General features: G+C 38.7%; 6 protein-coding genes across 6 annotated transcripts; 3 read left to right on the forward strand and 3 right to left on the reverse strand.

Moving 5' to 3' along the window:
* Positions 1 to 1,913: 1,913 nt before the first annotated feature.
* On the forward strand, positions 1,914 to 14,026 carry LOC140230629 (DDB1- and CUL4-associated factor 12-A-like). Its single transcript, XM_072310769.1, has 7 exons — positions 1,914 to 2,378; positions 4,298 to 4,513; positions 5,184 to 5,244; positions 7,867 to 8,042; positions 9,160 to 9,385; positions 12,628 to 12,782; positions 13,539 to 14,026. Exons 1-7 carry the CDS (start codon positions 2,070 to 2,072, stop codon positions 13,692 to 13,694), a joined length of 1,299 nt encoding a protein of 432 aa, XP_072166870.1. The 5' UTR covers positions 1,914 to 2,069; the 3' UTR covers positions 13,695 to 14,026.
* Positions 14,027 to 22,377: 8,351 nt separating this feature from the next.
* Positions 22,378 to 42,610, reverse strand: LOC140230630 (uncharacterized). Its single transcript, XM_072310770.1, has 10 exons — positions 42,526 to 42,610; positions 40,187 to 41,223; positions 38,968 to 39,111; positions 37,749 to 37,838; positions 36,877 to 36,999; positions 34,079 to 34,217; positions 32,335 to 32,447; positions 30,993 to 31,113; positions 30,131 to 30,221; positions 22,378 to 23,648 (listed from the first exon to the last, which is right to left on the reverse strand). Exons 2-10 carry the CDS (start codon positions 41,207 to 41,209, stop codon positions 23,516 to 23,518), a joined length of 1,977 nt encoding a protein of 658 aa, XP_072166871.1. The 5' UTR covers positions 41,210 to 41,223; positions 42,526 to 42,610; the 3' UTR covers positions 22,378 to 23,515.
* A 319-nt stretch (positions 42,611 to 42,929) lies between these two features.
* Positions 42,930 to 50,177, forward strand: LOC140230634 (protein prenyltransferase alpha subunit repeat-containing protein 1-like). The gene is made up of 7 exons (XM_072310773.1): positions 42,930 to 43,184; positions 44,431 to 44,585; positions 45,519 to 45,594; positions 46,620 to 46,724; positions 47,318 to 47,633; positions 48,666 to 48,877; positions 49,503 to 50,177. The coding sequence occupies exons 1-7, from the start codon at positions 43,114 to 43,116 to the stop codon at positions 49,900 to 49,902; spliced, it is 1,335 nt and encodes a 444-aa protein (XP_072166874.1). The 5' UTR covers positions 42,930 to 43,113; the 3' UTR covers positions 49,903 to 50,177.
* A 5,993-nt stretch (positions 50,178 to 56,170) lies between these two features.
* LOC140230635 (tRNA modification GTPase GTPBP3, mitochondrial-like) lies at positions 56,171 to 63,839 on the reverse strand. The gene is made up of 8 exons (XM_072310775.1): positions 63,197 to 63,839; positions 62,257 to 62,392; positions 61,300 to 61,453; positions 60,597 to 60,669; positions 59,840 to 59,983; positions 59,182 to 59,347; positions 57,975 to 58,409; positions 56,171 to 57,316 (listed from the first exon to the last, which is right to left on the reverse strand). The coding sequence occupies exons 1-8, from the start codon at positions 63,750 to 63,752 to the stop codon at positions 57,091 to 57,093; spliced, it is 1,890 nt and encodes a 629-aa protein (XP_072166876.1). The 5' UTR covers positions 63,753 to 63,839; the 3' UTR covers positions 56,171 to 57,090.
* A 3,745-nt stretch (positions 63,840 to 67,584) lies between these two features.
* Positions 67,585 to 86,165, forward strand: LOC140230868 (uncharacterized). Its single transcript, XM_072311012.1, has 10 exons — positions 67,585 to 67,706; positions 72,846 to 72,897; positions 74,370 to 74,428; positions 76,527 to 76,606; positions 79,588 to 79,661; positions 81,609 to 81,679; positions 82,651 to 82,757; positions 84,144 to 84,208; positions 84,623 to 84,714; positions 85,348 to 86,165. The coding sequence occupies exons 1-10, from the start codon at positions 67,610 to 67,612 to the stop codon at positions 85,509 to 85,511; spliced, it is 861 nt and encodes a 286-aa protein (XP_072167113.1). The 5' UTR covers positions 67,585 to 67,609; the 3' UTR covers positions 85,512 to 86,165.
* Positions 86,166 to 99,107: 12,942 nt separating this feature from the next.
* LOC140230639 (BTB/POZ domain-containing protein 2-like) lies at positions 99,108 to 106,558 on the reverse strand. Its single transcript, XM_072310781.1, has 5 exons — positions 106,358 to 106,558; positions 101,831 to 102,899; positions 101,091 to 101,178; positions 100,190 to 100,336; positions 99,108 to 99,582 (listed from the first exon to the last, which is right to left on the reverse strand). Exons 2-5 carry the CDS (start codon positions 102,856 to 102,858, stop codon positions 99,424 to 99,426), a joined length of 1,422 nt encoding a protein of 473 aa, XP_072166882.1. The 5' UTR covers positions 102,859 to 102,899; positions 106,358 to 106,558; the 3' UTR covers positions 99,108 to 99,423.
* Between the last annotated feature and the right edge of the window lie 14,365 nt (positions 106,559 to 120,923).

The raw sequence follows: 120,923 nt of genomic DNA on the forward strand, positions 1-120,923 counted from the left end.
TGGCGTAAGCTAGGATGTTAAAAAATGGAATCCATTGTATCGCAGACTGCTGCCAACTTTCTCACACTTTGCGCCATGATCACAGCAATTTTCTGCAATGCAACATTGTATATATGTAGTAAATGCTCGATAATACTGCAGTGGAGAGCAAAGGCACGCGAAATTTGCAATCGCACAGTTCGATGTGTCGGCTCCGCAGAGCCAGAAGTGCAGCAGGGCAGGCTTTTAGTGACCTTATCACTTGTCAAATGGCATTCCATACAGCAAGAGAAGCTCGCCAGCTGCTCAGTGCGTAGTGGTTCATGGGAAATGACCTTGGCATACGGCGAATGAGGTACCGATAATATAGGGCCGTAAAGTGCACAATTGCCAATGGCCTTAATGTATAAAGTGTGTGCAGTTCTGGTCGAGGTGAGGATTTAGCTTTTAACGTTTTTTTTTTTAGATATTCAGAAACCACTCTATGTGATGTCAAAGAGTATGCAATTCTAAGGGGTATCAAAAGTTTATTGATGAAAATCGGTTTTGAAATGGCTGAGATATCCAAAAACAAGGTGAAACAAAGAGATCCTAATAAAAGGCGTGGCCTGTCGCCTTTTATTACTATCCATTTTTTTGATATCTCGGCCATTTGAAAACCAATTTTCATCAAATAAACGTCGAATCCTTCTTAAAATTACATGCTCTTTCATATTTCATAAGAGGTTTCTCATTATCTCACTTAGGAATGGTCAAAACATGAATCTCCTCCTCAACCAGTACTGTATACAGTCCCTATACAGTTGTATATGAATGATAATATTTCTAGTCTAGTTATTACAAAGTTCATACTGCTAAAGGCCAGTTGCACTCCTACAGTAGTCTAGTAACAATAAGGTTACAGTTGTATGTTTCTCAATCTGATTTTAGACCTTGGCCTAACGCTATTCTCACACTAGTCTGGATTTTTGGAGGAAGGTGATGTGGGCAGTCCTTACTAACATCGATTACCATTATTTAAGTCGCCACTACCTAAGGTTGCCAGACATTCACATCGCATGTAATGCGCGTCGCGATCGGATATCAGCTGGGGCGACAGATTTTCATCACTCTCAAAAGACATTCCTACATTGTAATTCACCTTTTTCCTCCATAGATACACAAAAACACAAATAATTGTAATCCAAATGTCGGTAACAGGTGACAAAACCATTTTTAATGTGAGAATGTTTTTGATTTCGAATGGATTTCAGGTGGCAGATTAACAAAGATTTTCAAACGCGATGATGCACAATGCATCCTACATTGAAGTGGCGTGCTATGGGTGGCGAACTAATTCAGTGCTTGTCCTTAGTTCGCCAACCCTGGAGTGCATAGGAAATACACACAAGTGGCGACTATACAATAATTGATGTTAGATTGCTATCTAGAATCTAGACTACTATAGCCAATGTTCTATTTCATATCAGTCTGGAAAATCCACTCATGAAAATGTTATCATTCATATCGTGCTATGAGCATCCAAGTGCTTTTCATAAGGAAGAAATGGTCCCATGACATGCTCTTTTCAAAGATCCACATTACTCTGTGACTACTGAACCAAATTGAATGAGGTTTTGTGCAAGATGTACAGTTGTAGGTAACGAGTTATGGTTTCATTTCCGTACCTAGTCTATAGGCTAGCATTTAAATTGTTTGATTAGTCCAAAAGTTATCAATGCGGGAAGTCTGATTGTAATTCTTTTTTTTTTTTTTTTGTTGGGGGGGGGGGGGAACATACTGCCAGTAGAAGTAGATTTCTTTTCGTGTCTGGAATCGTGTAATTCAGTTTGTGCCATTGCTAGCAATTATCTCTCAGTACAACATCATCTTTCCTCTGCAGCATCTTCTCAAATATTACATCGACTCACTTGTTGTTGAGAAACAGCACCTTCCAAGATAACACGCCTTTGCCTGTAAGGTGACAGCAGCATCAGTTGGGCTCTCACTGACCAGTGGTTGATCAATGCTTGCAGCTTGAGATTAGACACATTTTATGTAATCAATCGAGCACTTGGTGTTACCCGTGGTACCTAGCCCCGGAGGATAAGATGCAGTGTCCGGAGGAGAACCAGTTCAGCATGATGTTGGTCGCCAACAAGGCTCCCTCTGGGAAATCCCAAGAGAAAAACGGATTCAGCATGCACTCGACTGGAGCTGAGAACATCTCGGGGTTCCATCACACCAGACGAAGACAGTTTGGCCACACTTGCCCTCGGAAAAGGGTTAGCGGTATGGTGGCTCGGACTCTCCCGTTTGTCCTCAAAGAGAGGGAAATTTCAGTAGGGCGAGTGAACAAAATCTTTGCTTCTGCCTGGATTTCAGATCACCAGGTTGCGATTGGAACAAAGTGCAATAGGGTAAGTTCTGCCATCATATAAATCCCCTTGAATATGTTAGCTAGAAACATTCTCTTCTATGCCTCTGCCACAAAATGTGGTCAGAGGTATTATGTTTTCGAGTTGTCCATCTGTCCATCCTTCCATCCATCCATTCTTTCATCAGTCCTTCATCCTGTCTATCCTTCTGTCTGTCCATAATTGATTTTGTGGATGTCATACCTTCACAACTGTTTGAGGTATCCAAATGAAATGTGGCATTATACATATGTACAATTATGAGTTAGACAAAGCTGTGCCTGTCTACTTTGGGGTGCCCCTGCCAAAGGTCAAATTCTTAAAACTGCACTTTTTCTACCATACATGTATCTCTGCAATGCCTGAAAGTACATGAAATTTAGTGTATACATGTATTACTGGATATATATTATAAGATACTGTGTCATGAATTTACAAAATTTCAATATAATGAAAGAGAAATGCCGGTCCCGAGGACTTCGTTATAATCGGAGCCCACTGTACTAGTTAGGGACTATTGAAGAAAGTTTCGGGCTGTAGGGTCAGAAATGAAACCTGGTTCAAGGAACATGAACGCATATTTCAGGTTGTGCCATCCAACCTTTTGCCAATCATAAACTGGCGTCTCACATTGTCTAGATTGCAAAAGACCTATTTGGAGAAATTCTTGTATGGTGGAGGCATACCAATTGCCATAGTGACCTTTGATAGTTTTATTTCAGCTTCTTAATCAGTGTGAAGATATATCTATTCTGTCAGGATTCATTTTCTTTGTTTAAGTTGCCCAACAATGCACATTTCTTGAAGAGAATTTTGCGTAATGCTAACGATGATTCAAATGTTACAAATTTACTGTTTATGCTTCAAGGCATGACGCATGCATTGACAGTCATACAATACTACAGCCAGTGAGCATAGAGTCATGCTCAAACTTTCAGAAGCTGTTCTGAATTGTCATCTAAACATTTGTTCATTCCTGAAACCCTGCATTCTTGAGGGAGACATAATTTGTAACAAATGTACCTAATATGAAAAAAAAAAACAAAAACAACTGGTGGTATCAGTTACCATTGATGAATATGATATGTCAGAGATAGAAAAAGGCACAAGTTCACTTGTCAATGTGTGATACTGACAGAAAGTGATGATGTACCTGTCAAGAATTTTGTAGGCTGGAAAAGACATGGATACGCCTGACTAGTTTATATGGTTTGGTACGTAGGAGCCACATTGGATGTGTGTGATCAGTGCCTTTTGTATTCAAGCAACAAAGTGAGAGAAAACACACCTAACAAATAACATCATGAAATGAACACCTCTTATGTCAAGGTTGTTGTTGTTGTTGTTGTTGTTTTCAATCATGTTTGTTGGCATTGTAAGAAGTATTGATTGATACCTAATTCATCACTAATCATCATTCTGAACTGAACTGAACTGAACTGAACTGAACTGAACTGAATTCCATATTTTGTCATAGATCCTCTGCCACATTGAACAAAACAGGGTAGACATGAGAAAATGTGGGGGATGGGATGGGCAAACTTGACAGGCAGTGATTGCCATGTACCATGTATTACATATGAAGTGTACCAGGTTTTTTTTTTTGTTTTTTTTTTTTTGTTTTTTTTTTTTTTGCCTTCACACAAAGGAGTGCAATGCCATGAGACTGAATAAAGTAAAGCGGGGCTGCACCCTAACCATTTTTTACACTGGTCCGACCTGTCTGTCGGACCAGTAGGTACCCAGGTTTTCCATGTTTTACTGGTCCATTCCTGAAAAAGTCCGACAGTGATATTACTGGTCGGGGACCAATGGACCAGTGCCAGTGTGCAGCATTGATTAAAGCATACATGTAGCAACAGCATTACTGCTTTTTACTTTAATAGTCTTTTTCCATGTGTTCTGCTTTTCTTCCAACCCAGTTAATTGCAGTGGACCTGAACCACGGCCACCAAGTCTCCATTCCTGTACTGCAGAGTCTGCCCAGCAACAAGAAAGATCACATGCCGCCCAACAACAGTGGTATCCATAGTATTGCCATCAACCCTAGCCAGTCACTGTTGGCCACTGGTGCCGAGAACCCAAATAACATTGGTGTCTACAGGCTACCCACCTTCGATCCAGTCTGCGTGGGTCAGGTAATGCAGAGAAAGAGATAGACAAGAAGAGAGAGAGAGAGAGAGAAAAAAAAAACACCCCAAAAAACAAACAAAAACAAAACAAAACATGGAGTGTGTGTGTGTGTGACTATGTGGTTGGTTGTTCATCCATTCTACAATGTATGTAGATATTTATTTTTCAGTGGTGCTTTTACTTTGCTCAGTTTGAAATCAGCAGGTCTTGCAATCCATCTTAGAAGACAAGACTGAATGATGGTAAGGACAGCCATAGTCCCAAACATCTGTGATCTCGTGGCCATTAGCAAGTAGGCAGATTTTAAAGTTGTACACAATCTTGAGTCATGATGTGAATCAGTGAAGTTATGAGTGGAAGGTAACTGTATGAGCTGTTATTTTTGTGAAAGTTGCACACTGGTGTATTTGACACATTTTACACACCATGTGAGATTGCCCAATAATGACCAATTTTGCTAAATTTGTTCTCCTGTCTGGCTGTCTTCACAGGAATTCATTTTCTTTTGCTTGTGAGTAGGATAATGCTGCTGGATATCTCACACATGTAATGTGCTCACAATTTTTTTGCCTTTGGTACCAGTATGCTGAAAATCTGTGTCACAGTTTCACACTACTGTAGTGTCTGCTGTAGTGTAATGACAGATGCCATTTTACATGCTCTTTCTCTTTACAGAATTGTCACAAAGATTGGATGTTTTCAGTACAGTGGTTAGACGATCAGTTCCTTGTGGCAGGTAAGGAATGAGAAAGAAATTGTATGATTGTATTTGAGGGTTTCATGCAGAGAGAGGGTATCCAAGAAAAAAAAAATATACTGAAAAGCTTCCAATGATATTACCAAAATATTACTAAGTGTAGCAAAAAAACTGCTGAAAACTGCTTATCCAATAGTGGCAAGCCAATGGAGTCAAATGGAGTAAAAAAGGGCCTGAGCTTTCGATCCTAGCAGAATTTTCAGGCAAAATGACAAACATGCTGGGAAAGCAATCACATAATTTAGGACTACACACAACAAGAACAGCCTGGGAGGGCCAGGGACACGGAACAAAGAAAACAAAAGGGGAGGGTTGGAGGTTATTATTGCTATCTTGTATACACTTTGATATGTTTGATAACTTGCATTTGTTGGTTGACTCTTACTTTCATTTTCTTGGTACACCAGGTTAGGGCTCGTTGCTTGCTCAGCCCCCCCCCCCCCCAAACTCTTGCTGTTGCTATTTCACTCTTTTCCTTTCTTTATCCCTCTGTTGTTCCTCATCATGTTTGATGTTGCCTCCCTATTCTTCCTTATCCTTCAGAGGTTGCCCCCATGGTCATCTGGATCATCACTGACCCTCCTCTGCCTTTTGTGTGCCCACCCTCCTTTAATCCCCTCCATTTACCTGTTGGGCTCCTTGCCTTGACCTCCAACCCTCCCCTTTTGTTTTCTTTGTTCTGTGTCCCTAGCCCTCCCCAGACTGTTCTTGTTGTGTGTAGTCCTTTATGTGATTGCTGTCCCTGTCTGTTTGTTATTTTGCCTCTGATGAAGATTCTGCCACTATCGAAAGCTTACACCCTTTTTGACTCCAAAATATTACTATGATATACATCCTGAAATATTTTAGGTGTGGATAATCCACCCCCTCCGACAGTGTTATTTTCAATCATCTTTCCATACGCTTTCCCTCAAAAGCCCAATTTGCTTTCATCATAGCTCAAGATATGACCTTCATCCACATTAAATATGGCACAGAGTTCGCGAGAAGATCAATGTCACTATCTTCATTCAAATCATGGCAGGTGTTCTATTCAATTCAATTCAATTCAATTCAATTCAATTCAATTCAATTCAATTCAATTCAATTAAAACCAATTCAATTCAAACCAATTTAATTCAATTCAATTCAATTCAATTCAACTTATTTCCTCCAATCTGATAAAAAAGACAACTACATTGTACATCATAGCATAAAGAGGCATGAAAATGTACAAAATATTGGGTTTATATCTAAAGAAGTGGAGAAATTAACACCTAGCTAAAACAAGCATTTCAAGGTTAATCCCCTAGAAGTATATTCAGCTATTCATGGACACAACAACATACACATCACAAAGACTTAAACAGAAGACACTACAAGGTGCAAAATGTGCAAAAGGCAAAAAATGAGGCAAGTTAGCATAATATGATAACCCTAATACATAATAATGATAATTTGATTTTTTTTTTTAAATTTAAGCACAATAATTATTTAATTAGGAGATGTATTTCATATCTTTATGCCTCCGCCAACGAAGTGGCCGGAGGCATTATGTTTTCGGGTCGTCCGCCCGTACGTCCGTACGTCTGTACGTCCGTACGTCCGTACGTCCATCCGTCCCGTTTTGTTTTTGTCGATATCTCAAGAACCGTGTGGTGGTTTTGCATCAAACTTGGTATGAGGGTATATCCTTGGGGGATGATACTTTGTGTGGATTTTAGGGTCACAGGGTCAAAGGTCAAAGGTCACAGGTTATTTTGTGAAAAAAAAAATTGAAATTTCATGTTTTTCTCCATATCTCGCAAATGGTTCAAGGTATCTTCATGGAACTTAGTATATATGCTTGTACCGATGGGCAGTGATTATCTAGGGAAGTTGGGGGTCATGGGTCAAAGGTCAGGGGTCAAAGGTCAAGGTCAACTCCTCAAAATATAACTACTTTCCTTATATTTATGCAGTGCCTGAAGGATTTTTTAAAAACTTGATGTATGCATGTATAACCCAATATATATTCTGTGGGAAGTTTCTTGCCAAAAGGTCAAAGGTCAAAAGGTCAAAGGTCAAGTAAAAGTGCTAAATTGCACTTTTTCCTCCATATCTCAAAAATAACTCAAGGTATTGTCATGAAACGTACATATTTATGCATGTTCTACCTAACAGTGATTCTCTTTGGAACTGTGAGGTCAAAGGCCAGGTTTCGATAATACTATTTTACCATTTGATACTGAAATTATACTTTTTCTCAATACCTTGAAAATTACTCAATGCATAAACTTGTAAAAGGGTCAAAAGTCAAGTGAAAATCATCAGTTCCCCCAAATACCTGCACTCTGACGTTTTAATCATTCATCCAATTGAACCTAGTTCTAGGAAAGTGAACATTCAGCACATTTGTGGCAAACCTGTCATTTTAATATTTTGCCAATTGTGTGAAACTGTCATCACACATTGTCAAGACATTGTACTATAGACCTATTAGGAGAACCATGTATTATGGCGGAGGCATACACCAGTCGCCATAGCGACATTTCTAGTTTCCTAAATAAATTCATCCTGTTGTACACTTTAAGTCATTTGGTAAAGGGATGACCACCTACCGTCTTGTTTTCCCCTGTTCAGGCTCTAGAGATTCCCAGATCTCCCTCTGGTCAGTCAGCCCAGAGCTGGTGGAAAGAGTACAGGAGAGGAACTGCGCAACCTCGGTGCCCTCCTACGAGTCCCTCCAGCCGATTCTTTTACGCAACAGTGTCTATGGAGACAAGGTGCGGGCATTGGAGTATAGCCAGCGCAGGAAGGTAAGTTTGTGTGGTTTGTGGAAGGTTCTAGGGCAATTACCCCCTGAACAATTATCCCTGACCTTAACCCTAATCCTAATCCTGAACCTAACCTTAACCCTAACCCAAACTCTAACCCTAACCCTAATCTTTGCTCTAACCTTATCACTAACCAATATTTAGCCAGGGGGTAATTGTCCTCAATTGCCTTTATCTGTTGTGGAAGACTAGCCCCTGATAGTAAGTATATCAAGTTGATCTCAGTGTTGGGGAAACCTGTAGCTTTGCCCAAGTGTACAAGTGGTGCAAAGGTTTGAGTGGATCAGTTGGAATTATTTGAATAGGGTAACTTGGAATGCACTTCCATGTCAGCGTGGTGGGCTTTTACAGAGTAGGTACTGTATACGCCATATATTTCGCGAGTGTAAATTTTTCGCGAATTGGGAATTGCCGACGATTTCGCGAGTGGTTAAATTCGCGATCGTGGAGTCCTGTGCTGAACGAAGAAATGTATACACGTACGTCAAATTCACATCGAGAATAGAGTTGATATTTTCGCGTGTCTTTAATTTCGCGAATAAGCACCCGACTCGCGAAATTCGCGAAAATAAAAACCTCGCGAAATATTCGGCGTATACAGTATACAGTAGTTACCAGTATCATTGGTCCAGTTATATATGTCTGATAGTGATTCAAACAGCAGTTTTCTTCATCCGCAATTTTGCTGCTGAATGATATTTACATCTAGATGTTGACAGTGCATTTGCAGAAATAGTCTTATACTTTATAATGAATTAAACTTTGTCATTAAAAACTCTAGCTGCATGGATTTGGCTCTAAACAAATCGGACTGCATATACCAAGCTCTTGCAGTCACATTGTATCATAAGTAGAAGTAATGATTTGTAGGTTACATGGGACCAAAAAAAAAAATCTAAAACCAGTGGGTAATGCACACAATTTAGTGCAGGAAAGGTGGAGCTGAGAACAAGCTAGATTTGCAGCCTGAGTAGTGGGATGCATTTGGAATCAGTGTTTCTGCTAGCTTTCTCTTTCACTCTTTCAATTGATGCATCACCCTGACAAAGCAGCATGCTCAAACAGTGGAAGCTTCTTGTCTTCATCTCTCTCCTGACAGGAACTGGCATCGCTATCATCCAATGGCTTCATTCACCTGTGGAATCTGGAGAGGGGCTTTCGCAAGATTGTCACTCGTCGTCTGCCCTACTGCGAGGAGAATGTGTGTATCGCCCTCGACGACGACCTCTCTCTGTATGCTGTGGGGTCACAGTCCCACGTCTCATTCCTGGACGCCCGGTCGGGCAAGCACGTGGTCTCGGTGCACTCGCGAGAGAAAGGCAGTGGTGAGTATTGTAAACTGTTGAAATTTTCACGTATTAATTCTTTGCGAATTTCGGGAATAGGCCCACACTCCCGAAAATGTGTGAATGTATTGACCTAATTGAGGGTATCGCCAATACGTAGGTGCCGTGCGCAGAGCAGTGTTTTAGATGCATTATGGGATAGCTCGGGTGGCAAACTAGCCCCGGTTTTGGCTGCACATGCACTTACAACACGCTCTATCTTTATAAAGAGGTATTTTTTGTTGAAGATTTCTTCGCTTTCCATCATGTGACCAGCACATTGAAGCCTTGCAGTAGTGAACCATGACTCTAGTGACCACAAATCAGTAAAGCTTAGACACTTTCAACTCTTTTAAGCTGAATTATAGCCAAGAAAAAAAGGGCTAACATCGGAAAAGCAGACAAAAAACTCCATTGAATCGTATGGGAACTACGACTCGCTTTTGACAACCGGAAGCGAACAATGGACCGAGGAATCCCACAGTGCACCTGTGACAGAGCTCTTTAGCGTGCGCAGGAGTTTTTTACGTCATTGGCGATAGCGAGAATTGAAAGCAAAAATATGCCTAGCATTAAGTAACACGAGCTGTGACAAGTCTAGTCAGGCACTGGCATATATGCGCATGCTGAGGCTTAACACTTGCATCTGCCGGGGCCCCCAGCTCAAATATGTGGAATACCAAGTTTGTTGGGTTTTTTTCTGACAGATTTGAAATCGTATCGTGCAGTGTTTTAGCAAAGCAGTTTCTTTGAGAAGTTTCACTTTCTTCTGAACTTTTGTGCTATTTTTTTTTTCCAGTTGTCTTGATAATGAGAAGACCACAAAGAGCAAAATAAACAACTCGCAAATATGTCCCATCAACTTCCATTCGCAAAAATATCTGTATGTGGAAGATGTATGTACTGTAGATTCTTGCAGATTGGTGGCCAAATTGTGGTCCAATTGTGTGTTCTGCACCCCTACCTCCAAACGGGGCATCTTTGGATGCAGCTTAGTACGTCTTGCTTGTTGTTTGAATACCTACCATGCAGCAACCTCTTGACTCTGTACTTTTTGTCGAGCCCACCGGAGGTGTGGGGAGACTAAAGGATCGGCTGCAGCGCCTGTCATCCGTCCGTCTGTTGTCCGTCCGTGACGCTACAAAAACTTGAATAACTCTCTACTTAGGACTTTAATTTCAATCAAACTTGGAGGGAAGAGTGGTTATGCAAAGTTACACATTTTACCAAACATGAAGGGCACCTCAAGGTCAAAGGTCACAGGCTGAGGTCAATGAACTTAAAGGCCCGATGTTAAGTTTTTACGGCGCGTTTCGATTATGGCTCATAACTTGTGATCCTTTTGTCCGTTTGTGACCAAACTTGGATGGTAGATGTCCCTTGGGGAGTTGAAGTCACCACAAGGTCAAAGGTCACAGGCAGGGGCAACGAACTTTAAAGGGCCCAATGTTAAGTTTTTACGGCGCGTTTCGATTATGGCTCATAACTTGTGATCCCTTTGTCCGTTTGTGACCAAACTTGGATGGTAGATGTCCCTTGGGGAGTTGAAGGTCATCACAAGGTCAAAGGTCACAGACAGGGGTCAACAAACTTTTAGGGCCCAATGTTAAGTTTTTACGAGGCATTTTGATCATGGCTCATAACTTTTGATCCCTTTGTCTGTTTGTGACCAAACGTGGAGGGTAAATGTCCCTTGGGGAGTTGAAGGTCACCACAAGGTCAAAAGTCATAGGCAGGTCAATGAACTTCCGGGGGTTAGAAAAACAATTTCTTTTACGCGAATGGGCGAGACACAATTTGGCACTTGCCTCGTGTTTGTATGTTATCCCCATTGTCTTGTAATGGTTATCTAGTCTCAAGTTTTCCTTCCACTTTTGAATTAATGATGAAATTAGATTTTAATTGATTTTGTTTGTTTGTTAGACAATGGAACAAAACACAAAACAAAACAAAACATTGCACACTTCTTATCATGTGGCACTGTAAAGAAGAACAAACTTTAAGACTTGGAATCCATACAATATATATGACCGTGCATCACAAAACCAACAAAAAGTCACACGCACTGATTTTGTACTGAAAATATGTGAAATGGGTCAACCAAGCCAGTCTTGAGTTTTTAATATTTTCTGAAAGAACAAGTCTTCTTCTACATTATGCTGAAGTTCGGGATCATAAAACGAACAGTAAATTGTGTTTTTAGGAGGTTTTTCTCAAACATTTTTTTTTTGTAGAATAGTGTGATTAGGTGTGTCTTATAGATTCCCCTTTTCATTTCTTGAAAACCCTGTACACACTCTTCACTTTCAACTCTGATAACTTTAGAAAGGATGATGATACTGCTTTGAAAGCTGGCATTAATCATGGACAGAATGTGTTAGTAAGGCATGCTCAATTTCAGCTTAATCTGATAATCCCTTCATTGTTGTTACTCCAGTGGCTTACATCCTGTTTTTTTGTCCCCCTCATTGCACAGCTAGCATGACTTGGTATTAAAAGATTAAGCACTGGAATAGACCCTGTACTTTAGAGCCTCTTTTCTCATTTCACACTTTTCCAGAGAGTGCGCTTTATTTCCAATATTTAGATAGGTTAAGAGAGTCCATTTGAATTGAGTTACACATCATTTTAAAGTTTAAAGTCTGCTCTTTCAGAATCTGCTCGTAACTATAAAGCCATGTCCAGCGACTTTTTGTTGGTTTTGTGATGCAAGGTCACATATTCAGGTTGACCCTGAGATCATTATTCTGTGAACTCAAGAGGCAAAACTTAGTTCTCAGAAGGGTCCAAAATTCATCTCTTACCATTTGCAACTTACCTGCAATACATTGAAAGAGTTCTACCAAAAAACTTGTCTGGCTGACACGATTTGCTAGGATGATGAGATGTTTTGAGTATTTTAGATCAGAAGAGTAAAGTAGGAAAAGTTGGTCAGTGGATACTGCCGTGGCCCGATTTGTCAGTTATCAATACGATGTAATCTGTAATAAAAAAGATGTTGCAGCCAAAATCAGGTATGCCCTGAGACTGTAGTAGCTCTGTCAAACCTGTTGGCCAATATTTCACCTTTTCATTGTTACCCAACTAAAATTGTGTTATCATGGCGATATTTCGCACATTTAAAGGCATATTTGTCCATTCTAGAGGAAAAATAGATAGTTTCTGCTCAGCCAGCGCATGGAATTTATGTTTTGCCATTGAGTGACCAAAGGGTGCAACTTTTCCATCTCCTTGTTTTAAAGGCGTCCGGTCTGTCAGCTTCCGGGATGCCGTTCTGACGGTGGGCACCGGTCAGGGTGCCCTGATGTTCTTTGACCTGACAGCAGGTCGTTTCGTTGAGACGGAAGTCAAGGGGAAAACCCAACCCATGAGGCTCTGTGCAGGACCAGGATGGCTGGTAAGGCGAATCAGGACAGATCTTGCAGAAAATGTTTCAAAGTGTTTCAACCTTTATTTCAGTTGTAACTTTCTAAACAGACAAAGATTTTTTTTAGTGTACTTTTTGTTTTAACGTACGAATGGGGTATTCACCAACATCCAAAGGACAGTCCAACATTTTAACTGAATAAGATTTGTTGTTGCATACAATGCAGGGGTCACAGAAAGTTTTTTTTTTTTTGGGGGGGGGGTGGTGTCGAGGTCAATATTTTTCTTTGTTGTGGGGGGATTTTTTTTGTTTTTGTCAATGAACAAAAAATCTGAGGCTGCAACCCACACCCCCCTGGTTCCGTGGCCCCTGCAAAGACACTGGCAATATCAAGCAGTTGGAATTACTTGATTCAGTGTGTAACTAGCAATAGGAGCAAATTTCCAGATAACTGTCATTTGTGTTTACATGTTTGCACTGCCATAGAGAAATGGATTGCATGGTTACTAATCCTCCAACTTAAAAAAATAATTCATCATATGCCAGGTGCAAAGTCCCCAAATGCACAGCTTGACATATTTATTCGTATCAGTTAGCCTTACGATACAAATTGGTTCCAAGATTGTAGTTGTTTTTATTTCCACCACTTACACTTGAGCACATTTTGACAGCTTAAGTGCTCTGATGAAAACCTCACACTATTATTATGGGTGAATGCTGTGAAGGAATGATAGAGAATCTATGAGGGCTTTGCTAAATGATTGATTCCCTTTTGTCCCATTGCAGACCCGAGACTATCTATACCACCAGTTTTTCAGCGAGACCAACCATCTGAACGCCATCTACACTCACCAGTACGACAAGTCCGGCACGCGGCTGTTTGTTGCCGGTGGCCCTCTCCCATCGGGCTTGTCGGGCAACTATGCAGGGCTGTGGCAATGATTGTGCCGGCTGGCCCTTCCACCCGCTGAGGTCGGCGAAAATAGAGACAGGAAGCGCTTGACCGTCGCAAGGGTCAACTGTGCCGGAGAGGTTAGGTTTTGAAAGAGTGACAGGAATTGAGACAAATCAGATAGGGGAAGCTGTCACCTGCAGGCAGATGTCGTGTGTCAAAACTTGCACAGAAAAGACTGATCACAAGAACGCATCTCCCTGGCCATGTATGGAAGGACTGAAAAGGTACAGACTTCGCGAATTGTGGGTTACCCGCAAAATGTTGGCACTGATATGCTGTCACGATTGGTGTCAGCAGCGGCTAAAGATCTCAAACTGTCATGCAGGATCCTATGGAAAAAAAAAAACCCAACATTTTAGTAACTTATATGCAGCACATCAAGTGTTTTTGTGTTTGTTTTTTTTTTTAAGTGTGAAAAATATATTGAGTGCTTGCTAGTGCTCTAACCGATTCAATATTGTGATATTCTCTGTTTCAGAGATAAGCATGTACTGTGTTTAACTGAGTGCCACGCAGTCAAAAGCGTCATGTTAGTGACCTTTGTTTAAGCACACATTGTTCTGGAAGACTAGGGTTCCAACTTGTAGGCTGCACAGCAATCTCCTCTGTGAGGCAACCTCCATTTACACGCTTGAATGTCTGGAATCAAGCTCATCAGACTGACATGAACCACAATCAAGTATTTGTTGTGTGTGCATTGTTAACTAATTCCTAACTCCTTTCATTTCTAACATTTGCAAAACATGGGCATATGCAAGACAAAGCAGGGTGCTGGAAAGCCAGACAGCTAAAACTCACTGCTGAGCAAGTACCGTAAGATTGATGGACACTTGCCCAATTGCAGTTACGAGCCCTTGCCCTTATGCTCTTTTCAGACAAGTGAAACAACAAATTCTTCTGTTTTTTTGAGGGCCCATCTATGATTTATTATATACCTTACTTGATGAATCCTTAATTTTGAATGATCGATATTTGGGCATGAATTCAACAAATGGCCCTCAGCCCTAGAGTGCTAAGGTCTATAGTGGTACATATGTACATGTACTATAAATGCTTGGCTTCTACAGCACCAGAGATGACCCTTGTCAGATGTAGTGCAAATGTCTGGCAGCGCCAGCACAGCCGATGGGTAGTTCACAATTTGATAGTTTGTGACTTGGCTTTCGCAGTTGGATCAACCACGTAAAATTTTGTTTGATTTTTATGCGGATTATAAAACAGATATAGGCTGCTTTTATTTGGGGCATAGTTGATATAATTGCCCCTCGGGATCTTGACTCCATGCTATTACCCTTTGAGCAAGCTCTTGAGGTTATAGTATGGAGTTAAGATCATTGGGGACAAAGATATCAACAATGTCCCCAAAAGTAGTCCCTATCTATAGACTGTAGTCACTAACATTTACTCCCCTTTGTTGCACAGTGTATGCATGACAATTCTATGTTTCCCTTTTGCTTCCTCTTCTGATGCAAAAAGTGTAGGGGTAAATATTAATTGATGGCAGTCTTGTCATGATTTCATTTCTTGTTGTGAAATGAATTGTTTTTCTCTTTTTTTATTAGTTCAGTCTAATCATTCATTATATTTTTACTCTGGAAATGTTTGAGAATATATTCAACTCAACTTCATGGATGTCTCAGTCTCAATGGCAGTGACTGCAAGCAGATCCCTGTGAATTATTGTAAAAGTGGAAATTTTCGCGCATTTCACGTGGCCAGGAACCAGCACGAAAATAAAGGCGCGAATATTTTTGCACGCCGTATGTTCTACTAATAAATGTCTTTATTCAGCGGAATTAAAAGCAAGCGTAATTCATCTCAAGCAGTCGAGCGTGAAAAATTACTCGTGCGAAAATAACCACTTTTACAGTATTCATGAATGTCTGTAGGCAGCTTTGACAGTTCAGTCGACAGAACTGGGGTAGTCACTTGGCAGGTTTAGCCCAGAGCAAGCTTTCTGGTTGACTGGAGTGACCATTGCAAGACAAGAATCACACCCCCTTCCCCCCCCCCCCCCCCCCAAAAAAAAAAGTACACAAACAAAAAACTAAAACAAAACAAAGACCAAAGAGTGATCGAAATTTACTTTCCATGTGGGTAGCAACACACTCATTTACTTGCAGCATGTGGAAATCAACACTTCTGGTGTGCACCTATAGGATCTGCTTCACAAGGTACTGCTCTACCCTTTTGCAAAGTGTAGCTTGTAGGCAGCTGTGATCATTTTCATACAAGTACTCATCACAATCACTCGTGGTGAGTACTAACAGTAGCTGTAATTTTGTATATACTGTACATAGCAGAACTAATATATTTGAATTGTAAATATGTTTTGGAAGTATCCGTTTTCTGTTAATTGATATAAATTGTATTTTTTTTCTTCTTGAGTACAAATTTGTAGCTCTCCACCTACAGTTACACAAAAGATGTAGCCAAAATGAGTCCCGGGGCTCCATTTCACAAAGATGATTGCAATAAATTGTTTTAAATTGCTGCTATTGCAGTCACCACAGCAATATGGCTATAATGCTCACAGCTGGTTACGTACGGTACGTCCTTCCCCAGTGTAGTGGCAGCTACAATTATAGCTAATCAGAATGATACCAGACGTCTCTGTGAAGTGGTCCCATGGCTTGTTCATGAACTATGAACACAATGATATATCTTTTTCTTGCCGTCTCATGAACACATGCCACACTGCAAGCCTTCTCACTTTTGCGAATGCAAGCACATTAATCAAATTTATCAGCACCACCTCATATGCCGTTATCGCTATAGATTAAATGCTGTAATGCGTAAGATGATTTAAATTTGTGTATTCCATCACAAAATTTCCAGTAAATATCAGTATGCATAGACCGAGCAAGTATGTGTTCGAGTTGTCGCAGATGTGGATATGCCAGCAATTAATCTTTAGCCTAAGCAGCTTTAGCATCAGCATACTCCGGAAAAATTAATTATTTGAGTATCCTAGCATTGCCAACATGTGTTTCACCATGCAGAAAATGTCTATTTTTTGTCGATTTTGTATGTGTGTACAACTTGTAGTCACCATAAACTGAATTGTAACCCAGATTTCCATACTGCGAATTTAAAATTACTTTGAGGAATGCTACTTCATTTGCTATGACTCGGAAGTTCTTTATTTGCTTTCTTAAAAGATTTGTTTGAATTTTTCACCGTCTGTCAGTTTTGTATTGCTTTCATGGCTTCCTTCTGTGAATTGATTCTCTGTTACTCAGGGCCCTGTTGCATAAAACCCTTACCGCTGGACTTACCGCTCCTTTCTAGCGGTAAGTCTTGAAATTAGCGGTAAATTTTATAATCCTTGATGCTGATTGGCTGTGACGCCTAATTTTGACGGTAGTTACCATTGAAATTCAACGGTAAGTTTTATGCAATGGGCCCCTGGTGTACAGTGTGTCCCATCCCAGTAAGTGGATTTGTGTCTGGCATTTGCTCAGATCTTGATGCCAGATGGCCTGGCAGTTTAAGGTAACTGACACTGTCGTATCAAAATGCCCCTTCCTAGCTTTGGGAAATGATGAAAGTGCAGAGTTATTGCTGAAGTTGTAACTCCGTTGAATGTTTGAGCAGTGCACTGATGTATTTAAAAAAAGCAAGCCTCACATCATTTATATTACCGATTACCTTTTTCCAGAGACACAGACATCTGTTAGATTATGTGTAGTTAGCTACTCTTGACTTTGGTCATAGCTTGTTCAAAATGAGTGGGATATTTAGGGGCAAACATGTACTGTACTTCTCATACACCTGCAGAAACTGTTTCATTGTACTGTAGAATGGAGACATATGCATAGATAATGTGTGAAATAATGCTGTGATAACACTATTTCAGTTAGGGAACAACAAAAATGTGAAATGCTATTCAAAAAGCTACGTTGGAAGTAATGCAATCTGAGAACATACCTGATTGTGGTTGCAATGTGATGTTTTACATTTGATTACACTGATTACAATATGTGGGGCCATAGCTGTATCCATCAAACATGAGAATGTATGCAGCTTCTTAGCTGTGTGCGATTCAATACTTCTGCAGGGCTGGCCCAATTTGAGCCTTATGTACAAGTAGCGTTCTACGTACTCATATTGAACATGGAGGGCGCTTCAGGAATTAAAGTCAGGTACACTGTCTTTTATTATTTCACACTTTTGACCTCAAAATAATCCAAAACAGCCCATTATTCCAGCAAGTCGTGTCACCCAGACAAGTTTCTTGGTAGAGCCTTCTGCTATATTGCAAGCAAATCCAAATGGTGGAAGATGAATTTTGAGCCCTTCTGAGAACCATGCTTTAGCTTTTAAGAATGTGACAGGTTTTCATCCAGTGTACTGCAGCTTTTCAGTGTTGTGATAAAATCATTGCCAAGGTTGAATGTAGCAACGTTGAATGTGATGTGATAATCAAATTCTTGTGAGCAATGAATTGAACACTGAACTATATGCTGGGTGCATATAAAATCAAAAGATATTGTAAAGTGTGGTTTTTCTCTTCAGGCCATCTGAAAGTCTTCAGCAAAGTGTTTATTTATGCTAATGTGGTATAAGTCTAGCTTTGGTCTCTTCAGTGTAAGGATGGCTGTGAATAACACTTTACTACAAAGGAAACCTTATTGATGACACTGAAGAAATCTGAAGACAGTCGGAGAGTAGACCTTTAGGAGATTCAGACCAGATGTTTGGTGAAATTGTAATATCAACCATTCATCTTTTGAAGATCTCTTTGAAGTGACTATTTCATTATGTCTATTGAATGTCATTGTCGCTGACATTTGAATGGTCATTTATGTGTGAATATTTCTGCAAATTTCACTCCAATTTTTACTGATCTTCAGAGACTCCAACTCTCCCACTTTCCCCTAGATATCTCTTGCCTTGTGGCCATTTTCACAAAACTCTGGGCTCTCTCGCTTGAGTTTGAGTTTCTCCAGCTCTATCTTTGTGTCTCGAGGTTAAGCTGAATTTCCTTCTGCTTAAAATCTAGCTTTCACCTGCCAAACTTTTGCTGTGTCCCATGTGTTCAAAAATAAGGCTAAGATAGCACCAGGCAGCATCTATAATACTAGAGCTTCCTGGACCCCAGCTGGCTGTGAGGGACAATGTACACTGTACTTGTGATGTGTGCTATGTGCTCATAATGTGTGAGCGATCAGAGTCTCCAGTTTGCTGTGGGGTCCAGGTGGGAGAATCTCCTGTTTAAGAGATGCTTGGGGTTGGCGTCCCTGGATTTGTCACATTTTGTTAACATGGTAAGTATGTAAGACAGTTTCACGGCTGAAAACCACAGCAATGAAATGAGAAAGTCTTATGCCCTTTCCAGAAGTGAAGTGTGCAATTTCCCAACTTCATAGAGATGATGTACACTGCATTTTTTCAAGGTAAGGGAGGCAATATTTTGGCTTATTGTTGATAGCATGAATATTAGTTAACTCCCTGTATGTGCAGAAATAAAGCAATGGTGAAATATATGGCATGGGGAGTATGTGTATATCAGGTTGGATACAGAACCAGATTGGATGTAAAAGCTGTAGAAATGCAGCTATGATGATACAAGTGTACAAAAATCTTGAATCTCCAGTGTAGATGTCTCAATGTTTGGATGGCACAATAGACAATGTTTGATTGTTCTGCACCGAATGGTGATGGTAGTATATTTTTCATTTGGGATTGATAATTTAGATTTCAAAATTATATGAGTGTTGCATCAAATTTTAGTTAATGGTTTATCAGAGAACACTCACTCAAAAGGATAACTTTAGTGAGAAGTTAGATCAGCTATTTGATCGGCTATTTTAGAATGTTTACTCAGAATATATTAGACATATTACCAATAGACAACAACAGAGATAGGCAAGACCATGCAGGAATTCTGTAATTGGAGCTATTAGTGCTTGATGTCCGGAAATATGCCTTTGATAGCATCTGAAAAAAAAACAACAGCAACAAAGCAGAATTTTAGATTGACTTGTCAACTGAACTACACTTATCATATGTTTCAACACAGTCTAAGAGAAAGTGTCATCCAGACCCAGGAATAGATGTAGGATGTTGTAGTTCAGTATTGGCATTAGAATATGTTAGAAAGTGTATGTGTGTGGTGCAAAATAATGATATGCGTTATATCTTTCTGGCCTTCCATTGATGAGAATGTTGTCATCAAATCATGAGCAGATGCAGACTAGAATGCCATGCCTTAAGTGTGCTACAAAGGCCTCACTGTGCCCCAAATGCCTGTTTGACAACATTGCTCAAATGAAATTTCAATTTTTCTTCAACATACAATCATGCTCGAGCCCGACTAACTGTGTAAATCACCCCGACACATTATGGTAATATGACGACTTGTGTTGTGGAATAACACTGCAAGCACTTTGTTTTCATACTGATGCAGTGCGCTGCTGAACATTTATGTCCAATGTATGGCCTTCTCGGAATGTACTCAGCATTACCACGTTTTCTATCACTTGTTTTTTCTTTTCATTTGTTGAGGACAAGTTGAGTGGAATTTCTTTCTCTTCTTCTGTTCATTTTTCTGTCTGTCTTTTGTTTCTTTCTGTCCAGTCAATCTTGAGATGTATTATATCATTTCCAGATAGCCATGTACATGCTGCTCTATACCAGGTAATTATGGATGTGCGTGCATCTACGTTGATATATACCATACCCATAAAGACACACATACATGTATCAATTTGATATTTATCTTTCAACTCGCAGGAACTGTGAGGCAGGTGTGTATTGGAGCTTATGGACCCTTGTCAGGTTTTTGGCAGAATACACTTTCCAGCATACTTGCCTAGTGTATCATCTCCCTCTCATATTGTAGAGGAGCTGTATCTGCAGCGCCAATGCTATGGATGTTCATTGTATTACAAGCAGAAGGGAAATATGGAATATGTATTTGCACCTTTGTTTTTAATAAAATGTGGTAATTCTATTGTGTTCCTGCATTTTTCCTTCTGTTAAATGTTATATTTTTCTTGCAATTGTTTGACTAAATGAAGTAATCATTTTCAAGTTTAGATATTTGCAGGTTTGTTTACATTTTTTTTATTTATCAAGCATAGTTCCTTTTTACCAGTATGACACGCGTATGATGGTAAACAATATGTGGAGGATGACGTAGGGGAAAGCTTGTGTAGCAAATTGTCATAAATTTCAAAAAAAAAGAGAGAAAAAAATATCTATGAAGTAGTAATGTAACCGCTTTGATTGTCATCATTACACATTACATGTGAATATCAGTTATCGCGACAATGCACATGTACTTATTTAGCTCCCTGGTTAATGCACCTCTTGAGATGCTTGTCTGAATAGGTACAAACTTCAAAATTGCCTGATAAAAAGCATCTTAATTCTTTGCAACTGATTGACAAATTGCCCTACATCGACGTAAATAAGCACTGAATTGATCAGTGTTTTAGTAGTAGCCATGAACAGAAGGTCGTAGGTTCTAATCGTGCTTGAATATGTACGCTCATGATTTTTTATCATGGCTACTACTAAAACACTGATCAATACAGTGCTTATTTACGTCAATGTAGGGCAATTTGTCAAACAGTTGCGATGAAAACATCTCGACGGAAGACTTTCATAAATTTGAATCTTCATTCTTTATCCAGACGTGAGAAATGTCAGAGATGATATCGTAATACTCATAGTATATATAGTTTTTATGAATTTGTTTGTTTGGGGGCAACTGAATGAGGGTGGACAAGGAGTATACGTGTTCACATTATCAGAATGTGAGTGGATTCCAGCTAGAATTCTTTTATCCTGTACGGCACGTGTGAACCCTTAACCAGCCATATGGAAAGATTTATAGCAGCTCATTTGTACAGTGGACTCTTATTATAATAGAGTACATTAACCCTTCTTGCCCCAGAGTTCACACTGTCAGGTTTCTCTGTAGTTTATTCTTCTTTAGACCAACATGTAAGAAGCGTTTGATAAAACGGCGATTACATTGGTCCCAAGGAGTTTGTTAATGAGTTCGCTGAATTTTCAGACACCATGACACGATGTAATTATTATCATTATTGTATTTCTCCAGTATCTTCTCGAACCACTTCAAAGTTTTATTGATTACTGATTTGTTTATTATGTTATGGTGTTCCATTAATGTGTTATTTTACTACTTTGTAAATAAACATCCAAGTCATGTGAATGAAAAGAAAAAGGAAATGTGAATATGAGAAAATAAAAGCAGAAATACAGCTGAACCATTATACTGAATGCGTGTATCAGATTACTATGTTGCTCTTATAAGTAGTAAACATTGTATATTGAAAGAAATATTTTGTTTAGAGGGGTGAAGGTTCAGTAGCGAGTTTCTTCACTTTGTCTCCCTCTACAAATTAAATTTGTTAGGATCGCAACTGCTGATCTGTCAATTGTTAATTTACAGATGCGATCTTAACAAATTTAATTTGTAGAGGGAGACAAAGTGAAGAAACTCGCTACTGAACATTGTATATTATATGTATTGCAAATCATTCAAATTACATATAAAAAGGTTGCAAAAAAGTGTGTAAAGATGAGTTTTTCTTTTTTTTTTGTCACACGCACAAACACTCTTATGTTGTTTTTCAGTGCACACATCCACACACACAAGAACTCCATAAAATGAGTATAATTTACTCATGTAATTTACTTTTATTTAAGAGGTAATCAAGATGTTCCAGTACACAAAGCATACATGCACTCATCAATGTACATTTACATTCTTTTAGCATTTGTGTATAGAGAGGTTCTAGTTCTATTTCACATTGATGTCTTGTTTGAAAGAGTGTGGTAGAGAGGATCTACAGTTATACTCAACCCACTTGGATCCTTTTCAAACCATGCTCCTTAAAGTCAATACTGATATATCTGATTTTCTCGCACAAAACAGACTGCAAATCAACCAGAGCAAAATCATGCAGGGTATAAAGCTCTTTCTTTATGCAGGAAGAAATTTGATGCACAGGGGGGTTCAAAAGTACCGGTAATAGCTGAAAACCTTATCACAAGCAGTTACCACACACGTCGACAAGCACACAATCCAAGGTAAAGAGTTTTGAAACATACAAAAGTTTAATGCTCAAACATTTCTTTCTCTGTGAATTAATCTTGCACAGATAAAAAACAGTACATATTATCAGAAGTTCTTCAAGACTCCGATATATGACGTAATAAGGTGCCAACGCTGGAAATAACTCCGCTGTGTTGAACACCAGGGCAACTAAAACCCCACTGCACAAGTTGTGAGTGCCCCGCCCCCACAAAAAAAAGGGAAAAAAGTTGAAAATAAAAATTTACCCAGATTTAGAACTATGATTTTTATATGGCCCAGCCCAAAAGTTACTTTACTGGTCTGAAACAAAATTTTATATTTCACCATTGCTCACACAGTAACAGCTCCTAGGAGAAAAAAAAAACAAAAAAACAACCAAATAAAAAGAAAAAAATCCCAGTACAGAGTTCTCTGTAATTAATCTATGTATCTGGGAAGCTGTTAACCCATTTGAAGCATTCAGGAATTTTCATTGTGGAATTTATGTGAACTCTCCTCTGCTGCATGTGTGTCTCTATTACAACACAGTGACCTTTCTAGTTTATGCACTCCACTTTCAGCAAATCACCACAGGAGTCTTTGACCCTTGCTTCACATACTATCGTCCCACAAATAACCAAAAATTATTTGTAGGCTTAGGCCACATAACGTCATGTTCAGTGGAAATCCTGAGATTCTGTGACAATCGCAGTGTGGAAATTTCAGGCCAGATCAAAAATCCTCATTCCGAATGTCATGAACTGGGTGCTGGCTCGAGGGCAGTTGCCCAGATGTGATTGGAAGGGTCAGAGGGCGTGACCCATGACACGGGGATGCTCGTTCCCGCCGGATCAGTCTCGGGCACCAAAAACGCATCCCACTGACGCCTGCAGGAAAGAGACAACAAAGAGAGCACTACTATAAACATCGCATCTTGGAGTCTCTGTCAGAATTTGGATAGTATTGTCAAAAGCCCCTTACAATGAATAACTCTTCCATGTTTAAATTAACTGTTACAGAGTCATATTAAAAACTAGATATATCGCTACGGCGACTGATATGCCTCCGCCATAATGCATGGTTCTCCTAATAGGTCTATAGTACAATGTCTTGACAATGTGTGATGACAGTTTCACACAATTGGCAAAATATTAAAATGACAGGTTTGCCACAAATGTGCTGAATGTTCACTGAAAACATGAATTTTCAATTTTTTTCACAAAATAACCTGTGACCTTTGACCTTCGACCCCGTGACCCTAAAATCCAAATAAAGTATTATCCCCCCAGGATCTACCCTCATACCAAGTTTGATGTGAAACCACCACACGGTTCTTGAGATATCGACAAAAACAAAATGGGACGGACGTACGTACGGACGGAGAGACGACCCGAAAACATAATGCCTCCGGCCACTTCGTTGGCGGAGGCATAAAAAAATTGGTCACGAAGCAAGGCCAGCGTCGCACACACAAACAGACCCTGTTAAATTTACTTTTTCATGTATAAAGACGGAACAAGCGAGGGCTCCATCACCAAAAACAATAGGCGTCTTCGTTTTACCAGAACACACCTTCATGCCAAATTTGAAGATGATCTAAGAAGAACTGCAGCCAGTAGAGTGCTCACAAGAAAATCTCTGCGGTGGACGCGGCGCAACGAGGCCAAATCCATAGTATCCTCCGAACTCTGTTGGGGGGATACAGTGAGTGGATGACCTATATGTCAACACTCAGCATACTTTCACACCCCATGATAGCATACTATGCAAATGATATGCAAATGAGTCCATTATGCCCATTGCATATGGATATGAAAGATTGAAAATACTGAAAAATGTGAAATACATACACTTTGTATGACTACGTTCCTCTTTAACTGGAACATTTTCTCTGTGTGTACAGCTATAATTGTCATCTACAGAAACATTCAAATCCAAACTTCAAATCTTTACCTATTCCTCTCACACTGAGGACTATAATTGCAGTCTATAATGTTCAGAACAATTGTATTCTTTATCTGGTATGTGTTTGTTGTTGTTTGCCATTTTCTTCTCTGTTGTCATGTTTGAACATGTGTTATATCTATCTTTTCATTTATGAAGCGCCATGAGCACTAAAAAGCGGACCTGTGCGCTATACAAGTAGCCACTATTATCATTATTATTATCATTGCTACTTCTACTACTATTACTACTACTACTACTACTACTACTACTACTACTACTAATTGAACTCTGCAATACATCTTGTAAAACTATGTCTGCTGATTCTTTAACTCCTTTACATGTATCAGTGTTTTTTTGTGAGTGAATATATGCTACTGTCATACATTGTATAGTACATGTGTGAATAATGTGCACAGCTATTAATATTTACCAGGCACCATATTTTTTCCTTTCATTGATTTCACATTTTTCACAGAGGAAGACGTTAAAAACTACAGAAGCACTCTGAGAGCGCAGACCTCCGCCAAGCATGCAGCTCATTTCCACCACTGATCTTGTTCTTCCATAGAAGTGATTTCCACCCATACATACTTATAGCATTGTGTGCTGAAAGTCGCCCAATTTCCCAATATAGAAGCCTTTGTTACGTCATAAACCCTCAGCTGCACGGCGCGCCTCGCCCTAGCAGAAACTAGAGCACGCACTTTAGTGCGCGCATGCAAACCTCAAATACGTGCAGCCTGAACTCCCAAGTTCATTGACCCTGCTTGGCAAACTGCTTGGCACACTCTCTTATTGCCACAAACTAGCATTAGACTAACATGAAAACATATGAGTGGGACTGTAAGGACAGCAGCAATTCTGCTTAACCCACCACCTAGGCTTCAGTTTCTGTACCCGTTCACATGGGTGAACCAATATTTAAGAATTTTTAGCTGGCAGAAATGTATCAATACATTGCTTTGAAAGTGATTGCTATACAGAATCAGAGCGTACAATGTATGTGAGTTTTGTCCTGGCAGCTCATATTACAGGATATAACAGTAGTTGTTGAATTCATGTTCATGGAATACAGCAGTGAACACAGAAATGTACACATGCACGTTACATGATCAGGAGTTGATATTTTCACATGTTGTTAGATTTGCGAATAGTACCCAGATCGCAGAATTCCCACAAATAACCCCAGGAAAACAGGTACGGTATGAAGTCTCATTAATAAAGATTGTCTTTGATGCATTTGAGGTGACAAAAAATGATGTCAAGTATCAAAACTAAATGCAACCGTAAAATTTGCTTTGTGTTTGCACTGTGTTGTGGGCTGCTCAGGTACAGCCCTGTCGCGATTTATACAGCGACTGGGCTGTGTATAGTTAGTGTACAGTGTATTTACATAATATGTGTATGCACAGGCCTGTCACATCATTATCACAGCAAGTCATGACTGTGTATAGTTAGTGTACAGTGTATTTACATAATATGCACAGCCCTGTGCAGTGTATTTACATAATATGTGTATGCGCAGGCCTGTCACATCATTATCACAGCAAGTCATGACTGGTACTCTTAGTGGTCTCAGTCTGGTGGCCCCTGGCTGGGCCCCCTGCCTTGGGCCAGCACTTAGGCTCCTGGCCTCGGCCCGGCCTTGGGCCCCTGGGCCACTGGGCCTGGGCCCACTTGGGCTATGGGCCCCTGGGCCTGGGCCCACTTGGGCTCTGGGCCCCTGGTTCCGGGCTAAGGCCCGTGGCCTTGGGTCCGGCCTTAGGCCCCGCCTTCGGCCCGGCTGTATTTTGTACATGGTCTATGTGAAATTAGGCTTGTCTGTAACTGTATAATTACAAATAATTACAAATAATCACAAATGATCAACAGGTCCATACTACATATAGGAATATATGAATATATGAATATATACAATGTATGTGAATATATATATTATTATATATGAATATATAAATGTGATCAGCCATTCTGTTACAGTGTCAGATATGCAGTCATTCATATATAGCAAATTTTATGCATGTATAAATGGCATACATTCATGTGTACAGTATGCTACTTGATTGAACCCGCCAATGGAGAAAGATCACACCATTGAACAATACTTGAAAGACATGTACAGTTCAATGACTCAATGCTTGTTATTATGAACTCTGTAGAGGTATGCAGCCCTCTTCAGATGGAAAACATACAGTTGGCTATCAAACAGAGCTTGCAAAACCATTAACAATTTATTGAGTTGGATTTGTGTGTGTGTGTGTGTGTGTGTGTGTGTGTGTGTGTGTGTGTGTGTGTGTGCGTGTGTGTGATAGAGCTATTTGGCTTGTTTCCTTTGAATGCATCATCACAAATTCCCGAAATCTGAATAAAGTGAAACCAAGACCTTCATATAGATGTGCTGCATTGTAAGGTGCTGGATCAGAGCACTACCATAAGACTGACACCATGGCGGGAATTGTGCTAACAGTGTACTATCCTTCCTGTGCATTTATGTTAAAGTGTACCAATATCCTGAAAATCACATTTTAAAAAATAACCTGTGACCTTTGACCTTCGACCCCGTGACCCTAAAATCCAAACAAAGTATTATCCCCCCAGGATATACCCTCATACCAAGTTTGATGAAAAACCACCACACGGTCCTTGAGATATCGACAAAAACAAAACGGGACGGACGTACGTACGGACGGACGGACGGACGACCTGAAAACATAATGCCTCCGGCCACTTCGTTGGCGGAGGCATAAAAAAAGGAATGGAAGAAGTTTCATCATAACTACACATGAGATAAAAGATTATGAAATTTCAAACGTTTGTATGTGTGCACAGAGTAATGTTGGTCACTGGTATATGAAAACTACATGAGATTATCATTCAAATGTTCACTAAATTCCCATGTTTCAAAATGAATAAAAAAACAATAAAACATATACTATAGCATCAAATGATAACAGAATTTAAAGACCTAATAAAATGCTTGCAAAATGTTTTAATATGCAAAAGAAATGTAAAATATATGTCATGATTATCAATGCAAATATGTTTTCAGTGTCGTTTCGGTTTTTATCGCTTGTAGAAGCTCCCCCAAATATCACATTTTTGGAGGATCTCATTGCAGTTTTTGTGAAAAAATATGTCACGTGACCAACACCCCTGAACCGATTGATGACGTATAAGCATGGAGTTGTGCTCAATTAGCAGACGCCGCTCAGCACTAGCACTTAGATTTACTAGCTTGGTTCATGCGCGTACACGTTAGCTAGCCCGGCCAGGCCCGGCGCCCGGGCCTGGATGTGCGCTCCCGATCGACCCACTGACTGTTGACATGTACGCATTAGTACCACGTACATTATCACTAAGTTAGCTTGCACAAATACCTGGTACCTCGAGCATAATGTCTTCCCCTGTATGGGTAAACTTCGACATTGATGATGATGAAGATTGCAGCTCTGACGATAGCGGAGAAAAAGAGGAGTCACATGAAGTTGAAGGGGAAGATGGGGAGGGAGAGGCAGCCGATGAAATAGAACGTTATCGTGGGGCTGCACCTTATCGATATGAATTAACCAGCTGCATCTCCCGCTGCCATCAGTGCAAGAGCGAATGAACATGGCACTAAGTCCGAGAATATAAGACCTCACGGAAACGATCGCCTGGGAAATACAGAGTGGTATATGTGGTATGCCCCCATAGTTTAACATTAGAAAGGATATACTGTATTCTACATGATTGACACTGTAAGTTGTAACTGTTTGTCTAGTAAGTAGTAGAAGAACAGACCCAGCTCGCTCACAAAGTGAGCGGCTACTCCGGCCACCGCAAGCGGGAGCGTTCCGGCCGTGGCCTGGCCTGTCGGCCGGAGCTAGCAAGTTAAACTAGCACGTAGATCTAACGTTAGTAGTAGTCTACTAGATCTAGTACCAGGTAGTAGTAGTCTACTAATGTTAGTACTACTACTAGTAGTAGTAGTACTAGTACCACTAGGTCTAGTAGACTAGTAAGTAGTAATAGTAGCAGAATCTTTGGTAGTAGTACAGAGGCTACACTCTATACATTAGGGAGGTTAGAGTATGTTACAGGGTGGGTCGTGGCTCAAAAAAAAAAAAAAAAGAAAAAAAAAAAGGCTAGGCCTAACCAGTTTCCCAAGCTCAGTATCTGCAATAATTTTTATCAGTCATTTAGATGCACCATTTTCTAAGAAAAACCATACCAAGATTAAGAATGATCGTCAGTTTTGGTCGAGTAGTTTTTGTTTTATGATACAAATCATACTGTGGAAGGAAGCCCCACCGCCATGCTTACTACCGATGAACGCCAGGGTGGGGCTGAATTCACGAGTAGGCCTAACGTTAGGCCTATAAAGAGGTGAGTCGCCGTAGTATTAGTACAGACACGCAGTGGTGGGGCTATCGTGAAATAGGCCCCACCGCAGTGTGCATGCACCCGTGCATTTATAGCAAGCAAGGGTAGGTCCTAGGGTTAGGGTATAGGGTTTAAGGTAGGGTTGTATTTATGGTTAAATTGGCCGTTAAATTAGTCGAGGGACATATTAGGAAGTCTTTTTCGCCGCATTCACGAGTATTATACTGTGGAAGGAAGCCCCAGCGCCATGCTTATCTACCGATGAACGCCACACGGTGGGGCTGAATTCACGAGTATAAACAGGCGAGTCGCCGTAGTGTTACTACAGACACGTAGTGGTGGGGCCTATTTCACGAGTTTGCCTACAAATCTATGTAAGCTTAGCGTTGTCCGAGTGCGAAGTATCCTTTTCTCGCCACAGTCTTCATGGTCTTACAGTGAAAATAATGGATATTGAAACGTACCACAGTTGTAATCTGTATTATTGGCAGTATTAAATCCGATACAATTCATTGAATATTCTTTTGTCCAAAGGCTTTACGATAGCCAATGACAATAGTGCAGCGCAGCGCTAGCTATGCGCTCACTAGCTTGCTCCCCCGCCAGCGCTAGCCGCCGGCGCTAGCCGCCGGCGCGGCGCCGGTGCTGTCGCTGCGCTGCGCTAGCCTTGCTAGCTCGCTTGCTATGGCTAGGCTGGTCGGACAATCGATATCGACGACTCCGTTCTTTGACGTCATCACAATTTAGAAGTGATAGTTTTTTCCAAAACCTAGGAAATTGCATCCATTATGTTAACACATATAGAACAAAATTCAGAACAGTAAAAAACCCCGCATGGCCACAGAATTACTTAGAATTTAACATTAAATATTATTACATCATTAAGAAAAAAATGTCTAAACCATTTTATTAGGTCTTTAAATGACTTACTGTGTGGCTTCACTGCCTGCAAAAATCCTATCTTCGATCCCATGTTTATCTATTTAAACAGGGTTTATAGTTAGTCCTGACGTATGAAAGATGCATCATTCAAAGGACGGAAACACAATTTATATCTCACCTTATGTTGATGAGGGACAGGATATCATTTTCAGCTTGCTGTTGAAACTGGCGGAACATGAATAGGGGATGGCCCAGGTGTAATTCTTCACCTGAATTGGAACAAAGCAGTCACACAATCAAGAAATATTCATATATAAGCAACATTATGCTATCCAAGGGTGTACAAGGTCTTAATCGGGATGTTTCGGGAGTAGGTGGACCTTAGCAATGTTGCATCTACTACCCATGCCTGTATAACAATTCGCATCTCGTAAAGAGCAGGGTGAAAAGTTGGTAAAGTATTTTGTCCCCCCCCCCCCACACACACACACACAAACACACATACACACACACACACACTCCCTAGAAAACAGGTGAGAATTATGCAGACTCCTTTGTGGCTTGCTCTGACAGACAAACAATAATTAAGCAGCTATCACGCATTGACCAGGTCATACAGTGCAGATAAATAATAAGATGCAATATCAACAACTTACGATCCCCTAACACAACGATCCTACTTTCTTTTTGGCTGCTTGCATGGTGGCATGTGCAAACACATACACAAATGATGAGAATAAAGTGTAGTAAAGCAGGCTGGCTTGCATGACAGTGTTTAGAGAAATATTTCCAACTGAAGTAATTCTCATCCACAGCCTGTTCCCATCAAATGAATAATCACTCACAGCACTTATAAATTATTATGGTGTAGAAGAGTGTGTGTTTTCAAGTACAAGCAGGTACTCACCAGAGCATTTAGACAGTAGTCAAGGGTTCCTTTCTCCACACACACTATTTTGCTCTGGCTAAAATTAAACACATTGCTTTGCGGCACACGGTACTATTTTCGGACTCCACCAAAAACTGTGAAAAATACTCACACTCCCCAAAGAGTATCTCTAGCTGTTCTTTCCATGCCTTCTCTGCTCTCTCACGTTCTTTCCGTTGCTTCTTCTGTCGCTCTCTTTCCCTCGTCTCTTCATGCTCTTCTTCAAGCATCACCTTGATACACGGGGGAAGAGAAGAAATAAGTACTCTAGATGAAACATGCCAACATATGCAGTAGACATCAGTGTGTCCTGAAATAAAAAGCTGCATGTTATGTGTGACAAAGAACTGTAAACATCAGAGCCTAGTTTGAATTGGAAGTAGCAACACTTAATTTATATTGCTAAAAGTCTCAGCTGCCATCTGGCTAGCTTTTGTAATTTGTTGTTTATCTGTTGTTAAGATGTGTCCATGATGAATGTGTGACAAAACCAATTTCAATGCCATGTTTTATACATAATTTGGACAAATAATGAAATGAAATGAAGTGAAATGAAATAAAATGTAATGAAACATTATTTTCTTTATATCTGACAAAAGTCAAGATAATAACAATCACTGAACAGCAGTGCCCAAATGCACATCAATGACAGTTAGATAACATGGCAACTTACTACAAAAGTTTTTCACATTTCTGTTTGGTCTATGACAATTTTCCTCTCATCCAGTTCAAATCCCTCAATGTTGGTCATCTCCAATTTGTCTTCCAAAGATGCTTCCCCATCTCAAAGCATCATCTCACAGCTACAGGAGATGTCGATTTCTGCCCCTGTGTGTGTGTGGTTATTTTCAATCTGCTATAAAAGAGGAGATTTATAAGTTTATATTTCGTGGTTGGTCTTGGCAAACTTCCAGGAGAAAATCCTTTCTTCAAAATAAGAGAAACTTGGAGAATAACCAACACATTTGTATGTACCAGATATTGGGGAAGGCTAGAAAGCGTAAACATGTGCAAACTAAACGCCCTGTGTTTAAAGTGTGTATTCAAGGTACACTTACACATTTATTAAAGCAAACAAACAGATAACTTAAAAGTGTTTTGATTTTCCTACATCAAATACATGTGTATGTCATCAAGAAGGCTTGAAAATATTCACACCATGAAATTTTCACCATTTACGAGGGCAGAAAACTCTTCCATATGGCAGTTGTATTATCATTTAGTATCATTAACTCATATCTCCATATAAACAAATCGCATTACAAAGGAATGGGACAGGTTTGACTTACATGATAAAAGTTACACGCGATGTAAAGGAATATATTCAAAGAAGTGCCCAAACCTCATAACTTGATTTTTTAAATAACCCTTCATCCCTTTCATTATCAACCATGTGACCAGAATGGTATGTCTTTGGTATAACAAATACATGAGTTTGATTAATAATCACTCACTTGTAACGCCTTCTCTTCTTCCACATAGAGGAGCTTCTGTTTGTTCATCATTGCTTCAAGACTTGAGACTTTCTTATCAAAATGCACATCTAGCTCTTCTGGAATGGTGAAGCCTGATATCCAAAGTGACAGCAATAACAATGAAGAAGAAGAAGAAGAAGAAAAAAAAAAAAAAAAAACAACTGCAGTCATGGCAAGTGTGGGAAGAGAAAAATAAGCACAAGATAGAATTTGTCACAACCCCCTCCACCCCCCTGCCCCCAATGAATGGAAAAAAAAAAAGAAGACAAGAGTTACTCTTGTGACAGGCATCAAGCATTTCACATCCATAGCTTACAAGTATAACACATGGCTGAAACATCCAAGGTCTCTCATATATGATTAAAATCAAAATAATGGTTCTTCCCATTTGTAACAAAGGGAAATAATCTGATCAAAAATTGATATTAATCAAGTTATATTCAGTGACTGATTTGCGTATTTTGTTGTGCTGGCTTTGACCGTCTCCTACATCTGGGGAGCACTGCCATGCATTAGTAGACGTATCAATGGTGTCGGACAGGATAAAGTCAGTCTCACACTTTCATGAGCAAAAAAAACTTCCAGAAATTGTACAGGGGATTGATCATATTTTTATAAATTCTGGTCATATATATATCTTCTTGTTTTTAAATATGCACTGTATATAGCAAGTTGAGCGTGATCATTCAAAGTAAATGATGGTAAGGTCTGTTTCTTCACTTTCACAGACTGATCACTGCTTAAAATACTTTTGTTGAAATTGAAATTTTTGAAAGGAAAATAACAACATTTCTGTCACAACTCCCAAGAACAAAGAAAGACACTGAATTCTCCTACAAGAACATCCTTGGCATAATTCAGAAAATAACAACACAGTATTTCAGTCAAGCAGCACACATCTTTAAGATATTATTTGTACAATTAACCCTGCTCAGAAAAATGCACAGTAGCTTGATATCAAGTACAATCATTCTGATACAGACACTAGAGTAGTCATTTTTTTTTCCAATTCATTTCCTTCTTCCATTATTCCCAGAAAATGTCAACATGGATAAAGTATGTATATACAGTTGAACCTCTCTTATCCGGCCTCCCTTTATCCGGATCTCTCTATTATACGGACGCAATCTCGCCGTGATTTTTTAAAATAATTACGGGAGGAAAGGGGGATTCCCAACTCCTTGACAACTCCTACCAAAACACACATGAATTACATATTACTTCCAACATGATTAAGATACATTACATCAAATTTCCTTCCAGATTGCTTACCTCCAGACATTTCAACATCCCCAAACATCCCCAAATGTAACAATGAAAAGGTTGCAGTATACACATTACTACATGTGGTACTACAATGGGCTACATCAGTACATGTGTATGTATATGTACATGTATAAAGCATTGGGTCTCCCGTATCCGCCCAAATCCCTTATCCGGATGAGCCCCGGTCCCGACTTGTCCGGATACGAGAGGTTCAACTGTATGTTGTTTCTATTACAGTTTGGGTGTACACGAAAATTCAGACTGAGTCAAAGTAAAATCATGTGATATGTAGTAGGCTTTGGATACTGCAAGATTAATATCATACTGGGAGGGCACAATGGATATTAACCCCATCAATGGAGTGACGGGAAATACTGTGAACCACAAATTTTCAAGTCCATGAAAGTTTTGTGCAACAAATGTTTCTGGTTTAAGAGTACACGGAATGCACACATACCTTGCCTCTCTGCTGATTCTCTTTTCACCTTCCTCAGCTTGCGCAGCGCCCTCAAGAGTTCCATGCTCTTGTGGACTTCCTGCTTCTTCTTGCGCACCTCTGAGAGAGTGTTGTCAACCTCCTTTTGCAGTGCCTCTTCCTGAAGTTGTGTGAAACAGAATGGGAGGGTTGACAAGTTACAAAATGTTAGAGGAGCATGGTAATTATGGTTCACGTCCAGTCTGAAAGTGCATTTACATAAAGTTGACAGAAAAATGCAATCCCTTTCTGATGTGTTCAGAGTGGTAGAATAAATCAAAACTAGAAATGTCGCTATGGCGACTGGTATGCCTCTGCCATATGGCATGATTCTCCCAATAGGTCTACATTACCGTGGACAATGTGTTGAAAGTTCACCTTTGAGAGCATGTATTTGGGGATTTGAGGACTTTTACTTGACTTTGACCCTTTTACCGTTTATACAATGAGTAATTTTCAAGGTATGGAGAAATAGGGCAATTTCTCTATTGAATAGTAAATTGTTACCATATTCACTTAGCCTTTGACGCTTGTCCTTTGACCCTATGATCCTACAATTCATGAGAGAATCACTGTCGGGCAGAACATATGTACAAAGTTTCAAGATAACTTGAGCCACTTCCAAGATGTGGAGGAAGAAGTGAAGTTCAGCACTTTCACTTGGTCTTTGACCTTTGACCTTTTTGGCAAAAAAAACAAAACAAAACAAAAACTTCCCTGAGAATCTTTATTCGGTTATACATGTATACACCAAGTTAAAAAAAAAAAATCCTGCAGGCATTGCATAAATATGAGGGACATAATAAAATTGTGAAGAGTTAACCTTGACCTTTGACCCCATGAACCCAAAATTTCCTACATAATCACTGCCAGTCAGTACATGCACATATACTATGTTCCATCAAGATACCTTGAACCATTTCCACGATATGAAGAAAAAAGTAAAATGTTAACATTTTACTTGACCTTTTGACCTGTGACCTTTGTCCTCATGACCCAAAACTCTCACAAAAGAATCTTACTTGGGTAGTACATGTATACACCAAGTTAAAAAAAAAACCTGCAGGCATTGCATAAATATGAGGATATAGTAAAATTTCGAAGAGTTAACCTTGACCTTTGACCCTGACCTTTGACTCCATGAACCCAAAATTTCCTACATAATCAATGCCAGTCAGTACATGCACATATACTAGTACTATTTTCCATGAAGATACCTTGAACCATTTCCAAGATATGAAGAAAAAAGTAACATTTTAACATTTTACTTGACCTTTTGACCTGTGACCTTTGACCTCATGACCCAAAACTCTCACCAAAGAATCTTACTTGGGTAGTACATGTATACACTAAGTTTCAAAAAAATATCTTCAGGCATTGCATAGATATGGGGGAAATAGTGAAATTTCGAGTATTTGACCATGACCTTTTGACCTTTGACCTTCAGCTTGTGCACCCAAAAGTTGATAGGCACAACTTCACCCCCTCATACACATACATGCCAAGTTCCATCAGGATACCTCAAAAGGTTTTTTAGTTACGGCGTCCACAAAATTGATTACAGACGGAAGGACGGACGGACAACCCGAAAACATAATGCCTCCGGCACCACTTCGTGGCGGAGGCATAACAAACACAACAAGGAAAAGTAGAAATTACGCGGTGCGTAATATATGTCCCCGCCGGAAGTAGCATTTTGTAACAAAATGTGCAATACAGGTAAAAAATCAAGGTCAAAGGTCAAAGAAGTCAAAGGTCAAAATTCTGTGTAGAAGTTTTGAAGCCCTCACCTAGTGCCATCACATAAAGCAAATGGAATCGAAATTGGGTCAGAAATGGCGAAGGAGTAGCATTTTGTAGCCAATGTACAATATAGGTCAAAAATCAAGGTCAAAGGTCAAAGAAGACAAAGGTCAAAATTCTGTGTAGAAGTTTTGAAGCCCTCACCTAGTGCTATCACATAAAGCAAACGGAATCAAAATCGGGTTAGAAATGGCGAAGGAGTAGCATTTTGTAGCAAAATGCAAAATATAGGTCAAAAATCAAGGTCAAAGGTCAAAGAAGTCAAAGGTCAAAATTCTGTGTAGAAGTTTTGAAGCCCTCAACTAGTGCCATCATATAAAGCAAACGGAATCGAAATCAGGTTAGAAATGGCGAAGGAGTAGCATTTTGTAGCAAAATGTACAATATAGGTCAAAAATCAAGGTCAAAGGTCAAAGAAGTCAAAGGTCAAAATTCTGTGTAGAAGTTTTGAAGCCCTCACCTAGTGCCATCACATAAAGCAAACGGAATCGAAATCGGGTTAGAAATGGCGAAGGAGTAGCATTTTGTAGCAAAATGTACAATATAGGTCAAAGGTCAAGGTCAAAGGTCACAACTGAAATTCTGTGTAGAAGTTTTAAAGCTCCCATGTAGTGTTATCATATAAAGCAAACAGAATCAAAATTGGGTCATAAATGACAGAGAAGTAGCAAATTGAACATTTTGATCACACACGGACGCACACACGGACGGACGCACGGACGGACAGACGGACGGACGGACGCACGGACACACACACGTACGGAGCCCGTTTCATAGTCCCCTGCTCGAACTCGTTCGGCGGGGACAATAAAAAACACAACAAAAATTTTTGTAATCACTGTGCTCTGTCAGATAAGTGCAACATAGCAGAGATACGATGAGCCACAAAAGAGAAATTGTGGTCTGCTATTATATTTTTCAGGCATCTGAATAGAATTCTCAGCTGCTTCTGGCAGAGGTTGATGACCCTAACTAACCTGCTCTTTCTCCTGCTTTGCCTGGAGGTGCTTTGCCATCGCAGCATTGATCCTCTCATGCTCTCTCGCAATCTTCTCCGTCTTCGTTTCCCACTCCTCCTGGCGATGACGTCTGTGTCTCTCCTGAGTGGCAGTCCCAGATTTAGAGCACAGGTGTAAAAGATCAGAGGTTGTGTGGAGTATGAAGTAAAAACACACTTACACTTTGCTTTACATTTCATGTATGTCTGAAAGAGTTGTGTCTAAAGCAAAGGTTCTAATTTTCTATTGTACTTTTGACTGATCTACACACCAAAAACATGCAGGTTTTTATGTCTTCTGCAAAATAAATCAATCAGAAACACACTCCCCCTCTTTTTTGTTGCGTGCTTTCTTTTTTTTTTTCTTTTCTTTTTTTTTTCTTTTTTTTTTGGGGGGGGGGGGGGGGGAGGGTTACCAAAATTCCCCAAGGGCTGAAAACCAACATTTTAGTGTTCAAAAGGATATTTTATAAAATTTCAGTTGACCTGACATTTTCACGGCACAATTCCTCTAAATGCTAAATTCAACAGTTTTTACCAGTCAAAATAAAGACAAAATGTCCTTGCAAAGAGGGACTTTGTAATATGGCCAACAACACACACACACACACACAAGTTCCCTAGAAAAGAGCTGCACATAATCTGCATGCAAAATATAGTCATGGAATGAGTGCATTATTCACTTCTTGCATCCTGGTTCATAATACAACTGGAGACATTTTTTTTTTTTAATCATTTGTGCAGAACCCACAAACCCTGTCAGAGTAGCCAAATAATACATCAATCAAAACTAATAACAGATATCTTTCAGTCTCAGCAACTCTTGAGTGTTTTTATTTCTATAATACTTACCCTTTTCTTTCTCCTCTTTCTAATTGAGTCTTTCAGGCCTTCCTGGAAACTCTGATCTCTAATCTTGGATTGCAAGGATGCAAGCTCCTCCTTGGAGAAATACATGAGCAAGGCAGCAAGAAACATATTCATCAGTTGTAACAAGGCTACAGCCCTAGAAGAATTTAAGAATTCTACAGGCCCTATACAGTGATTCAAGGAATGAAAGGGCTTCATAGATTATGAGAATAAAAAGTAAAAAAAAAAAAAAAACACAAAAAAAAACTCTGAATATTGAGATTCAAGAATGGAAGTGTTGAAAAAAGATAAGTCCAAACAGATACAGACTTTACAGGCTCTTTGAATACATGAACCTAATAAAGATATGAGAATTTAAGAATTAACAAAAAAGGGCCTTAAGAATTGAAAGGTTAAGAAGATTTAGGGATGGAAGGGTTGAAAAAGAAGAAGGGTATCAAGCATTATGGATTGTATAGGCTACGAGATTCAAAGAGTTAGCCAAAAGGCTCTTATTAGCTAAAATGTTCAAAACTTACCATGAAAGACTTTTAAACTCACAAGTATTAACAGAATGGTTCCAAAGAATGAAATTCTTCAAAAGATTTTTCAATGGAAGGGATGAAAGGAAGAAGGTTCCAAGATAGTGGATTCTAAAGGCTTTACGGAAAAAACAAAACAAAACAAAAAACGGATTGATAAAAAGATTTCAGTTCACGAGTCATCAAAAACACTCTGAGGAATTGAAGATCAAAAATGAGAATAGAAAGGCCAGAAAAGAAGCCCCTCAAGTCCCACGGATCACGGACTCTGAAGGCATTGAGAATTAAGAGTAAACAATACAACTATATTTAATCAATAAGCCAAACATTTAAGCCCCCTTGGATAAAAGAGCTAAAAAAACATGAGTCACCACCCACTTACTTATCCTTTATTTTGCCACAGCCACGTAGAAGAGCAACAATGTGATCACATGACATCATCAGCTCGAGTATGTACATGAATAATCAAGGTCTGCTTATTAATGTAATTAACAAGTTGATATATCCAAAACTAAATGTCATCAACGAAGCAACATTTCTATGAATAACACTCATTCGCTTTCATCTGAGAGGAGGTGCGGTCTAAAGGCAGATGACTATGATGCCACTTGATATCTACCATTCAGGTGTCACTAAAAGTCAGCCAGCATTTCTTTTTAAAACCGGCATGGATTACTAACCATGATGTTTTTTATTTGGTCGTAGTTAAGTTCCCACTTTCCGTCGTCCTCTGTTTGCAAGCTTTCATCGGCTTGCTCCTTGTGGGCCTTCAGCTGCTCGAGTAGATTCAGGAACTTCCACAGCACCTGTTTGGCATCTGATATCTGCCGAGGGAAAGGAGCTTCTACAGTGAGAACAACTGCCACATACTAATACCTAAGATAGAGTTCTTAAGAATTTGGAGACTCGAGACCAGCTTGCTGAACGTCATGTTCTGATGCAGCGTAACAACATGTCAATTCCAGTCCTAAATTCTTCACATAGATCAATGACCTGCATACATGATTATCTTAAAGGAAACCAAAACCCAAAGAGAAATGTAGATTGAGTGAAAATAGCAACATTGTATATTAGTAGGACACAATTCAGTGAAAGTTTGAGGAAAATCACACAATTGATGCAAAAGTTATGAATTTTTAAAGTTTTGGTGTTGGAACCACTCAATGAGGAGACTACTACAGTTCATGACATCATACAAATGTGGACAGCAATAAAGAAAATATAAAGGGAATTCCACAGAAAATTAATTTTTCATGAAAATTACACATTCCATGAACTTGATACTGACATCAAGGGTAGTCATTATTCCCCCTGCTTTCTGAAAGCGGTTAGTTAAATGCTCTTTCATTATGCCAGAAAAGTGAAAGCATGTTGAATTTTCATTATATTTTCTTTACAATTATTGTCCACACATGATGCCATAAACTCAAGTAGTCTCCTCATCCAGCAGTTCATCCCAAAAACGAAAACTTTGAAAATTCATAGCTTTTGCATCGATTGTCCGATTTTCCTCAAACTTTTGCTGATGTGTTCTACTAATGTTGCTACTTTAACTCAATTCACATTTCTCTTTGGATTTTGGTTTCCTTTAACGACACTCTAAGCTCTGACCAAGCAGTACTTTGCATGGTCTGATGAGTGTAGATTGCATGTAGAAGTGCTGCTGTGATGCACTCCTCAATTGAATCTTTGGCAGATTGTTTGCTGTAGCAGCATTAAACCTGGGAAACAAAAAGTACACTTTAAAATTTACATTCTTTACAAAAGACAAACAAACTCTCACACATATATGCAACTCTTGAGCATAGTGTCTTGCATTCTACTGCATATACAACTTTAAAAAAAAAGTGTTGAATTACTCTGCCAATACACGACACACATTCAAATACAGCTCCTTACCCTCACAACAGATTTCTTCTCTTTTTGGTTGTGACGACAAATTTTGACCCCCTTCAGCCAGGTCTTCACCCACTTTTGGTCTTCTGTCTCTTCAACCTGTGGTTTTTCAACATGTGACCTCTCTTCCTGATCTCCAAACGGCAACACACTCATACCAAATGTCTCTGTTTTTCTGTCCATGCCAGACCTTCCTCCAGAGTAATCATGAGGAGATGTAGTTCTTTGGTCTTGAGCATTCTGTCTGTTCCTTCTGGACTGGTATGGTGACAACTTTGGCCTCTCAAAGCCTGACTTGAATTGGTGTCCACTACCAGTATCTGTAGAGTGACTTGTATTTGTAGAGCTTTGGTATCCCGGCTGGCGGTCTGCTCTGGGAGTATTTTGTCGATTCCCTGGCTGCCTGTTGTGTGGCTGATGCTGTCCTGGCACAGGGGACTGATCACTGCCTGACTGAGCAGGGTAGTTTGAGGGTGATTGAGGAGGAGGAGGCGGAAATGGTGGGAAGGTATGCTGGAAGTTTGGTGGAAACTGCATTCCATCTGGGGGTGGAGCTTGCGAATTACCGCGATATGGTTGAGGAGTGTTTGGTTGTGGTGGGAATGGTAGAGGTGGCGGGGGAGGATGAGGGAAACCCTGCCCCATCCCCAAGGCCATGGGAGGTAGTGCAGTCATTGGTCCTGAGGGTGGAGGAGGTTGGGGTGGCATGCCTTGTGCTTGGTACGGAAAGGTTGTCATATTTTGAGGAATATTCTGCCCCCCATTTGGAGGGGTGAAATGTGAATAGCCCTGGTTTCCCTGGTAGCCTTGGTTTGGCTGAAGTGTTGCTGGTGGTGGTGGTGGAGGCATTGTATGGGCTGACATACTGAACTGGGAGTAGCCATCCTGCATGGGCTTTTGCACATTGCTGAAGTGTCCGTTGTATGAAGAGTTTGTCATGGGAGAAGCTTGTGGAAAGGGAATTCCACTGTTCTTCTGTGGATGTTCATGACCTGGCTTCCACTTTGTTGAATCCATGCTGATCATACCATATCACAAAGCTGCAAAAACAAGAAAAATTGAGAAAAATACAAAATTAATTTGTTGGTGCATGATCATCTAACACTCTCTTTATAAGAAGACTGAAATAGCAATATTGAGTTGCTGGTAATTCCAGTTTCATCCATTCAATGTAAATATTGATTCTGCTTCATGGACACAACTTTCTTTGCTTTAAAAGTCTTTCATCTTGTATGAAAATCAGTGAAGTCAAACAGAACATAAAATATGGTACAACAAGCAAATACACTTGAGGACAGGCAGTGCTAGTGATACCTATAGATACGTCCATACGTACTACAATCTGAATCCTATTGTAAAATCTTAAGCAAATCACAAAAATGGTACAAGTTAAAGAATATCCCCACTGGGCCACTATGTTACCTGACACTGTGTAGCATTCTACCATTAACCAATTTAATTTGACAGACAATGTTCATTGATGATACAGTCATACATACACATACATCATACTAGCCATGATCATGAGATTGTCTTTGACTTTGTAGAAACGTCTTAGTAAAACTAAAAGAACTCAGACTAATCCTTCACAGAATTAACATTTCTATGTACATATAAAATTACTAACAGAGTAAAAGAGCATCTCCTCTCTAATGATGTCAACTGTAATAAATCATATGACAAGTACTAAACTTGTAGTCCAGACATGACAGTCTGCCTACTGACTACTGTGGCATGTGGGTGGTGTGGACATCACTAGCCACTATGGCACTGCACAGACTGTTGTGGAAACGAACAAGAAGGTGAGACAAGAAAACAAGCCAATAATGGCAATTAACGGAAAGCTAACATCGCATCAAATTCAAGAAAAAATACTAGATCTACATGTATTAGATCTAAATAGAGTCTAAACGTTACTATTAAATTTTACTATTAAACTGCCGATGATAGATATTCTCTCCCCTACAAGGGCCACCAGACATACACTACTTACACCAAGCTCAATTGTCTTGGAAAAGAAGGTTCAGTCACTTCAATTCAGCTCATGCAATTCGCAACACACGTACACACACACACAGAGCAGAGGGGGAGAGAGACACATGCACGTGCACACATGGACACTTTCCCCACACCAGCTTCTCCTTGAAAGTCCCAGCATTATCTCGTACAAACCTGCCGGGACATCACCGGGGTGGCAAAGGAACGCTGTCCCGTTCAACGCCGCAGATCATGAGATCGTGCTTTAGCGATATGTTTTGCATATCAGACTACAATAAGAATACGATTCTACATTATTTACAACTCAAACTTGCTTGTGTATATAAACAATGCAAACAAATTACCTTAACCAGGGCCACACAGAGAGTAAATTGACAACTTTCCTTCGAAAGTAAGTCCCGCGATTGTCTTCACCACTTGAGTCGAGTATAGTAGACCTTCACACTTAGCAGGATCGTTCATTGATCTAATTTTTACTGAGCCTGTAAATATTATCAATAATTGTATTTATTCTTTCATCTCAATTTAACTATATTAAAACTAGTGATAATTATTTACATGGTTGTAAATCATACCTTTATTTGCCGTACATAGTTTTGATGGATTATTATTTACTTCTATGAACCAATGGGTGGCTGTCACAATTTTGGTCACACACAAGTAAGTCATGAAGTGTTGTATGTAAATTCGCGATTTATGTACGGACAAAATACTACGGTACGGTACTGTGTGCTTAGCTGAATGAAAGTGCATTGTTGCGTTGTGTGTACGAAGTGCCTAAAAACAGTCTGCGAATACTGTTTATATGCGTTATTTGTAGCTGCACTGAAACACCACTCCCAGGAATCTGTCTGGCACTTTACACACTAGATAAATTGTCTTTGTTTCGACTGCACACATTTCCTTCAACTACTCAAGAGACGAGTAGGATCATGGTAGACGATAGCAGACAGAAGAGAATTCTCTCCGATCTAAGCAGTGCCCTTCGGAGAGACCCAAATATGTGAGTAACCGGGGGTTTTGGACCTCTCCAGTCTCCACTAACATTAACAACTTGTCTTTTAAGTTTTATTATTGATTCTAGACCTCTGTCTAGTTTTGATTTATCTCTACCTCCATATCTAACTCTTGACCCAAATTACATTTATCACATCCCGACAAGTAAATTTAATTCTGATTGTGAATATTTCTGAACACTCCACAGACCTGTCTCTTCTGTTCTCTATCTTCTAACTTGAATGTTACTGACTGCTGACTGTTAAACTGTTAGTGTTAGACATCAGCATTATAGTATTTTGATCAGTCGGGAAGAAACAGTGAGTGTGTGTCTGTAGACTGGTCATTTTAACTTAAAGACACATAGACCCGGCAGTTGTGGGGTGCTGTTGGATGATCGTGCCAATCACATTGGCATTGATACGAAGATTGCCGAAGTTGAGCTGTCATCAAGTAAAGCGTGTAGATGTTGCGAGGTAACGTTGCCTTCTGCGCGTCACGCAGTCTGTAGTGATGCCAGGGTGCTTCTTAGAAGTCACGGAAGAACTTTGCTAAAGCTGTCGTCATCAGCCAAATCATGAGCTGAACTGATCGGACCACTGACCACAGTGGATCGGACTTCTATGGACTCGTGGAAATGGGTCAAAGCGTTTAGCATTGAAGAGGAGTCGATAGCATAGGTGTCTGTAAGGAAACTTGTGCCAATATCTCAAAATTTAGTTTCAAATGAAGAGCATCCTTACCTTCCTTTTTTTTTTTTTTTTTTTTTGCATAGATGTGTTGAAGCCATGCCACCATCAACTTGCAGTTGCAACATAAAATACAAAGTACCATGGTACTCAATGCTGAATATTTCATGAGAATTATTTTTGCAAATTTCATGAGTCGGAAGCTATTCATGAGTTTAAAGACATGCAAAAATATTATTGATTCTGTATTGTCTCTCTGATCCTGACATGAATGTGACGTGCACGCATACATTTCTCAATTCAGTACTATTCTCCACAATTGCGAATTTAATGGTAACCGCTTGTAAAATTGTTGGGAAGTCCTGATTCATGAAAAATTAGACTCACTGAATATATAAATTATGGCATATACACTAGTTATATCTTTTATAATAGTATTACTCGGGGTCTATTAATACTGATCATAGCATGATTAGAAAAAAACAATATCAGAAGGCTGACCAACGAGCAGTATCAATCAGTCAAAATTCTCATTTACTGTTCCTTTCTTCACCCTATCTGTAGTGATGAGTTTGACTTCATCTACTGTCCAGAGCCAGTAGTCAACAAAAGCCCAGTGGTGCTGGAGAACCACAAACTTGGCCTGGCAACGTGGAGCATCAAGATTCTCTTCAACTATGTGTATACCAATCTGATGAAGCAAACAGGACTTGTCAAGGGTGAATATAAAACCCTATCTTTAAAAGTTCAAGTTAAGGATATTGAAAGAAGTCAATACTCAAAATGCAACACAAGTTCCAAGGGCATGGAATGTAAAAAGACTGTAGAGATCAAGTGTTATATTTTGTTTTGATCAAAAGAATCATCATGTCTGACTAAAATCTAATATTCCTTCCCTTTTCATTGATTTAATGAAATAATTAGCCATTTGCTCTGTAGGAAGGAGGGTGCCCCACTTCCGATTGGCTCTGAAATCCTTTATACCTCATTTTTTATGTCATTCATTATTGAAGCTGTCTCTACAGTGCCATTGTTTATTTGAATTTTATACTTGTGTGCATTTGAAGATTGGTTAATGTCCATCAAGGGACAACTTGTCATTTACATCCTGTGATTCATTTGAACATTATTTGATATTGTAAGAGTGTTAAATTGACTAGGAAATATATTTGTATGAATTAATTAAGTTTCCTTTTCACAGTATTAGCTTTCCACATACAATGTAGTTTACTTCCCATGAATGTTTGGTGAACAAGGCGTGGTCAGACTGGTAAAAGATTGAGAAGTTTAAGTCCTCGTGATCTCTTGTCGTTCGGTCACACTGGCAAAAGATCAAGAAGTGTCACCGGGGGGCATAGGGGGACATATCCCTACAGTAGTTGGAGTGAGAAGTTTTGCGAGAAGTTTGTGGTCACACTGGCAAAACTTAAAGATCTTAAAAATCATGATGTTAAGCTTCTCAATGATTTGCCAGTCTGACCGTGCCTATTGAGAGACATTGCCTTGCTTGTGGAGTGACACAGTGACTGAACTTGATTTTGGACACCAAGATGAGTGTTGCAATCAAATCATTTGTGCTGTAGTGATGAAAAAGAAAAGCAGAAACAGTGAAAGGCAAGGAGCAAATTCTGTTTCTCATTATATTTCTTCAGATCTAAAGTCGATCCATGAGTTCAGCCAGGCAGCTCTCCTTCTCAACCCTGAGTGCTATGCAATATGGAATATGAGGTAACGGTGGATTGTTGAATGGGAATGTGGTTGCCAGCTGTGCATATTAGGGAGCTTTAGATTTTCGTGACGGAGACGTTCAGAGGAAAAAAAAAACATGTTCTGAGCATGCGCAGAATCGAGCGTCAAGTCAATCTATTTTTAGCTTGCATCGCCTGAGTTTTTCACTACGCGTACTGGGCTATACGTCCGCACAGTTTGCAACGTAGAGAACTACTTCATGCACCGATCATATGGGGGCGCCATTTTATTTTTTATACATTTTGTCCCAGTGTAATCTAAAGCTACTTTTCAGCACGACGCAGGGGAGAGGAGAATGTCCAGTGCAAGCGTCGTCTCAAACGTCCACGCGTCAAAATCTAAAGCTCCCTAATATTATGTTGTTGCAGCCTGCAGTCACAAATTGAACATGCTGATGTAACAGGTCACCTTACATTTGAGTATTCTGCATACATTTAACATGCCTCTTTGCACATCATATAAAAGGTACACATTTTATTTTCCACAAATTGTATGGGATGTATTATTACCTTGCTGCAACAGAAGGTGATATTCTATCACTTCTCAAATCACTCTGTCTCTGGCAAAAATACTCTCACTCTTATCAGCAATCAATACTTAAGAGTTTCCATCAATTTTTCGACAATATTAATAGGAGTATTGAGTTTTTGCTGGAGCCTGCATATATGAAATTCATGATCAAAGGTGTACATGCTGTGGATGTAAATGTCCAGCTGCAATTACTGTAAAAGTGGATATTTTTGTGCAAGTAATTTTTGGCGCTTGGACCGGTAAGATGAGTGTAGCGGGTTTTTGATTCCACGGAATCAAGCTTCAGCTACTGGAACATATGGCAAGCCAATATATTTGCGTGCTTTTGTTGTCGCACCAATTTCTGGTTGCGTGAAATGTGTGAAAATGTCCACTTTTACAGTATGGCAAATTTTTATGACACTTGAAGCAGTTTCTATGTGTGCCTTATTTGGCAATGAGGTTAAAATTTTACTGTTGACTGTTCTGTTTAGGAAAGACCTAGTGCTGAAGAACTTCATCAAGGCAGAAAATGAACTTAGATTTGCTACCCTAATCCAAACCAAGCATCCAAAGAGTCCAGAAACATTCATACAGAGGTAAGTAGCCATTACACCTGGTAGCCAGGTGGGATACATTGGCATTCAATTTGCTTCTTCAACTCTGTTTAGCACTAATAATCTTGTACAATATCAAAGCTTGTAGACCAAGAAAGGTCATAGTCTGTCATTCAATGTTCTATATCGTATTTTGTGCAATTTCAATTAACAAGTCTTGCATTTTGTTTTTATAAGTTTTTTTTTTATTTCATTTCATTTGTGTATTTTTTTGTTTTGTTTTAAGAACCTGCAACATTCATATTTACCTTGGATTTTTACAAAAAGCAGACTTCATGACATTTCAAGACCTGGGTAATGTGTCAGGCATTTTGTCAGTAAATTTCTCCCCCCCCCCCCCCCCAATTTCTATGTCAAGGTAGAGTTATACTTTTTTTTTTGTTCAGGTGTAGAGTCATGACCATTTTTTTATTTAGTTGGTAAGCCTAGATTATTGTTGAAATCATGGTGTTATTTCTCCTATGAAATAATATCCAACTATAATTGTGCTGTGAACATATCTTCATATATGGTTTACGGTATTTGTTTTTGCTAAAGGCAAATTATTTGCCATTTTGATTTTTTTTTTTCATCAGGAGATGGCTTCTACAGCAACTGTTTCCGTCAGTACAGTCCTCACCTAGTCTAGCCGCACAAAATTGCCCAAACTCGTCACTTTCCCACAACAGTAACGCACAAAATGCAGTCCAACTTAACGGCAGCTCCTCCCTCAGAGCCCACCCAACTCTTCCCATGGCTGCAAAGGAGGTTGAACTGACAGATCGACACAGGCAAGCCATACAACACGAGATGGAGGCCTGTCGGGCAGCTGCCGACCACTATCCTAGCAACTACAACGCATGGAGCCACCGAATATGGGTGCTTCAGAGAATAGCAGGACTGGACATAGCAGTGAGGATAAATTAAACATTTCACACTCAAACATAATTTGATTTGTATGTCAGGTTACCTATGCCCTTTAATGCAAAACAAAGAGTATTAGAAGTACATTTGTAATGAATCAGTGGAAGTCTTGTAGGGACAGAAAAGCTCATTCTAAGTCAGCTTAGAGACTCAGTAGAGTTGGAATACCATGGAGTGTTGTTGTTGTTGTTATTTTGATTTAAATGCGTGTCGAGTGAAGGTTGGCCTAGCCTTTTGTCAAGGCCCTCTCGCTGTAACGGGCAAGCGAAGCAAGCCCAGCTGAGCGCAACAACCCCACTTGGCTAGGCTCTCTTCACCATACAGAGAGAGGGCCTTGACAATAGGCTAAGGCTGGCCAGCTCATAATTATTTGAGAATCTCTGCAATGAATGCTGTACAGCTTTATCACTGATCTCTATTGAAGTACACACACAGCCAAAGAATATGGACTGGAGTCAATTGTTACCGATGAGCATACGCTTGGGGATGCACTATTCACTGACACATGGCGGATGGGCACTGTTGTAATTTTTTAATGTACCCTGGTGGGCAGCGAATGAAGAACAATTCAATCGAATGACCTGTGTGTCCCCATGCTACCGGGTCTTTGACCTGTTGAGGACGAGTCCCCGAGTATACTCAGACAAGTGTCTATGGGAAATGCGTGTTGTAGCAAAATCAGCCTGTCCTCAATAGGTTAAACTGGAAGTGTGGCTTGGCTTGCAGCACATCACACATTTAATTTTGGTATGAAGAGTAACATACAAGTGAGAAAGTATGCTTTGATAATGAGACATTTCTGGTTTGAAGGAAATCTGATGAAATAAACAAAAAAGAAAATAAGCTTTCATGTTTTTCTTTTTTCAAAACAGGTGATTTTTATTCTTGAAGGTTGTTGCATGATGGAGTTGTGCCACTGGCACTAGTAGGGGGTGCAATTTTGTGAGATTTTTGGAGGCTTCCAAATGAGGATTGTAACCTTCGCTGAAACTTGAATTTGACTGCTCCTACGTACCACAGGTACTGGAACAAGAGCTGGAGAGCACAAAGGCGTGGGTGAGCCAGCACATATCGGACCACAGCGGCTTCAGCTACCGCCACTTCCTCCTGCGGGCTCTCTCCGAGGGCGCCGTTCAGCAAGACAGGGTGGTGGCTCTGGTGAAGGCAGAGCTACTCTTCACGTCCGCCCTCATCCAGAGCTTCCCAGGACACGAGGCCATCTGGTACCACAGGTGAGTACATTTCACTTTGTTGTCGCAACTGTAATAGTAGGAAGTTTAATCATTCTCATAAATCTTACCCTTTGTATAATGTGTGTACTGTAAAACGAGGAATGTTCGCGTGCATTTTAATTTCGCGAGCGCCAAGATTCACGAAATTAAAATGCACGCGAAAGTTCTTGTCTACACTATATACATTGAATGCCAGTGGCAGTTCGCGAAAATTTCATGCCGCAAAAAAGGCCGTCGGGTCCAATTCGCGAAAAATTCATGCCGCGAATATATCAGGTTTTACAGTATGTCTTTGTTGAAACGAGAGAACTCTTTGCTCTGGTAGTAATACAAGACATGCATTGTTGGGGCCATGCAAAGTCTGTACTTTCCAACTTAATTCTGTTCGGATGTTGCAAGCAAAATAGGCAGTTTTGTGAACACACATACATGAAAATTGTTCTGATTAAATTAGCAATTATTAAAAACCTTGGTAGCGAGGGAATAATCCTCCTGCATAAGGAGCTCAAACCTTAGAAATTAAATGTCACTTTATAATCTGCTCTTCTAGGCCTAAACTCTTTGGTATACTCTACTCCTCTCTACTCCTTGCCCCGCCCCCTTCTCCCATCCATTCCCATCCCAGGAGGTCGGTCCTCAATGTTGGGAGGACATGTCTGCAGATGAGGACTGAGAATGCCTCCTTCTACCAGGATGGAGGCCACATGGAGGTAAATGGCTGCAGAGAATTGAACGGACACGGCTCCAACCTGAGAGGCGCGGATAGCGAGGAATCTTCCGTCCCCGGGGAGGGAGAATGGTTCCCTCTGCTGGACTACTCCAACCTCAAGACCGCCGAGATGGAGATCCCCAATCTCCATGACGACGAGATGATGAGCAACGTTTCCCTGAGAGTCTTAGTATCCTCCGAGTCGGAGGTGCTCTTCATGGATGCAGTGTATAAGAAGGCATTTGACTCAGACAGGCCCTTGCTCCAGAGGTGTATAGATCACCACAAGCGATGGCTTCAGTCCATAAAGTATTGATGGTGTGTGACGAGTGTTAACAAGCGTGCAATGAATCTTGATTTGGTACAATTTTTGTTTTCTGTCCCATCACATAGTGCTGTGTGGCAGAACAGTATCAATTATTTATTCTACAAAGGCAGACTTCACAAGGAACTCATTTGCATTTGGTTTGCTTTTATTTGTTTTATATGGCAGTATATCTCCTATGTGATTGTTGTCTTTCGTATTTATTTATTTTTGGGGGGAGGGTTTCTCTTGAGGGGGTTGTGTCCTTGTTTATTTTTTCCCTTGGATTCCACTCTCTTTTTGAGGTCTTCCTCTGTGTACATTTTTGTGGGGGGGGGGGGGGTGGGGTTAGGATGGGGAATGAAGAGGGAAATAAAAGCGTGATACCAAACAATCACACTAGGCAAAGTTAGTATTAACTGATCAGTATTGTATTGTTGGATGTCGTTACATACAGGTATAGTACATGTAATAGAGCCACATCAACTGCAATTACATTGTCAAAGGAAACAGAAATTTGGTGCAGATATGTATTTCGATATGGAAGTATAATGCCATAATTATGTCTATGCCTTGTGCATTTCAATTTTTCAAATGCCACTGAAATAAAATGGCAGTGACTGGTTGGTATTTCATGGTGTTCAGTTTAATGAATACTTTGTGTTATGACAATCTCTACATACTCATGTTGATCTTTTCAAATTACAGGTTTTACTTTTAGTTGGACTGTTCATATACATATATTTATATTTTTAGAAATTTGCAGTTTGTTACTATTTATCAGTAGTGTCCCATCTGATATGAAATCATGTAAATGTTATCTTCATAGTATCTCAAAGTCTTTGATAAAATCTCATTTTTGTAGTCATCATAATCATCAGTCACAAGTGTCATAATTGTCATAATCATAATCATTATCATCATCATCATCATCATCATCATCATCATCATCATCGTGGTAACAGCCATCATCACTATCATTCATAACTTGTGGCTATTGCTTTTCAGAAAACTTTCAAAAATTCACAAGTATGTCTGACGTCATTATATACACCCGTCATAAAACAGATGTCACAAATATTCATCATCCCCTACGTATTTGTATCATAATATCCTCATCATAATCATTGTCAAATTGTGTCATCATCATCACCATATCAACTGTATTTACTGACAGCGAAATACGCACAAAGGTGTCACAATATAGATATATGCAATATGCTGTCCCTTTCTTTCCATCATGCTTATGGAAATTTCACATCCATTGATTTTAGCAAAGATTTGCCATTCAGTTGTCCACTGCATAATTTCAGTTCTTGGCTCAGGTTTTGTCCTATATATCCAAAGATTCGTAGAACTGCCTTATTTTACCACCATGTTATCCTCATTGTCACAATGGTGTGTAACGCTGCCTTATTATCTCCGTACATTTTTTTTTTTTTTTTGGTTTTTGTTTTTCCTTTGCCATGATAGGATTGCTGGAGAGAGTGAACGATGCTGCATAGCATGTTAAAAACAAGGTATTGACTACTTGTACTATTTGTTGTGTTTGAAAAAGAAGGTCATATCAGCTTGTGAATGTTAGAAGTGATGTATTCTCAAACATATATTCACAATGTCTTTCTTGACTCATGATGCCAAGCTCCCCATGCAGATGTGTGCTGTTCAGACAATATTGTATTTCTGTGGAAATGCTGCATAGTTTTGTTCGTTTCATAAACGTGTGAATGTTTCTGCCAGTGTTCTTAGGTGAATAGATGTACAAATACGTTGTAAAGTAATAGCACGCACACTTCCATTCAAAGACCTCGTAGTGTGGGTCATTCATGAGTGGCCTGATTAATTCGCTGCCCACCACCGGGGTACATATGAAACCACGAATAGCACCAGTCAGTAAATATATGCCTCCAAGCATATGCTCATCGGTAATAGTCGATTCCATTTCAGATTATTCAGTTGTGTGTGCGTATTTGCAGTCATCAGTTATACAGCTGAACACAATTTTTTACAGGGATTCTTGAATATATCCGAGCCAGCCCAGCCTTCCAACTCCATGGTATCCCCACGCTTCGGGGGGTTCTTTAACCCTTCAAGTCCCAGATATCACATATCTGTAGTTTGATTCTAGGTTTTTATATTATGTTCATTCTGTACTGTTATTGTATTGTAAGGTATTGTGTAAAAAAAAAAAAACAACAAACAAACAAATCTGCATTTAATCCTTCCTGTGCTAGGGACTTTGGACACTTTGTACAATGCTTTGGGATTTTCTGTGCCAATTTCCACTCAAGGCACACTAAGGGTTTACAAGCCACTTGTTCATATGTTGTTGTTTATGCTTCAACTGCAGAAGTTTCAAAGTCTCTTTAGTGCTTAGTTTAGTACTGGTGGTCGTTAAATTGGCAACTTATTTTAGAAGCTCAAAGTTAATGCTTCTATCTTGAATTGGAAAATTTTTGTATTTTTTTCTTTGATGTTGTGCAGATTCAAGGAATTTGATGAGTTTTATCAAACATTTGTCCATCAAAGGACACCACATTTAAATTCAGATTTGTCAAATTAATGGGGACGAAAAGGCAACAACAAAAATTCCCCGTGGTATTTGATTGGCATTATTCCCCTAAGACTTGGACAGTGTGTTAAATGATGCAGGAGGAAAGACCGCTACCTGCATAATGCCTGTGCATGTAGCGTCTGTCAAAGTGCATTAGGACAAGCAAACTTCCAGGAGTGTGCTGCAGGTTAACAAAGGGCTGCTGATACAGGTCATTTGGATGAAAAAATCGAAGCACTGAATTCCCGATTGGTTTCCTTTTTTTTTTCTTTTTTCTCATATGTTGCATAATTGGTGTAATGTTGAAGATGTTGACCACATTGTTGTTGTTATTGTTGTTTTGTTTTTTGTTTTTTGGTGGGGGGAGATCTCTCAAAGTTACATTTTTTATTACAGTGCACTCCCGTTACAACGAACACGGTTATAACGAAATAAATTTCGTTATAACGAAGTAAAACTTCTGGTCCCAAAAGTATTGCCATTAAAGGGATGGTACAGTATTGGTGGAGATGAGAATTGGGCTTTTAACTTTTTGCGAGATACCAAGAAAGCACTTATGAAATAGTACAGAGCATACCATTTTAAGAGGAATTCAAAGTTTATTTGATGAAAATCGGGTTTGGAATGACTGAAACATCCAAAAACAAAGTAAAACAAAGCGATTGTAAGAAAGTGTGGGTCCCACACTTATTAGAATCGCTCTGTTTTGGATATCTCAGCCATTTCAAAACCAATTTTCATCAAATAAACGTTGAATTCCTCATGGAATTACATGCTCTTTCATATTTCATAAAAGGTTTCTCATTATCTCACCAAAAAATGTTAGAAATCTGAAATTATGTCTCAACCAAAACTATACGATCCCTTTAAAGTCTATGGTACAAAATTCGCTTATAACAAACACGGTTACAAATTTACGTTATAACGAAGTCTTTTCCGAGCACCACTGACAAAGCAAAAAAAAAAAAAATGTGCTCCATTATAATGAACTGAGGATCGCTGTAGAAAATACGTAGCGGAACGAGCATTTATAGCGTCTCTGCATGGGCGAACGCGTCACATCACTGTGTGTTTGTTTGGTGTGTCACGCACAGTTTCCGAGGGGAACTTGCGTTATTGTAATACAATAATCTGAAATTGAATAACTATTTGTTTTATTGTTCACATAGCTTTCCAGTGTATGACGAGTATTCAACAAACAGAATACGATATATGCGTGGCTTCCGTGTTTTCGCTATATATTTGTATTCGTTCAGTTGTAACGAAATTTCGTTATAACCAAAGAAAACCGCCGGTCCCAAGCATTTCGTTATAACGGGAGTGCACTGTATATCGGTATACTGTATAGGAAAATCCAGTGTGAAACGGGTCTACATTTGTAATTGCTGACTGCCTGCTACGATTGGTGTTGTTGGTGACTTTTTTTTTTTTTTGTAGGGGGGGGGGGAAGCACAGGGAATGATGTCAAAGAGGATTACTCATCTGGCATCATGTTTTTATAGCCTAGGAAATTAATTCTAGTGACCTGAATTCACTCTCAAGAATGGGCAGAATGAAATGCCAGTGTGTCAAGTTGGACTATCCAATATGGAAGTTCTTGTGGGAAGGGTAAGATTTGTCATTTCTAATAGTGAAAAGCAATCTCTCCATTGGTTGAAATGTATTCTGAGTGAGAAGGGGTCTGGAAGGATTCCCCATTACACACGAATAGACATGTGGAAGCTGCCTGTAGCCACTATCTGTTTAAATCTGCCTTTTATTTATGCTGCTGCAACCTGTATTATATTGAAATTATTTACAACAAATATTGTGTGCTGAAGTGATATTGTGGAAAGTTCACTATCCTGGGCCACATCTTATAAAGAGTTGCAATCAATCTTAAGTCCCCAAATCAATTGCAACTTTCAAAGTTGCGATGATATTTGTTGCAACTTTTAGGACTGAATTGATTGCAAATCTGTCAAAAGCTTCAGTTGATTCTAAATCAGTCACGGAAAGTAAAAATAAATCGAAAATTTAGGGTTGCAACAGAGTTTGCAGTGTATCAGTCATTTTTGACATCGAACTTCTGAAGTACATTTGTTATTACTATGTGACTGGGAATTCAGATTTGTAATATGAAAATACCAAACTTTGGTATAATTTTGTGTCAGTGTTATAGAATAATTGCAATTCATACAGATTGATCGCAATTTGGGTTTGATCTTTACATTTAGACCAATATTTGCAACTAAAGGCAAGTTTAAATTAATTGCAAGTTTAATGATATTTGAAATTGATTTCATAATTCTATAGGACGGCACCCAGGTCACAGTATGGCATAATGGAAAATGTTTAATTTTGCTTGGTTTTTCCCATTCATTATATTGTTTTATATAATTATGGTGTCTATGTAATTTGTTAGATTGGCAATTTGTCTGTAGATACAATTGAGTCTTGACATCATTAACATATATGCAAGTAATATGTGCAATGTATTTGACTATGGGTCCTGAATGTAGTGTCCATCTATGCTGTATTGCATTGAGTAAGTTTGCTTCTAAGTGACTAAGCATCTACACAAAGGCGGACATATTATGTGTCATAAATATTGTAAGAGCAAGTAATATATTATATGTTTATTATTGTATTAGCCTTTTGGCATCTGTGTAATCAACAGAGTCATTTTCAGTACTTATGAGTTTCTATATATTTTAGATAAAGTCTCCTTTTTTATATATAACTACAGATTAAATTGCAAAATATGAGATATTCCTGTCTGTGCTGTGTTCCTTATTTGACAATTTACTGTGCATCTGACATCTTCACACCTATTGTTGAGTATCATTTATTGCAATATGCAATATATGCTTTGTCCCCCATGACTTTACAGTGACCTGTAGCATTTCCCAAGTCTGGCAGAATAGGAGAAAGTGCACATTATGCCCCCACAGGGAGTACAATGTCCAAACGTAATCCTTGTCCAGATTGACTTTTGATCTACCTCCATTACATCTTCCCCAGAATCTCATCAATTTCTTGCCCTGATAAACATTTATTTACCCAGTTTAATAAAATCAGGTCAAATAATTGTGGATATACTGCTCCACTTCAATCCATGCTTAATGTACAGATGTACATTAGTATACTAGTTTTGATACCCACGAAGCCAACTCTTCACTTTCTAGTGAATAGTGAAATAATCCTCATTTGAATTACATGACCCTTGAAATCAACAAGAATATGCCCAAAGTGTAAGTATTCAAATGCCCTATTAGACCTTTATATCATTTGATGTTCTTAGTGATAATGAATTAAAACAGGAACTTACATATCAAACTGTAATTCTTACTCTTACATATCAAACTGTAATTCTTACAGTTTTAGTGCCATTTTACACAAATATAGTTTTCTTAAAATTTGATTGATACTTTCTTGATAAGGACGACATAATAAACATAACATTTGCATTTTAGGTCGCAGAGGCATAAAGATATTCAGACAGCCAATATGATACTTGAACCTGAGTGAAATATGATTGTCTGTTTGATTGTATTAATTGTTTGTTTGACAGAGGAGTGACTGCTACTGTGGCACCCATTAGATTAGTTCTAAATTACATGTACATGATATCAACTTTTGCAAAAACAAAGTATTGAGGTACTCTGAAAGCCTGAAGAAAGACCTTTCCATGAAAAAAATACCATGCAAAAGTAATGTGAAACAGAAATTTATTGCAAACTCATGGGCAAAATTGAATAACAATGTCAATATGCTACTGCAGAATTTTCAATTGTTTGTTACTTGAATGCACACATACTAAGCAAGGTCATGTCATTTCAAATCCATATGCCATGGCCCTATTCTCCTTCCTCCTCAAATAATCTGAATATTTCTCTCTTTCTTGAAACTCCCCTTTTTTGAATGGAAATCCAAAAAAGGTAACCAAGCTTTCTCACAAGTGGTCTGGAGCTCACAGAAGGAACCAGGTTCAGTTTTCAAGTACTACGAGGTCATTGAACTTCAGTTTTGTGAATAAACCCAAAGTACCTGGTAGATACCTGAAGTGTGTCATGTCTGACTGATGTCTTGATGAATGTGACAGTATTTCCCCCCTGCCATAGAGCCAACTTGTGAGTGGTGTGGGAGTACTTGAAGAGTTTGTTTGCAAAAACCGATAAGTCTATATTTGCCAAATGGAGATATTTGCGATTAAAGGTAAAGAAAAATAAAGAGAATAATAAGAAAATTTTTGCTTCTTTTGACCATAACTTCAAAAATATACCTTTATATGTAGTGACCAATATATCATTTAAAAGGTATTATTTTGTACTTTATGACAGAGATCGTACTTCAAAATCTTCAAAAATGGAATTTTTGGTTTTTGCAAACAAACCCTTCACTTGCTTACAAAATATCTGAAAAAAGCTGAAACTTACATAAAAAGTCTGAAGTATATTAAACTGTGAATATTTCAATTGTCCAATTGCAATTGAATTGCTTAAAGCCTAAAAAGTGGGTTTGTTCAGACTACAAAAATATGAAATCAAATTAAACTCTTGACATTTCACATCACTGCCCAATACAAGTTTTGATTAGCCGGTGCAAGTGTACATTGACTCGGTCCTTTCTCATCTCATCAGATGGCATCAGTCGTGCCATCACGGTCACTTTCCGATGCAGAAGTCCTTGAAAATGATGTCCAGTACTTCCTCTGTGGTCACATGACCCGTGATCTTGCCGAGCTGCCGCAGAGTGATCCGGATTTCCTCTGCCGCTAGAACCAGGTCCTCCCGGGTGCCAAAGGAGGCCAGGGACTGGGCGCACACGGTCAGGTGGTTTCGGTGGCGCACCTGCGTCAAATAGGGATCAGATGAAGCAGTATTGCTGCACCTGTTTTAACAGGAGAGATGAAGGAAAGGGGGAGGAATTGTTGAGTGAACTTAAACTCTGTTGCATGAGATACTAGCTACTTTCACTGTAATTCTGCTTGAAAGTTTGTCCTTCGTACTCTTCAAACAACTTCTTTTTGGAAAATCAACCCCCCCCCCCAGAAAAAAAAAAGTCCAAACATAAATATTCAAGTATCAATGCAGAGGCAGTAGATATGATAATTACTAGAAATATATAAATATATATGAAGGTAAAGTCAACAGGTTATGCACATCAATTCATCAACTAAGAGATTTTCACACTTGGAGCTTATTCTAACAAAACAATAGTAGTCTCAACATTTTAATCTATCATCTGGGGTAACTCAGAAAGAGACATCTTTGTTGCTTTCAAAGTCACCATGTCACTGATTGATTGATAAAAGCTAAAAATCTGATATACTTTTCAATTAAACCTATTCAGCTGAGAAATTACAAGTCATCACCTAGGTTGACCGTCCACCTTTTATTGCCTAGATCTATGTCACAATGCACGATATCAACATGTCACTGAGTGCTCAAACAAGTCTGGCATCATGTGAGTCAATACGGTCACTAATATCTGCTGTAATTGATAACTGAAAATCCTCATTAAAAAATCCCCAGTTACCGTTCCTTACATCATTTCCAGCCTCTCTTTGAATTTCTCCAAGAAGATGTTCAATCCGTCCTCTGTTTTACAGGACACGGGAAAAATGGTGAATCTTTCTCCACTTTGAGTTCTTTGTGAAGGGACTTCATTGCATGAATCATCATCAGCATGATGCCACTCCATCCGTGGCACTGGTATTCTCTTTGTAGTCTTTTCATCAAGCAGATCCGTTTTGTTCAATACAACGATCAATTCTCCCTCATTACTCCAGTCGTGATCGTGGCTGGTCTCCGAGTCTAGTTTATGACTGTCACCACACTGCATTTGCTGTGCACTGCTGGTGGCATCCCATAATCTCGATTCTTTGACTTGTGCCTGTATCTGTGCTACTATGTCCCTTGCATTGCTGATGTTGATGGTTGTTGCATCTACCATGAACACTACAATGTCCGCCATGCTGGTCCTGACGAGATAATGAAACATGATAAAGAGACAAACAGTGGCTTACAACTTTGTCCATGGAGCATGACGACTATTATCTATTATGCCATAAACAACCTCTGCCTTTTATAGGGCCTAGTAATTGCATGGTTTCTTCATATCATTTTTCAGAAAGATTGATCCCATGCTCTGGCAGCTAAAATCAGATGACAATCTGAATAAAAATCTTGGACTTTAGGAGGGGTAGAATTCATGCTAAAAAATTGACTTGTTCTTCTGGCTTCACACACTACTAAAAACAGTACAAGAAAGTGATTGTCTTGGTGCTTGTTCGATATACATAAGAACTAGGCAATGTATGCTTTAAAATGCATTATCTGAACCATTTTCTCTTGTAAGGTGCACTGACAAAATTGTAAAATTGGTTCTTCTTCTTCTTGTCATCTTCATTATTGTTATCATATCATTTGTTGTGGTTATTGATATCATTATTATTATCATTACCATTATTACCATTATTACTATTATTATTATTATTAATATTATTATTATTATTATTATTATTATTATTATTATTATTATTATTATTATTATTATTATTATTATTATTATTATTATTATTATTGTTGTTGTTATTATCATCATTATTACTACTACTACTACTACTGCTACTACTAGTGCTATCATTACTTTTATTATTACTATCATATATCATTATTATCATCATCATCATCATGATATTATGCCAATTTCTCTTCCTTATTTCTACTAAAATATTCGAGACTGATTATTACCTCTCTCTGGCTCTGCGAACCCCTTCCATTTCCACTTCATCCCTCGTGTCCCTGATACCTGCTGTGTCACTAATAATTACTGGGTATCCACCGATGTTGAGGGTGGATTCCAGCACATCCCGTGTTGTACCAGCAATGGGCGAGACAATGGCTGCTGGACGCTGGCCTGTGTTTCATCAACAGGAGGTGAAGTAGGCCTAGTCATTGTCATCTCACAACAGTGTAAAACAACAACACTTCACACAATGCATAACAAACATTTCATTGCCTGCCTGGCAGAAAAGGCCATTGCATGAAATTTCACCCCAAAATCGAATTTTTTGTTGTGGCATTATTCCACAGAGTTTTGATGGCTCTTTCATATGATGGGACTATGATTTGTTTGTGATTTTGTGAGCCCACAAGCCATAGGGCCCTTCTGCTGGACAGGCAAGATTTTATGAATTTCCATGCTTACACATTTTTAGTTCGAACCTACACTGAACAGTTACACTACATTCTACTCATTAATTGCTTAAAACAAATCTATTATACCCACTCAGCCTGAAAGGCAAGGAGGCTACGTTCATAGTTTGTTTATTGGTTCCTCTGTTGTTGTTTTTTTTTGTCTGTAAGCTCTCTTTTCTGTAACTATTGCTAAACTCATGGAAATACATACACAATGCATTCAGTAAGGTGCTCTTCCCTGCATTTGGACGCCCTGCGATGGTCACATGAACTCCACTTCGTAACCTTTCACCTTTCCTATTGTCTGCAAGGTGACCCTTAACCTCGGCAAGAAGCTCTGACACCTGCTGTTTTGCTGTGTTTCAGAAGAGACGCAACAACACATGAATAAGGTGTTAATTCTAGTAAAAGAAATAAACAAACAACACCATTAGCAACTTAGGTTTACAAGAGGATATGTTCATGTTGAATGTAATTAAGTTATTACCCAGATTCAAATTTCTGTTGATTTTTTTTACAAGCTATTTTAGTGGAGATAGTCCTTGGAGTGTTTGAAATGCATGCAATATTGCCTGCAGTCATTTGTATGCAAACATTAAGACACTTGATATTCATCTCAATAATCCAAGGATGAAAACATACATGATCACTTGTAATGTTTACTTTTACAGTGTCTATTCTGCAAAAGGTTTGTACAGTACGAAAATGAAATCAACAAGAAATCTATTTAGCTCCTCTATCCCTCTCCGGTTCACAGTCCTTTTCAGGGCTACACACACTCCAGAAAGAATACTCTCATCCAATTCTTGCCTCTTATTCTACCTTTCTTTCCTCCTGTCATTCTAACAGTCCTTTTAAGGACTCACACATGGTGAACCGAAAGCCGAGCACATGCCAAGAAATCTATTTGGTGAATTTTCATCTCTCTCCTTCAATATTGGGTGGACTGGCTACGCAAACTATCTCACCTTCCTCTAAGACTCCTTCCTCAATGTTCTCATCCTCAGCAAAGTCAATGTATGCCTCAACATGTGCAACAACCTACATTTATGAAGAAATGTAAGACAAATTAAAAACCAATAACATACTGGAAATGTTATATATTTTGGGGGGCAAGCAATCATTACTTTATCAGCAGCCTACAAGAAGAATGCAACACAAAAATGACATCATGAGGTTTAAATAGATGGTGAAGAATGGACAGATATCAGTATATATACAAATGTATATATGCATACTGTATAAGCTGTTATTATTGCAAATTTCGCGAGTCACAGTTGGATCGCGAATTAAACAACACGCAAAAATAATTCCATGTGCTTTGCTGACAGTACATTAACGTTTGGAAAACAACATGTCGCGAAAATGTCTATGATCTCCTCATTCGTGAAAATAACAGTGTATACAGTACATGTACTTGGCAATTGAGAAAGAGACGTACTATGCAGTTTTACTGCTAGTCTTATTGAAGCCCACCTTAAAGTTTTATGCAGGAGATCCACTGGTAATTGCTAACACTCTTCTAGCTGGCATAGTGTATCAAGAGGAGAGAGTATATGGGTAGATGGTATCCCACAAAGAAATGCATTGTGACACCACAATGCAATGATGGATGAAAGATCTTATGTTGGCTCAAAATCACGTTGACAGCATGATAGCAACTTTTTGTACCTTTAACAAGGTCTTTCTCCATCGATGGTAGAGTCTACTGAGGTCACCTGACATCTGACGAACGGCCTGTCTACGCTGGGCTTCTGTCTCGGCATGAATCAGGTCGCCCAGTCCCTCAACTTCTGTCAGGTCAAGCTTGCCATTGTAGAAAGCCCTGATGAGGGGGGAAAAACAGTGAAGGGTTAGCTTCCAATCAAAGCAACCCCAAATTGTAGGGCTTTGATTTATTTGCATTATACTGCATGAGGCGTATACAATGTAGCCAATACAATATTCTCAAACTCTGATGTACTTTGTGTAAGTGCAAAGGTCCAAATTAACCCCAGCTCGTCATCAAGTGGCCATTTGAAAAGATGACACTGGAAATAACTGTATTCATTGGTAAATGATGAATCAATACATAGATGAACAAATAGATTCAAGCAAAGTACACAACATAATTATATCCATAAATAAATGAAAATAAGACTAAAATAATTACAAATGTGATAACTGACTGTAAAGATTTTTAAATGCCAGTGAGAATTGATGCACAAATCATGTCCATTAGAGTTGAAAAAGAAGAAAAACAATCTTAAGAAATTGCCTGCATGTGTCCCAACACTCTCTCATCCCCCTCCCCCCTTGGTTCTCTCACCCCCCCCCCCCCTTTGATTTTCCAGGAGTAAAGGGCAAAGCCCTTCACTTTTATTATTTCTTTAGCCTCTTGTCTGCTTTTAGGTATTCACCACATATATCAAATAATAGAAAATGTAAATAGAAACATTAAAATGAACCCCTTAGATGTGCTTACAACTATGATTTGTTATATTCAGTGCTGGAGCCTTTCACAGTCATCATCCAATATGTATGAAACACAGATGGATAGTTTTGACTGCCCCAGATGAGTAAAATTTGTTTGGCTCCCATTGTACAATGAAGTGCATCAACCCGGCCTCTGGAAGCAGTGTGCCATACCTTTTGGAGAACTGACCAGGTTCTGCGAGACTAAAACCATCAAGTTTACCGAGGGCGCTGTACAAGGCAGCAATTACTGCTGGGCCTCCGTGCACTTGCAGCTCACACACGTCTTCTCCTGTGAAGCTGTTTGGTGCTGAAATAGAAGAAAGGTCAAACAATCAAGAGAAAATCTATTTTCCATAGCTTACCTCGAAAATATTACCAAAAAAGAATGGCACAAAAACATTCCACTTGTACAAATGGACAATATCAATCGTATCAGGGCAATTACCCCCCCCCCCCCCCACCCCCCAGAGTAAAGATTACGGTTAGGTTTATGGTCTAGAGTTTGGGTTAGGGTTAGGATTAGGTTCAGGATTAGGATTAGGGTTAGGGTCAGGGAAGGGACAGGGTAATTGCCCAGGGGGTAATTGCCCTAGACCCCTGTCAAATAATAATAAAACAAAAACTCTACTTTTCACCCTCTCAATTTCTCCACAACTATAAGTATCGGTACCCCATCCTCTATTGTAAACCCTCCAGTTAAACTCTGCAAGACAGGACAGCTTGCGATATCATCAGGGGGGAAAAAAAAACCCACACACAATAGAATTTAGAAACAGTGAGTGTCTATTGCATGAGCAAAAACTACCATCATTAAATGCCATTGGTAATCTCCATTGGCATTGCAAGTTGTAACATGAAATGCTGTAATGATGATGAATACCGGGTACTCAAGAGTATGTAATACGTAACCACATGTCCAAGACAACGACGTGTTTATTTGGAAAACATGTATCAGAAAAACTGTTCATAGTATTACTTTATCCTCGTAATGTGACCTGGGCTTATGAATGATTGACTTCAATTTCAAGGCATCTTTCAATACTGTTTTTAGGTCCAGATGATCAAGACACGGTAGCCTATTCTTGCATAAACGTCATTGTAAGATAGTTACCTGGAAACCACAGGATCAATCCGTTATCAATCAATTCCTGCGAGAACGGGTCGTGGATTGGGGACAAGACGGCTTGTCTAGCAGCGACTTTAGCGACGATTTTTCGTGGAAGCACTTGCTCCAGAGCATACCATGCACGGGGTCCCGATACTCGAACTACAGCCACTCCGCATTTTCCATGGCCACTTGCCAGAGCGAATATGGTACTTTGGAAACTGTGATGAGGAGAAGAAGACGTAGAAGAAGAAGAACTAAACTTGCAGTCGACAGACGATATACCTTTTGTATGTAGCCACCACATATTGCCTGACGTACGAATGGGTACTAATGTGCTGTGTTGAAGGCGATCATTGTTTGCACTATGCCGAGCGATGCCGTGGAGAAAGGAGGCGCCAGAACAGTCCCTCGCAACAACCATCGCCTTCGCTTGGTGACGCCGACAGGCACGGCAGACGAGACTTCGACCGAACCGTACAATCGTTGGCTGCTTTAGCAACGCAGACATTTTGCAATGAAGATTTTTATTGTCAGTCTTTTTGGCAAACACGAAGTGCATACTCCACAAGCCTTACTAGCTTGCATTATTATCTTCGAGAGAAGTGAAAAATCGGAGTCAAATTTAGAAACTGAGGCTGCTCTAAGTTGAAACAATTCTTTTATACGTTGAGATCTCTCCTATCTCCTCGCACACTGCAGCCGATTGTTATGTATGGCACTCACACGTTTGTGATCCTCTAGCTGGATTCTGTGGCGCGTGCAGCGTATAAAACTGCGGCGCGCGCCATGCCGCCTTGCTGCACGTGCTTCTGTTTACATTTTGGCTGGGCTGAGCCGTGGAAAATGAGGGAGGTGGAAGTTTCCACCTCCTTTGGTAAATTATATCTCTAACCTTTATAATTCGGCAGTAATCAAATGATCAGTGCCCCCTATCACAGGAGCGGATCCAGGAATTCCGTAAAGTGGAGGCCCCTTTACAAAATTAAGGGGGGGGGGGGGTGCGCGCGCCCTCATTTTTGTTCTTTTTATTTCTTTTGATTCTAACAAAAAGATAAAGAGGGGCGTGCGCCCAGTGCGCCCCCCCCCCCTTTCTGGATCCGTCACTGCCCTATGTCAACTGGGGCCTTATTCAGGCTTTCATATTTTCAAGTTGAAAACCATCCTTACTTTTCCTCACACAAAAGAGGGAGTAACCAGCACCTGCTACAGCCACATTGATTCCTCATTTTGCTCTTTATTGCCTTTATCTTCTCAGATGAATACCTATTAAAGCCACTTTTTACCATTGGGAGCAGTGATTACAATAATCATGAGGGAGCCTTTGCATCTTTTTTTAATGGTCGCAATTCAACGATCTGGTGCACACTTTTAGTGGAATATTTGGCAAATTGTCAGTCCCCAGTATAATCAATGCATGGAGGGGAGGATGGCAGGGGAGGGGATGGAATAGGTGTCCCCCAACCCGGCCCTCCCACGGAGGGTTAAGTTTTAAGAATTGAAATAAAACATATCTCGTATACACATTTATGATCATGTCTGGGAATTTGTCAATCGAATGTTATGTTTTAAAAATTGAAATTAAAATAATCTCGTATACATATCTATGATGGAATATTTTGGAAAATGTCAATCAAAAAAGTGTAAATCTATGAATAGAAGGGTAGAATAGAAGAGCATAATAGAAGGGTAAATTGAAAGAGGATATCCCCCTCCCATATGAATGAATTTCTGAATTTGTTGGAATTCAACTAGATCTGATGCATTTTTTTTGGATGAAATATTCGGAAATTTGTCAATCCCCAAAGTGTAGGCTACTAAATGTATGGAGGGAACCAAGTGAAGGAAATGATTACGCGAAAGAAGATATCCCCTCCCACACGAGGGACTTTTTGCATTTTTGGAACTGTAGTGACAGATATGTGCACATGCACTTTTGATGAAATATTCGGAAATCTATTTAAAAGTCTATAATGGAAAGGACCTAGTGAGGTAGGGTGCATATTATAACCCCCTCCCACGTGAAGAAGATTTTGCATTTTCAGAATTAAAATTCAACAATCTCGTGGACATTTTGGGTGATATGTTCGGACAGTAATATTTGTCTCTCAAAAAAGCAAGAAAATTTTCAACATCTCGAGAATTTCCCTCCCCTCCCCCCCCCCCCCCACGCCCAACACTGAATATAATACTTAATATACTCTGACAGAGTTTGGAGGGCAATGACACATTTCATCTAAAATTCTCGTTATGAGAAGTGAAAACAAAAACGAAAGATAACAGGCAGAAAAGACATCACTGAGCAATAACCCCCCCCCCCCTGTCTTGATTTTGGATGTCATCACGACCACACACACACGGCGCAACAAGAATGACACCTACCCCCCCCCCCCCCAACCCTTGGAAAATTCTCTTGTTACCTAGGGCCCCAATATGATATTGACGTCAGCTCGATCGTCTCAGTCGTGACTAAATCCATTCGTCACCTCGTAATATCGATGGTTATGAACCTGCATTGGCAGAGCGCCACCTACACCGACTTTTTTTTTTCACAAGGGAGAATATAATTGACATTGGTATATCATAGCCACTAACGAAAACATTGTACATGTATTGAATACTGTAGAATAAAATCATAACTACACCTTAATCGTACATCAAGAAAAGACTTATTACGTTAGCATTAAAAAATCATTGTACGGTTCGTCATGATTCGTGTCTTATATTCAACATGGAAAGCAAGTTGACTGCTATCACATCCCAAGTGATTTCCAATGTTCGTCTTAGTGCCGAAAAGAAAAAAGAAATAAAGAAGCAAGACATCTAAAATAACGTTACCATAATGACTTGCCGCAACCTATAATATTTTGCAAAATATAATTTTACACCCATCGCCACTGTCATTACATCCCAAAGCCCACGCACAAAGTATACATAATATATTTCACCAGATCACAGTATACTTCAGTATTAAGCATGATTTCATGACAGGAAACACAAAAGAGTGCTTATATTGTCTGTCATGGCATGTATTTTTTTTTTCAGTCTGCCTTGGCATTGCCCTGCATGATATGAAGCTTTAAGGGAAGAATTCTATTTTGTACCCCTACAGTGATTTATGCATATACAAAGATCCCATCAAGAAAGAAAGAAAAAAAAGAAATAAAAAGGACAACTTTACTAAAGACGAGCCGGAAGGAAAAAATGTTGTAAACGAATTAGACCAGAGAAGTGCACATACTGATATATTATGTGATATAGCCATTGTGACATTTTGTTATTAATGAGATAGATAGTACATTGTACTCAACTTATTTCAAGACCAGTAAAGAATATAATGTCTTTCATCTATCGGGCGTCAAGAAACCAGCCACTATGGGGTAAATGTATGTGTAGCAGTTTGCATAAAACTTTTTGCATGGACAAATGGTTTGTGCACTAAAGGACAAAATGAACCAATCCCCCCCCCCCTCTTTTTTTTTTTTTTTTTGTCTAAAAAAAACCGCTGTAATGGATGGTTAAGAAGATTATGGCCTGCACTGCAAAGTCAAAGCAGCATGTAAAATGGATGGATCGATTACTTTCAAGAGGTCTGACTTTTCAGTGTTTTGACAGATTTCGCTCGATTTCGTTTGTTCATTCCATAAATTGATCTCTGCTGAGTTTTATCATGGGAGCTATTCATCGGAAGTTCGTGCCGCGAATAACAAAACACCGAGGGGCGTGGTCTTTTAGTGACGGCCTCGCAGTTCGTTCTCCTAATAACTCGCCCCATGTTACTCGGCGTTGTTTTTGGGACATTGATCACTGCAAACTCAGATAAAAATGTGCTTGCATCCCTTGGTAGATACAGAAAAGAAAAATACGTGTGTAATCATTACTTTCAATGAAACAGATATTCCATTCTCTTTGCGTTTTCAAATGATAAAGAAGTGTACGTAGAGCTACAGTGAATAGACATCATACCTGGATGAAGAAGCAGAAGAAAAAGACCAAAAAAAAAAAAAAACTGCCTCAACAGTGGCACAACAAAGAGTCGAACAAGCATCAAATAGTATACAGTACCAGCTATGGAAACAACGAGAATGACGATAAAAGTGTGAAAGAAACGAGAAATAAGCAAGAAAATGTCGTGTGTAGTGAAGATAGTAGAGAGATGTGGTGTTGTGCGGCTTTGCAGAATGGGCGAATCGCCTGCTGGATGAGTTCTGTTTCTTGTGTTTATATGCGTGTCTTTAGCCCGCAGGCCGCCGACGGACAGCGAGTTGATAGGCCCACTTCGTTTACCGTGTTACGCGGGCTGAACGTGCGATGCATGAACAAACAAGAGACAGGCTATTTTGAGGAATAGACAACTTCTGAATAATTTCCGTGTTAGGCACCTGTACACTAACCACCACCTGCACCAATAATTTGTGGATGAAAATGGCGGCTCTAAAGGTACCAAAGGAGGAACGCATTGAACAGGTGGTATTAGCGAGGCAGTTAGATGCAGCAGCGACGGTGCAGTTACACGGTAAGTTGTAAAGGTCCAAATTCAGACTAAATCCGTTTTGATTGTTTGGAAGGTCAACGCTTGGAAGTCCTCACAAGTTACAGACTCTCAGTGTACGTGCCTGCCCATTCTGAAGTCTCGGGAGCTGAGACAAAGTGATTCGATTATATTAGAGCATTATAAGAGTGCTATATGGCTGAGTATATTACTCTAGTATGTTATCGTTTGTGCTTTATTTGGAGAACGGAAAACATTTTTGTTTTTGTTTTAATGAAGCTGTTACAGTGTTAGCATGAAATGTGATATTGACCTTGATGGAAGTAGAAACTCGTAATCTTACAATATAGATCTATCTACCATTGTCCTGTTTGGGGTAATGATCGATGCAGTGATTAATTGAATGTTTGTTATAAGGTAATCCCGGAGTTTAGAGGCCTTGTTCGAAATCTTGTTAGATGCTGAAAGGATTATCATTGTGTGTAGTTCTGCTTGTGTGTGAGGTTTAAAGTAGGGGTGCTACTTAATATCTTGTACTAAGTTGTAGGGGAAACTGATATTTGCAATCATTTCGAAGTATAAGTTGCAATTCCAAAGTTCTCGCTAATTTGATTGTTCCGTGTGTGTTCTCTGGTTCCCCAAAGTCTTCTGTCTACATAGATTATAGTACACAGTACATTGTACAAACATGCTCTTAACAAATAATCTTTTCTGTCTATATATTATGTACAATGTACTAGATGTGAATCATTTGTGTGTATTGTAAAGTATATGATGTATTCATGTATTTCAGTTTTGTATGTATGGTTGATATTTGTGTAAGGCTAGTGGTATGTTAAAGGCCTTTAATTGATTGGTGTCTATTTTTAGCATAATGGAAGAAATTGTTAAGTTTCTCTTGACAAAGCAACTAAATGTTTACTATTTAAAGTAGAAACATATCCTGGGAACTTGGCATTATCTAGCAATTTCTGAAATTAATTAAAGTGTTGTGGATTATGTTTTCTTGAATATGGTACCACACATCTAGTTAGATGCTTCTTTATTTGAGTGCCAGGCTTGCAACCCCCCCCCCCCCCATTCCATCATTCTTTCACCATATAATGTAAAAAATATGCCTGAGTACAAATAAAAACAGAAGTTATTGCTGAAAGACTGACACTTTGGTCATAGACAGGAAAAATAACATTGTATTTCCACTTCTGTTGTTTTACAATCATATGCAATAATGATCATTTAGCATATTTTAATGAGTTTGTTTTAAAGATTTTAGAAAGTCTTTTCTATGCAAGAATATAGAATCAGGAGTGGAGGATCAATGGTGAAAACGTTTTGTCAACTGTGTTGTTTCTAGAACCATGCAGTAAGGGGATTTTTTTAGCTGTGACCTAATTTTGCTTGAAACTTCTACCTGGTTTTGTTGCTTTTATGTGTTTCAAAATATTAGTTAACAGAGGAAAATGTTCCCCTTAAGTTTATGACCTCATGTGGATGTGTGCTACAAGACTACATCAAACTAGATTAGTTGAACATTTTTTCAACACAGCAGGCCCTCAAAAGATACTGTCAGATACTGATTTTGCAGAGAGTACTAGTCATCCTTGAGAAAAAAAAATTGGGGCTGTAGATTGTAAATCAGTCAGTGGTTCACTGCTATGATTATCAAATTTCCTGTTTTTTGTCATCCCTCAAAAGTATTGTTCGAAGGTGATTGTGGTTGTATCTTCTTATGCTACAGTGCCCATGAATTTCATGTTGTGATGATGAATACAACATTAGTCTACCGTATCTGAGTCTGGAAAAGGAATATTTCTATTACAGACTTTGTTTATCCTATATAAAAGATGGCAAACTTTACAGTTTTAAAATTATACAGTTCTAGCATATTCCATGTGGAAATAGGTAAAACGGGAGAAATCACCTCTCAAGATTGTAATATACTGAATGACTGATGCAGATCTCAATATGAATATAAATCATTATTTTTACTATACTGTGCAGTTTTGTGGACACACCATACAAAATATTAACACTACAAAACTTTATGGAAGACCACACCATGTATACTCTGAAAACTTAACACCTTGAAACAAGTATTTTAGATGTTGTTATGAAAGTGATTATAGCTATCATACACAACTAATCAATTTTTAGTAATTTAATCACCAATTTAAAGTGAAACTCCAGATATTAAATCTTGTCATGTGTGTAGATGCTTCCCAGCAGACAATATTGCAAAGAATAGATAACTTTAATATGAAATTTAGGTTTGCAGGGTGGGTTGCTACTTGTTTGGCAAAATTGTACCAGGATAGTCTGCACTGAGACCTTTTGATGAATATGACGGTAACATTCAAAGCTAGAGGGCAGGGAAAATTACCTCCGTCAGTGAGCTCGTTATGAAGCAGACATCATAAATCATGGTAGCATACCATACTGCTCAGTAATGGCATTTGACCTCCAGCACCCCCACAGTCATTAGGTGGTGGCCTTTGCTATCATTACCTTGACAATAGCCCTGTGATGATAATAGTCAGCGTAGATATACATGTGCGTATGTTATGTATGTGTATGTGGTATGTAAGTCTGTATATATGCATGTATCGCTGTATTGTGTATTTAGATGTCATATGTGTATGTTTAATGTTTTATAATGATTGTTTTTTTGTGTGTGATGTGTATGGTATGTGTGTGTGTGTGTGTGTGTGACTTCTAGAGTTTGTATCTGTATGTTAAGTATTTTGTATTTTTTCAATGGACATAAGGTAAATGGAGCATAATGTCTGTTTTTCTGAAAAATGTGTATATATCAGTCATTTATGTTTAAGCATGTAAGCGTATATATTGCATAAATGTGGAGTTGTGTTTGTTGTCTAGATACACCATGTTTGTTGTCTATACACCAGTATGTTGTATTTGTGTCTATGATATGGTACGTTGATATAGGCCTACATAATTATTATGTTAATTATAGAAGAGAGGGGAGACCTGTAGGGCAGTGCTCCATCCTAACCTATGAAAGATCACGATCATTTAGGCCTCCCGAAGTGAGAGCAATACTGTGAAGGAAACAATGGGTCATCACACTCCCTTGTGCCCCCTCTTTGAGAATTAGGCCAACCCAGGGGTTCCTGTGGACAGAATACTGTACGTCCCAGCCTTGTTGAGATAGTCTGTTTCCTGAGCTGGTATCGCCAGTCATCTGATGTGAAGGAGAGAGTGATGCTGATATAGACCCCCACCCCCACCCCTGAAAAAAAGAGAATGAAAGATTAAAGCACTGCAAAGATATTATACACACTATATATCACGCAACTCTCAAGAAGTCTTGTGCCGCGGACATTGTTTTCTTTGTTTTTTCTTTTTCTTTTTACTTTTTGGCGTTTATATTTCTCCAATTCACAAATTGTCATTCCTTTAATTACATATACCAAGTAAGAAATAATCTCACATCCGCATCTGGGAATCTACACCCTACAAGCAATGCTTCTATGTAGATTCCTCATATTTCACATGTTTTATTGTCTTATAAGCTGTACTTGACAATTCATCCAGGCTTTTGTATTGTGATGTTTATGTTTTATGTATTTCTTGAAATGTGGAATATGGGACAATAAAAAACAAAAACAAAAAAACCCAAACAAAACTATTAGTAGGATTGTAACTGTATGTAACTGTCCTTTTGTCACAAACATACATCTAATTTCACAAAAGTACATTATGAAATGTTTGTGTAAACTATAGAGCTTGATGAATAAAAAGGCATTTATTACCCAGTGCAGTGTATCTCCAGTATGCTAATGAATTCCATGTAAATATTGACTCTGGAAATTTGTGTACCAATCCAGTGACAAAGCATATTTACATTTTCTGTCAGTTTTATATGAAGTTGCACTCCATGTTTAGATAAGTTTATTTTGGTGCCAGCACAAGCCAGTGTATTTTACAATCCAACAATCTTTTGTAGAGGCTCGTGCATGAATAGTGTGGACTGGTAAATGAAGTAGAATGCAATGAGCCTGGAAATAAGACTAGTCCACGGAGACCTAGTTCAAAGCTCATCTGCTCATCAACATTATATGTTTATCTTATTACTGGGTACCCATGATGACTTGTATGTCTGTTGCGAATCATCCAATCACCATTACCTTTTCAAATGTTCTTCACTGTCTTAGCACTTTTTTTTTTTGAAATGAAACATTAAGATTAATTTTTAGCAATGCAATTCTGATGAAGTACTTTATGCACATTAGATTTCTGATAATTGTCCAGAGTTTATGATGAAATATTTGTGCTCACAGCAGTATAGAAAATCTTCCAGCAGAAATCAACAGATATTGATTTTTCATTTGATATAAAAGTGAAGCAATACAAACGAAACTTCATGGCAAGTTCATCTCAGCTACAGATACTTAGATATATAGTCTGATATCTAAGAATATGTTTCCAGTATTTCAATATATGAATACATTATGATAATTGGACACTATGATATAATCATGTTTGCAAGAGGTACTTCATTCATATCTACAACAGGTGCAAGAGCAAGTACCAGTTCTAGATATATTTTAAAGTGGTATTATTGCAAATGAAGGCTTTCAATCCTGTCAGGCTTGCCACATTGACATATTAACGATACACACGTACAGGTTGCCAAAGGAAGTCGTAGAGTTAATAACTGTGTTTTGCTGGGAGCTGATATGTGTTTAAAGGGATGGTATCATTTTGATTCACTGAAGGGATGTAGGTTTCCAACTTTGTGTGTGTGTGTGTGTGTGTGTGTGTTCATGAGATAATGAGAAACCTGTTATGAAATATGAAAGAACATGCAATTTATAGAGGAATTCACAGTTTATTTGATGAAAATTGGTCTTGAAATAGCAGAGATATCCAAAAAAGCAGTCCTAATAAAATGCGACAGGCCACAACTTTTATTAGGATCTCTTTGTTTTACCTTATTTTTGGATATATCTCAGTCATTTCAAAACCGATTTTCATCAAATATAATTTCAATTCCCCTTAGAATTGTATGCTCTTTACCATTTCATGGAGTGGTTTCTACATATTTCGCAAAATGTTCAAAGCTAAATCCTCACCTGAACCAATACTGTACCGTCCCTTTAATTTTATTGAAGTGTATTCTTTTTTGCTTTGTACATACAGGTGCCACTGTCACATCTCTGATCCTGAATGGTGCTGAAAGATTATTTGTCAGGTAAGAGAAAGTATTACATGATATTGGCTCTTCTTGTTGTAAAAAATAAACAGTGTCAGTTTGTGGATTGAAAATTGTATGGTTTATTCTGATGACTGTCATTTGTTTTTCATTCATTGTTCTATTGATGTGAGAATGGCATTACTTTATATGAAAAGTGTTTATGACAATGGCAAATTTTGTCAATTTTCTGGGGGAGGAGTAATTTCACTCTTTTTAAGGCATTAGCAATCTTTTGAAGACCTTTGTTTATGCATTTTCAGCAGTTTTTGTGTCCATCACTTCCTCAGTTATATCAAATTTTTATGGGATTATTTTTCTTTTATCTACTCTGGTATATCACTGTTGAGTTTATAGCCCTCATAATTGTTTTTCAAAAGTGCTCTCAGTGGTATGATTGATATGACCTATCTAACCTCACATCCTCCGTGTCTGTAACATAACTTCAGGCGCAAATGCCCCACTCTGACCCTGCATGAAGCTTCTACAAATGTACAGAGCATATATATATACGACAGTTTGCTTTTGGAATTCATGTAGGATATCAAGGGAGCATTCCTGCACAAAATTGCTAGAATACTGCCTTTGTTGTTGTCTTTGTAAATGCTCATCTCTCTTGTTTTCTTCGAGATCGGTACTGAAATTATTTTCTCTCGCTGAGGATGAGGTAGACATTCCTGTGTTTGGAGAATAAATTTCCGTCATCTAAGAAATAAGTGGTCTTCATTGCATGGGTGTCATGATCACACAGAGGTTACAATTGTTGATATCAGGGAACTGTGTCCTCAGTATTAGCGACCAAAGTGTGCCCTCATTGTACATGCTTTGAGTGATCTCTTTCGCAGCCGATTAAATTTGTTTTTCCGCCTCACTGTGTACATTCACAGCAGGGAGGCTGTCGATGCCTGCTGTGTTGAAGGCAATATACTGATCTCCTTGCCTGAAGCTGATGGCTGTGGTGCACTGAATGATTTCACACCTTTGATTTGCCATTCACAGAGAATGTCAACTTATGGGTGCATAGGAGTGCAGTTGTTTCACTCTACTTGGCTGATACATTACAATAATAACCTTGGAGAGATGGTCAATTAAACATGGAATATTTCTATTCATACAATTCATGTTTTGGAATGAGTGTATTATGTGCAATATGAGTTTTCTTATTCACCATGTATTCTGACAGCAACATACTTTGAACAGTCACTGTCTTTTGTATGCAAAATTTGAATCAATATTCATTCCTCTGTGTTGTAAACATTTACAAAATCAAAGCTGTGTAATTATTTCTTATGTGGAACCTGTGGTGTGTTTCTTTATATATATAAAACATGAAAAGGGTATCTCATATTTCATTTTTTGTGTGATTTGTTTTGACATAAGTTGACACTAGAATAACTTATCACATATATTTATTCCATAATAATGCACCCTGTCCAGCCCATTGTCATTGTTTTTTCTGTGATCATTTGCAGTGAGAAGGCTATTTTTGACAACAAGAAAGCCATCCGTGGTGGAATTCCAGTGGTTTTTCGTAAGTAGACCTACTAGATATTTTCATATTTCATGGACCTACACACATCTGTATTTATTACATTTTATTTAACTTGGTAAAGTATGCTGCAGTAGAAACAACAACAACAACAACAACAACAATAACAACAACACAAAAGCAAACAGCTTAGTTTTCCCCTTCCAATTGGGTTTCACAAATGTAGTCATGAGTGAACATTATTCTGAGAAGTGTTCTTAATCCATTTGAAAGACAGAATGGTGGTAGATGATTGATGAGGAGTTCTATACTTGAATGTCTTACAAATCAATATGATTTGAGCTCCTGCCCTGAATGAATTATTGCTTCACACCGTGCCTGTGCCAAAATAAACGATCTTAATCCTTTCATGACCAACCATCCAAAAACGCTAAATAAAATTGACATTGTACACAAACATATCTGCCAGTGAGACCAAGAGAGTTAATCTCTGTTGAAGGCCAATGGTGCTAAGGGAAGGACTTTGCTTGAACATGACATGGCTCAAACAATGTTATTATGTTCCTGAGCTGTGTTGAATGCATCTATAGACTGCTGGATGTTATTGCTACCTTCTTTCTTGATGGTGGGGTGTGGATGAGGGGATCCCATCTGCCTCACTCCCCGTCCTCCCCGATAAATGCCACTATCCTCCCCCCTCCTCCTCCATCCCGTGATGGCTCTGGCATCCATGGATGGATGCAGACGCGTGTGGTCTCCCAGGCTCATCAGGACCAAAGGCCAATTTGACCTAGAAAAATTGCATGGTCTCTTGGCATCGGTGGTATGCATAGTGACTTTTGAACATATCTCTCTCTCTCTCTCGCTCTCTCTCCCTTTTACCCCTTGTCTCCCTTTCTTTTGCCCTCTCTTCCTATTTTCCTTCCTTTCCAAACACACGCACACACCCCATTCTCCACCAGTACGTGTATCTGTCTCCCTCATTATGTTTTAATGTCCTCTCCAATCTCTCCCTCTCTTTCATATGCTCACATATACACACGTTCCAGATCTCTTCTATTTTTTATATGACCCCCTTTTCATGTGTCCCTGTCTTTCTTTCTTTCTTTCACTCTTTTCTCTCCCTCCCCTCGCCCTGTCTATCTCTTTCTCTCTTTTATATGCCTGTCTGTCCAACTATCTCTGCTTTATGCTCCGCATATACATTTCTCACTCATTCCTTGCTCTGTCAGTCACTGTCTCTGTCTGTCTGTATGTCTGTCTGTCTGTCTCTGTCTCTGGTAATTTCTCTCTCACACAAACATCATACTGTGTATCATTTGACCTCTTTACGAGTCCTGTGTGGAGGCGATGTGGAGGATGTCTGTTCATTCTTCCAGAGACCAGTGACCCCCCTCCCTATACATAGGCACACAACTGATTTCACTATGACTACTTGGTAGATATTCAACTTTGACAACTGATTTTTGTTGAATGTAACAGAATATGATGTAGTACTTACTCTGCTCAGAACTGACTTTTGCAATGGTGATAATTCATTTCATCCATCAAATAACAAAACTTTCGTGTAGACATGTATTCACGGGACAAATCGGTGCTTTTCCTATTAAAGTTCTTTGTTTCAGAAATGTTATTGTCATAATCTTCTCAATTTGTGTTGGGAAACAAGTACGGGATATTTGCATGTTTGAAGTTCAATTCAGTCTGTAAATTTTTAAATGATGAATGCACACTATCATAGTTATGTTTTATGTAATGTGATATCATGCCCATTTATTCTAAAGGATGCCAAGAAAGGTGTACACAAATATTCAAGATGTCATTATGGCTGTATTTATGTGAGAAAATATATCATCTATTTTTTTACTTGCAACTGAGTAACAAATTGCCCTACATCAATATAAATAGATACCGATTATTCAGTGGTATAGTAGTAGCCATGATTAAAAAAATAAAAATCCTGAGCGTGCATACTTTGGGTTTTATCCCCATTAAGCCTATAACATGGATGCTACTAAAACACTGAATAATCAAGTGTTTACTTTTATTGATTTAGGGCAATTTGTCCATCGGTTGCAACAAACACAACTCGACTGACACAAGAGTCATTAATTTATTTATTTACTTGCCGGTGCCACAGCTCACTTTGGTCCCTGGGAAGATCGTCCACAGCATGGCTTTGCAAGAACAGCTGCCTGGGAACTAACTGACAAGCAGACAGTGAGTGACATGAGCGTTAACGTTGTCCTCCCAGGTCAAACTACTGCATCGTCTTTCATGCCGTTGTATATGGAAAATGAGTTACAAAACAAGTGTTTGCATGATTGTTTTTGTTTGTTTGTTTGTTTGTTTTTCAGCCAGTTAGAAATCATCATGAAGAGGGCTACTTGAGAAATGCATATGGTCTGTTTGAGGAGATTTGCACTGAATTTAGAAGATAAAGAGATTCAATGACATCCTCCAGAAAGCATCCCCAAAGTAAGATGCAAACTGGTGTAAGAGAATGATACATTGCGAATTAGGACTTGCCAATTTGTGATTAAAAAACACAGTGGTAGAGTTCGAAATTTACGTGTTATGCTAGTCAAAAAAGAAAACTCAGCAATATCCCACATAAAGGCAACTCGGGAAACTATAAGGCAATATTTTCACATGTTCTTAAAGGCATAATTTACCATTTGCACATGAAACAAATATCCAGCATTAATGCTTTAAAATAGTTCTAAAATGTGAGTTAGGGATAGAAACAACCACTTTAAGAATTTGAATTGATTAAATCGGTGTTCATTATTGTTGAATATACAAAATGTGAACAATAGTTATAATGAAAATGTTTCCAGGCTAAACCGTCTACAGTTACAGTTTATTAAGAAAAATACAGATATCTCCTTATATTTTAGGCTTTATAGCGAAAATTTTATGTGATAGGATGTTTTGTGGTACAACAGACCTACACATGTGCATTAAATGTCATATCTTGAAAATTTTTAAAATCACTGTTCCCAAAGGTAAACATTACCTTTAAATTTTGTGAATATCAGTCCATCCACTCAATTTATTAAAAAAAAAAAAAAACCAACAACAACACTGAAATCTATCACAGATACAGCTAGTTTACATTCATGCTCGCATACATTTGTACCTCGTACTCCCCAGTCCCATGCTTGGTGGCTGGTATCACAACTTTGATACAGCCTATCCTTTACCGCCCTCCATTATGCTGATAATTTTTGTAAAAAAACAGTAAATTTTAGAAATTGCAAAAGATGTGAGACAGAGTCAAACCACCAGTGAGGAGTAAGCCTCAGCTATAGGACTTTCTTAATTTCTTAACCCCGTAAATCAGATGTTTGCAACCAAACTAGTGTTTGGTATAAAACAATCACAACCACATATAATAGCTGTGGTAGAAGGAGCTTGCAAATACCACATTTTAAACCGAACAGAGCTGGGAAAATCTAGCAGTTCTATTGGATGAAGTGACTAAGTGATTTCCTTAGTACTGAATTATTCAATAGGAACAGTGTGCCAGTTTATAGTTCTTTTTTTGTCTCGAATGATAATCACTTATATTGCACATCTAAAAAGTCCTATTTTGCCAACCTGATCAGCTTTGGCTATCCACTTGCAATGATTGTCCCCACCAACGGCTAACAACATTGTAATAACAATCTGTAGAAGAGACTACTACACATTGTATGCTGAATGAGCAAGTGCCAGAGTGCAGTATTAATGGGAGGCATTTCACATGTGGCTCTGGTCTAGCTGGCTGTCAAAAGTGTACCTGATGTATGAAAGCAGGTGGATAATAGACTATTGGGTTCCTGTTTACTCCCTCATGTCTCAACATCTTCTGGGACGTCCTGAGAGAGGTTTAGATGTATACCCGTATGCCACTTTTTTTTTTTCTAATAAGGCAATTTGTCTCATGTGTGACAGGAGAAATATAGACTTTCTGTAAGTTTCAAGTTTCCAGTTTCAAGTTTGTAAACTCACTCACCCCATTGGGGTTTCAGAGTACAAAAACATAATACAAGATGTATGAAGACAACTTATGTACAAAATGGCAGTGACAAGATCAATTTGACAAAATCTGACAGAGATTATTTCCACAATACAAAGTATACAAAGTTCACAGAATGTTACCTCGGGTAGGACTTCCTGTTATGCCTGTTAGGTCAAATGAAACAAGGATTTTTTTGCAGTTCCTCACTACACGGATGTCAAACTTTAAATGTCTCCACCACACCTGTTTGAGCTTATAAAACAAAATGTTCCTGCAGAGTACTTATCAAAGTAACAAGGGACTTACGATAGATGAATGAATATAGAGGCAGTCTGTGCAACTGTTGTCTGGAAGAATTATTTGAGACAGCTGTTTCTTTCGACTCCCTACCATACCCAAAACCATCCCCTGATGTCAACAAAATGTAATTTATAATGACCACACTTTCATCTGTCACTGCCATGTTTTTGTGAAGTTTGTGTTTAAAAAAAAATATCTAGAAGTATATCCTATTTTGATTTCAGGGAATACCTGGTTTAAAGCACTCAGGGTACAAACATTTTTTATTTGATTAGTAGGAAATCAATCATATTTTGATTCAAAGGCAAAATACCTGTTATGACTTATCATTTACTGATAGCAGTTGCAATGTGTGGTAAATTTCTAGTTTTTCACCACATAAATAACTGATTGGGTAACTGTTCACTTTGATAGAGTTTTTTTTCAATAAATGACTAGAAATCACGGGAAAATTGTTAATGCGATTTTGTTCCTGCTCTAATTCGTTAGGTTAACAAGACTGGTGTCCAGTGTTTTAATATCACATTATTGGCACAAGTACAGGAGTAAATAATTAGTGGTCCATGAGGGTTTTTTCCCTGGTACAGGGACATGCTGAAATATCTGTGCAAATCCTAAAAAAAATCTGTGACATCCTATTAAAGTGCTATGGAAATATTGATGACATGCTGAAAGTCAGATGCATTTGACTTAGATTTATATGGAGACTTGCTAAAATTCTGGCTAAAGGTTTTTGTGTTCAGACGACAATGTGATCACTGTGGTAACTGTTCCAAAGGTATGACTGAGCTAGCACCATAGAGCATCTCAAATCCTCCCCACATTGAAAGTTTTTTCATTTGTTTCACCAAATTAAATAGTAATGTAATTTCTTCTGTGAATTTGCTCAATTCAGGACCCCAAGAAGGAGGTGACGTGTACCTTTACACTGGAGGAGAGTCCAGAGACACGCACATTATGGAACCACAAGTAAGTTCGTTGACGGCATTAAAATAGATGTAGCAGCAGAAATCGATCCCCTTAACTATACAAAGGAAAGGCACACAGCAAAATGATGCTTTAAACAACCCTGAATGTCTGATTTGCACTCAAGATATTTCTTGTGTTTTATTTTGTGTACCAATATGCTAGAAAAGCTGCAACTTAAAAGTCTCACCAATTCTGCAGGATGCTCCGTGAAAACTTTATGATATCTTTTTCATGTCATGGCAAGAGAATAAAGGCATCCCAGATTTGGGAACCATCCTTGGCTGTTGAGCTGCATGAAACACACAATTACCTTTATCCCGGATTTTGATTTTGATTTTGATAGAATATGAATGTTGTCAGCAAGTTCTTGTAGTATCAACTTGAAGATGAGACAATGTCAGTATCTAATGTCAGTGTATTCTTTTATTATTCTACAGCTCTTTTTTTCGCATGCTAATTGTGGAAATTTTTAAAGTCTAATTTTCAGGGAAGTTAAAGCTGATATCTATGCATGTAGTAGAAATGATAGTGTTTAAGTGCTACATGTGATGACATATTTTTTGTTGTGCTAATGGCCCATGTATGAAGCAGATACTGAATGGGGTCTGTTGTACCTTTTGGCAGAATTTTACTTCACCTTTAAAGTGGCCTAGATGATTGATTGAATGCAGACATTTTGACTTCCGAGAAACTGAAGAAGTATCTTGAGAGGAAACCCTTCAACAGCATGTTCCTGTCTAAGGATTATAATGTAGTTCTGGATCATGTCTATCACATAGAGATGATTTATTCCTTTTTTTTGGGGGGGGGGGGTGGGGTTGAAGTTTTGGGAGGGCTCTTTTGGTACAACCTCCTTTGGGCTCTATGGACATTTTGCAATGGCCACACGATGAAAATGCACTAGATTTTTGCAGGTAAAGAAGGCCAGATGATGATAAATTCTACTCCACAAAATACAAATAATATGTATGCATCATCAATGAGCCTGATACATGCATCAGATCTGCTACGCTGTTTTGTGCTGGGGTTTGGCTACAATGTAGGACCCTACCTTTAAAAAATGAATTATCTCTCTACTCTGCTGTTGACAAATCCCTGTGAGTGGGTGTATGCCATTAGAGCCAGGGCTGTTCTCAAACCCCACTGTCACTTCTCTGTAACACTGTGCCTATGTGATAAGCATCCCCAAAACATGTCTCACCACAAAACCACAAATATTGGGGCACTGGCTTCCCTGTAGCCTCTGTAAAAGGACATCACATTTGCAGGTTAAATCCCTATTACACCCCCCCCCCCCCCTCCCCCCCCCCCCAAAAAAAAAAAAAAAATGATGAAGAAAAATGTATTTTTCCCTTGCAAATTTATAGATTTTCACTTTGGAATGGGCAGTATTCTCCAATTTCATACTATTTGCTAGCCAAATCACTTTATTTCGTCTTCACTACCATGACATACCAGAAAAATATTTTTTCCTTCAGATTTATAAATTTTATTTGGAACTTGCAGTATTCTCAAATCTCCCACTATGTGCTACCCAAATGACTTTATATTCATCTTCACTACCATCTCTTCCCGTATAACTTGCTTGTGCCAAAATTCATCAGGATAGACATGCACATCACTGAATGCATGAAAGTCCCATACCTGTGGGAGGCATCGTATTAAAATCAAATAGCTTACACTTCCAGTCTTTCTTTCTCCTTTCCAGTGCAATTAAACAGAGAAATCACAAGTTTGAAGATTTTTGTTGACCCGATCCTGAATGGGTAGACTCAAATCTTGGATTAATTTTATTGTGCCCCTGGTGCAGCATATCTGCAAATATGCCACACAATTTATCAACATGTGGATGGCTTATATTTTATAGGTGTAAAAAAAAAGTACAATTCAATCATGTTTCTAATTTTTTTTTATTTGTTTCATGTCTTCTCTGTATCTGTTGGACAGATTTAAAGCAAAGTACAGTGTCATCTTAAAGAAGAAGGATGCTGTTTTTGATTTCTCTGTCACCAACCAAGGTAATTGATTTGAACTCATTGATCTGTGGCAATATTTATACTTTCTTTTTTGAAGAAAGATGCCAGACAAGTAATACCATGTAATATACTCCAGACAAATACATGAATAGTAATATAGTTTTCTCAGTGTGAATTTTGGTAAAGCATCTATAATGGCATCTTAATAAAGGCCCTATTATGTTATTTTTTGTATCATACTTTGTCATCACTGTTTTGAAGTATGGGTATCCCCTATGTTTTTTTACACTCAAAATGCTGCCAGTATCACACTTTCTCAAGAGATGAGTGTGTTGAGGCTATTCCTGTGTGCATCCTCCCAGATAGAGGTCCCTGATTATTTTGTACCAATTACAACAAAAGAGTCACTTTGATATATATGTGCACATAACAAATAACATTCTCTCGTGTCCATTATGACATAATGGACCTGACTGTCACAGACAGCTCTTTGTGGTTTCTTGGTGTTTGTTGGTCCTGAAGGTGGCATATTGCCAGGTAACAATCTGTTGTAAGTTTTATCCAAATTTGCCTAAATTTTCCTGCTCGGCAGGTTAATCAGATTGTTTCCAACTTCATTTCCAACTTCATATAAATGCTTTCTGTGAAATCAGGTGTACCATGACCAATATTCTAGTCATACTTTTGGTGACAATCACTTGTTTCTGTCAGGGCTGAGTGTAAAACTTCTACTGCCCAATGACAAGGACTCCTCTGAATGAGTGGCCCATGCAATGTAAGCTTTCGTGTCCACATGTATTTGAGAGTTGAAATTCCATTTGCATGGATGTGAAGTCAAGGTGATCACATATACTCTGATTTTGAGAACCTTGCTTAGAGGGTCAGATAACTTAACTTTCAAGCATCTACTTTGATTGAGCAATCTTCACCTCTTTCCCACCCACACTAAATTTTAATTTGATTGGATTTTAGTGTCTCGTTGATGCGACCATTTCCTCCTTTTTTTGTTTCAGATTTGAATCAGATTGAATTTACCTGCCTGTTGCATACATACTTCCAAGTCGATGATGTAACCAAAGTCACAGTATCTGGCCTACAAGGTCTGGAGTATGTGGACAAGGTTGGTTTGTTTGAAGATATTCCCTTGGCATATACTAGATTGTGTTGTTCTTACTCACACATAAGTTCTCATATATGGGAGAGAAAGAAAAAAGAGAAAAAAAGTGAATCATCGTACTGGTTTAATCAGTAGTCAATGCTATTGTGGTGAGACAAAAAAAAAATCAAATCTGCATCTACTGTATGTGACCCGCTGCAACATAAGGATCCAAAAGTCGGGGAGGACAATTTTCTGAAAATGACATGACATTATTTCCGTACTCTTCCACTTTGATCTCATATATAACACGACTCATAAAATTACTCGGTTGCGAAGATATCAATGATCTTATTAGCGTCTGTCAAGTGGTTTACATTTGTAGGAAATCAGCGTTTCAAGAAAACCGCCTTCAAAGTTTTCACGCTATCATGATCAAGGCAGTACAGTTTTCACCTCTTGACAATAGAAGGTGTGCTTCTTTCAACCTCTGCAATGTTCATTCAAGCTTAGCGCCAGTGGTCTACGCATGACCAATCAGTAACCAGGATGCCACGCACTGACCAGTAAGATCACTCCCTCGTTGCTAAGGGGCGGAGTCTAGCTTCGGCGCTAAATCCAAATCTTCACACACGTTTCTGTTGCGATGAAAGTTGGAAGATCATGGCCCAGAAAAACACTAATTTCTTGCCTTTCCTTTGATCATTTAGCTTCGAAATTTCGGCAGAAGATAGACAATACACGAGACAACAAAATTATGCCAAAAACAGAAATCTGATCGTTTTGACCGATTTTGATGACCTGACTTCAAACTCAATTTTCTTGGCTCAGCTGTCAGCGACTTTAGGATCCTTTTGTTGTGGCGGGTCACATATATGTCTCTAGATTTTGCATTTCAACTTTCATGAAAGTCACAACCTGCAACAGAACTACAATGTGGTAGTGGCTATATGACAGGGTCCAATATGGGGAAAATTGGTAATCTTCTTTCTTGAAGAGAGGGTATACTTAATATTTTTTATTCTGCTTTATTCTGTGAAGCTCAATTATGCATTCATGCGTCCTGCATGTCATGTTTGTGCTATATTATTCATGCAAAATACATGGAATACGCATTTTCATCAACGTAATATCAGAATACCATGAAGCTTCAGGCATTGAGTGAAAAACATTATTTTCCACTTTTAACATGTATTGTACAATTGTACATAAAGGTATAACAAAAACCAGTAATTATCATTACAGTGTGAGTGAGATGAAATTGGAAAGTTATCAAAACAAAGATTTCTTGTGACACTGGACAGCTCCTGATGGCTATAATGAAATAAGTGGTGTCTGAAATATATTTGATTTGTGTGTGTTGTGGGGGCAGAACTTTTTTCTAACACTGGAAATTCCATTTCTACATAGGTTCGTGGAGGAGGGACGTTTACAGAAGACAGGGAGTTGGTGACTGTGTCAGAACAAGTAGACAGGTATGGGATGTTCCCTGCCAATTTGACTTGTCAGTCCAGATAGCTGTGCGCTACTTTCAGTTGTGGCTACGTTCCTCTGTGGGTTTGACTTAACCAGTCCAGTTTACTGTGTGCTACTTTCAATTTGCACCTGTTGAGTGAACAAAATGTATGGTAACCATTGTTAACCAAAATCTAGAACTGAAACAGGTCAAGATTTTAACCCTATATTATTGTGATATGCACTAAGATCAAAGTTTGGGTAATGCCTTGGTAGTTGCAGTTAGTTTGGGGACATCTGTACCGACAAATGAAAAATGCACTTCTGCATTTAATCATTGTATGCCTACTAATGTGCATTCAAGTATATATGCACTCCTATCTCTCACACTGAATGTTTGTAGCAATGATGTTCTTTATATGTATTCGACAAAGGGTTTACAAGAACACGCCCAACGTCCATGAAATACGGAACACCATCGATGGGGCAACCATCACCTTGACGAAACTGAACTTTCCAGATACAGGTGAGATATCTGTGCAACTTATCATGAGTTAAAAGTCTACTTCTGTATCAGGCATGGTTGATTAACCTTCCTGTGTTCAAAAAGTGCTAAAAAAGGTCTTCATTTGCTCTTTGTGTATTGTCCATCTTGCATCATCCATTGGCCATTGTCTGTTGTCCATCATGGGTCATTGATAAGATAAAGATTAAAATGCTTTTATGTCTCCATTCCCATGTTTTGTGTTATTTCAGAGACCTTCATGGGGAAAGAGATTTGTAATTGTTCATTAGGCCATGTCAAAAGGTAATTACAGTTTAGTTGACAATGGGGGGAACAAAGGGTAATTGCAAAAAGGTTGAATCTGTCATGAAATTTGGATGAGTGTAAGCTCCCATTGTGCCTTTGTTTTCATTGCAATATCCAATTCTTTTGCTTGCCATTTGTCTGCTTTCTCATACAAAAAATGGAAGTGTGCATGTTTTCTAACCATCTTCAAAGATGTGGAAATGTGTGCCAATATAAAACATTCACAGCAGCAAGGATTGCAATATGTACTGACATGCCTTCTATTGATTTTGATCGCCATTAAGAAATTAACTCGATCTGACTGAGCTATAGTTGAAAAAAAAAAATGTTTCTCTATCTCATTTACAGTGGTGTGGAATCCATGGTCAGATAAAGCCAAGCAGATGAGTGACTTTGGCGATGAGGAATACACCAAGATGATCTGTGTAGAAGCTGGACACGTGTCGCGCCCGGTTGTCCTCCAACCCGGAGAGACGTTTTCAGCCACCCAAATCGTTGCCATATCATTATAGGAAAAAACACAAAAAATAACACCAAAAGCTCGGGAACATCAGGAGCTGAAAACAATAGCAACAAAACATGAAGGACATAGAGCATCAGACTGCCAGAAGAATGAGGATGTTACCATGGTAACTGGGTATATTCAGGGCTCTTTAGAGCCATCTGATTTCAAATGATAAGATATACAATGTAGAAAGCAGAGCCTAGCTAGGTTATGTAGGTATTGTGCATTTGGCACTGTCACACTGCCCATAGCAGTGAGCAACATTTATTCTTTAGATCTAATGTTTATTAAAATGTGATTAAAATGCATCATACATTTTGCTGTTTTCTCACTTGCTGGTGGAATATTAAGAGTGAAAGTTATTTCTACACATTAATCCAACTCAACGGTGATGCAGATAAATTGATTTTGCTACTTCCAAAGAGAGGGTAAGACAGCTAGATGCTAGACAGGGCTTGGACATTTTCTTCTAGCTTCTGAATTTGTTGTCATCAGAGATTAGGAACAAAGTCTAATTACAGGATGCTGTCAGGCCATCTGTTATGGCAGATGTTCGTAATCAGCATTGTATCATACTTGGAGCTGACATTTTGAAAACCAGTAAATCAACTCAAACCAAAGTCTTAAAATAAGCCTGGAAAAAAAAGTCAGTGCAATTAAGTAAGAGTGGATCATGTCATCAATTAGCAAATTTATTGATATTGTGCAGCATGATTTTTATGGTGAATCAAGACAGTATTAAAGAAATATTTGTTTTGAAATAAAAGTGGAAAAAAGTGGAAAAACCCCCAAACAATTCAATGAAACATGCACAAAAACAAAATCTGCTTAAAAAGCTTCAGCGGACAATTAGAAAACTAAATATGTGATTTGTAGGCAAACCTTGCAATATAGATATTCCGAGTGCTTTCAATATGTTTGAAATTCTTTCAGCAGAGAGCAAAATAAGGAAGAGGGAAAGAAGTGGATGAATAAAGAGCTAAAATTCTCACTGCTCTGATCTATCAAATAAGTTGTTGAATAAGAGATACCTTATACTCACAGATTAGAGTGCAAATATAACTTACAGGTAAATTCAATTCTAGTGACTGGTAAACTCTTTCACCATTTAAGCCATTATTGCCTAAATGACCATGAGGAATAACTCATGCAGTAAACCCATCAGGCAACATACATGAAGGAAGATGATTAATAAAAATGTAGGCCCTATATGTGCACACATGAACAACATTTTGTGACATTTTTAGCATGGACACTAACACTGGACACATACCCATCGGATGTAAATATAAATGCCATTTGCATCTTCTAATCCCAGACTTGGGAGCTTCAGAGTTGATGAATGAGAGTGATGTTAGCTAAACTGAACTACAACCAAATTAATTTTGGAATTTGGTTTGTGGGGTGTTGTCCTGTACAATTAGCCTGGCTTCAAGGATTTTGTGTAATGTGGGCTGCTTCATTACACATACTGCATATATCTTGTCAGTTACCATATCCATCAGTCTTGAGATGAGACTATTTATTCCCCAGGTCAGAACATAGCAGGGGGCTAGACTTACCAGAGGGCTGACATATAATAAATTGGGTTGGATGGGGTTGGATGGGGGAGGAACAACCAACAGACTTACTAGTGAGACTACATACACAATATATGAGTATATTTATGAGTATCTACGAGTTTTGAAATTCAAAGATTTGAAACTCTTATTCAGTCATGCAGCTTTGGCCACTGCTTTGTACCTGTGTATGCTGCATGAGATTCATGCTGCTGTACAAAGCAAACGACTGTCCACTCTGCTACTGAACACTGTGCTATGTCACTGAAAAATTGGACATCTTTACAGAAATTCATTGAAATGGTGATGAAGAGAAATGACATTGGAGTGGATTCTCTCTAGCTGGTGTGAACCAAAATCTACAGACATTCTGTAGTTGATCAGAAAATAAAAAAAAAAAACACTGAAATACTGTACATCTCTTCCGCTTGAATCCATCTTAGTGTGGCCTTATGCAATATACAGCTATATTGACCAGATTGTCTGCACATATATTATACCTGTACATTGTGATTTATTTCAAGTCAACTTGACAACACTGAATAGACATGGTTATTATCTTTTTCTCTGGGTTTACTGTGTAATGTACAATTGACTTTCATTCTGGTTTTTTGAAGGTCTAAAGCATGGTATATCCAATGAATATACTATTGCATTTATCTTCTTCCTATAATATACACCATAATGTCCTACCGAGCAATGAAGAAAACATCAATATCCTGAAATAAATGTGATGCAGTCTATATGTTGAAGATTCTATGTGGAAGGCAAAGCATTTTGAAAAAGATCAAAGTGCTTTTGATGTCCTGTGATGTGCATAGTAATTTCTTTGGAGTGAAATCTTTTCTTTCTAAAATAACCATACTTAAGATATTATTGGGAAGAAACTCTCAGAAAATTCAAATGTCACGTACGCCTGGTGAACTTCGGAAACTTTTTGCAGCATTTTTATGGCTAGGCAATTGTGATTTTGCATCATATTGGAAGAAAATGAGAAATGGTTTGTTCACCCCTAATTACTAATGCTTGGACACTCACGTGCATGCATAGATAGACCACACACACAGACTAGATATACCTGTACCCTTGATTTATGAATTGTCTGATTTTCATGCTGCCTTCTGGAAAAGCTTCCTCATCTCCAACTGCCCAATAGAAAAAAAGATATCAAAATCAAAATCAAAATCAAGATGACAAATTCAAATAGTTCTGATGGAGCCATTTCTTGTGAAGAGAAGAAATGATTAATGTTGTGAACGTGCACAATAATTAATGAAACTTTTGCAGGATCGAAACTTAAGACTGAGGTAATGACAGTAGGCTGAAGGATGTGATTACTACATTTTCATTACAAAATTATACAAAGATAATATATTTCTATCCGCATAGAGAGGTGTATATGAAAATTTTTGATGTAGCTGTATATGCTACAATATATTGAAATAAAACTATATGATATTGTGCAAGATGAGTCTGCTGCATATGTACTTTCAGCATGCGTGAGAAAATTCTTGTTTAAACTCAAATTACAGTATTTTAGATCAGTTTCTCAAACATCATCAAAGTCACTACTACAATTTGCCTGAAGGCAATTTGGTAAAGCGTGCAATGATTCCGTTTCATTTGTTTGTGTTGTTGATTTTATCCAGGGTGCCACCTTAAGCCATTCCACGTCAACTGAACTGAAAATCTGAAATTGATTTGCTGAAAGAGTTCACTTTTCCTTTGAAATCATGATTTTATTTTATATAGTAGCTACATGAAAACAGTTCAAACTCAATAGTTCTATTCCTTTTCTACTTTTCACCTCTTATTGATGAGGGGAGGTGCTGATGTTTATATCTTAAAGTGTACACGGGACATAAATCGTGGGAGACGATTTTTCTTGCATTAATGAGTTGGACCTCATGCATTTTCAACGTGTTTCAACTACATCATGCAGGAATCATTTTGTAGTGGCATTTTGTGAATGCATGTGATATTGGACAGGGAAAGAGACCGAATTGATGCTTCCCAGAAAAGAGTTGAGGTTTTATGTCTGACGCACCATTTGAGAGCAGCATTCTGTCATGCAAAGAACTGCAAAGTTTGGCAGCTCTATATAATGGCTAACCATAACAAAATATGAAGAGTTTGTTCGCAAAAACCGGTAAGTCCGTATTTGCCAAATGGAGATATTTGCGATTAAAGGTCAAGAAAAACAAAGAGAATAATAAGAAAATTTTCGCTTCTTTTGACCATAACTTCAAAAATGTACCTTTATACGTAGTGACCAATATATCATTTAAAAGGTATTATTTTGTGCTTTATGACAGAGACCGTACTTCAAAATCTTCAAAAATGGACTTATCGGTTTTTGCAAACAAAGTCTTTGTATGATCTGTTACCTTGATAAAACATTTCACTTTGAGGGGCCTTCATGTGATTTCCAGATCAATAATCACATGGTATTCCAGTGTCTTTTGATCAGTATAGCAAAGGCTTACTCTCAAAATTCCCCATCAGTGGTTTGGTTTTTGTGCTTCCCATACAATTTGATTTTCATCTAACTGGCTACACTCTTGTTTTTTTTTTAGGGGCATATTATTTGTATGTAGGCCATTAATGATAACACAGTCATAACTATACCTCACAAGAAATGTTATAACTTCTGATTTTCTTAGTACGAGTGTCTCTAAATAAAGAAATATTTACAACACATAATATTCCTCTCTGATAGCGATTTGAGACTCAGTTTTTTCGTGGTGTCTGAAGATGAAATAAAGGGGAAGATTTAATAGATTTTTATTTGACCGTAAGTCACAAGTATGATGTAAAATATGTTGAGATATTTTCTTCTTTTTTTTTGCATCAAGCTTGAACGAGACTTACCCTGTATTTTTTAAAGAAAATGTGAATAAGTAAATAATAGATAAAGTGTAAGTATATTTTTCTTTGTTGATTTTCTTAAAATGTCAGAGACACATGCAGAAATAATACATAACATAGCTACAAGGCATTAAAGCCTATCACAAATTCAGGGATGTACAATTCAATACCACTGATTTTCAAATGGAATTAGTTCAGAACTAGCCTTGATTGTACATGGGTTAGCATCAGCGAGATAAAGCATATTGTATCTGTGTTGTGGCTTACTTTCTTCTACATAACGATGAAGTTATTTCTATTTAATCAGGATCAATAACAACTATCATCATTGTCACGTTTGCAAGAACCATCTAATTTTGTTGCGCAGACCAGACATTGGACTACAATATATTTTTGATATAGACACAGGTAATAAAGAGATAATAAACTATGTTGATCTCACCAGAAAGAGTAACAGGAGCAGTTGTAACAAGATACCATTATTTTCTTAAACCAGGCAAATCATTTTATTACTTTTAGTCTTCTTTAGAGTTGTCATCCTTGTCCAGTTCCATTTTCACATGATTTTCTGATTTATGTCTGCATTTTAACGTTTGAGATTTTATGTCTTATTGTTGGAGGCTTTCATATAGAATGGCGCATATAGGCAAAAGATCTTTCACTGTGTAATAGAATGTTGAAGAATGTGCCTTTGAACTGGAAAAATGGTGCATTTAGTTTTGATAGGAAATTTGCATTTCTTTTGTAGATTATTCCTGTGAAGGAATGTTTGATGTAAAAAAAAAAAAAAAAAAAAAAAAAAAGAATAATGAGCTACACAAGTATCAAGTGGCTCACAAGACCAATGTATTTTTCACTGAAAATTTGAATTACTGTTCTTCAACACTTCACCCAATGATATATACAGGGCACTCCCATTACAACACGGTTATAGGTCCCAAAGTTATCATCATTAAAGTATATGGTGTAAAATTCCCTTCAGTTATGACAAAGTTTGACATAGCAAAAGAAAACTGCCAGTCCCAAGAACTTCATTTTAAGAGGAGTCACCTGTATAGCGATTTCCTCTAAAGTGACAATGTATGTTGTAATGTTGTTGCACTTGTTATGTGTAGTCACACATATATTCAGTGCTACAGCATTGATCAATAAAACGTAATGATTGTAGTTTCTTACAAACACACACACACACGGTATGTATGTATGTACGACATATTTTGTGTTATGTGTCTACTGTAGTTATTGTAAGATCCACGTGGGGCATATGTGTAGTATGTCTGTTTCACACATTCTGTAGGCCTATGTCAAGTAAGGCAGTCAGCTTGCATTGTCTTTCGGTGTTCATTGTAAATGAAAGTCAAGATGTTACACGTAGTCGCTTTTATCAATTTTAGAAAATGTATGATGGCATGCTAATGCCATATATATATAATATATGCCCAATTATTTCAAGCATTGTAATGCTGTAATGTGAAGTTATATTTTTGAGTGTGTATTTGCGTATTTCTTTTTTAAAGATTGGCAATAAAACTGGAATTGAACTGGAGTCTTCAAGTTGTATTTCTTTTCACCTCAGTTCTGCACCTTTTAGAACATCCCATATATGGTTCTGTTTTGCTTATTCTAATCCTGATTGTCCCTGCACATGTAGAGAGGACGAGATAAAGTCAGAATCTTAATATTCACAGATTGTCTGAAGCGATGTATTCTCATGGAAATTAGAACAGGTTACATACACCACTTGTGAGCAGTGGTAATACTGTAAGGAGGAATTTTCGCATGCATTTCAATTTTGCGAATTTTGTAAGAATCAAGATTCGGGAAATTAAAATGCATGCAAAAGTTCATGTCTACACTATATGCATTGCATGCCAGTGACAATTCACGAAAATTTCATAGTGCAAAAATAACTTGCTCTACAGTATACAATATGTGTGCATAATGAAGATTGCCTTCATGTACCTGTGAAATTGAGTATGAAAGAGCATCACTCCTTTTCATGAAAAAGCAACTTGAAGAGATTATGTGAATGTAGATTGTTCTATAAGCCATCACAAATTTACATGATGTGTATATTTTTTTCCCCTTTGAAACATTATAACTATATGCTGTAAATGGAAGTGAATAAAAAATTGCCACAGACATTTTAACTCCACCCAAAGGTACAAATTCAATTCAAGTTTCTTGAAATTTGGGGATCAAATATCACAAGCCACTCACACAAACATCACACAGTACAGAGTAGCCCTTCACATGTCATCATTTTAATTACAGCTACAAGTACAGTGTATTTCGATTCACCAAACTTCCACAGTCTAAACAGAATCCAAAGAGGCTTGTAATCATGACTCGTCTATCCACATGATTTCTGAATCATACTGCACATCAAAGGAAATGTATATCTTATCATATATCAGATTTCACATGATATACTCGCATCACCTTACAAAGTACGACTCTGGGTCAAAATTCTTCAGCGGTACTGCCATATATAACATTCTTTCTGTTTTGTTTTCTTTGTTTTGTTTTACATCTACTTGTGTTGTACACTATGCAAAGGCATAAGTAGCTGTGATACAAATATGTTTACAAATACACATCCACACACATACAAAGATATTAAGTTGTTAGTTTGACTGTAAAAAATATGGTCAAACGACACATGCTTATTATTTGTCCCACTCTCTTTAGAGTCCAATGGCATTTTTTCTCCATGTCACAACAAAAGATATGTAGGCAAGAGAACATCGGAAATAAATTTGTCACAGTTTGCCCTATTGGTATACAGAACAATACATGTACCTCATAATTGAAATAGAAATGTCGCTATGGCGACTGGTATGCCTCCGCCATAATGCATGGTTCTCCAAATAGGTCTATAGCACAATGTCTTGACAATGTGTGATGACAGTTTCACATAACTGGCAAAATATTAAAATGACAGATTGGTCACAAATGCATTGAATGTTCACTTTCCTTGAATTAGGTTTATTTGGATGAATGGCTGTACTGTCTAAGAGTGTAGGTATGTGGGGATTTGAGGATTTGTACCCAACTTTTGACCCTTTTATATGTTTAAAGAAGCAAAATTTAGCACTTTCACTTGACCTTTGACCTTTTGGCAAGAAACTTCCAAGAGAATCTGTATTGGTTAATACATGCATACACTAAGTTTCAAGAAAAACTCCTGCAGGCATTGCATAGATAAGAGGGAAATAATGACATTTTGAAGAGTTGACCTTGACCTTTGACCCATGACCCCTAAATTCCCTAAATGATCACTGTCAGTTAGTACATGCATATATACTAAGTTCCATGAAGATACCTAGAATTATTTGTGAGATATGGAAAAAAAGGTGAAAGTTTAATATTTTCACTTGACCTTTGACCCTTGACCTTTGACCTCATGACCCAAAACTCTCTCTGGGGAATCTTTATTTGGTAGTTCATGTATACACCAAGTTTCAAGAAAATACCTTCAGGCATTGCAGAGATATAGGGGAAATAGTGAAATTTTGAGCATTTGACCTTGACCTTGAGCATGCGCGCCCAAAAGTTGATAGGCACAACTTCGCCCACTCTTACATATGCATGCCAAGTTTCATTAGGATACCTCTAACAGTTTTTAGACACGCTGTCCACAAAATTGATTACGGACGGAAGGACAGATGGACGGACAGACGGACAACCCGAAAACATAATGCCTCCGGCGACACTTCGTGGCGGAGGCATAAAAACAAAACAATCCTAGGAATGGGCTGATTCAACTTTGTTGATATCGAACCTTCATTGGGGGAAATCTGATTGTCACAGTTAGCTACTACTTGCACTTCCAACGCTCGCACGACATGGAATTGTTGTATTCTCTCTGCATGAGAGCTGTCGAAACGTTCACTCCTCAGAATATGACAAGGTGCTCTAGTGTCATGCCAATGGAAGTGGCCATTTCCAGTCGGCCACAAGCTCCTTTGTACAGAAGTTTCAATAGGCCTATATAGTGCCACAGTCGAGCCAAAGATATAACTGATGAAACCACCATTAACAGTAAATTATATGTTTTCAGCGAGAGTCTATAACAGTGTATCTAATGAGCAATGCATGCACTGAAAGATCTTTACGACAATTATTGCTCCACTTACGAACAACCCTACATATTTCTAGGTGAAGACCGACAAACAGCCCCTCTAAACTTGCTGAAAATGCAACAGCAAAACATTTATGATTTTGAGTTGCAGATATCGACAAATAATGACGTCACTCAATCTGTACAGATGGCACATGGCACAGTCAGTGCAGTTGTTCACTAGTTCACTTGGTAAGTTATACCGAAATTGAGTTATCAAAATGAATGAAAATTTGTTACATCTTGGGATTCAATAAATCATGGCTACTAGATATAGCTATACAAGGCTTTGCTACAATGAGGACTTGCAAGGATAAAACATTTTTGTGAGTTCAAAAGAACTTGTAGACAGGAACTCTTATACATTTATAACTTCTGCCAACAATGACAAAATCTAAGCTAAAAGTTTGGCTAAAGAGTGTCAACTTCTGCAGACCAACGTGCGAGACAGAAACTGATATTAATCCATAGAATCAAGCTTTATACTTGACTTGCCAACAGCTGTTGTTGTACTGTGCGCAAAATTAAATATGCGATAGCGGGCAAGCAATCAATGTGTGTACATTCAGACTTGATCTTTGTTGTCAATGCGAACAGTCCCAATTTTACCAAGTTTCACAGTATAGTCAACCTTGCCTAAAGTCTAATCTATTTGGACTAAAGAAATAGCTTCAACTTAGAGAAAATTCGACTTATGAGGGATTAAATCCACAGAGTATAAAGAGAAGAGGACTTGAAGAGACCTTCGACTGAGGCGATTATTCGACTTGTGTGAGATCGACTTGAGCAAGGCTGACTGTATTGTGTTCTGGTGCTTGTCCGCATGGTATGATGCATGTTCTTCTTTGTAAGCAGAGTTAACTCTTGAGTACCGGTATGTATCCTGCAATCAAAGGTTAACTGTAATTCTCTGCAATACCAGGACCAAAATATTCAGCATGGAGGGGGTATCTATAGAGGAAAGACTGTGGCAATATCCAAATGCATGCCAAAGACAGTATCATCAGTAGTTTGGGGAGAAATCTTGGTGGCATGATCATCAAAAATAGGGACTGATCTACTGGCCTCTTGAAACAGTATTTATTGACCAATCAGGATCGAGCATGCTGTTTTGTTTTTGTTTTTTGTTTTTTTCCACATCCCTCCTTCGGGTCAAGGGGCTACCCTGTACTGGACACATGGCAAGATACCAGAAATCTGTTGGATCACCAATACTGCTACACGCTGCCACAATCTCCACACGCTCCCCAAACCGCTGATCCGACAACGTGCAATAACAGATCATGTAAGTGATGGCTTGATATCGCAACATCATCATACCTACAAAACCCCCATGATACGGAAGGTTCCAAGTGGAATTGACAGTACATATACACACAGATGTTCTTACTTCTTCAGAGGAATGGTTTGGGCTTTCAAAACATCAAAATTCAAATGATCTAGTCCAAATGGTTTTCCTATCTTATAAAAAATGAACAATTGCAGTAATGATAATGGTATTAATAATATCATGATATGGTCTTCTTTACCCAGGGTAGTCTCGTCAGTGTTACCACTGTTCTACCAGAGGGTCCTGCCATTATTACTACCCTGGCATTGCCAGGTACCCATTTATACACCTGGGTCTAGAGGGACATGGTGGGTACAAACATCTTGGTCCATTAACGTAAGCACTGGGCGGGATTTGAACTTGGGCCCTCTGATTGGGAGTCCGGAGTCTTATCCACTATGCCACAGTGCCCCCAATAGCTCACTTGAGCCGTTGGCTCGGGTGAGCCAACAGGGCAGGGGGGGGGGGGGGGGGGCTAGGGGATGCATTTCTTGACCTTAACTTCTAAACCTGCAATGACCAGAATTGTTGGACAGTGAAAAAGTTTAGTTCCGTGATTGTGCTTGTCTGACTGATTGAGACAAAAACCTACAAAGGGATTCAACTAAATATGATTGTAGATTCAAAACAATTGCAAGCCAGGAATACAACTGCACAACCTTCTGAGCTACACTTTGCCCCAAAAAGAATGAAAAGGTGGATATAGCACATTTACCAGAGGAAGTATGATGTACCCATAGATATTCAGTTTCATCAGTTTAAGCAATTGTGCCACTCTCTCATTTCTCTTTGTGTTTTCTTGTATTGACTGATCTGAATCTCAAGTAAGATATTACATCATTGTGCTACAAACGAAACTATGTCAGGATTTGCATGCATTCGTAAGATATGCCAGAATGTGGCATGCACATATGATGCCTATATACGTACATATAGTAGACCATTTCACAGTAACAATACAGGCAATGTATTGATAGATCTAGAGATTGATTGATTATTGATGAGAAGCCACCTGTCATGCAATATCTACTGGTACTCAGCATTGCTGGCATGAAACTTTTTGCAACTCACCAACTGTACAGTACCCTTTCCTATGTGCTTGTAATTACATGACACATCGGGACCAAGGATTCTTGCCTTGAAATTAAACATTGAGTGATTTCGCACTTCATATAAACCCACTGGTTACATGCCTAAAAGAATGCAGAAGAAAGGCAGCATGATATGCAAACAATAGCTTTGATCCATGCTTGGAGCCTACATTTTACATACCCAATATGGCATAGCAAAATGCCTGCAGGCCTCTTTCCTGCAAAATCATAACTGCACACAAACCATCATAGAATAAATGAAAAGTGAAATTGCACTGAAGTACAGACAACTATAAATATTTTGACAACAAAGGAAGAGACAAATCAAAGCAGAAAAGAAAATATGATTGACATGAAATCGCAATGTTGATATGTTCCGCTGCCTGTCCCTATACAGAACTGTGTTTCGATTTCAGCAACCTAAAATACTTCTGTGGTTCAACTGATTACACATGGTATATCAGTGTCTGTCTTGTTGCCCCACAAGAGACCAAAAATGAGTGATTGACACACCAAAAATGCAAACAGTGACATTTCAGATAGCCACTTTGGGAATCCTACAGTGATTCAAGCATGAGGTATCACTGCAAGTGAAACTCTAAATGTGATACAGGCGACTTCCGTTATACCAAAGTCCATGGACCGGTAATTTCCTTTTGTTATATTGAAATTTCGTAATACCAAAATTTCGTCATAGCTTAACAGTAAAGTACATAAAGATATAAAGATGGTAATTTTAGGACCTGAATTTTTTTACTATGTTGTATAAAACAAGAATTCTGTTCTAACCATGTTTGTTATAAAGGGAGTACACTGTATACATACCCTGGTAACTATAATTCACAGGCAAATATACATCTTGTCTATCATGCACACTTTGCTACATCTGCCTGATGCCATGATAGCCAGCGATGGATATTTGCAGAGAACAGCATACAAGGCCCCAGTGAATGAGAGACAATACTCATCCAGCCAATAAACACACACTTGAAGACTGTTCTAATCAACATATATTGCTTTTTGGGCTAACAGACAATTGAAGAATGATAACTTCCAAGACAGGACATATGCCAACCAGAAGAAAGAGTTAATTTTTTTGAGCAATATACTACAAGTCAGTAGGTCTTCTCCAGTTTCCAATATAGCTCTATATTAGTGCAAGGTGTCATGCCTGGCCAGAAATAGACTGAAAAGAAAAACAAATTGACGTTTATATTTAAGAGAAGTTTGTACCCTTGGTGACACTAGTGTACTCACCACTTCTCGGACCACTTGTCCAGGTATACTGTAGAACGAGGAATGTTCGTGTGCATTTTAATTTCGCGAGCGGCAATATTCATGAAATCTAAATGCACGCCAAAGTTCTTGCCTACAAAGTATGCATTGGATGCCAGTGGCAAATCCCGAAATTTTCATGCTGCGAGAAAGGCAGTCGGCTCCAATTCGCGAAATTTTCATGCTGCGAATATATTGTGTTTTACAGTACATGAAACAATTCCAGAAGTGTGCCTGACCTCATCTTCTGCTCAATCTCTTTCAGATCAATCCTGAGAGTTACTATGCATACATGTTTGTGAACTACCCTGACACAAAAGCAGCCTTATATACCACTACAACTCCATGGCGTTTGCAGTTCTAAGCATCAGACGAGTAGCGCACCAGGGCTTTGGGTCTAGAAATTTGATAAGCTTGCATTGGAAGGTCGCATGGTTATCACAACCTGCCACAGTTTCTTGTCAAAATGACGACTTGCCACATGCTACTCCATTGTGAATTTCATTGGCTAGACCAACTCCCGTCACACATTCTGGGTGGCATCTAGGTAAATGCAAACCAGTGGTAGATGGACGGGAAAATACACACAACACCTCAGGAATCTATGGTGTAGAATGGGACAAAAATTTCACACTAACATGAACTGTCAAAAATGTACGGGCACACAGTGGGATTAAAACTCCAGTCAGAATCACAGCAGCTTCACTTTATGTTCACAGTACCATACTTCCTGTTCTCGTTGGGTGATTTACACCAAATACAGTGCATCAATCACATTCAAAAACTAGAAGTTTCAGGTGACAGTTGTTCTCTCATGTTGGCCTCAGAAATCTGCTTTATACCCCACACTGCTTTTATTGTATCATCTTTAACGGTCTCCCATTGAATTTCACGAAAATGAAATGCACTACACATCTCCTTTCCCTGGACTGAGAGTGCCAGTAGTGGAGCAGCCAGAGATGAAGTATGCACCATGCAGAATATCATGATGCTTTGATACTCGTGTCAGAGTGACACGTTCTTGATAATGCCCTTAAAACAAACATGCACTGAAGACTAGCGATAGGAGCGAAGGAAACAGAAGCACACACTAATCAATAATTGTCGCCAGAGCAAATGCAGGCAAGCACTGAGTTAGCTACACTGCAGACTGCTTTCAAAGTTTCTGCACTGCCCAGTGACCAAGCAATTTCCATAGATGCTCGCTGCAACATGAGGAGGGTGAATATGGTTACTGTGCCAAAAAAAACAGTGCATTTTTGAGAAGAAAAAAAAAAACAACCTCAGTGGAGGAATACAACTGAAAAGAGCAAATAAGCTGATTGTGCAACTACTTTCATATTTGGCTGTAACTGCATCTGCCACACTGAAATTGGAACCTACGTCACACCAGATAACAATAAGCATCCTGTGCATCATTCCAATGCATATTCCTTTCACAACAAGTCCAAATCAGTGTCCAATTGACAATGCATGCGATGAGCAAAAGAAATAAGACTCTATGAGAGGAACAAGTTGCTTCTTAATAATGCTTGTTCTCCACAATATCTGGCCAACACTTGCTCGCATATGCTTCTGATGCGTACCTAACTTTCGTTATTTCACACAGAAAGAGGGCGGTTGAACCATAACTTTGGCATGGAAAATGGTCAAGTATCCCCGGGGCACTGTCCTCACGTGTAGAAGATCAACTCTGGAATCTGGCCATCTTCCACAGACGTTCCGTTGTTGTTTCCGGCGACGTAGGTGAATTGGAACACCACTTTGCCATTGGAGGCGGATTCGTGCACTGCCTTGCGGAGACCCTTGGTGCCATAATGTGAGTCTGGACCCTGTATATTGTGCAAGGATGGAGAAAAACAAGCAGTGATACATTTCAATGGGTCACCAATAGCAGAATATCACATTATATACAAACAAACAAATTTCTGCAGTTCTAAGTCTCTGCTATTGTCGATTATTAGTGATCACACAGGAATGAAATGAAAGTACTTCATCTGCTGATGCTGAGCATATGTCTTTCCATTAAAAAGTTTACACACACACACACACACACACACACACAAAATCACAAATCAATTTAGTGACAACTTGTGCATGAATCAGAAGAGATTAGTATACCTAACCAAATGGTAACACTCAATCCAAAGAACTTTTGTACAAGGAAATAGCATTTTAAGAGGTAGAATGTAACTTGCACACTCACTTATGCTTCAACAGACAAGCCAAACAAACAGCTAAGACTAACAAGTTTTACAAGCAAGAATCTGTGGTGCTTGAAAGCATGACAAAGTCAAACATTTTTCGTTTTCAGATGCACGTAACAACAGTTTCTTTCAGTTGGAATACAATGCGTTGGTGTTCCTTCTACACAATTCACTGACAGCCATCTACACGACATGATGGCATGTCACCATTCAACAGTGATGTTGCACTAACCTTGAGTGTTGCACTTGCTACATAATTTTCACTAGGCTGGATTTCAATGGGCTCCTTGAACATGACGCGGAATGTGGCGTCCGTGCCATCACAGCTAAAACTTGTGTCATTCTGACCCATCACTTCCTCAGTCTCTGCATGGATTATCTGGGGGAAGGGAAATGGAAGATGTCAGGTTAGGTCCAAATAACACTGTTACTACAACAGAATGAAAAGTAAACGTACGAAAACAGCATATCGTCGCTGGGGTGACAAGACCTCGTATCTCAAAAATTTCAAAAATTTTTTTTTTTAGCTTAATGGTCAAATAATGGGTCAAGTGATGTCTTGGCCAAATCCTAACTGTCTTACTCCAAAAATGAAGCCACCATGACATGTCAAAGAGAAGGCTTTCCCATTCACTATAGTGCTTTGGCCGCCATGTTTTTTCGCTCTCCTGAACATTTGACAATTTTGAGATACGAGGTTTTGTCACCCCAGCGACGATATTCAATATGCATTGTATATCTAGTGCTATATAAGAAAGTCACACAAATGTCACAAACAAAAGAATAACATAGATGACATCAACATGTTCCAAATTGTGTTATATCTATCTTTCCCACTGACCCCATTAAATGTTATTTCAACTCTTGACCAGATGACTTGCCATATATATGCCTCCATCTGGCTTGATTCATTAACTTTGTACTTTAAGAGTAGATTCCTAACATTATCAACATATATACAATGTATTTTATCTACACATATACATTATACACATTCAACACATAAATGCTAGATGTCTGTGCATTGTGCAACCATAATCCCCCTCCTCCAACCCCCACTGAATCACTACTAAGCAGTTAATATCTAAAATTACACTTCCCACCAATTAGTCTTCAACATCAAACACACTCACTTGAATATTTGCTGCATAGTCTGCAGGGCCGTGGATGGAGCCGTATAGTCCAAAGCCCACAACAAATATTCTTCTGTTGACCTGGAATCTGTATAAACCATCATACAAATAAAGTGATTTGGTCTTCATGTATCAACTTTTTGGTTGGGTAGAGCCTCAAAATAAAAACTGACTAACAATCATCAACACATTTTAGTAATATAGAGTATGTTGTACATCTATGCTATCTCTTACAATGACTTTGCAACAATGATGACATCATGAATCTGACTGATGAATCTATCAAAATGTTTTAAAATTGCACAACATCATCAAATGCAAACCTTCATTTGGGGATACATGATTACCAGCAAAAGAAGAAAAGAGCTTGGCAAGGTAGTGAGGAAAACTAGAATTACAGCATTAAAAATTGTATAATGTACACTATATGAGTTACTTATTTTTTTTTTTTTTTTTTTTTTTAATCATGGAAATTCATAAATGCTTGTGTTTCAAGGACTGCATATTGCCTTGTAAAGAACTACTACTCAATGCATACATGTACATCACATCACCAATACGTTTGCCAGAGCACTGCTGTTGGTGATGATGTTCAGCAATTGGTAATTGCATTCATTGGTACTTCTGCTTTACTTTTTCTTGCACCAGCTCTAAGCTGTTTCTGATAATGACACCTTCCCTCCATCATATACTTTTACTCTTCGATTACAGTATGACCACGAATTTGTGACACACGGTACCTTATTCTGTCACTGGTGCCACTGTAACCCCATCTGCTTTCCACCTGCAAGAACCTAGCGAGGGTCTGCTCTTTCCCTGTCAGGCAGCACCTGGGGTTGGAAGGGAACTCGGTGGCTGGCTTTGGGTTGACTGTGAAGTGCAGAAAGAGGTTCACCACTTCCCGGTCTGTCAGGATGCCCGACTGGGCGGCCTTGTTGGCAAACTCCTCGACAGTCATCAGCGGGAACCGGATCAGCCTGAGGGCGCGGCTGAGGACACGGCGCTTGTTCTCCGGTGTTGGTCTCATCTGTTGCCGAACGGCCTCGTGCTCTGCCCAGCGGATGACGGCATTGAAGAGCATGCTCTCCTTGATGCCAAGCGTGTCCCTCTCTAACACGACAATGAGAGTATCAAGGTCTATGTCTGTGAAACCTTCGGCATTCAAGGCTTCGACAGTGTTCTTATCAATGGTCTCCAGGCAGAGGTTAGCCAGCTGCGGTTCGTCAAACAGTCTGGCCTGGGTCAAGAGCATGAAAGCATTGTCTGCAGAGAGATTCTTCTTGAGAAATTCTACACAAGCCGATTCCAGAGCCGGCACAGCGTACTTCTTGGCCGTGTACAGTGTGGTCATCACACTCTCGGGCCCGATCTGGACCTCATCGGAGTAAAGGAAGCGGAGGAGGGCGAGGAACGCTGCTGGCTCCACATCGGGCAATTCCACCTCGCTCGAAGTTGTTGCCATGCCCCCGTTGAACATGGCATCGAACACAGCGCTCCCGACGGACAGCACAAATTTGTGGGCAGGTATCCTCTGCATGTTGTCCCCTTTCCCAACAATAAAGTGCACATCACTCAGAGTCTCATTGTTGAACATGAAGGCCATTCGTTCTTTCACACTTGTCTTCGTTGACTGCCAGTTGTACGCATTGGCTTCACTCCGACTCCTCATCACCGTAGGAATAGGCGCAGGAGGTGGAGGTGTGGGCAAGCTCAGTTCTCGGTCTAGGTGCAGGTTCCGCTGTGCTGCTGCCCCAGCCATTTTGCTCATGCTCGATTGGACCTACAGCCCGTTTCACTCTGTGACATAGTCTGAAAGCAAACAACAAGAACAACCTACTGTATAAGGCCCACGTAAAGTAAAGTATCAACGAGCTGTCATCAAATTGCAGTAGAGTTTGACTACTGGTGCACAATTGTATGTGAAACTGCAGATTTGAGTATAAATGGCTCAAGACCGGATGACTTAGCAACTACAAGTTCTAGGCAATCAAGGGGATTATTAGGGGCCACACACTATATGTCCTTACATGGCACTTCTGATATTTTTTTAGGTTACAGGATTGTATTCTGACATGTTCCAGCTTTTCAAGATGACATTGTGAACCAAATTCAGCCATAAATAAAGAAATTATTGCCATTAATCATTATAGCACAAACTGTATGGTTACCAATTCGCTACTCACTCGCCACTCCTGGATACGAATGCGTGTATGCCTAGCGTAAGCACAACATCTGCTGAAATTAGCTAGCCAATCTGATGAAAAGCATGCATGCATCTATCATTCCTGGGCCCAGTTGCGAGAAATTCAAAAAATCACACACAAGTCTACCAAATTGTATGCAAAACCTTGCATTTAAATGCAAGTCCATTGCTGATACAGTGTAGGACATTTGATTTCCAATGCACATATCAAACACAAAGTTCTGACTTTTGATTTTGATTTTGGTAAGGTCTACACACAAAGTTTTGGGTGATAAGATGCATCTGATGAGAAGTTGCATCAAGTTTCTAGCAATAGGTAACTAGACAGCCTTGTCACAGTACAGCTGCGCAAGGCATCTAGTCAGGCTCAGTCGGGCTAGCAATGGCCAGCAACTGGGTCCTGAAGCCAGCATGTACAGTGTACCCTGACAATAAATCATACTCACAGTAATTTGCTGGCTAATTTCAGCAGAACATGCTCCTCTGCCAGGCAAATGCGCATACAATGTACACATAAATGCGATGAGTAGTGAGCGAATCTCAAGCAAGAATTCATTATTTCTGTAGAATCCATAGAATGTGTAGCAAGCTATGCACTAAGCAATTGATGTTTGGCAAGAATCGATGTCACTATTATTAATGGTCAAAGTTGCATTGTAATGACATTTATTGTAACAGTTAGAGAAGCCAAAACATGTGAGAATATGTGACCCCCTCCCCCCATAACAAAAGGATCTGAAAGTCGCTGACGGCTAAGCCAAGAAAATTGAGTTCGAAGTCAGATCATCAAAATCAGTCAAAATCATCAAATTTCTGTTTTTGGCATAATGTTGTAGTTTAATGTTTTGTTTATCATCGCATAAATTTTGAAGCTAAACAAAGGAAAGGCAAGAAATTAGCTCTTTTCTGGGCCATGATTTTCCCACTTTCAACAGAACAGAAATGTGTCCGAAGATTTGGATCTAGCGTCGCAGATAGACTCTGCCCCTAGCAACGAGGGAGTGATCTTATTGGTCAGTGCGTGGCATCCTGGTTACTGATTGGTCGTGCGTAGACCGCTGGCGCTAAGCTAGCCCGACCAGACGCCGTGCTTCGCCTATCGCGACACTTGTGTACAGCGATAGGGCTGTGTATAGTATGCGCTAAGCTCGAATGAACATTGTGGAGGTTGCTAAGAGCAGACCTTCTAAGTTCTACTGCCAACAGGTGAAAATGACCTCCCCTTGATCACGATTGCGTCGGAAAGAAAACTTTGAAGGCAGTTTTCTCAAAACACCGATTTCCTAGACCACTCAACATGGTCTCATAAAATCATCAATATCTCTGCAGCCAAGTACTTAAATGAATCGTGTTATAGGCCTAGATTCTATTAATATATGACATTAAAGCGGAAGAGTAAGGGAATAATGTCATGTCATTTTTGGAAGGCAGTGTATACAACCACACGCGTGTGTCTTTACCATCCAGCCACACGAGTGTAGCCGTGGCCCGAGTCTACAGCCACACACACGGAGAAACTAGATCATATCACCGTGCGTGTTGGGAACCCGCCACAGTTTAATAGCCGCATGAACACCACACAACCAGCTCACTCGCAAAGCGATAAAAGTAACCTCATTTTCATACCTTAATGTTATTTTCTTACAAATTCAATTTTTTTTTTTCGCTCCATTCTCATCATATTTGTTTGATTATGATGGGTCTAAAATCAATAGCAAAGTTACAACTGCCACTAAGAGTTAGGGGATTTCGGATTGACATTGATATAGTGCTTGTGGTAGGCCCTACATCATGTCGACTTCGGGTGCTAGCAATCGCTCGAGCAAGTGCAGCTCTGGAAATAAACAGGCCTAGTTTTCCTTAACTTCTGAATTTTGGAAAATCGTCCTCCCTCGACTTTCGCATCCTTTTGTTGTAGCGGGTCATATATAATATAAGTTCTAGTATTAAAGTAAATTACACTTTTCCAGGTTCTAACGTTAGAGTCATTCATATTGAGGTCAAAACTGTTTTAGATCCTCTCACCGCACCGCACCGTTAGCCTAAACCCCGGCTGTAACGTTAAGTGTTAAAAGTCTTACAGAGCAGAGCACAACTGTAACAATCATAAATTTGCATCATCTTATCATCACTGATCACATGGTCATGGAATCAATTAAAGAGAATTTAAGTTAGACAAATTGGCACTATTCTACAAATCAAATAAATGGTTTAGATATGTGTGATCATTGATTTAATTACACAGAAAACATCTAACTTGTTAGTCAGTTCAGCTTAGTACGGTAGGGTTGGACCTACTACTAATCGACCGCCTAATGTTTATTTGCTTGATAAGAATATTTAACACTGAAATTCACGTTAAAAACTTGACCTACGTGATTGAGAAAATCCAGCTCTATCAAACGCCGTTGTTCCCTTTTCGATTCGAAGTTTCAGTGCAAAAATATCGCCGACGAACTTGCGTGGCCTCGTTTCAGCTCCCCGCGGTAAATCGCGTTTTTAGGATCGACCGCTGATTTTGCATTGACAATGCACGTAAACCGAGTTGTATTGAACACCATGTTGTACGAAGCTTTTTAGAAGCCTTTTAGAAACTTCCATAGACATTAAATACATTGTGCTGTCATTACGATTCGGTGAAAATATTCATTCGAAATTTTGTCCTTGATTAAAACCATTAATGAACAGTGAATTATCGCGTTTTCCCACACCATCCTAATCTACATTCAAAGCCAATCAATTTTTATGTGCTTTGCGCGCAGAAAAGTGCGTACTAAGTGTTCAGTGCGCGAATTATATGCGGTCGGTTTCAATAAGGGTGGTCGATATGTAGTAGGGCTACTTATACTTGCATCTCATTTCTGCCAGAGAGTCTATTTTATTAAGAAAAGAAGTCGCAATCCGTCTCTATCTAATGACTAAGGTGTAATAATTAGGCTTTAACTGGTTACTCTGTTAGAAATTAAGAATCTAACATTACCATTGATTACAAACATAGAAATAGAAATCGAAGAATCTAGGTGCCTACTCTGTTAAGTGTTATTCTACTCACACTCACACTCACAGTGATCGGGTCAGAATCAGACGATCATTCCTTTCCTCACCTTCCTTGTCCCTTTCGTGTTCCAAAATTTGTGGCAGTGCTTTTCAGCTGATAGTGGTATTTGAGACAGCAGTGTCGTTATGGTAGTTTTTGTCGGCTGTAATTTCATGTATGCTGACCGAATAACATATCGTATCGTTTCATGACACTGGAATGAGGGCTAAACAGTGCACTGTACCTATTGCCAACTAACAAAGCGTAAAATAAATGTGCAGCCGCTTCGCCGCTATGTAACCACCGTACTCGTGTGTGTGTATGTGTCTGATTGTGTGACACAGTAGCACTGTGTTCACATAGGTAGTGGTGGGGTTGTAGCTGTGTACTGTGTGTGTTTTCTCGGAACACGGTTCCTGGACAACTCGACCGCGGGATAAGTCGTCCCTGGACAACTCGTCCCTACCCCTGGACAGCTCGACCGGGTCGAGTTGTCCAGGGGCGGGTTTGCGATTGGACAACTCGACCCAACTTTATTTGTGCCTGATTTTTACAGAATGAAACACATTTTTGTCATAATATTGACATAGGTTAGTGGAATGATGTATGAAAAAAATGTTTTATCGCATTTTAAGGCAATTCCTTTTTATTTTCTGATGCTGCGAAGCAATATTTAACGGTATCTTCTCTGCTCTGAGAATCTCGGTGACGGAGCTTTTTCTTGTGACGAAAGCTTGCATGGCAAGGTGAAATTTGTTGAGAAATTTCCATTAAATGCTTAACACCCAGCAATGAAATATGGTATTTTACATAGGTACATGTGTTTTCTATCCTTGGCGACATTTTCATAAGCAGAGGAATCATTTTAGTATGAAAAATGAAACAAATGTCTACAGTATGTCGAATCGTCTTCGTTCGTACTTGTTCGGTTTCCATATCGCGGGACGCGCGCCGCGCTGCTAGCTGCTGCTCGGCTGGGAGTGGCGCTCGCCCACTGGCATGGCCACCAGACCGAACCCCCTCCCACGTGCACCGATACCAGCACAACTTGTGACGACAGCCTGTTTGGTAAGGTGAAATTTGTTGAGAAATTTCGTTTAGATGCGAATAACCAACAATGAAATATAGTATTTCATATAAGTACATGTGTTTTCTATCCTTCGTGACATTTTTATGGGCAAATGAATCATTTCAGTAAGAAAAATGAAACAAATTCTATGTCGAATCGTCTTCGTTCGGTTTCCACACCGCGGCACGCTGCTTTCGAGAGTGGCGCACGCAACCACCGATACCGGCCCGCGGGCCCCCGGGCTGTTATGGCTGGCAGTCGTGGAGCTCGATGGGTGGTCCGAGCGAGCTGTGTCGCTGCGTAGCTACGAAGTCGACCGTGATCTTTTCTTCGACATTTGAACTAAATTCCAGTCAATGAAACTATTTCATGCCTTTCTCTTAACTTTGAACGATGTTATACTGACTAAATGGTTTGAAAAGTGTCTGAAATTTCACCGGCACTGTATTGATTCGTAAATAAGTCAACAACATGACAACCAGTCTTGTCAGTCATGCAAGCCCAAATTCTCCGCACTACCACTGCCATACGCTACCCACAAACTATGGAGAACCTGAATCCATATTGAGACAGTACTGTGGGGACCAGTACTGTACTGTCAACAAATGGAGGAAAAAGGATGGTAACAACAAAGGAAATAAAATTTCTCACTCCTTTTCTTTTACTTTTTTTTTGTGGTTTGTTTATTTCTGTTTTTACCAAAAAAGAAAAAAAGGAGAGTTGCTCTCATCTTGTATGCCTGCATTCATTAAAAAAAAAGAAAAGAAAAGGGTGTACGTGAGGTATTGGCTGTTATAGCTTGTCTGAAAACTTCAAATGTATGTGTATTAATCCTCTATTTTGTTTTTCTATGCACTTCTCTCTCGGTCTTTGCAGAAGATATTATTTTTTGGGGAAATTGCCTGTTACACTTAAACACGTTTGTAAGTTATATTTACCAATAATTTCTGACAGTGCTTCTCTGAAGTTGATATGATCTGAACTAATCCTTTTTAAGAAAAAAGGGGAATGAAAGGGGGGGGGGGGGGGCATCCAAGGCCTGCGTAGAACATCATTCTAATACCCTGGACAGAGTTGTGTCAGAAAAACAGAAATGTATAATTCTGAATGTCATTTTGTTACCTATATGTATGGTACTACCCATACAGGTTACATTGCCTCTCTCCGAGTCTCTGTCAATCTCAAAGGTATTATATTTTTCTTAAAATAGAATTGTGGTCATAATAAAAATCTTTCTGTATGGTACGGTACTTGAAATTATCTCTGTCTTTGCTAAAGATATAATCTGCGAAAACTGTTTTGACGTCACAGACACTTCACTACACATTAGTTATGGTGTAACATTATCCTAAGGCCACGTTAAAGTCCATCAAACCATCCAGTTCTCTCTAAACCTTAGTTTCATCACAGAAAACAATGTCACACCTTTCTTCACAACATATTTCTGGTCTGGACATGACTAATTTTCATCACATTTTATTCATCAGGGCATAAACAAAGGTGCATTTTTAATACCATCTTGTCTTATTTTATGTCCCAGTTTGATGTGAGCTCATCAATCTACTTATCTGGTATCTAGATAGAACAACCTCAAATTTTGCTGAATAGCACTTCAAAGAAGGGAGTATAAATGAAAACTAGAAATGTCACTGTCAAGATGATTTATACCCCCACTTAAATACTGGTATTTTCCATTAAAGCCTATTTGACCTCAAAAAAAATAATTATGTATCTATCATAATTACTATTTCTACCCACTGAATGTGCACAAATTGGAAAAGAATTTCATGACCCTGCACGGCATTCCTGATTTTGAGGCCATCAAAAATGTGCTGTTACCATGACACCACACTTTACTCTTTAAAAATGTATCTTGCACTTTGAATATCCATTTTTTTTTTATGTGTTCCATATATCTGGTAATTTCTAATTGAAAAAATGGCATATCAAGTCTTATTGGCTAGTCCATTACCCCATTTAAAGGGCCATAATTTGCTGTTGCCATGGCAACACACTTTCTCCCCAGTGCTGATTAAAATGTTATAATGAAAACAGGACTCCACAGCTGGGATATTCGGTTGCAGGGGCAAGGTGTCTAGCAGTGCATAATGCCCCCCCCCCCCCCCCTCCCGAATGCAAGTTTGCATATAAGGGCATACACAGCTTTACATTTAGCTCAACGTGTGTGCTATTTTGTAAACTTTTGTCTAATCACTTAAAAACTGAAGAAGTGCGATCTGCAAGTCCTTTTGTAATTTCCTGGGCCACCATGTAGGGCCTACATTTATCATGGAAACCACCTTCGAATACATTTGTATACTAATATATCTTGCACAACTTTATATTGAGTCAAGTTTTGTTTGAATCTCTTGAAAACCAGCATAGTTTGAGAATTCTACACTTTTAAATGATTTATATGTACAAAAATGTTGTTACAGTGGCAAGACATCTTTCGACACTCACACAAAAGTGTCTTGCACAACTAGGGCCCTACACATCAAACAAGGAAAAGTAGAAATTACGCGGTGCGTAATATATGTCCCCGCCGGAAGTAGCATTCAGTAGCAAAATGTACAATATAGGTAAAAAGATGAAGGTCAAAGGTCAAAGAGGTCAAAGGTCAAAATTCTATGTAGAAGTTTTGAAGCCCTCACCTAGTGCCATCACATAAAGCAAACGGAATCGAAATCGGGTTAGAAATTGCGAAGGAGTAGCATTTTGTAGCCAATGTACAATATAGGTAAAAAAATCAAGGTCAAAGGTCAAAGAAGTCAAAGGTCAAAATTCTGTGTAGAAGTTTTGAAGCCCTCACCTAGTGCCATCACATAAAGCAAATGGAATCGAAATCGGGTTAGAAATGGCAAGGGAGTAGCATTTGGTAGGAAAATGTACAATACAGGTCAAAAATCAAGGTCAAAGGTCAAAGAAGTCAAAGGTCAAAATTCTGTGTAGAAGTTTTGAAGCCCTCACCTAGTGCCATCACATAAAGCAAACGGAATCAAAATCGGGTTACAAATGGCGAAGGAGTAGCATTTTGTAGGCAATGTACAATATAGGTCAAAAATCAAGGTCAAAGGTCAAAGAAGTCAAAGGTCAAAATTCTGTGTAGAAGTTTTGAAGCCCTCACCTAGTGCCATCATATAAGGCAAACGGAATCAAAATCGGGTTAGAAATGGCGAAGGAGTAGCATTTTGAAGCAAAATGTACAATATAGGTCAAAGGTCAAGGTCAAAGGTCACAACTGAAATTCTGTATAGAAGTTTCAAAGCTCCCATGTAGTGCTATCATATAAAGTAAACAGAATCAAAATCGGGTTAGAAATGGCGAAGGAGTAGCATTTTGAACATTTTGATCACACACGGACGCACACACGGACTCACGGACGGACACACGGACGGACACACGGACGGACGGACACACGGACACACACACGTACGGAGCCCGTTTCATAGTCCCCTGCTCGAACTCGTTCGGCGGGGACAAATATAGGCCTACTGATTGTATACATACAACTGAATTGCCAATTGAGAGAATATATTTCAATCCACAACATTAGATGCATGATTTTCATAAATTTTGCAATTATCAAGGCAATGCATCAATCAGTAAGGAGGAAAAGGTGTTGTGCACATCTGCATGTGATTTAGCGATTACACCTGCCAAGATTTAGGTTTACAATGTACTACTTGAAAAAATGAGAGTAGTTTGATCCACAAGACTTTGCAATGGACTGACCGACGGAACATCCTTTACAAAGTCTTGTGGATCAAACTACTCTAATTTCTTTTTTAGTACTAGCTTCAGAATGAGGTGCTGTTTGTTATTCCGAAAGTTCGCTATTCCGAAGGTTGGTTAATCCGAAACACGCAAATTCCCTATACCTAGAGGTTCTTTAATCCGAAAATGAAAAAGGATTAACGGTTCGTTATTCCTGAGATTCGTTAATCCAAAAATGAAATTTGGAATAAAGAACCTTTGGAATAACGAATCTTAGGACTAAAGAGCCTTCCGAATAACGAACCTTTGGAATAACGAGCTGTTACCTTCAGAATGATTCCTCTTGCTTCAGGTAGTATTTCTGCTCAAAATGAAACCTCAAAATGAAGTATTACTGTATATATACTGAAGGTAATTATATACCTTGTATTCAGGTACTCCTGCATCCATCCAGTTTCCTTCTCTTTGGGAGGTTTTCTCCGAGTCATAATACAACAGGCCATTACCCTGTCATGGAAACCTAATGTCTTACATTCTTTTATCGAGGCCAACAATGGTGGCAAAATTCATGAAAATTACTGGTATCCTGTGATAAGGTTTAATAATCATGCTTCATCCTTTATTTTTGCTATGCCATTATCATAGCAACCAATTCAGGACACTGCAAAGATGTGTCATGGACTTTTTCATATCACAGTCATCATGTGTACCAAAGTTTTGAGATATCTGCTTAAAAACTATGAAAACAGATTAAAATACATTCATAATTAATTTTTGAAAAAAAAACATAGCTTTACATTATCATGGCTTCATTAGCCTTCACCATACCTTCAAGAAACTGCATTATATTGATAAAGACACAAACACAAATAATGCTTGTCACATTTTCAACTAATACATTGCTATTGTCTTGTACAACTTGATTGGAACAAATTGTTGCAACAACACAAGCAAACACCTTTCAGAATGAAGTCGCAGTGGTCACTAAAGTTTGATAGAAATTGGGGAATATAAAGCAAAAGGGGAGAAGTCTGATCTGCCCAGATATATATATATATATATATATATATTTTTTATTTTTTTTAAATTATCATTTTTATTTCTATTATCAATATCATTATCATTATTAGGCCCCTATTATCATTATCATTCTTACTATTATTATGACTATTATTATTGCCTTTGATATGATTGAGAACTTGCATTGGTTGGTTGACACTCACTTTCATTTTGTGGCCTCCTCTTGGTACACCTTATTAAGGCTCACTGCTTGCTCAGCCCCCCCATGCTCTTCACTCTTTTCCTTTTTTATCCCTCTGTTGTTCTTTATCTTGTTTGATATTGCCTCCCTATTCATCCTGTTCCTTCAAAGGTTTCCCCCTTTGGTCCTCGGATCTGGATCATCACTGACCCTCCTCAGCCTTTTGTCTGTCCGCCTCCCACTCTAATCCCCCTCCCTAAACCTGTTGGGCTCCTTGCCCATGACTTCCTACCCCCCTTTTGTTTTCCTTGTTCTGTGTCCCTAGCCAGTCTCTGACTATTCTTTATGTGTGAAGTCCTATTATATGATTGCTTTCCCCGCCTGTTTGTTATTTTGTCTCTGACAAAGATTCTGCTGGGATCGAAAGCTCAGGCCCCTTTTGACTCAATTTTACTCCACTGGCTCTCCACAATTGGATAAGCATTTTTCAGCAGATTTTTTTTTTTTTTTTTTTTTTTTTTGCTACACTTAAAAAACAATGTGTGTACATATAGGAGTATGTTGTAGAACCAGGAAAACATTTCATTTTATGATGCCTATAGGACAAACACACAAGCTTTTTATAACATGAGCAATTTCACATTTCTAACCCATAGGGCCTATATGGTTGTTGTTTTCACAGACAATTGCTAACATAACACAATCTGATGAGAATCAAGTCCCGTGGTCTATATTATAGTTTGATAACATTGTTGAAGATAAATTACGAAGATGGGACAAAATGTTCAATATAGGTAGTTGGAATTCTACAAATGAAATTAAAAAACTATCAGTACTCTTAAAAAACAACTAACCTATAAGAAGGCTGAAAATAGATGGTAAATTTTTGGTCAAGTTATGATGTCAACAGTATCTTCTTCTTTTTTTTTTTCATTTGTGCATGCACATGTGTGTGTATGCCACATAATGTCTTTTAGCAGCAAAGAAATATCATGTGATCATTTAAATCATCAGAATATAACAGTCATGTTGCCCCCCCCCCCAAAAAAAAAAGTCAAACATGACGGACTCATTGTCTTTACTATCTTTATTCCTCATTTAAGTTCATATTGCATACACACTCACACACACACAAAAGGAGGGAAATGGCCGAAAAATGGGAACATTACAGAAAAAAAAACAAACCTCAATCATGTATAATGTAAAGATTGCAAATGAATGTGATTTGACTACCTGACATCCAAAAGGAGATACATTTGTAGTTATAACTCACAGAATTGGTATTCAAAAACTATTTTAATCTGTAACTGGGGGATTTGAAGGGGAGATAGAGATACAAGAGAGAGAGCCTGGAAAGAGAGATAAGGTGGTGGTGGTGGTGGTGGTGGTGGGGAAGGTTGATACAATTTATTATATTACCTATCACAAAAAAATGTCCAACTGTAGCCCGTTTGTCCAGTTACCTGACAAAATTATAAAGGGATCCTTGATAAAGAATTGTGTTGACCATTGTTGATGAGACCATCAACAATAATGCCTCTGGCACCACTTCGTGGCGGAGGCATAACAAAAAAAAATGCACAAGGAATCCATGATAAAACTTTTTAGTAGATACTAGTAGTCCTTTGGAATGTTGTGGGTTGGTCGATGGAGATGCACACTGATTTTGATTTTTCAGTAGGCCTACTCATCGCATTTATACACTGTATCTTTTCTTTTTGGATATTTTTGTATTTGTATTTTGGTATTTTTGTATTATTTTGGTCTAAATATTAATTTTCCCGGTAAACTGTGCGCTTAGAAACATCCGTATTAAGCGCCTTATAAATGTACTGTATCACTATTATTATTATTAAAACTGAAGATCAAAGTCATTGAAAAAAAGTGGAGGAAATGTCTCTGATTGTACGAGCCCTTTTGCATTAATCTCTTTCAAAAAGGGACCCCCCTTCCCCCCATGGATTCCTTGTGTAATTTTGTTGTTGGTCTCATCAGCAATGGCCAACACAATTCTAATTATGGTTATAATTAGATATTTCTATATGGTAACATAGCATACAAAACTGTGTTAACCCCATTCATTTCATTGAAGAAAGTGTTTCTATGGAGCTGGCAACCGATGATCATGGCATAAAGGTGAATTCACCAAACTTTTTAGGTGACACTGATTAAACAGATGATGACTTGATCCCTTCACGCAGCAAATCGTCACTGCAAACCATTAGGGTCAGGGTAAATAAACAAATGCATAACACAGACATTTACCCTGACCCTAATGGTTTGCAGTGACGATTTGCTGCGTGAAGGGATCAAGTCATCATCAATTTAATCAGTGTCACCTAAAAAGTTTGGTGAATTCACCTTTATGCCATGATCATTGGATGCCAGCTGCATAGAAACACTTTCTTTAATAAAATGAATGGGGTTAACACAGTTTTGTATGCTATGTTACCATAGAAATATCTAATTATGACCATAATTAGAATTGTGTTGGCCATTGCTGATGAGACCAACAACAAAATTGCACAAGGAATCCATGGGGGGGGGGGGGGTCCCCTTTTTGATGCACTGCTAACCACCTTGCACCTGCAACTGAATATCCCAGCTGTGGAGTCCTGTTTGCATTAGCCAGAAGAAGAGAAAGACACATTTCCATCAGTGGGAGAAACTGCAATGCCATGGCAACAACAAATTATAATATCTAGATACCAGATAAGCAGATTGATGAACTCACATCAAACTGGGACATAAAATAAGACAAGATGGAATTAAAATGCACCTTTGTTTTATGCCCTGATAAATGAAATGTGATGAAAATTAGTCATGTCAAGACCAGAAATATGTTATGAAGAAAGGTGTGACATTGTTTTCTCTGATGAAACTAAGGTTTAGAGAGAACTGGATGGTTTGATGGACTTTAACATGGCCTTAGGCTGCTTTCACATAGAAGTATACTATTCGGGTATTCGGGCTCGTTTTTCGAGGGCACGCGAATAGCTTGAATCGAACGATAGGATTTCCTCACACCGGTTCACATAAGAGGGCACTATTCGAAAGTACCGAATACCTGCGAAAAGTATAGCAAAGTGGGAATCGAGCTTGTTCGATTTTCTTGCAGCGTATACCGTCTCTCGTTTATGAAATAATGACACTTTTGGTCTGGATTTGCCTGTTAGCAAATATAAGCATGTAGACCGACATTCTAATGCAGTTTAGAAATTGTTTATAAGATTTGCTGCGATGTAGGAGGAAGAAATCCTCACTACATGGGATGGTGAGTTGACGGTGCGAGTGATGGTGTATTCGGTGCTCGAATAGCGAATAGCGAATACCGAATACCGAATACCGAATACCGAATACTTCTATGTGAAAGCAGCCTAAGGATAATGTTACACCATAACTAATGTGTAGTGAAGTGTCTGTAACGTCAAACAGTTTTCGCAGATTTTATCTTTAGCAAAGACAGAGATAATTTTAAGTACAGTACCATACAGAAATATTTTTATTATGACCATAATTCTATTATAAGAAAAATATACCTTTGAGTTTGACAGAGAGAGGCAATGTAACCTGTACGGGTACCATACATATAGGTAACAAAATGAAATTCAGAATTTTACATGATTTTTCTGACACAATTATGTCCAGGGTATTAGAATGATGTTCTACGCAGGCCTTGGATGCCCCCCCCCCTTTCATTCCCCTTTTTTTCTTAAAAAGGATTAGTTCAGATCATATCATCAACTTCAGAGAAGCACTGTCAGAAATTACTGGTAAATATAACTTACATTAAGGCCCGAATTCACGAAGGTGGTACAAATGAAACCATGGTCCAAACCATGGACAAAAACCATGGAGCACCAAGTGTCGCATGGAATATTTTGTCACGAAATCAGTCATTTCGTCGATGAAATGATTATTTTGTTAAGAAATGACAACATTTTGTAACTAGATGAACATTTCGTCCACGAAATGATAATTTCGTTAACGAAACGGTCATTTTCTCGACGAAATGATCAATTTCGTAATGAAATATTCCGTGCGACACTTGGCGCTCCATGGTTTTTGTCCATGGTTTAAACCATGGTTTCATTTGTACCACCTTCGTGAATTCGGGCCTAAGTGTTTAAGTGTACGTAACAGGCATTTTTTTCCCCAAAAGTAATATCTTCTGCAAAGACTGAGAGAGAAGTGCATAGAAAAAAAAAAAAAATAGAGGATTAACACACATACATTTGAAGTTCTCAGCCAAGCTAAGACAGCCAGTACCTCATGTACACCCTTTTCTTTTCTTTTTCTTCTTTTTTTTATGAATGCAGGACATGCAGAGCAACTCTCCTCTTTTTTTTTTTTGTGGTAAAAACAGAAATAAACAAACCACAAAAAAAAAGTAAAAGAAAAGGGGTGAGAAATTTTATTTCCTTTGTTGTTACCATCCTTTTTCCTCCATTTGTTGACAGTACAGTACTGGTCCCCACAGTACTGTCTCAATATGGATTCAGGTTCTCCATAGCTTGTGGGTAGCGTATGGCAGTGGTAGTGCGGAGAATTTGGGCTTGCATGACAAGACTGGTTGTCATGTTGTTGATGACTTATTTACGAATCAATATAGCGTCTGAAATTTCAGACACTTTTCAAACCATTTAGTCAGTATAACATCGTTCAAAGTTAAGAGAAAGGTATGAAATAGTTGCATTGACTGGAATTTAGTTCAAATATCGAAGAAAAGATCACGGTCGACTTCGTAGCTACGCAGCGACACAGCTCGCTCCACCCATCGAGCAGCACGACTGCCAGCCCTACAGCCCGGGGGCCCGCGGGCCGGTATCGGTGGTTGCGTGCGCCACTCTCGAGAGCAGCGTGCCGCGGTGTGGAAACCGAACGAAGACGATTCGACATAGGATTTGCTTCATTTTTCTTACTGAAATGATTCATTTGCCCATAAAAATGTCACGAAGGATAGAAAATACATGTACTTATATGAAATACTATATTTTATTGTTGGTTATTCGCATCTAAACTAAATTTCTCAACAAATTTCACCTTACCAAACAGGCTGTCGTCACAAGTTGTGCTGGTATCGGTGCACGTGGGAGGGGGTTCGGTCTGGTGGCCATGCCAGTGGGCCAGCGCCACGCCCAGCCGAGCCTCTCAGCAGCTAGCAGCGCGGCGCGCGTCCCGCGATATGGAAACCGAACAAGTACGAACGAAGACGATTCAACATACTGTAGACATTTGTTTCATTTTTCATACTAAAATGATTCCTCTGCTTATGAAAATGTCGCCAAGGATAGAAAACACATGTACCTATGTAAAAATACCATATTTCATTGCTGGGTGTTAAGCATTTAATGGAAATTTCTCAACAAATTTCACCTTGCCATGCAAGCTTTCGTCACAAGAAAAAGCTCCGTCACCGAGATTCTCAGAGCAGAGAAGATACCGTTAAATATTGCTTCGCAGCATCAGAAAATAAAAAGGAATTGCCTTAAAATGCGATAAAACATTTTTTTCATACATTATTCCACTAACCTATGTCAATATTATGACAAAAATGTGTTTCATTCTGTTAAAATCTGGCACAAATAAAGTTGGGTCGAGTTGTCCAATCGCAAACCCGCCCCTGGACAACTCGACCCGGTCGAGCTGTCCAGGGGTAGGGACGAGTTGTCCAGGGACGACTTATCCCGCGGTCGAGTTGTCCAACCCCCTTTCTCGGATAGGATGGATGGCGTATCTTTCCAGCCAGGCCTAGCTATGGGTCAAAGTGCATCGAAGGTTAAAGAGCAATTACAGCCAAAACATCACAATAAACCACCCAATATATCCGGTTGAAAGCCCAAACGAGTGTCTTTATCCTTATCATGTTTATTGTCATTTTTTACATAATCTGGGTCATTTCTAGGAATGTTCTGACTAAGTCCTCAGTATTTTGTCTGACCTTTTCCTTAATTTTTCACCATTGGTTTGCTCTGAAAATCTTACAGAACCTAGGATATCAGATATTTTTAATGATCTTTTTTTTTTTTTTTGTTCTTCTGGTGTAGATATTATGGTCATATCAAATGTCTAGAAAGTGTACAAAGCAGGGAAAATAAAGAATAACATGGATTAGGCATTATAACATGTTGCCTGAATTATCTATGATAACGCCCAGTAAGTTGAAGACTTGTAGAGGGCCATTCAAATGATTCAATCATGAGCCTGAGGAGTTCCATGTGATGTATCCACGGGATGGTCACTTTATGTAATCTGGATTAAATTCATTATGCTTCTGTTTCCTGTGATCATTGGGTTTGGACTTGAACGCGTTCAATGATGTTGCCTCGACAGCATAAAGGCTATTTCAATTCGAATTCACTTCTCTTTGGCTGAAAGAGATAGTCTCTTGTTAGGCCCTATAGGGCGCTTATTATTTAGCTTTATTTCTCGTGTTTACTGAAGTGTTTAAAGCTTATATAGCCTAAATAGTATACACTCGTGGCCAGCGCCACGTTTTGAAAAGTGGGGGGCCCACTTCAGACTTCTGGTGTCACTTCCGGGCTTTACCAGCTAACAAAAAAACCAAAAAACAAAAAACAAAACAAAACAAAAAAAAAAACAACCCCCCCCCCAAAAAAAAACACCCAAAACAAACAAACAAAAAAGGTCTTGAGTGCAAAACCAAAGCAAAAGAAAGCCATACCGCTGTTCACACTTCAAGGTTTCTATCTATTTCTTTCCAGTGCTACTTACGCACTTCCGGGGTAAAAAAAAAAAAAGAAAAAAAAGAAAAAAAAAAGTGTGGGGAGGGGGCAAAAGTGGTGACACCGTATGTATTCCTTTGTATGGTGCAAAAAAAAAAAGTGTGTGTGTGCGAGGGGGGCTGAGCCCCCCCCCCCCCCCCCCCCCCGTTCCACCGGCCCTGACACTATATCATCGACGGTAAGCCACAGGTTTTAACAGATTGCCACCCGAAATTCACAATACAAAAAAAAAAAAAAAGAAGAGAGTAGTAAACACTTTTTCAAGTTTATATTTTTCATAGAATATTTGGCTAAAGGTTAATGCATTATAATACCCTTCTATATGCACGGTAATTTAATTGGCTATCAACCCGGTAGGTCAATAAAAAGGGAAACATGACGCACGCGTGAACCCTTTGTTTTTCTCTTCTAAGGCACAACATGTAAAAATTGCAAAAATGAGCAAGTTGTCACTCATCATGCGTAAGTGCTCGTCCATATAACAACAAGAACAAAAGACAAATCTAAAACAATTAGCAACATTAATTACGTTGAAAATTTAAATCTATGATCTCTACCTTCGAGGTCCAAAATATCAATAAAGGCTAAAAATAACGGAGAAAAATGACGAATCTTGAGTCAAATCCAAACTCAAAATAATGAAATACGAGAAGTAATACAAAAATGGTAGAAATTCGAATTGTTCTTTTCAAATTAGGAAAATTGTAGATAATATTGGTTCTTGAATTCATGTCATGAATTCTAAAATTGCTAAATAAAAAGAATGAAATAAAGAAATTCTTGATAATTGGGAGAATCATTTTGTAAATATTGTGATTTCCTTTGAAGTAATAAAAATAAAATTACAAAAAAAAAAGAGAGAGAGAGAAATTTTTTTTGTTTATTTAATCATATTTGTGTCATTACTCCCTGTCGTTTGAAGTTTAAGCTGACAGAAAATTCTTATTTTCCCCTTTAGTTTCCCTTATTTTTGAGGTCATAAAGAGATAAAGAGAACGAAAACTTGTTTTTGCTCTTTCATTCATGTCTCTCATTGTGATAAGCTGTTGTTTGTTTGTTTTTTTTTTTTTGTCATTGTTATCTTGAAGGGCATCGGCAAATGAAAGACAACATGTCAAATTTTGCAATTTTTACCTTTGTGCCCTGGAGGGCAAAAACGAATGTGTTCACTCATGTCGTTTCCCTTTGTATTAGCCTATATATTAGCTTGGTAGCCAATTAAATTACCTTTAATATGGTATATAATACATTGACTTTCATCAAAATCTTCTAAGAACAATATGAACTCAAAAATGTTTACTTTCTTTTTTTTTTGCTGAGTGTGTGTGTATATATATATGTAATTGTATATATACAGTATATAAAGATATGGGATTAATGCGATCAGTAAACTGGTGTTTATGAGAAAGTCACGCAAAAACACTATTCGATAATTTAGTTTGCTTGAGGGTTTTCTAATAGATAAACAGCATAGTACCCTTTTTTCATTCAAAATTTCCCCATAAAAATATTGTGACGGGCCTGCTCAATGGACAATATGAGAAGGTCAATAAATGATGCATGACAGTCAAACTTGAGCTCTTTAAATAAATTCTACAAGAAAGAGAGAAAAAAGTCCCCCACAGAACTTTCCAAAAATGACAAAAATCGGATAAGAAATAAGGAAGATATGACATTTTGAAATTTCACATTTTCAAAAAACAATTCTTGACCAGTCCTTATGAATATTCAAATGAGCGAATTGATGATGTCATACTCATGCCCTCGCAATTTCTCACGTATGTTTCAATTTGTATAATGAAGTTCGAAAATTTTTTTTTTTTGCTTATTTGTGTGTGTTTTTTTTTTCACTAATAATAT

Source organism: Diadema setosum, chromosome 7 (assembly GCF_964275005.1).
Source record: "Diadema setosum chromosome 7, eeDiaSeto1, whole genome shotgun sequence".
NCBI lineage: Eukaryota > Metazoa > Echinodermata > Echinoidea > Diadematoida > Diadematidae > Diadema > Diadema setosum.

What these genes read in the sequence shown, in the direction of transcription:
- LOC140230635 (XM_072310775.1), bottom strand. Translation starts at nt 63,752, where the DNA reads ATGCACTTCGTGTTTGCCAAAAAGACTGACAATAAAAATCTTCATTGC. An exon ending in GGAGAAAGACCTTGTTAAAG is followed by an intron (nt 60,670 to 61,299) that starts GTACAAAAAGTT and finishes TCATAAATGTAG; the next exon opens with GTTGTTGCACATGTTGAGGC. An exon ending in GTTCGCAGAGCCAGAGAGAG is followed by an intron (nt 58,410 to 59,181) that starts GTAATAATCAGT and finishes TTATCTCGTCAG; the next exon opens with GACCAGCATGGCGGACATTG.
- LOC140230639 (XM_072310781.1), bottom strand. Translation starts at nt 102,858, where the DNA reads ATGAGCAAAATGGCTGGGGCAGCAGCACAGCGGAACCTGCACCTAGAC. An exon ending in GGCACCAGTGACAGAATAAG is followed by an intron (nt 101,179 to 101,830) that starts GTACCGTGTGTC and finishes TGGTTTATACAG; the next exon opens with ATTCCAGGTCAACAGAAGAA. An exon ending in ACTATGCAGCAAATATTCAA is followed by an intron (nt 100,337 to 101,090) that starts GTGAGTGTGTTT and finishes CCCTTCCCCCAG; the next exon opens with ATAATCCATGCAGAGACTGA.
- LOC140230629 (XM_072310769.1), top strand. Translation starts at nt 2,070, where the DNA reads ATGCAGTGTCCGGAGGAGAACCAGTTCAGCATGATGTTGGTCGCCAAC. An exon ending in ATCCAGTCTGCGTGGGTCAG is followed by an intron (nt 4,514 to 5,183) that starts GTAATGCAGAGA and finishes TTCTCTTTACAG; the next exon opens with AATTGTCACAAAGATTGGAT. An exon ending in AGTATAGCCAGCGCAGGAAG is followed by an intron (nt 8,043 to 9,159) that starts GTAAGTTTGTGT and finishes CTCTCCTGACAG; the next exon opens with GAACTGGCATCGCTATCATC.
- LOC140230630 (XM_072310770.1), bottom strand. Translation starts at nt 41,209, where the DNA reads ATGATCAGCATGGATTCAACAAAGTGGAAGCCAGGTCATGAACATCCA. An exon ending in GAAAGAGGAGAAAGAAAAGG is followed by an intron (nt 37,000 to 37,748) that starts GTAAGTATTATA and finishes ACTGCCACTCAG; the next exon opens with GAGAGACACAGACGTCATCG. An exon ending in AGAGATACTCTTTGGGGAGT is followed by an intron (nt 30,222 to 30,992) that starts GTGAGTATTTTT and finishes GTTCCAATTCAG; the next exon opens with GTGAAGAATTACACCTGGGC.
- LOC140230868 (XM_072311012.1), top strand. Translation starts at nt 67,610, where the DNA reads ATGAAAATGGCGGCTCTAAAGGTACCAAAGGAGGAACGCATTGAACAG. An exon ending in AACTAACTGACAAGCAGACA is followed by an intron (nt 76,607 to 79,587) that starts GTGAGTGACATG and finishes TGCTCAATTCAG; the next exon opens with GACCCCAAGAAGGAGGTGAC. An exon ending in ACTGAACTTTCCAGATACAG is followed by an intron (nt 84,715 to 85,347) that starts GTGAGATATCTG and finishes TCTCATTTACAG; the next exon opens with TGGTGTGGAATCCATGGTCA.
- LOC140230634 (XM_072310773.1), top strand. Translation starts at nt 43,114, where the DNA reads ATGGTAGACGATAGCAGACAGAAGAGAATTCTCTCCGATCTAAGCAGT. An exon ending in TATGCAATATGGAATATGAG is followed by an intron (nt 45,595 to 46,619) that starts GTAACGGTGGAT and finishes TGTTCTGTTTAG; the next exon opens with GAAAGACCTAGTGCTGAAGA. An exon ending in CCAGAAACATTCATACAGAG is followed by an intron (nt 46,725 to 47,317) that starts GTAAGTAGCCAT and finishes TTTTTTCATCAG; the next exon opens with GAGATGGCTTCTACAGCAAC.